Source organism: Engystomops pustulosus, chromosome 5 (assembly GCF_040894005.1).
Source record: "Engystomops pustulosus chromosome 5, aEngPut4.maternal, whole genome shotgun sequence".
Classification (NCBI taxonomy): domain Eukaryota; kingdom Metazoa; phylum Chordata; class Amphibia; order Anura; family Leptodactylidae; genus Engystomops; species Engystomops pustulosus.
The window spans coordinates 7,717,655-7,845,348 of NC_092415.1; the positions used below are offsets into that span (position 1 = coordinate 7,717,655).

At 45.4% G+C, this 127,694-nt stretch overlaps 1 protein-coding gene and 1 long non-coding RNA gene across 5 annotated transcripts; one reads left to right on the forward strand and one right to left on the reverse strand.

Annotated features, from left to right (window-relative positions):
* Nucleotides 1-14,026: 14,026 nt before the first annotated feature.
* SLC45A4 (solute carrier family 45 member 4) lies at nucleotides 14,027-100,191 on the reverse strand. 4 transcript variants are annotated; one of them, XM_072151099.1, is made up of 8 exons: nucleotides 99,849-100,191; nucleotides 60,150-60,782; nucleotides 32,650-32,838; nucleotides 31,084-31,263; nucleotides 28,434-29,497; nucleotides 27,761-27,860; nucleotides 24,705-24,916; nucleotides 14,027-24,585 (listed from the first exon to the last, which is right to left on the reverse strand). In XM_072151099.1, exons 2-8 carry the CDS (start codon nucleotides 60,379-60,381, stop codon nucleotides 24,217-24,219), a joined length of 2,346 nt encoding a protein of 781 aa, XP_072007200.1. In that variant the 5' UTR covers nucleotides 60,382-60,782; nucleotides 99,849-100,191; the 3' UTR covers nucleotides 14,027-24,216. The 4 variants fall into 4 exon arrangements, with proteins under 4 accessions (XP_072007200.1, XP_072007201.1, XP_072007202.1 ...); XM_072151100.1 differs by lacking the exon at nucleotides 99,849-100,191 and adding an exon at nucleotides 97,273-97,573; XM_072151101.1 differs by lacking the exon at nucleotides 99,849-100,191 and adding an exon at nucleotides 75,941-76,326.
* A 127-nt stretch (nucleotides 100,192-100,318) lies between these two features.
* Nucleotides 100,319-110,448, forward strand: LOC140133938 (uncharacterized). The gene is made up of 3 exons (XR_011855969.1): nucleotides 100,319-100,493; nucleotides 102,885-103,168; nucleotides 110,146-110,448. It is a non-coding gene; the product is annotated as an uncharacterized lncRNA (long non-coding RNA).
* The last annotated feature ends 17,246 nt before the right edge of the window (nucleotides 110,449-127,694 follow it).

Consider the following 127,694-nt stretch of genomic DNA (forward strand, 5'->3'; position numbering starts at 1 on the left):
TTGACAAGATATAATAAATGTATATAATTAAGTAGTCCACATGACTCAAGTGAAGACCTAGTAATGGGTAGGATGATACTCAATGAATAGAAACCCTAATGGTCAGGATAAAACTTCATCCTAGATCTCTTCTAGTCAAGATGAAGCTCACTGTGGACAACCCTGATAATCAAGACGATTCCCAAAATTGAGAGATCTACTAGTAATGTATACATGACCCTACATGAAAGTGAGCCGAGAGAGATCTACTGGCCGGGTAGTTTATGACTAGTGGAGCTATCAGGATCCTGTTTCCATGGCCTCTAGAGATCTCCATATTGAGTATCATGTTGACCAGATAAGCTCCAGGACATCTTTTTAGTTCAGACATAAAAGGGAAAATATATCTGATCCCCTCAACAAGTAATAGGTGAGGGGGCCTATTTTTTAGGCTATGCCCAGGGCATGGACACCATCCTAGAAGCTGCCATATTGGATCAAGGGAAAGATTTTCTAAAGAAAAAGTGGAATTGTAGCATAATAACCCCTAACGTAACTGTACGTCATATGACGGTTAATGATGTATGGAGCGGGCGGAGCCTGCTCCGTACACTGCGGTTGTAAGCTGCATTATGCTCTTAAAGGGATCCTGTCACCACATTTTTTTCATAAATACAGCTAGTGGCAGGTTCCCATAGAGCCCTAATAACTAACTGTTCTTTCGCTAAATATTGTTCCCCTCAGATTCCCATATATAAAGTTTATAATTTTACCTGATATCCAAGGATGTCTATAGTATGTTGAGGTGGGTGTGGCCTCCTTGGGATGAATCCAGAAGCTCCTCCCCATGATTTCTCTGCATCCAGCAGTAATGTCATGTGACCAGGGTGACATCATAACAGGTCCTTTAGCCTCCTAACATTACCAAACTGTACACCAAGCATATATCTCATGAAATCACAGCAGCCTACATGGAGAGGAGTAGAAGACCATGCAGACTGCTGTGATTTTTTTATGTGGTCAGATATGTGCATGGGGTAAAGCTCGCTAATATTAAGAGGCTGGAAGACCTTTGAAGATATCAACCTGACCTCATTGGTGGGTGTCAGCTGCTTGCTAACACAAGGTCCAATGGCTGTCAATAGGTTCTTTTACAGATCAAGGGAATTTACAATTTACTGCAACAATGTAATGTAATGTAATGTATAAGTAATCAGACTCCTCGGGGTAAAAGTACCCTAGGGAGTCTAGAAATACAGTAATAACAAAAAAAAGTTCAAAGTGTCTAAAAGTCCAAATAGCCCCCCCCCCCCTTTTCTAGCATAGATATAAAAATAAACAATAAAAATCATAAGCATTATGGGTATCGCCTTATCCCAAAAAGCCTTGCAGCGCTGGGTCCAAGTCCCGGGGTCAACATCTGGAAAGTGTTTGCGTGGGTTTCCTCCGGTTTCCTCCCACGCTCCAAAACATATTGGTAGGATGATTAGATTGTGAAACCCATTGGGGACAGGGACTGATGCAGCGCTGCGTAATCTGTGAGCGCTATATAAATAAAGGAATTAATTATGAAACAGTTATTAGCGTCAGAATATGGTAAAAGGAATATTTTATTTTTGTACAAAATGTTTAAATTTTTTTAAACCTGGTATTTGGAGAGCACAATGAAAGCCGTAAAAGCCGTGCTGCATAAGTTTTTTTTTTCGTCAGGTTCACTTTGGATTTGGAATTTTTTCCCGCTTCCCAGTACCCAACATTGAAAATTAAATACTCCGACTCAGCAATATAATTGGTTATACAGAAAACAAACTCTTATAAAGCTCCGTACATGGAAAAATAAAAAAGTTACACATTTTGAAAGATGGGTAATAAAAAAAAGAAACATTAAATCGAGAAAGGGCATTGCCGGGAAGGGGTTAAAAAAGATCAGGAATATCTCCTGGGGTTTAATAGTTATCAACATAGAGATTCTCCATAGAGTATTTTATAAGGATTGGATCCAGAACCATCAATACAACCGGTGGAGCCATAATGGACAACACGATCGTGTAGCCCGACCTACGAGATGATAGATCCATGAAACTGGTGGCTTCAGCTCATCATCTAATGTACAGAGGTCCCCAGATGTCAGAGAAGAACAGGATCTGCTGGATGGATTTCTAGATATTTAGGACAGATAAACCTATAACTCAAGTCAAGACGATGGTCAATGTTGTCAGCCCCAATTCTCAAGATTAGATGGTCCTGCTCTGTCGATTCAATGGGGCACAATTACTAAGGGTCCGTCAGATGCATTTCCGTCGGGTTTCCCCAATTTTTCCGATTTGCCCCAGGTTTTTGGCGCATGCAATCGGATTGTGGCGTAGCTGCGCTGGCTTTCATGCAACACAAATCGGGGGGCGGGCTGTCGGACGACCCGACTAATTTGGACAGACCGCTGAATTTAATTTTCAAAATTGTGTCGCAAGATCAGCACTTACATGCACCAGGAAGAAGATGGTGATCTCCGGCGGACCTCGGCGGGGAAGCGACACATGCAGGAAACTGGACGCACGACCATAGTGAATCGCGGCAGCTCCGAATCCTCGCCGGACATTCCGGATCGGTGCCGTCAACCGGACGGGTAAGTAAATGTGTCCCAATGTCTCCGCCTAGTGCTGCCGAGTCTCCTGATAATCTCCGTCCCATCATCCGGTTGTTGTTCTTTGATACGTTTTGGCTTCAATATTTAGATCCAGATGAGAGATCAGGGAAGGTCGTCCCGCATATCTCTATGTTCCTCCTGAGCTCTTGTCTCTCCTCCTGCTCCGATGTCCAGAGCCACCGATCCAGAAAAGCTCTAAAAACCTTCTCCCACATTTGACTCTTCTCTTTCTTTTGTTTCAAAGTTTCACTTTTTGGCCCAACGTTGGAGCATTCGTCACCTGCAGGCGCTGAATCCGAGAGGAGCAAAGACAAATATTTATCATCCGTGTTTATTTCTGCTTCCATTAATAGTTGGGAATTAAACAGCAGGAACATTATCCGTTCTCCTCTGTAATTCACTTTATGACATCCGAAAGCTGCGCTGGAAGTTCTCCAGCCGCGACGTCTGAATGATCAGGAAACTTATACAAGGAAAATAAAAACTTATTTTTTAAAATTTTAGTTTTTTTAAATGTTTTCCTCCATCCGTTTGATGTTATTTCATTTTAATGTAAATGATTTTTAATAATTATTATAATAGTTTTTATTTATCCTATTTTTCTATTTGATTTTTACATATTAACTTTCATGTAATTGTATTTTTTTTTTTTTGCATTTTTTTGTATTTCTTCTATTTTATAGATTTTTTTCGTTTTTTTTTTTTTCAACGTCATTAGTTTTATTTTGTCTTTTTATTTGATTATTTTTTTATTTTCTGGTGTTTAGTGCGGGGAATCGCTCTGGCAGACGCTTTGTGTCTTATGTGTTTTATTTGCACATTTCAGTCAAACAACATAAATTCAGCCTAAGGCCGCGGTCACACGTACCGCTAGGCGTCCATGATAACGTGACGCTAGTGCACAGGGGGAGGTCCTCGGCCCAAACACACAAGCGTTTCCAGGGAAACGCATGTGATTGATAAGCCGATCGCATGCGTTTCTCTGGAAACGCATGTGTGTTCGGGCCGAGGACCTCCCCCTGTGCGCTAGCGTCGCGTTAGGAACGGACGCCTAGCGGTACGTGTGACCGCGGCCTTAGCGTAGACAACCCCTGCACTGACTAATATAATCGCAGACCCTCACCCCCGTGCCCCCGGCTGCCAGACCGGGCCAGCTGGATATATATGGAGGCTCTCGGTTCTGTGTGAACACAGTCCAGCAGTCACATCCCCAGGAGGCTCCTCCTCACCTCCTGCTTCTGGCCTGGACTCTATATCAGGCTCTCAGGAGTCCTGTGACCTGCACCTGTGGGCAGGGGTGTAACTAAGAGAGGCTGGGCCCCATTGCAGACATCTGCATAGGGCCCCCCTTCCCCTTATATATATACATATTTGTACAGACATGTTTATACAATTACACACATATATATATACTGATGTCTCCATCAGCTGAGAAGGGTGTATGAAGGGGGCTCAGTGGGTGAGCCCTGATTATACAGAGGTTGGGTTTGCTGCATATTGCAGCAAACACCCTCTACTAATACCCGCGATCGGTGCTTGCATTGATTCTGTGGGCGCCGCAATTTTAGCTGAGAGACATCATTGTACGTCAATAATACAAATATATATATATATATATATATATATATATACAGATACATAGAATTACATGTTGAGGTACTTGCTGTTTGGGTGTCCAGCGGGGTGGCTGTGCCTGCAGGCGGGTGTTCGGGTGGACAGGCATGTGGGTGTTTGTTCAGATGGGTGTCCAGTCAAGTAGACTGAGCGGTCAGTTGGGGAGGAAGAGGGCTTTGGCTGTGCCGTATGGTGGGGGGAGGGTGCTCGATCACCGATGCTGCCGCGCGGAGGGAGGCGGTGCAGACACAGAGGGAGGGGCCCTTACCTTCATGGGTCCCGTAACAGCCACTACGGCTGCTATGGCGGTAGTTACGCCACTGCCTGTGGGCTATATAAAAACCCAGGACAGAAGCCTGGGTGCAGCAAGCGTCCCACTATCAGCCTGGTGAAAGGGTCTACAACCAGGCCCAGTACAAGGGTCTATTCTGGCCGAGCCAACACAGACAGATCGGACCTCTCCTGCTTCCTACATTAACCCTAAGGTTACTGCAGACAAGTCCAGAGCTTTTTTCCAAACACCCTTCATCTGCCTGTACGACAACTTACGGTCCTCCCAAACTACACCCCTCACTTTCTCACAGTCATTTTCTATTTTTTTCATTTTAACCAAGTTTTTTTTAACTTTTTATTTAAAGGGGTGTTTCCATTTCAGCAAATTAATGTTATTGTTTGTATTATAAAAAGTTATACAATTTTCCAATATACTTTCTGTATCAATTCCTTGTGGTTTTCTAGATCTCTGCTTGTTGTCATTCTATAGAAAGCTTCTGTGTCTACATCTAGTGGACATAAATCTGACTGTGATCACACAGGTGCGGGGCTCGTTATATCACACAGGTGCACGGCTCGTTATATCACACAGGTGCACGGCTCGTTATATCACACAGGTGCATGGCTCGTTATATCACACAGGTGCACGGCTTGTTATATCACACAGGTGCACGGCTCGTTATATCACACAGGTGCACGGCTCGTTATATCACACAGGTGCACGGCTCGTTATATCACACAGGTGCACGGCTCATTATATCACACAGGTGCACGGCTCGTTATATCACACAGGTGCCCGGCTCGTTATATCACACAGGTGCACGGCTCGTTATATCACACAGGTGCACGGCTCGTTATATCACACAGGTGCACGGCTCGTTATATCACACAGGTGCGCAGCTCGTTATATCACACAGGTGCACGGCTCATTATAACCTACAGCTCTGATTACTATCTGTGATACTAACGATCTGTGCACCTGTGTGACCAGGGTCAGATTTCTGTCCACTAGATGTAGACACAGAAGCTTGACAGCAATCGGAGATCTAGGAAACCGTAAGGATTTGTTACTGAAAGTGTATTGGAAAGTTGTATAACTCTTTATAATATAAACAATAACATTAATTTGTTGTAATGGGACGACCCCTTTAAGTGCATTTTAGTACTGCAAAATTAATTTTAGAAATAGTTGTATTTTTGAGATTTTTGCAAATGTTTTTTTAAAAAAAAATGTATAAATGTTTTGTATATTTTTCTATCGAATTGATTTTATTTTAACTAGAAGCGGGACATGACTGTAAGGGACTCTGTCACCAGCTTTTACCCTAGTGAACCAGCATCATCCTCAGGGCGGGTTCCCACGTGGTGTTTTTGTTGCGTTTTTAAATGCATTTATATGCGTTTCCCATGAAAATCCACATGTTTTTTTGGCCAAACCCCCTCCCACTTGCGTATTGGATGTGTTGAAAAACTCCACATGGGAATGCAGTATGCAGTGAGCAGAGTATTTCCGGATAAGTTTAAGTTAAATCATGCAGAAGAGCACATACAGACACATGGTGGAAGGTGTGGGGGTCCCCATTATAACTTCTGCTGACCCTGGACACACTGTGTACCTTGGCGCCATCTGGTGCACAGCTGGAAAGCTGCAGGCCAAAACCTGTGTAATGTGTGAGGGCGCGTTCACACGTTCCGCTAGCGCCGCGTTCATAACGCGACGCTAGCGCACAGGGGGCGGGGTTTGGGGCGATCGCATATGCGTTTCCAGAGAAACGCATGCGATCGGGTTATCAATCGCATGCGTTTCCCAGGAAACGCATATGCGATCGTCCCGAGCCCCGCCCACTGTGCGCTAGCGGCGCGTTATGAACGCGACGATAGCGGAACGTGTGAACGCGCCCTCATGGTGTCTGGGCTGTCTAAATATTAATAATAATAATTCCTTTATTTATATAGCGGCAACATATTCCGCAGCGCTGCACAGAACTTACCAAATCACTCTAATTCAGCCTGCCCTGAGTTGTAGTTTTGCAACATTAGTTGTGAAAAATAACTCTTCTAAACTCTTATCTGCATATTAAAACTATAAAAATGGACCGCACCCCCTTACCCCTCTCTTTGGGTGACACCAGGTCCAATTCTATAGATGTTATAGGATTTACAGTAATGTTACTGATTCTTTTCGAAGTGGAATTTTATGACTTGTAATACAATATGAATCCATGAGGTGGCGCCAAAGTACAACTATTCACATTGTACTGTGCAGCTTCTGCCATATGTAGCAGTCACAGATGTAGCAGGGCTGTAGATGCAGCAGAGTCGTGGATGTAGCAGAGCTGTAGATGTAGCAGGGCTGTAGATGCAGTAGAGCTGTAGATGTAGCAGAGTCGTAGATGTAGCAGAGCTGTAGATGTAGCAGGGCTGTAGATGCAGCAGAGCTGTAGATGCAGCAGAGTCGTAGATGTAGCAGAGCTGTAGATGTAGCAGGGCTGTAGATGCAGCAGAGCTGTAGATGTAGCAGAGTCGTAGATGTAGCAGAGATGTAGATGTAGCAGGGCTGTAGATGCAGCAGAGCTGTAGATGTAGCAGAGTCGTAGATGTAGCAAAGATGTAGCAGAGCTGTAGATGTAGCAGCAGGGCCGGATTAAGGGTGGTGGGGGCCCCTGGGCGCAAAATCTGGTGGAGGCCCCCACTGAGTGCAGCGTGCATACTCGTCCTCCTGCTCACTATCCACTATCCCCGCAGTAACACCGCTACATACAGCCGCCTCATCCCTATTAACACAGCTACATACAGCCGCCTTGCCCCCAGTAACACAGCTACACACAGCCGCCTCACCCCCAGTAACACAGCTACATACAGCCGCCTCACCCCCGGTAACACAGCTACATACAGCCGCCTCATCCCTAGTAACACAGCTACATACAGCCACCTCGCCCCCAGTAACACAGCTACATACAGCCGCCTCATCCCCAGTAACACAGCTACATACAGCCGCCTCGCCCCCAGTAACACAGCTACATACAGCCGCCTCATCCCTAGTAACACAGCTACATACAGCCGCCTTGCCCCCAGTAACACAGCTACATACAGTCGCCTCACCCCCAGTAACACAGCTACATACAGCCGCCTCACCCCCAGTAACACAGCTACATACAGCTGCCTCATCCCCAGTAACACAGCTACATACAGCCGCCTCACCCCCAGTAACACAGCTACATACAGCTGCCTCATCCCCAGTAACACAGCTACATACACCCGCCTCACCCCCAGTAGCACCGCTACATACACCCGCCTCACCCCCAGTAACACAACTACATACAGCCGCCTCATCCCCAGTAACACAGCTACATACATCCGCCTCATCCCCAGTAACACCGCTACATACAGCCGCCTCACCCCCAGTAACACAGCTACATACAGCCGCCTCACCCCCAGTAACACCGCTACATACAGCCGCCTCGCCCCCAGTAACACAGCTACATACAGCCGCCTCATCCCCAGTAACACAGCTACATACAGCCGCCTCATCCCCAGTAACACCGCTACATACAGCCGCCTCGTCCCCAGTAACACCGCTACATACAGCCGCCTCATCCCCTGTAACCCAGCTACATACAGCCGCCTGATCCCCAGTAACAGAGCTATACACAGCCGCCTCGCCCCCAGTAACACAGCTACATACAGCCGCCTCATCCCCTGTAACACAGCTACATACAGTCACCTCGCCCCCAGTAACACAGCTACATACAGCCGCCTCGTCCCCAGTAACACAGCTACATACAGCCGCCTCACCCCCAGTAACACAGCTACATACAGCCGCCTCACCCCCAGTAACACAGCTACATACAGCTGCCTCGCCCCCAGTAACACAGCTACATACAGCCGCCTCATCCCCAGTAACACAGCTACATACATCCGCCTCATCCCCAGTAACACAGCTACATACAGCTGCCTCGTCCCCAGTAACACAGCTACATACAGCTGCCTCACCCCCAGTAACACAGCTACATACAGCCGCCTCATCCCCAGTAACACAGCTACATACATCCGCCTCATCCCCAGTAACACAGCTACATACAGCAGCCTCATCCCCAGTAACACAGCTACATACAGCCGCCTCGTCCCCAGTAACACAGCTACATACAACCGCCTCACCCCCAGTAACACCGCTACATACTGCCGCCTCGCACCCAGTAACACTGCTACATACTGCCGCCTCGCCCCCAGTAACACCACTACATACAACCGCCTCGCCCCCAGTAACACCGCTACATACTGCCGCCTCGCCCCCAGTAACACAGCTACATACAACCGCCTCGACCCCAGTAACACATCTTTATATAAACCTTCACCCCTACCAGATATGCAGTCCCATTTAACATACACCTCAGCCCGCACCAGACACCCAGTCCTGCAGTTTATACAATTACACACATTTATACACTGATATATACACACATAAAGTTCTACACTGGTATGCTTGTACCCATATATATACAAGTATACACACACATTTATGTATCCATATACATTTATACACTAATACACAGAGTATACTCAAACTCATAAAGTATATACACACATACGGTATATATACATCACACACATATACACTGACCATATATACACATACATGCAGTATAAAAACACCATATACACACATACAGCAAATACACACACATTCAGTATATACAGCATTTTCACACACATATGGGAAATACACACACACACATTCAGTACACAGAGCATATACATACATACCACATACACAGCATATAAACATAATCATATATATTTAAATGTGCACATATATATGCTTATACAAATATATGCGTGTATAAATACAGTATATGCAACTATACACAGTATATACATATAAATACAGTATATACGCATTATATACACAGTAGATGCATGTATACACATTTACACAGTATATATACAGTAGATGCATGTATACACATATACACAGTATATATACAGTAGATGCATGTATACACATATACACAGTATATACACATTATATACACAGTAGATGCATGTATACACATATACACAGTATATACACATTATATACACAGTAGATGCATGTATACACATATACACAGTATATACACAGTAGATGCATATATACACAGTATATACACATTATATATACAGTAGATGCATGTATACACATATACACAGTATATACACATTATATACACAGTAGATGCATGTATACACATATACACAGTATATACACATTATATGCACAGTAGATGCATGTATACACATATACACAGTATATACACATTATATGCACAGTAGATGCATATATACACATATACACAGTATATACACATTATATACACAGTAGATGCATATATACACAGTATATACACATTATATACACAGTAGATGCATATATACACATATACACAGTATATACACATTATATACACAGTAGATGCATATATACACATATACACAGTATATAAACATTATATACACAGTAGATGCATATATACACATATACACAGTATATAAACATTATATACACAGTAGATGCATAAATACACAGTATATACACAATTACACATATATACAGTATATACACAGTTACACATATATACAGTATATGCACAATATACACAGTATATACACACAGTATATATACTGTATATACATATATAAACACAATATACACCATATATACACAGATAAATACATATTGTATTTAATGTATATACTTACCCTTTTATGTTGACCGGCTGTGGCGTCAGGCTGGTGTTGGGGGGGGGGGTCTGGGGGTCTGTCGGTTGCTTGTTCCGACAGGAGGGGGGGTTGTACGGGCAGGGGGGGGTTCGGTTGGAGGACGGCTGCCTCTTCGCGGGGGGGGGGGGTGTTAGGATCGCGGAGGACACCTGCTTCTTCGGGGGGGGAGGGGGGGGGATCGCGGAGGACAGCTGCTTCTTCGGGCGGGGGGGGGGGGATCGCGGAGGACAGCTGCTACTTCCGGCGGGGGGGATCGCGGAGGACAGCTTATTCTTCGGGCGTGGGGGGGGGGGGCGGATCGCGGAGGACAGCTGCTTCTTCGGGCGGGGGGGGGGGGAGAGCGGAGGACAGCTGCTTCTTCGGGCGGGTGGGAGAGCGCAGGACAGCTGCTTCTTCGGGCAGGGGGGGGGGCGGCTGTTTCTTCGGGCGGGGGGAGCGGGGACGGCTGTTTCTTCGGGCGGGGGGAGCGGAGAACGGCTGCTTCTTCGGGCCGCGAAGGGGATGGAGCAGAGCGCAGCTTCTTGTTCGGGCGGGGGAGGAGGGAGCGCGAACGGGGTTGGAGCGGGTGGGTAGGCCGGGCCATGCAGCAGGATGGGCGGGCGGGGAGGCGGGTACCTGTGCCAGGGGGCGGACGGCTCGGCCATGCAGCTGAAGGGCGGGCGGGGAGGCGGTAACTTGTGCCGGGGTCGGGCGGACGGCGCGATCTGGTGGGGGCCCCCTGGGGGGCAAGATGGTGGGGGCCCCGGGGCTCGAGCCCCGGGAGCCCCGCCTATAATCCGGCCCTGTGTAGCAGGGCTGTAGATGTAGCAGAGCCGTAGATGCAGCAGAGCCGTAGATGCAGCAGGGTCGTAGTAGTACTGTGCTGTGCTCATATATACAGTATAGGGGTAGTAGTACTGTGCTGTGCTCATATATATAGGATAGGAGTAGTAGTACTGTGATGTGCCCATATATACAGGATAGGAGTAGTAGTACTGTGCTCTGCCCATATATACAGGATAGGAGTAGTAGTACTGTGCTCTGCCCATATATACAGGATAGGAGTAGTAGTACTGTGCTCTGCCCATATATACAGGAAAGGAGTTGTAGTACTGTGTTGTGCCCATATATACAGGATAGGAGTAGTAGTACTGTGCTGTACCCATATATACAGGATAGGAGTAGTAGTACTGTGCTGTACATATATACAGGATAGGGGTAGTAGTACTGTGCTGTGCCCATATATACAGGATAGGAGTAGTAGTACAGTGGTGTGTACATATACACAGGATAGGAGTAGTAGTACTATGATGTACTCATATATACAGGATAGGAGTAGTAGTACTGTGCTGTGCCCATATATGCAGGATAGTAGTAGTAGTACTGTGCTGTGCCCATATATACAGGATAGGAGTAGTAGTACTGTGCTGTGCCCATATATACAGGATAGGAGTAGTAGTACTGTGCTGTGCCCATATATACAGGATAGAAGTAGTAGCATTATGGAATATGACCTTGTAATCCATCTTCATTGTCATCTTCTGCCATCACTTTCACCTGATCTCACCATCACTCATCTCTCTCATCCTCGGGTATTTGTGGTTACCTCAGTACCAGAAGTCCCAGCCACATCAAGGTTTTGGGGCTCATTTACTTACCCGTCCGCTGAGTTCACAGAAAGTCCATTGTCCGTGTATAATGCGCTGTGCGGGGAGTCACTAAGATCCTGCGCCCGATATCCTGCATGTGTCGCTTCCCCGCTCAGGTCCCCGGAGTTCACCTTCTTCTTCCTGGTGCATGTAAGTGCATTGTCCGTGTATAATGCGCTGTGCGTGGAGTCACTGAGATCCTGCGCCCGATATCCTGCATGTGTCACTTCCCCGCTCAGGTCCCCGGAGTTCACCTTCTTCTTCCTGGTACATGTAAGTGCATTGTCCGTGTATAATGCGCTGTGCGGTGAGTCACTAAGATCCTGCACCCGATATCCTGCATGTGTCGCTTCCCCGCTCAGGTCCCCGGAGTTCACCTTCTTCTTCCTGGTGCATGTAAGTGCATTGTCCGTGTATAATGCGCTGTGCGGGGAGTCACTAAGATCCTGCGCCCGATATCCTGCATGTGTCACTTCCCCGCTCAGGTCCCCGGAGTTCACCTTCTTCTTCCTGGTGCATGTAAGTGCATTGTCCGTGTATAATGCGCTGTGCGGGGAGTCACTAAGATCGTGCGCCCGATATCCTGCATGTGTCAATTCCCCGCTCAGGTCCCCAGAGTTCACCTGCTTCTTCCTGGTGCATGTAAGTGCATTGTCCGTGTATAATGCGCTGTGCGGGGAGTCACTAAGATCGTGCACCCGATATCCTGCATGTGTCGCTTCCCCTCTCAGGTCCCCGGAGTTCAACTTCTTCTTCCTGGTGCATGTAAGTGCATTGTCCGTGTATAATGTGCTGTGCGGGGAGTCACTAAGATCCTGCGCCCGATATCCTGCATGTGTCACTTCCCCGCTCAGGTCCCCGGAGTTCACCTTCTTCTTCCTCGTGCATGTAAGTGCATTGTCTTGCGACACAATTTGAAATCCTACGCTCAGTTCAAATCAGTCGGATCGTCCGACTGCACGGCCCCCTAAGTTGTGTCGCATGAAAGTTGCGGCAACTAAATCCCTGCTGTTTTCTGGAGACTTCCTGGCTCCTTCAGGCGCATTCACACGATGTGTTGCGTCTCGTTTTTTGATGCGTTTTTGACGCATTACAAAGGCTTCAGCCTTGTTCACACGCCGAGGTTACGCTGCGTTTTAGCAGATGCAGTGGAAACGCAATGTAACCTTAGCATGTGATAGAGGCTGAAGCCTTTGGAATGCGTCAAAAATGCATCAGGAACCGTGGCACAACGCATTGTGTGAAAGCGCCCTTAGGGTGTATATATAGCAGACTTTAAGGTTTTGCCCATGAAAGAAATGTTACTCAGTGTTATGGCAGTTTTAGCTCCTATCACTCAGTGATGATCAGTGTAAGATTCCAAAGAGTGAGCGGGGACTCTCTGAGCAGACACTTCATGATCCCTCTGTGCTATGAGATGCTGTGTGCTGACAATGTGCTTAGATTATCAGGGTCCAGGGTTTATCTTCTGAACATTGTACTAGTATCTGACACATAGAAAGAGAGATGATACAGATCAGAGATCTATCTCTATGGAGGTGGCAGAGATCGGCGAGCGCTGCGCTCAGCGATCTACATCAGCTCCATAGGGATTAATGGAGCAGAACGGACATGCCTTGCCGTCTGCTCCATTAGTCTGATGGAGCGATGAGGGTTCCAATGGAGGTACGTGGGACCACACCGGACCCATTGTTTTCGTGATCTGTGGAGGTCTCAGAACCGAGACCCCCCCCCCCACACACACACACACTGATCAGCAAGTTAGGCCCTATCCTGTGGATAGGGCCTAACTTTTATTCATGGGAAAACCCCTTTAAGACTCAAGTTTTATAAGTGCAATGTTAAATCTTACAGCACAACCTAAGAGCCAACATGAAGCTGACAGAGTGCAGAATGCAGCTTTGGATGTGACTAGAGTTATACTAAAAATTCTGAATTGTAGAACTCTGAACCAACTACTACTCCTATCCTATATGCTCAGGCAGACAAGGTGCACCTTTCAAGGTCCTTGTAGTAGTCAATCTGGCAGCGATGCCCTTCTGGATATAGCATTACCCCGGAGCTATTTATGGAAGGAACATATGAAGGAAAAAAAGCCGAAGGTGTAAATAACGAGAGCGTCAGCGAGTGCAATCAGTTACTGAAATGTTTATTAAGATCGAACTGTTGAACAACGTATCGAAATACACTGTATACAGAGTGGAGGATCGGAAAAAATCCTCTAAATTTTTTACCTATTTATCATTATTATTATCTTTAAATTAAACCAGATCATACAAATTGAACAGAAAATGAAAACACAGAGCATGGCTTCAATAATATTACAGCAAAAAAAACACAAAAAAAACCTGGAAAAAAAAAAAAAACATCATGCAAATGATCAAAACAGAAAAAAAAACAACCCAATATAATAATACAAGCTCCATAGTGTAATAACAAATCAAAAACAATAACAAAAACGACAAAACCAAAAATCACTCGGCGATCGCTCGCTCGGCACGTTGCTCAAATCCCTTTATCCCTCTTTAAAAACAGACGACTTCGTGTGTGTAACACACGCATATATAACGATTTCGCTAAACTCAGCAAGAGCTACGATAGTGCTCAACTTAATAAGTTGATAAAAAAGTAGTTGTTTATATGGGCAGTTCACTATAGAACCAGAATTCTTTTTTTTCTTCTTCTTCATTATGAGATGCCTAAAGTGCAGATTTCCAGGCATGTAAAAGTAAAAAAAAAAAAAAAAACAACCTAAAACTAAAAAGAAAGAAAAAAATTGCGTGTCGTTTCAGTGTTTCGTTACATCGGAGGTCGCGCTTTGTAACTTAATATACATAAAGCCTTTTTTTTTTTTTTTGCTTAAATATATAGATACAACTCCTGCTTACCAAAATAGTCAACTCTTCATAAAAGGGAATTTCTCTGTACATTTATTATAGACTTTTTTTTTTTCTTGGTTTTGGGGAGGGAATAAAACTTTTTGAAAATGTAACAAATAAAAAGATGTTGTAGTAGGCCTGTGGTCCTCTGGTGACAGCGGGAATACATGTTGCACTGATTTAAAGGGGATTTTTGTAGATCTAAAGTTGTCGGAGGACCTCGGGGGCGGGGACTAAGTCAAAATAAAGTATTGATACATACTGCAAATTAAAATTATTGTGGAAACTATGAAGATTTCAGCTAGAGATATACTAGCTTTTATCCTTGCATTGGTTTTGATAAACTCCCCCCCCCTGTAACTTCTGGGCTGAATGATAAGATGACTTAGTGGGGGGGGGGGGGGTTCTAAATACAATTTTTTGTAGTAAAAAAGTGAGCCTTAGACCTCATTCAGATGGCATTTCAGAATTCATATCGCGATCCAGACAACCACCGTACTTGGATCACCATTAGAATGTTATATAGAACTAAGATTGGTTTACTTGGTTCCTCGGGGGCGGGTCTAAGTGTTACAGGTGATTTCTACATGGATATAGGCAGCTCTGGAGAAGAGCGTATACTTAACAGACCTATATAAGAATTCAGGCAATGATGCATAAAAGAGGCACATTATTTAATGTGAAGTATAAGCTACACAAAGTACAGCTACACATTTATAGAATTTAATGCCAGTTCCACGAAGGGCAGCAAGGAGCAGTTATGTTATTTAACACTTAAGGCTTATGTATAAAGCACAAATGTGATGCCCGTACTAATTTATTTGGATTTATTTGGAGAGAAAATTTAACATTTTAAACTCAGAATGAACCCATTTCAAGATCTGGAGTAGATTGAAGTTCCTCAGAGGTGTGGCTTTAACAGAAAGGCTTTTTTGCATTGGCCTCAGCACTACGCAGGCTGCCAGACCTTACTAGGGGCTCATCTGGTCCCAACAAGAATCAATGATCTGCATTTATATAAAGAGTTACTCCTTCAAATCCATGACCTCAAAAGATTTTTGAAATTTGCACTGGCGCCAACCATAGATCCAGTCTTAGGCCAGGAATAGACCGATATTTCTCAGTTTCTAATTTGTCATTGGATGATTCTCCAAACTGGGCCCTATAAAGTTACGTAATAGCAGTACTATGCATAAAGCTCAAGAAACCTTCTCTAAACTTCACACTGCAGTGAATAAGGGCACTAAGGAGACTGTTCTTTGGGATATAGCGCCATCCGGTGGTCACCATCTCGTTTACACGTAATCTTAAAAGACGCAGCAGTTTCTTCCCTGAGCACCACATCTACAAGGATATTATATTGCTCTTATTGTACGGCCCATCAAGCAACACGTGAAAATAAAAATACTGCAACCCAGGACGCCAGGCTCAAAGCTGCCAACTAGAACTACTACTCTTATCATCCCTTTGGCAAGTCAAAGCATAAACAAACAGTAATGTGGCCGACAACTCATTCAATATAGTAAAATCAAATTATAATAATATTATGATGCCGCTAGAATCAACCAATGAGACCCTGTACTGGCGGTAGATGGCGCTACATGTGGCGCCCAATGCTACACTACCAGAGATGTCATACAAAATGGCACAATATGGCGCACTGGACCTTCGGAGGAGGAATGGCCGCACTTCTTAGGATAATAGATGAGAAAATCTTTTGAAAAAAAAAAAAATCCAATTCCTACATTTTTGGAGCACATCGGGCGCCGCAATAGATGCACTTCAATACCAGCTAAAAGGAGCACAGGCTACTATTCGGAGAAACAAGGGTTATTACATGGTTGGCCGTCACCATCGGGCACCAGATCAGGTACTTAAATCTGTTGATTGGTGTGAACATGATGGGCATCTACCTACCCATTAAGTAGGTGGTCATATATCTGGCGCCAAGAGAACGAGGTGTAAAATCTACCAATTGGTGCCGGTAACAGATGTGTGAACATAAAGGACATCTACCCAATGTACAAGTAGCTGGTTATATCTGGCGCCAAGAGAACAAGATGTTGGTGCCTGTATCGGACATAAAAAGTTATAAAATCTGCATCAGAAGACGACAGACTTCGATATTAGATTTGACACCTGCCCAATGTACAAGTCAAGTCGGAGGCTATATCAGACGCCAAAATATAGAAAAACCTAAATCCCCCAAACAGTGCCAGTACTTGAGATGGGGGAATGGCTCTCACGTATCACTAGAGAGATTCACATTCCTCATCTATCGTTCAAAACAAACGCATTTATCGCACTAGTCATACATGGCGCCGAGAGATTACACCTCCAGATTACAACCAATGGGAACTGACGCTCCTATATCTACAGGCTCCTATACAGGGACATTTGTTTTATGGGACCCTTGTAGCACTTTGCACCAAATCCAGTCCCAGATTGGGAGGTTATATCAGGTGCCGAGAGACAAAAGAGCTGAAATCTACTGCTTGGCGCTGATGTCTGATATGGAAAGGTATCAGGTCTACATCACATAAGAATATTGGGGGCATCAGAGATGATTGCTACCCGATGTGCAAATGCAGCAAGTGGTTATATCAGGTGCCGAAATATCGAAAAATTTAAAAAAAAACACTCTAAATAGAGCAATTACTGGGGGGTCAGATCAGGCTCTGGCACATCACGGAGTGGCTACTTATACTAGAGCCGATTTAAATCTCTAGCAAGTGAGGATCTAGCTGGAAAGTCATACCTGGCGCCAAGAGATCAAACCTTCAGATCGGTGCCGATCGGAGGCGATGATCCTACATCTCTGGACATGAGACTCGATAGAACGAGGTTTGTGACTCACAATTTTGCATCCAGAAAGTGAATTCCCAGTTCCGCTGGCTATATCAGGCGCCAAGAGATCAAGTGATTCAATCTACGGATCGGCGCCTGTATCCGTGTGAGAATAGGCTACGAGGACCTTCGGATAATAGAGAGATATACGTGGTGTAGCACACGTGTCATACGTGGCGCCAAATGACTCAACTTCAAGGTGTTCTCTCCGATACCGGGAATTATATCAGCGGATAACAGGATCCTATATAAAAGACTTTCCTTAAAGGACATTAAAAGGTCACAATTTTGCACATCTGGTGCCAACAAGTGAATTTGTGGAATCGGCACCATCTCAATCCCCCCCACTGCTAATTACAGTAGTAGCTTATGTTATAGGACAGTTATAACAGGACCCCCAGAAGGTGCCGGGCCTCGGAGCAGCAGGTCATACAGCAATTCCAAAGAAATTGTATAAAGTAAAGCGCGATCTCACGTGATACAATCAGTATAGTAATAAATAACACTTTAACTCCGCCTCCTAACAACCATTAATACTTCATCGCCAAGCTGTAGGCACTAGAAAAATAGCTTAAAGGACAACTCCAGTCATTACTGAATGTTATACTACTGGTTGAGGATAGAAAAATGGGTGGAGTCTACTTGTCACATGACTATGAAATAACCAATGGAGTTTTGAGAGGGGATAGAAAGATAAGCGGGGGCGGGGCCAAGGGATAAAGCTTGTTCAGGAGATTACCATGAGCGACTACCATGTAGAAACTAACAGGGAACCCAATGTTGTTACAATGTATGGGAAGTGGAGGGGGGGGGGATATAAAAATACTATGAGCTTTTATTTTCAGCCGGAGGTTTCCTTTAAAATTTTATTTGAAATAACATTTGGCATTTAATAGTCTCCACTTGAATCATAAACACGTCAGGCTCTCTTCCAAATACTTATCCTATAGATTCGCTCTACCCTTCTATCCCAGCATGCCATGGTGTCTCCTAGTCTTAAAGGGATTTTCCATTCTTGTTTTATATTGACAAAATCTCCATAAAACATTCCTCAATATCAGATTGAAGGGGGCCCCGCACCCAGCACCCCCCACAGATCAGATGATACACATGGAATGGAACAGGAAGCAGACGGCGCCATTCTCGGCCTAGTGGCTGAAATGAGTTACTGCAGCTTAGCTCCCATTCATTTGAATAGGAGCTGATCCCTAGCACTCTGGTCTGACCTCTACACCGAGAATGTAGCTGTCCTCCTGGAAAATCCCTTTAAATGGTAGATATGCTGGGATTGTCCCTGCTACAGTCTATTTATTCATCTTCTCTCATCTTTACACACAAGTCATTCAATATATAAAGCACTAAACCCGTCAAGGAGGATGTACTGAATCGCAAAACATTGCCTCTTTCTACCAAAGATCAGCTGTAATTCCCCATACAACCTATATAAACAATGGTGGCGCTGTTTACGGGAAGAAAGAAGACATTTTTTTTCAACCAGGACAACCCCTTGAAATCACTGTTCACCAAACAGATCTCAAAATTAAGTGTATAAGAAAATATATCCTCTAAGTGCTGCCATTTGTGTACATACCAGGTCACATGATCACTTATAGAGTCCATGGACCCGTCTCGGCAGCTTTAAGAAGCCTGAATGACCTTTATGATGATGGTGAACGGTCAGGCTTCAAAAACCTATAGTTTGAACACAATTTTTAAAAATATAACCACTATTTGTCTTGATTGTATTAAAGATGCGTGATTTGAGGGAGGGACCTAAAATAAGTCTGTGCAGCGTGGAGAGTCAGTCTCTTGTGCAGCATACAGAACAAGTCTGTGCAGCGTGGAGAGGCAGTCTCTTGTGCAGCATACAGAACAAGTCTGTGCAGCGTGGAGAGGCAGTCTCTTGTGCAGCATACAGAACAAGTCTGTGCAGCGTGGAGAGGCAGTCTCTTGTGCAGCATACAGAACAAGTCTGTGCAGCGTGGAGAGGCAGTCTCTTGTGCAGCATACAGAACAAGTCTGTGCAGCGTGGAGAGGCAGTCTCTTGTGCAGCATACAGAACAAGTCTGTGCAGCGTGGAGAGGCAGTCTCTTGTGCAGCATACAGAACAAGTCTGTGCAGCGTGGAGAGGCAGTCTCTTGTGCAGCATACAGAACAAGTCTGTGCAGCGTGGAGAGTCGGTCTCTTGTGCAGCATACAGAACAAGTCTGTGCAGCGTGGAGAGGCAGTCTCTTGTGCAGCATACAGAACAAGTCTGTGCAGCGTGGAGAGGCAGTCTCTTGTGCAGCATACAGAACAAGTCTGTGCAGCGTGGAGAGGCAGTCTCTTGTGCAGCATACAGAACAAGTCTGTGCAGCGTGGAGAGGCAGTCTCTTCTGCAGAAGATAGAGTTTTCTGTGACTACTGCATATTGTGTAGCTACATGGACAAAAACATTAGCCACTTAGAAAGTCAAGTGCATGCTGGGTGACTTAAAGGCAACTGCCTGCAGGCCCCACTAGGGGGCGCTGCGTAAAGAGGTCAATTTAGGGTTTACAAAACGAGTAAGCATACTATGATTTTCAGGGATTAAAGGGAACCTGTCAGAAGGTGTGACCATACTGCAGCTAGTGTTATGTATTGTCCCTGGAGACACGTGTAATCAGACCTTTGTGTATGGGGGACGTGTCCTCACACTGCTGTGCTCTGATCTCACTGAACTGATCTACAGTTCCCATCTCCTCCAAGTCACTGCTTAATTTTTTCATCAGAAAACTTCTAGAGCTTTCGCATAGAACAAAGGGGAGGTACCGTAGAGAAGTAGAATGCAAAGAGCACAGAGAACAGCAGTGTGAGGACACGCCCCTAGAATAGAATCCATGTATCACATCACAATGCTACTTACAACCTACACAAAGGATTCAGCACTTGCTGCAGTTCTGAGTGGTCAAACCTGCTAACAGATCCCCTCTAAGGACAATTCCTATAGGCTAATCAGAATGATCGGTGTCTCCAGCGATCACAGCTTTGCAGCAGCAGCTTGCTTTATGGTCAGTAGTCAGGATGATCACGGTCTCATCGTTATGTACATCAGCAGCTCGTATTACTTCAAGTCACGGAGGTGATGTGCTGGCCATTGACCCTCGATAAGGATTTGGTCAGACTCCCGATGGCTTCTGGGATGTAAATTCAAGTAATTCAAAAAAAAAAAAAAAAAAAGTTTTTTGAAAAATCTTAGTATTGCAGCCAGGATCGGTCTATAGCATAGCATCACTAGTGTCAGCATAGAAGGGGCATACATTGTTACACTCTGCATATAGATTCTTATTGCATCACCAGGGCTCGGTTTACTCTCGTTAAGGCTTAGGTTCTCCTTTCGACACCCTCTACAAATTATCCTTTACTCCAGTCACATCCAAAGCTGCTTCACAATTCTGTAGGCTATTCTCTCCTAGATTCCCCCCCCCCCCCATCTATGAAGAGTTTGCACTGTGTGGCAGCACTTCAGGGGCGTGACAGATCCTCGGGGGTGTGTCTTAGCACTATGTAGACCGTCTTCCAATCAACAACCAGTAAAATTGGATGCAGCTGTGGATGTGACCATAGTATAACCAAAGTATGTGCAAAATCACTCGGCATGTTACAATATTGCAAAATGATAGAAGGCGAACAAAGACTTTTAAAGGGGTTGTCCAGGCCTAGAAACAACGCGCCGCATTTGAGCTTGGCTTGCGTCTGATATTGCAACTCAGCTGCATCGTAGGAAACACCAAAGACAACCTATGGACCAGTGCAGCACTGTTTTCCTAATCCTGAACATCCCCTTTAAGTACAGTAAAATTCCTTTAATCCAGCACTCTCCCCCCCCCAAAAAAAAAAATTTAATTTTTTTACTTTTTTTTTTTTTTTTTTAAATCCCAAAACCACCTGATTCGAAACCCGAAATGGAAGACTGAGAGGCACCCAATAGCATCACATATTACAATTATGGATGTATGGCCGTCCCATAATCCAAAAAAAAAAAAAAAACCCAATAACTGGATTAACAGTATTGTACTATACAGCTATATAAAAAAAAAAATCAACTTTTTTTTTTTGTTTTCTACATGATAATAAAAACATCAACCTATTTTTTCGGTAAATTCCTGCCCGACGCCTATTGACCGGCGGCAGAACAACATTAAAGAGAAGTCGTTAAGGCAAAAAAAAACCCCAAAAAAACAGAATTTTCACATGCCAGTAATCTAGTATATACAGATTATAAACCATGCAGATCAATACAACTATTGAGGATTCTGTGCAAAGAAGGTTTTAAAAAAAAATATTTAAAAAAGTTGAATATTCGGTGCTTGAAGCTTATAGTGGCAAAAAAAAAAAAAAAATCTCCCACACTGCAAACCCTGTGCTGGACAAACACATAAATCTCCTGGCTTGTGCACAGCACACTGACATTGGGTAGAACTTCTCACTAGCGCCATACACAAGGTGGAGGTGCACATCTTCTTGCTCCTCCCCTTAAAGGAATCCTCCAGTTACATGGATGGCCCTCAACACCATAGGGGAGTGACTATATTTTTGCCATCTCCCAGAATGCATCACTTCCACTGCAAATTTTTAGCGACTTTCTCATCCTAGGCAGAGGTTAATACGATTGAAAAATCATACAAGTGGGTGGAGTCTGACTCCATAGTATAACATTTACTATGAATATGGAGATTTAAAATATTTTGGGGTTTTTTTGACTGGAAGATTCCTTTTTGTCAGAAGTGATTGTAACACTTCCCGGAGAAGCTGGTTCCCAATTATCTGCACCATAAATGGGCTCAAGCAGGAGACATGTTAATAAAAGGTGGACGCACCTCACCCCCGACTTATTTACATGGCCGTATTCCTGATTCTTGGCAATATGGTGCTCCTGCTTTTTGTTTCTCTTCTAATTTAAAAAAAATTTAGTGTGAAAATTTCCCCAATTTTTCACTTGCTCACACTTCTTTTAATTTTCTTTAATTAGCCACGTTTTTACCAAGTTTTTGATTTGCTCTAAATTTTTTATCTGCTTTAATTTTCTCAAAATTTGGTAAAAATTTCTAAAAAAAATTTTCATTTGCTGAAACTTTTCCCCAAAATTTTTCATTTGCTGAAATTTTTAGCCCAAATTTTTCATCTGCTGAAATTTTCCCCCAAATTTTTGATTTGCTCAAATCTCCCATATTATTTAATTTGTTAAAATTTTTCGATTTTGATAAAAAAAAAAAATTCCCCAATTTTACAATTTGCCCTACTTTTTACCCAATTTCGATCTTCTCATAGAGTCCTTTTGGTATTACATATAGACTGTCAACACGGCTATGTAAACACGGTCTTAGGGTCTTATCTTTACATCCTATGTTTGGCAATGACCAGTAGGGGACACATTTTACTGGGGCACCGAATTGCATGTAAATTTGTAAAAGAAAAACATTTGTAAAATTTGTCAATTTTTTTTACCCACGGTTAACATCATTGACTGAACCCTACTTAGACGCTAAAATGCGGCGCACTCTGGTGAGACACTGCAGACACGGGAGTGCGAATGAGTTCCTTAATATGCAAACTACGCTTAAAAAAACAACCCAAAAAAGAAAACAGTTTCAGAAAACAAAAACAGAAAAAAAAAATTCAATAATTAAACTAAAAACTTTTAGTTTTACAGTAAAGCAGATTTCTGGTGCAATATATAGCGATATAATATATTATAGCCATCGATTTCCCAACCTGACGCGTCATCGAAATAAGGAAAAAGCGGGGAGGGGGGGCGGAGTATTGCTTTAAGTCGGGAACGCCTGACATCTAGCAAAAAAGGCGCATACTTTAAAAAGAAAAATAAAAAACCGGTGGCAACTCAAACCGCAATCCGCATTCTCACAGCGTCCTGCAAACGGACGGAATAGTCAGGGCAATGCGAAACCAAAACTACTAGAACGATCCGCAAAAAACACAAAAATATAGAAAAGTAAAAATTACCGCAATCTAGTGGAAAAAAAAAAAATTTAAAAAAATCTGTATACGCTTTTCACTCTGTGATGAAAACAGGCGTCCGGGTAAAAGGTTTAGGGTCTCGGAGGTGAAAGTGCATCTGCTGCCGGCACACAACGGAACCCGAACGTCGAGTAACGGATCAAACTGCCGTCTCAGTCTACGATTTTATACTTTGCAACATTTTGAAAATTTGAAACAATTGTCTGATTCCGACTAGCGCCTGCCGATAGATCCGCTGTGCGCCGCTGGCAGGTGCCCTACGAGGGGTGGCGGGTGTGCTCATGTATCAGCGTGAGGAAAGTTATAGAAAAAGACTTCTACACCCCAAAAATAGCAAACCTAATTATCCTTAGTAGTAATACGAGAGAACATGCAGAAAAATAGGCAAAATCCTCTAAACCCGGATTTTTGCCGTCGGAAAATTTTAAAATTTTCAGCAAATTTTCTGTGTTGCGTTTTTCCCTCATGATTAGGTTGGAAATGACTTCGGCACACGTGATGCGGCGGCTCATGGGTGGGGCTCAGTCTGGCCGCCCCGCCCCCTTTTGTTGCATTATGGGTCTGGAATGTGTTTTTTTTTTTCGAAAGCACCTATTCACACTGCAGATTCGCTTTCCACTTCTGGAGTCACCGCCGCCTGCCCCTTGGGTGAGAGCTTCAACACCAGAGGCTTCTCAGGATCCATTCCATTGGTGATGGTGACATCGGGCGCCGCCTGGCGTTTGGCTTCCTCCTTGTTCTCGTCAGGGACTTCGGGGTATATGACTAAGAACGCAGCTGTGAGAAATCCTAGGAAGGAACCTATGGAAGCCACCAGTGGTATGACTCGGACAGTGCTGACAAAGTCCACCACCGCGCCAAGGGCAGAGGCCACCAAAATCTGCGAGATGTAAACCTGGCACGACAAGATGGCGCAGTCTATACCGAAGCCTCGCTTGGAGTTCCCGGGACTGTGATGAATATACTGTACGGGGAAAAGAAAGAAGACATTCCTGTAACCAAAAACTGGCAAAGATCCACCAAAGTTGTGCACAAGTTGGAGTAAGAAAAGACCTGTTTTTAACCCTTGACCAACCCTCTCACCTCCTTCATCTCGTGGTATTGTCCCAGCAGGGCGTAGGGGCAGTAGGAGATGCTCATGGAGACGATGCCCATGGTGCTAATCATTATCATTGAGACGTAGACGTTGGGGAAGATGAACATCACGGCGGTGCCGATGGAGAAGCCCAAGGTCCCCAGGATGTAGATGATCTTGATGCTTAGGTCGTAATTGTCCAGATACTTCTGTAGCAAAGCTGCATGGGAGAGGAGACATCACATCATGATCAGGTGAGTCATCAGTACTCCATACAATCCAAACCATCAGCTGAGAAGGTGGACTCAACCGGTGGCCAAAGGGGGATTAAAATAAGCAAACTACTTATCCTGTGCCTATGGTCCACCTGGGTCTCATCAACAGTAAAAGTGTCCTCTGCAGAGTCCTCTGTTGTGACATAGCCCACTAAAGACTAGTGCCCTAGCCCACCAGGGATATCAGTTTCATTTCTTCGATTGTCCCAGAGAGCCAAAGGATGTTCCTTTTAAACCCACAACCTCCCTACACCATCAGGGTTGTGACCTCATTAGCCCCTTCACTATCCTAGATGACCGGGGAGAAAACCATTATCTCCTTCATTACCCAACAACCACCAGGAAAGTGACATTTAGCCTTATGTGTCCGAGTACACCCATCCACTCCATAGACTATTAGGCATATTACTTTGATTCAATACCAAATGACCACCAGAGATGTAATAAGAAGCCCCTTCACTGTCACAGACAACCAGGGATGTACTAATAAGCCCCTTCAATGCTATAGACCCCCATGGATGTAACCATTACACCAGTCACGGCTATAGACCCCCATGGATGTGATCATTACCCTAGTCACTGCTATAGACCCCCATGGATGTGATCATTACCCTAGTCACTGCTATAGACCCCCATGTATGTAATCATTACACCAGTCACCGCTATAGACCCCCATGGATGTGATCATTACCACAGTCACTGCTATAGACCCCCATGGATGTGATCATTACCCTAGTCACTGCTATAGACCCCCATGGATGTAACCATTACACGTGATCATTACCCTAGTCACTGCTATAGACCCCCATGGATGTAACCATTACACCAGTCACGGCTATAGACCCCCATGGATGTGATCATTACCCTAGTCACTGCTATAGACCCCCATGGATGTGATCATTACCCTAGTCACTGCTATAGACCCCTATGGATGTGATCATTACCTGAGTCACTGCTATAGACCCCCATGGATGTGGTCGTTACCCGAGTCACTGCTATAGACCCCCATGGATGTGATCATTACCCCATTCACCGCTATAGACCCCCATGGATGTAATTATTATCCTAGTCACTGCTACAGACCCCAATGGATGCAATCATTACCCCCGTTATTGCTATAGACCCCCATGGATGTGATCATTACCCCAATCACTGCTATAGACCCCTATGGATGTAACCATTACACCAGTCACGGCTATAGACCCCATGGATGTGGTTGTTACCCCAGTCACTGCTATAGACCCCATGGATGTGATTACCCCAGTCACTGCTATAGACCCCCATGGATATAATCATTACCCCATTTACCGCTTAAGACCCCAATGGATTCGATCATTTTCCCAGTTACTGCTATAGACACCCATGAATGTGATCATTACCCCAGTCGCTGCTATAGACCCCATGGATGTGATTACCCCAGTCTCTGCTATAGACCCCCATGGATGTAATCATTACCCCATTTACTGCTATAGACCCCAATGGATGTAATCATTACACCAGTCTCTGCTATAGACCCCCCATGGATGTAATCATTACCCCAGTCACTGCTATAGACCCCAATGGATTCGATCATTATCCTAGTCTCTGCTACAGACCCCAATGGATTTGATCACTATCCCAGTTACTGCTATAGACCCCCATGGATGTGATCATTACCCCAGTCACTGCTATAGACCCCAATGGATTCGATCATTATCCTAGTCTCTGCTACAGACCCCAATGGATTTGATCACTATCCCAGTCCCTGCTATAGACCCCCCATGGATGTGATCATTACCACATTTCCTGCCACAGACCACCAGGGATGTAACCATGCTGGTTTTCATTGAGCTAGAAAACGTTATTACCGTTAAAGTTTGTTATCATTAACCCTTTAATCATTTGAAGGATTGGAAATAATAAAAAAAAAAAAAAAAAAAGCAGTCATCCCCGAAGTAGCCTCTGCTGTGATACTCTGCCGGGTACACATGGCCGTACATGTGCTGCCACCGGCTCCCAAGAAATCCTGTCCATCTGATGATGAGAAGAGGACGAAAGCAGCAACATCTGCCGCAGCTTATCCCTCTGCCTCTGCCGCAGGATACATGATTTAATTACTGCTCTCGCTGTCTGACCGCTGGCACCGGAGCACGGCCACGGCTGCCGCCAGGAGCCGCTCACTGATCCCTACAACTGCTCGGAGCGGCTCGTAACACAATGTACACATGTACACAGATAGCTGCATCGCCTCCTTAAAGGAGAAAATACAAAGCCTATGAGCGGCCAAGCTGTGCCTATGGTGTACCCAGCTTTCCCATGCTCCTGTAGGGCTCGCTAGGTAACGGAATATGAAATATAACACAATAGTTTCACCATTGAGCTGAATGTAAAGACCCCGGGGGAGTTATAATGGACTGTAATAGAGGTCACCCAGCTTTGTTATGAGCAGGTAAACTTAATGGAACATCTTAAAGGGATTTTGTGAGCAGCCCATTAGGTTTTCCTACTGATGACTCTTCCTCTGCATGGGGCCCCAGTATGTGATCGGTGGGGATCTGACACCAGGCAGTGGATATAAATAGAAGCAGAAGGCTCCATCCACTCCATCCATGGTGGCCATGCCAGGGTACTGCACCTCAGCTCAAATTCAGCAGGGACTTGTTACACAGCGGACAGAGACTTCTACACCAGTCTCTGTCCCCTGTACAGACTTCAGCACCTGGGGGCTGCAACCCACTCCTGCCCCCTATCCATCAGATACTAAGGGTCTGACACCCCTTTGGTGATCTTCTGTACCCACAACTCCTCACCTGAGCAGATGGCAGCAGTAGCAGCGTATATGACCAGGCCCCAGCACCCCATCTGCACCCCGGCATTATACTGATGGATTTCTGTAGAATTAGAGAGCGCCTGAAAGACAGAAAAGACAATTGGAATCAGGAATCCACTAACGGCAGAGAGGATATCCCTATACAGCCTGGACCCTAGGATGTGAGGGGTCCGGACAGCCCCAATCCCTTACTCCCCGGCAGTCACGGCAGCGCCCCTTACTCCCCGGCAGTCGCGGCAGCGCCCCTTATTCCCCGGCAGTCACGGCAGCGCCCCTTACTCCCCGGCAGTCACGGCAGCGCCCCTTACTCCCCGGCAGTCACGGCAGCGCCCCTTACTCCCCGGCAGTCACGGCAGCGCCCCTTACTCCCCGGCAGTCACGGCAGCGCCCCTTACTCCCCGGCAGTCACGGCAGCGCCCCTTACTCCCCGGCAGTCACGGCAGCGCCCCTTACTCCCCGGCAGTCACGGCAGCGCCCCTTACTCCCCGGCAGCGTACCTTACTCCCCAGTAGTCACGGCAGCGTCCCTTACTCCCCGGCAGTCACGGCAGAGTACCTTACTCCCTAGTAGTCACGGCAGCGCCCCTTACTCCCTTACTTAGAATAATTACTGAGCCTGAAGGGAGCAACATATTCAGTTCTAGGGTGATGTACCTTGGGGTCACCTTCAAAGATGACCTGACCCATGAAGTCCGTGTAGAAGACTGCTTCAGCAATAATGGAAAACCAGGTCAGCAAGTGGCATAAGCAAAGACGCAACAACTCTTTGGGCATCTTGAGCATGGAGAGCCATAGCAGCCGGACTGTTGTCTCCGTCTCCCCCTCCTCGCTTTCGGTATCACCGCTGGAGTTGGTGGCACCGCTCTGATTCCGATGCCTTTGCCTCTGGCGCTGTCTCTTCTGCATGTCGTAGATGTCATTCATGCTGCGGGACGACTTGATCAGCAGGATGGCGTTGGCTCTCCGGAAACGATACCGGTGGGAGCCAACTTTTCCGTAGTAGGAGAAGGTGTAAGAGGGCTGGCGGTAGAACATGTGCCTACGGCGGCGCATGGAGTTGGCGGTGGAGGACTGCTTCATGCCGATCCTGGTGTGTCCGTTCATGTTCTCCTTTTGCAGCAGATCACCTCCATTGGGGATTTTCGCTTCGTTAATGTGATTATCGAGCAACATCTCCTCTTCTCTTTCGTTTTCCCTGAGGAAGGCCGATAGACGGTTAAATTTGGATTTGAGGAGTTCCTGGCTTGTGCTGCGGGGGGTGTTGGGGTAGGAACCGTCCTGGAAAATCGAGGGTTCGATATAATGTAGAAACTCGGATTCGTAATCCAGCGTGGCGTCAGGCATGTGCAGGACAGAATCGCTTTTGCTCCTCACGATATCCACTTCCAGGAAGTCGAGGTTGAGGTCATTCTCGGACTGCACCTCGTCCGGAAACATCGAGTAGGGTTCCTCCTCGTTGATTATGTTGAGGCGGGACATGGGTGCCAGGGTGCTGTTCAGCTTCACGCTGGACAGGGTGTCGGCTTCGTCATCCAGGCGGTCTTGCTGGGGGCTGTATCGTTCTTCTTCAATACTGAAGAGGTGAAGGCCGACGGAAACTGTAAAAATGATGGCGGCAAAAAAGAACAGGACTTGCTGCTGAGACTTGAAGAGAGATCCGAGGAAAGTCTGTGTCCAGTCCAGGCCGCCAAGCATGTAACCAATGGCTCCACCGAGGCCTGCAGGGGAGACAGGGAGGGCAAAATCAGCAAAAGCACACAGACGGTTAAAACATCTATTAAAACTTAGTTTTAGTTGGATCTGCAGTGTACAGTATGGAGCGGGACAAAGGAGGGACCCAAATCAGGAAGAGTGAGACCCCAATAGATAATGCACCCGAGCTGGAGTCAACTGGGCCACCCCAATCATTTCACATACTTCTCACCCGGCCCTATCTTCAGTATGTGATGGATAAGAGTCTGACCCCCAGAATCCTAAGACAGGACTCCATATATTTTACCTATTTAGTTTTATCTTATTACCTGTATATAATTATGGAGGTCCTAATCTCTACAGTAGATACAGGATCATAGGAGCTTGTAGTCTAGAGGAGACTCGATGCTGGATGTTGTGGGCATGCTCTGCGATCACTAGGAGGAGGTGCGCTCTGACTTCACCTATTGTCAGTGCTGGTCCCTGGGTTCTCCAGATCAGTATTATACATCTGGTTATCAATATTTTAAAATAGTCCTAAAAATTTTTTTTTACTCTGAACAATAAGACACTTCCTGCCCTGTCCTCAGCAATGGCTGCAATAATTGCTATTAGCGAGATAGAAATATACACGTGTATGGATAACACAGGATCACGCTACTCGTAATAGGTCATGTTCACAGCTCAGCAGCTCCCCCTCCCACCACAATGACCTCTGCATAGGTCACAGAGCATGCCCACAACACTGTACAAGTTAATGAGGCATCTCAATATTTTTAGCCAGAATAAAGCACATGTCTACTGTATAGATAATGTATAGACAACATTAAAGGAAACCTACCATTTCAGTTGCATGCATTATGCAGCAAACATTCCTTGAGAATGCTGTATCTACACTGATGCAGAAACATATCGTTTAATCTCTGAGCGGAGAGGTTTTGCTGAAGAAACAATTATAAAATTATGATAATGAGTCTGTCGCTCCTGTGTCTGGGCTCGGTGATTCTCCTCACCCTAATTATGCGCTGCTCCAGAGAATGATGTAATCCCTGTGTTGTTCCTCCCAGGCAGAAGTAATCAATCCATCCCCACCATCTGCACCATCCCCCAGCTGCTGTGTATCCAGCTGAAGGTGATTAGTCCTGTCTGGACAGTTCAGAAAGTATAGTGTATTCATCAATGGCAGGTTGAAGCAACCCAGCTTTCCCAAGGTCCTGCATGTTATAATTGTTTTTACAGCAAAACTACTCAACACAGAGATTAAACAAGATATGTTTCTGCCTCGGCATTCTCAAGGTATGTTTGCTTCCTAATGCATGAAGTCAAATGGTAGATTTCCTTTAACAAAAACTCACGGTGACCCAATACTGTGACCTAACCGTTAATGAGTAGAGATGAGGAGACCCAATGTTCCTGTTCAGGTTCAGCCACATGACCTGGACACATAGAAAAAACTTACGCCCCTAACAAGTAGCCATGGCTAGGATTGGCCAGGGGGAACCTCCATAGCCAGGGCCGAACCCAAACCCCAAAATGGGAACCGCAGGGGTCACTTATCTCTATTAAAAAATCTACATTAGTGTCCAGAAAGAATAATGAGAGGCCTAGGCACCGGCTGAGAAGGCGTGGATGTTGAGCGCCATGTCCTGCTCTTCGGTATCCGCCACGTCCAGCAGGTAGGCGCGGATCGGCCCTTCGGTGGCATCTGCACAGAAATCTAAGACCACCACACCCAGCACTGTCAGGACGATCCCGATGGTCTGATTCTCCGGGACGTCTCCGATGGCAAGACCTGGGAAGAGGAGATATACAGTCATGTAATCCCCCGGAATACCCACAATGCAACACTACACCATAACATATAACACTTATAGGGCTCCACCGTCAGGTCTACCCAGCTACAGAAGAAGTGTGTGGACATTAGTAGCCTCCATACTGGCTCTTCTACCTGTCTGTCAGTCTTTACTGCTGTCCTAGAATTATATTCGTGAACCAAAAGCTGCCGCTTCCATAGCGATCAAATGGATTATGAAGCTGCCTTGCCCTACTTCTGCTTGCTAACTACTGCTCAAGGTCATTATTTTAGCATTCTGTCATGAAACAGGCGGATCAGGATGAGCATTCCATTATGTGCCAAGCACAAGGTGGGCGAGGACACCAATGTATATCTCAGTGGCCACTTTCCAGAGACCCTGTATGATATATACACACTGCAGATATTGATATTCTTCACATTCCTAATGATCTGCCCTCTAGTCATGAACCAGGAGGCTCAGGCTGAACACCGACAATGAAATAGGAGAGCGCTGAAGCTTATAGAGAACAGGGAAAGCAAATGTAAACCTGATAAAGAATATTCTCCAGGCACATGGCGTAAGATGGTGATGGAGCTATAATCCTGTGCTGCTAGGTGTCAGTCTGCACTGTCCTTGCATTCTATTCATGCACATACCATCCTTATAATAAGCGATCTATGGAGGCCCCCATGAATCTGACGTACTCCCTGCCCGAGGAGGTCCGCTACACGTGGGTGTTTGTTTGTCGGGAAGGAGTCTCTTATTCCCACCGCGGCCTCAGAACAGAACAGGGAGCGAGGAGGGAGATAATATTGGAAATAATACTGGAAACAGGATGCATTGTAAGATATGCAATAAAGGGAAAACGGCTCACAACAGGAAACATCTCCCTGTGAACAGGTTCCTAGAGGTTTCTCATGCCAAGCGCTGGCAGCGCTCCCCCTGCCCCCCGACCGCGCTCCTCCACACCGCGCTCCTAATAGTATTGTTTAATGACTCACACAATGCACCTACATCTAGTACATACAGAGTCCAGCACCTCAGAGTCCAGATATCATGTCATGTCTTACTCTAGTCACTACCAAAGCTGCAAAAAGAGTTAGACTGGCGGTCACCTAGAACCTCAGGACAATTTCAGTGTATTCAGAGTGTAAATTCTATAATGTATAAAAGCAGGAGATGTTCTGTGCACATCACATGGGGCAATAATAAGTTACAGGGAAACTATCAGCTCCCAAATATTCTCCCTGGTGAAACCGGCAATGGGTGGGGAACCTTATCAAGTGCTACCACAGCCAGGTCCACCTCAGTCCTGGTCCCTATGTGGGGGGACAATGTCATATAGGAAGTCTCCAAAGACATTTGGTGATGAGTGGACTTACCGATCACAGAACCATTGAGGAAAAGTGCAACTCCAAGAAGAACTCCGACACAGAGGCCGAGGATGAAGGGCCGCCGGCGGCCCCATCTGAGTGTACAGCGATCACTGGCCGAGCCAATGAGAGGAGTGAAGATCAAACCCAGGATGGGGCTCAGGAACCACGTCAGGCTGTAGTACTGTTCAGGAAGACCTGGGAACCACAAGACGGGACAGTCAGAGCACACACACAACATAACAGACTATTATATATCACAGTATATAGAGAGAGAAACCTATATACATACTGTACACCATCCAACCGCAGCTCATATGCATTGTTGTATTTATATTCCTGTACACAGGGGGCAGTATTATAGTAGTTATATTCCTGTACATAGGGGGCAGTATTATAGTAGTTATATTCTTGTACATAGGGGCAGTATTATAGTAGTTATATTCCTGTACATAGGGGGCAGTATTATAGTAGTTATATTCTTGTACATAGGGGGTAGTATTATAGTAGTTATATTCCTGTACATAGGGGGCAGTATTATAGTAGTTATATTCCTGTACATAGGGGGCAGTATTATAGTAGTTATATTCCTGTACATAGGGGGCAGTATTATAGTAGTTATATTCTTGTACATAGGGGGCAGTATTATAGTAGTTATATTCTTGTACATAGAGGGCAGTATTATAGTAGTTATATTCTTGTACATAGGGGGCAGTATTATAGTAGTTATATTCCTGTACATAGGGGGCAGTATTATAGTAGTTATATTCCTGTACATAGGAGGCAGTATTATAGTAGTTATATTCTTGTACATAGGGGGCAGTATTATAGTAGTTATATTCTTGTACATAGTGGGCAGTATTATAGTAGTTATATTCTTGTACATAGGGGACAGTATTATAGTAGTTATATTCCTGTACATAGGGGGCAGTATTATAGTAGTTATATTCCTGTACATGGGGGCAGTATTATAGTAGTTCTATTCCAGTACATAGGGGGCAGTATTATAGTAGTTATATTCTTGTACATAGGGGGCAGTATTATAGTAGTTATATTCCTGTACATAGGGGGCAGTATTATAGTAGTTATATTCCTGTACATAGGGGGCAGTATTATAGTAGTTATATTCTTATACATAGGGGGCAGTATTATAGTAGTTATATTCTTGTACATAGGGGGCAGTATTATAGTAGTTATATTCTTGTACATAGTGGGCAGTATTATAGTAGTTATATTCCTGTACATAGGGGGCAGTATTATAGTAGTTATATTCCTGTACATAGGGGGCAGTATTATAGTAGTTATATTCCAGTACATAGGGGGCAGTATTATAGTAGTTATATTCCTGTACATAGGGGGCAGTATTATAGTAGTTATATTCTTGTACATAGGGGGCAGTATTATAGTAGTTATATTCCAGTACATAGGGGGCAGTATTATAGTAGTTATATTCCTGTACATAGGGGGCAGTATTATAGTAGTTATATTCTTGTACATAGGGGGCAGTATTATAGTAGTTATATTCTTGTACATAGGGGGCAGTATTATAGTAGTTATATTCTTGTACATAGGGGGCAGTATTATAGTAGTTATATTCTTGTACATAGGGGGCAGTATTATAGTACTTATATTCCTGTACATAGGGGGCAGTATTATAGTAGTTATATTCCTGTACATAGGGGGCAGTATTATAGTAGTTATATTCTTGTACATAGGGGGCAGTATTATAGTAGTTATATTCTTGTACATAGGGGGCAGTATTATAGTAGTTATATTCTTGTACATAGGGAGCAGTATTATAGTAGTTATATTCCTGTACATAGGGGGCAGTATTATAGTAGTTATATTCTTGTACATAGGGGGCAGTATTATAGTAGTTATGTTCTTGTACATAGGGGGCAGTATTATAGTAGTTATATTCCTGTACATAGGGGGCAGTATTATAGTAGTTATATTCCTGTACATAGGGGGCAGTATTATAGTAGTTATATTCTTGTACATAGGGGGAAGTATTATAGTAGTTATGATCTTGTACATAGGGGGCAGTATTATAGTAGTTATATTCCTGTACATAGGGGGCAGTATTATAGTAGTTATATTCTTGTAAATAGGGGGCAGTATTATAGTAGTTATATTCCTGTACATAGGGGCAGTATTATAGTAGTTATGTTCTTGTACATAGGGGGCAGTATTATAGTAGTTATATTCCTGTACATAGGGGGCAGTATATAAAGTATCCCTCCAGATATTTGCTATTTTCCCTGTGATTATAGTGCAGTACAGTAAATCCTCCTGTATTATTAGTATAAGTGAATGTTATACTGCTTTGTTGTTTCGGGCCAGGATACTGCGCTTCTCCCTGGTGTCACATGGTGACACGCACACGTGGCAGGCGATGGTGTAGAGGCCGGTGACAGCGATCCCCCTGCGGGAGGCCATTCACTAGATAAGCCGGCCGTGCATTCACATGGACAATGCATTAAACCTGTTGTCAATGTGTAAAGCTCCACATCCTACGCTGGAATGAAGCCCCCGATTGTGTGCGGCTTCCAGGAAATTCTAGATAAACACTGGCTGGATCATCGCTGATTTATTTAGCCGTAAAAAAAAGGATGCGGATAAAGAAGCCCGGTCCATTGTTACCGGAGAGGTGAATGAAGGCAGCGATAGATGAATGAGCCCGGAGAATGTACTGAGCGCTCGCTCTCTGGTGTCACCTCATCGCTATGTAGGATGTCATCACATTGTGTAAATCCCGATGACCCATCCTGCCAGGTATTTCAAGGTAAAGACTCTGCCGATTACACGGGGGAGGGAAAGTCATAAAATAAGGTCATAAACCAAATATTTGCTTTATCTGTCACCTGATTGTGAAACACCTGCACTATCTGAGCACTTTCCCAGGTGTCACCCCACAGGCCGGGGTGAAATCCGCGGAGGATTACTATTTTTATGATAGAGCGCTCCTAATCTCCCTCCTTTGATGGAAATCTTTGCTTCCTGCTGTCACCACTAGGGGGAGCTAAACAAAGCATGTGCATACAAAGCTAAACAGCTCATATTAAAGTAAATCTATCGTCTGCAAGCTCAACAGCACCACCCGGTGGTGGCCACAGGCATTTAAAATGAAATTGTTTAAAGGGTTTAACGTTATTTTTTAAAATCTTTTACCTTATTCATCTAGTACCTAAACTAGTACATCTAGAACCTAAACTAGTACCTAAACTTAAGATGTCGGGTGTCAGCCCCCGCATCAATCAGCAAAAAGAGATCCCAGCATTCACATGATTGATTCAATTTCTTCACTCCTTATCATGCACAGCGCCATACCTTGTACAGTGGCGGTGCTTGGTATTGCAGCTCAGCCAGGTACAGCTGAATTTGTACTGGTCACACACAGACTACACCATCAGTAGAAGTGAGGTCACTGGAGACAGAGGTATTGCCCTTGGATCCCGAGTGACCGTCCCTGATCTTAAACTAAATGGTTGTGGATTTATAGTGGAAAAACAGGATCCACCCACTTGTCTGTAGTCGTCCATCTTAAACCAACCACTTGCTCAGATAAAATCCAGAATATGTTCATTACCGAAGGAAAGCACTTAAAATATGACCACAGCATCTTGTAATCTTTAAAAATTTTATTTAAAAGGACATCTACTACCAGGATGAAGGATTGTAAACCAAGTACACTGACATGCTGGTGTGTGTGCCCCTTCTGGCAGGATCTGCTCTTCTTTTAGCTTCTTATTCCCTCATTTTTACAAAAAAAAAAAAAGGCTTAAAAATTATGCAAGTGAGCCTCAGGGGCTCCAAGCTCTATTACCAGCTATGGAGCACCTCAGGCTCATTTACAGAATTTTTTTTTGTAAAAATGAAAGCATAAGAAACTAAAAGAAGAGGAGATCCTGACAGAAGGGACACACACACTAGTATGTCAGTGCTTGGTTTACAATCCTTCATCCTGGTGGTAGATTTCCTCGAGTTAGAGCCAATTCATTGAATGATACCTTGTGCAGGGACGGAAGGAAGCAGGACTCCAGATTCTAGAAATACGATGCAAATGTGTCCTGCTCCTCCCTTCAGACCCTGCATCATCCATTATTCAAATGCATTAGCTTAGGAGAGTTCCTTTAAGGAGGGCCAGACTACACCGGACTCGTTTGTAGTCTGTTACTATGGAGATAAGTGATCTGTAGTGTAGCTTTTTGAACCAGACAATACAGGATTTTTTAAAATATTGTTATATTTTGCAACATTGCTCAATTTTTTTTAACATAATAACTGCTAAGAAAGCAAAGAAACTCCAGACTCCGTTACGTGTTTACGCCGCAGATGGTAAAATGCAAAGTCAACAACAACGGGAACAGCTGAAATGTGTCTTTGTCTCCGCGTTCCTCTGACATTTGTAAGATTCTCAGCCTGGAGGAAGGAAGACAAACGCGCTCTGCTGACCATGTTGTGCTCGGATAGCAGAAGTGAGACATTCAGGACTTGCAATCCTTGGTCATGATGCTCCATCACAAGACGCGGTCACATGACCGCCGAGGGGGAAGGGCCGCAGAACGGCTGCTCTGCATATAAGGTGAACTGACTGTAGTAGGAAATCAATTAGCAATCAATAACTTATATTAGTGATGACCCCCACCAACCCCCATCCAATATCAAGTAGTTGATACATTGGGGCACATTCATCATTCATAAGTTAAAGGGAACCTGTCACCTGGTTTTACCCCACTAAACTACCACCCCCACCCGCAGGTACATTCTAGAATTCCTTCTTTTATGTGAAATCTCACCAGTTTAAAAAAATCACCTCCAAAGTCAGAAAAATATGACTCATCTCCTGTGAAAATGAGGTGGGAAGAGTCAAGTTTAGTGGTTGCAGGGTTGCGGTCTGTTCTATAGCACCTACAAACATGCTGCTGGTGTCATCTTAAAGATAAAAATCTCATTGTTCAGGTTTATGGTTCTGTGAGCTTCAGAACTGGACATTCAGACAGTTAATAAATAGGTGGGAACTGTATATTTATCTGCAGCTTACATTTCCAACTAAGTCTTTAGTTGCCTGTGTCTCCGGTTCTGTAGCTTCCAAAGTCATAAGTCTTATGGGATCTGAAGGAGGAGATCATTATCTTAATTTTTTTTTACATAAATGGATGTCAAAAGGGGCTACTGAAGTGACACTGCCCCTGCAACCACAAAACTTGACTCGTCTCAAGTGAAAATGAGGAGAGAAGAGTCATATTTGCCCAACTTTGGGGGAGATTTTTTTTTTTTTTTTTTTTTTTATAGGTAAATTGATGAGATTTCACATAAAAGATAGAATTCTAGAAATTTCACCCTTGACCATAAGGGGATAGTAGTGAAGAGTGGTAAAAACTACTGAAAGTTTCTCTTTAAAAAGGACAAAAATCTGCAGTGATCTACAGCAAAAAAAAAAAAAAAAAACTATAAAAACGCCTTGTGCTCCATATGTGAAGTATTTTAGACAGGTTTAAGACACTTTTACAACTTTTCTGACAAATAGGAGTGGCTTCTTATGAAGGGTGAAACTTAATAGGTAAAAGATGTAGCCTTAAATTTTTCAAATGTTGCAAAACATGTGCCAGTTTTTTCCTTGTTCAATATTCATCACTTGTTTTAGACACTTAAGTGACTTGTATGACAAAATGGGCGGGGCTACAGCGCTGGCAACATAATGAAGTCGCTACGTCACCAGGTACTTTACTGCAGGGCCGAGGACACCTGCCGCTGGAGGGACCAGAATGGGGAGTGCTTTATTTCTGTTGTTCTTAAAATACTAAATGAAGAGACAAAATTGGGAACAAAAAAAAGAAGAAAAAAAAGAGGGCACTATAAAAGGGGGCATAATGGAGAGGGGGCACTACATATGGGGCCATAATGGAGAAGGGCACTATATATGGGGGCATAATGGAGAGGGGGCACTATATATGGGGGCATAATGGAGAGAGGGCACTATATTAGGGGGCCATAATGGAGAGGGGGCACTATATATGGGGGCATAATGGAGAGGGGGCACTATATATAGGGGCATAATGGAGAGGGGGCACTATATTAGGGGCCATAATGGAGAAGGGTCACTATATTAGGGGCCATAATGGAGAAGGGTCACTATATTAGGGGCCATAATGGAGAAGGGTCACTATATTAGGGGCCATAATGGAGAAGGGTCACTATATTAGGGGCCATAATGGAGAGAGGGCACTATATATGGGGCATAATGGAGAGAAGGCACTATATATGGGGCATAATGGAGAGAGGGCACTATATTAGGGAGCCATAATGGAGAGAGGGCACTATATTAGGGTGGCATATTGGAGAGAGGGCACTATATATGGGGCATAATGGAGAGGGGGCACTATATTAGGGAGCCATAATGGAGAGAGGGCACTATATTAGGGGGCCATAATGGAGAGAGGGCACTATATTAGGGGGCCATAATGGAGAGAGGGCACTATATTAGGGTGGCATATTGGAGAGAGGGCACTATATATGGGGCATAATGGAGAGAAGGCACTATATATGGGGCATAATGGAGAGAGGGCACTATATATGGGGCATAATGGAGAGAGGGCACTATATATGGGGCATAATGGAGAGAGGGCACTATATATGGGGGCATAATGGAGAGAGGGCACTATATATGGGGCATAATGGAGAGAGGGCACTATATTAGGGAGCCATAATGGAGAGAGGGCACTATATTAGGGGGCCATAATGGAGAGAGGGCACTATATTAGGGGGCCATAATGGAGAGAGGGCACTATATTAGGGTGGCATATTGGAGAGAGGGCACTATATTAGGGTGGCATATTGGAGAGGGGGCACTATATATGGGGCCATAATGGAGAGGGGGCACTATATATGGGGCATAATGGAGAGAGGGCACTATATATGGCGCCATAATGGAGGGAGGGCACTATATTAGGGGGCCATAATGGAGAGAGGGCACTATATTAGGGTGGCATATTGGAGAGGGGGCACTATATATGGGGCCATAATGGAGAGGGGGCACTATATATGGGGCATAATGGAGAGAGGGCACTATATATGGGGCCATAATGGAGAAGAGTCCATTCCAATTTCTCATGTGGCCTCATGGGAAAATTAATTGCCCACCCCTGCTCTAGCTGGTCTTAGACTTGTCCTATTTTGGAGGTGCCCCCAGACTCCTGATGAATGGTCCCCATGGTACTGACATCTACACTGGCCATCACCCAGCTTTCCCAATAATGGATAGAGAAGACTTTCCTGGCCATGGCAGCTGTAGATCTGGTGAGAATACGCGGGGGCCGCAGAGAGGGTTCCACCTTTTAATCAGAACAAATAACATTGTATCAAGCATTAAATTTAGAATTCCTGTAGCGAGTCGTTCCCACTCTCGGAGACGTCTGGATGGACGCCTTGTGTGAAATTTCTTCACCTTGTCGGCCAAGTCTGGTCTCCGCTTATAGTCCTGCACCTTCCACTGAGAGACCGGAACCCGAGCGGAACAGGAACAAACAAAGTGCGCTGCTACGTTGCAGATCTTGTTGACAACATTCCCAAGGAAGCGCTATTATTCCCGGACTTATCAGAGCCCTTCCCTGGCACCTCTGATCCTGTTTACCTGGTGACCTCCCCCCGCCATGGTCAGAGCTGGGGGTATATGGGACTCGGCCGCCCCGCTCATTCCCAGCCACTTCCAAACAAACAGGACACCGCGAGTAGTAAATAATTCCTTTTCTGATTTTATTTTTTCCCCTTTGGTGAAACGTTGCGGTAACAATAGTGAGAGCAGCTCCAGTCGTGTATCACAGGAAGTGGTGACTGTGTCAGAGGGTTACGTGAGGTCACGAGGGGCTCACGTGCGGGACCACCGCGGTCACACTATTCCTGGAAGGCAAAGATTCCAATGGTGTATATATGTATATATGTGGCAGTCCCACAATGCACTGCTCTCTTTTTGGAAGATAGCAGATAGGTGGTCCCTACAGCAAAGACCAATGGGCAATACTTTCAGATTTACTGCACATTTGTGAGTTTTTTACGTAGAGTGGACAAGATAAATATGTTTGACCCCTACATTAATAATATTGGACTCATTACATTAATATCAGACCCCAGACCTTTATATTTATAGTCAGATCCTCTGTATTAATATCAGACCTCTATATTAATATCAGACCCCAGACCTTTATATTTATAGTCAGATCCTCCTTATTAATATCAGACCGCTACATTAATATCAGACCCCAGACCACTATATTTATAGACAGATCCTCTGCATTAATATCAGACCCCAGACCACTATATTTATAGTCAGATCCTCTGTATTAATATCAGACCCCAGACCACTATATTTATAGACAGATCCTCTGTATTCATATCAGACCCCAGACCACTATATTTATAGACAGATCCTCTGTATTCATATCAGACCCCAGACCACTATATTTATAGACAGATCCTCTGTATTAATATCAGACCCCAGACCACTATATTTATAGACAGATCCTCTGTATTCATATCAGACCCCAGACCACTATATTTATAGACAGATCCTCTGTATTCATATCAGACCCCAGACCACTATATTTATAGACAGATCCTCTGTATTAATATCAGACCCCAGACCACTATATTTATAGACCGATCCTCTGTATTAATATCAGACCCCAGACCACTATATTTATAGACCGATCCTCTGTATTAATATCAGACCCCAGACCACTATATTTATAGACAGATCCTCTGCATTAATATCAGACCCCAGACCACTATATTTATAGACAGATCCTCTGCATTAATATCAGACCCCAGACCACTATATTTATAGTCAGATCCTCTGCATTAATATCAGACCCCAGACCACTATATTCATAGACAGATCCTCTGTATTCATATCAGACCCCAGACCACTATATTTATAGACAGATCCTCTGTATTAATATCAGACCCCAGACCACTATATTTATAGACAGATCCTCTGTATTCATATCAGACCCCAGACCACTATATTTATAGACAGATCCTCTGTATTAATATCAGACCCCAGACCACTATATTTATAGTCAGATCCTCTGTATTAATATCAGACCTCTATATTAATATCAGACCCCAGACCTTTATATTTATAGTCAGATCCTCCTTATTAATATCAGACCGCTACATTAATATCAGACCCCAGACCACTATATTTATAGACAGATCCTCTGCATTAATATCAGACCCCAGACCACTATATTTATAGACAGATCCTCTGCATTAATATCAGACCCCAGACCACTATATTTATAGTCAGATCCTCTGTATTCATATCAGACCCCAGACCACTATATTTATAGACAGATCCTCTGTATTCATATCAGACCCCAGACCACTATATTTATAGACCGATCCTCTGTATTAATATCAGACCCCAGACCACTATATTTATAGACCGATCCTCTGTATTAATATCAGACCCCAGACCACTATATTTATAGACAGATCCTCTGTATTAATATCAGACCCCAGACCACTATATTTATAGACAGATCCTCTGTATTAATATCAGACCCCAGACCACTATATTTATAGACAGATCCTCTGCATTAATATCAGACCCCAGACCACTATATTTATAGTCAGATCCTCTGTATTCATATCAGACCCCAGACCACTATATTCATAGACAGATCCTCTGTATTCATATCAGACCCCAGACCACTATATTTATAGACAGATCCTCTGTATTCATATCAGACCCCAGACCACTATATTTATAGACAGATCCTCTGTATTCATATCAGACCCCAGACCACTATATTTATAGACAGATCCTCTGTATTCATATCAGACCCCAGACCACTATATTTATAGACAGATCCTCTGTATTCATATCAGACCCCAGACCACTATATTTATAGACAGATCCTCTGTATTCATATCAGACCCCAGACCACTATATTTATAGACAGATCCTCTGTATTCATATCAGACCCCAGACCACTATATTTATAGACCGATCCTCTGTATTAATATCAGACCCCAGACCACTATATTTATAGACAGATCCTCTGTATTCATATCAGACCCCAGACCACTATATTTATAGACAGATCCTCTGTATTCATATCAGACCCCAGACCACTATATTTATAGACAGATCCTCTGTATTCATATCAGACCCCAGACCACTATATTTATAGACAGATCCTCTGTATTAATATCAGACCCCAGACCACTATATTTATAGACCGATCCTCTGTATTCATATCAGACCCCAGACCACTATTTTTATAGACCGATCCTCTGTATTCATATCAGACCCCAGACCACTATATTTATAGACAGATCCTCTGTATTCATATCAGACCCCAGACCACTATATTTATAGACAGATCCTCTGTATTAATATCAGACCCCAGACCACTATATTTATAGACAGATCCTCTGTATTAATATCAGACCCCAGACCACTATATTTATAGACAGATCCTCTGTATTAATATCAGACCCCAGACCACTATATTTATAGACAGATCCTCTGTATTAATATCAGACCCCAGACCACTATATTTATAGACAGATCCTCTGTATTAATATCAGACCCCAGACCACTATATTTATAGACAGATCCTCTGTATTAATATCAGACCCCAGACCACTATATTTATAGACAGATCCTCTGTATTAATATCAGACCCCAGACCACTATATTTATAGACAGATCCTCTGTATTAATATCAGACCCCAGACCACTATATTTATAGACAGATCCTCTGTATTAATATCAGACCCCAGACCACTATATTTATAGACAGATCCTCTGCATTAATATCAGACCCCAGACCACTATATTTATAGACAGATCCTCTGCATTAATATCAGACCCCAGACCACTATATTTATAGACAGATCCTCTGCATTAATATCAGACCCCAGACCACTATATTTATAGACAGATCCTCTGCATTAATATCAGACCCCAGACCACTATATTTATAGACAGATCCTCTGCATTAATATCAGACCCCAGACCACTATATTTATAGACAGATCCTCTGCATTAATATCAGACCCCAGACCACTATATTTATAGACAGATCCTCTGCATTAATATCAGACCCCAGACCACTATATTTATAGACAGATCCTCTGTATTCATATCAGACCCCAGACCACTATATTTATAGACAGATCCTCTGCATTAATATCAGACCCCAGACCACTATATTTATAGACAGATCCTCTGCATTAATATCAGACCCCAGACCACTATATTTATAGACAGATCCTCTGTATTCATATCAGACCCCAGACCACTATATTTATAGACAGATCCTCTGTATTCATATCAGACCCCAGACCACTATATTTATAGACAGATCCTCTGTATTAATATCAGACCCCAGACCACTATATTTATAGACAGATCCTCTGTATTAATATCAGACCCCAGACCACTATATTTATAGACCGATCCTCTGTATTAATATCAGACCCCAGACCACTATATTTATAGACAGATCCTCTGTATTAATATCAGACCCCAGACCACTATATTTATAGACAGATCCTCTGTATTAATATCAGACCCCAGACCACTATATTTATAGACCGATCCTCTGTATTAATATCAGACCCCAGACCACTATATTTATAGACAGATCCTCTGTATTAATATCAGACCCCAGACCACTATATTTATAGACAGATCCTCTGTATTAATATCAGACCCCAGACCACTATATTTATAGACAGATCCTCTGTATTAATATCAGACCCCAGACCACTATATTTATAGACAGATCCTCTGCATTAATATCAGACCCCAGACCACTATATTTATAGACAGATCCTCTGCATTAATATCAGACCCCAGACCACTATATTTATAGACAGATCCTCTGCATTAATATCAGACCCCAGACCACTATATTTATAGACAAATCCTCTGTATTAATATCAGACCCCAGACCACTATATTTATAGACAGATCCTCTGTATTCATATCAGACCCCAGACCACTATATTTATAGACAGATCCTCTGTATTCATATCAGACCCCAGACCACTATATTTATAGACAGATCCTCTGTATTAATATCAGACCCCAGACCACTATATTTATAGACAGATCCTCTGTATTAATATCAGACCCCAGACCACTATATTTATAGACAGATCCTCTGTATTCATATCAGACCCCAGACCACTATATTTATAGACAGATCCTCTGTATTCATATCAGACCCCAGACCACTATATTTATAGACAGATCCTCTGTATTCATATCAGACCCCAGACCACTATATTTATAGACAGATCCTCTGCATTAATATCAGACCCCAGACCACTATATTTATAGACAGATCCTCTGCATTAATATCAGACCCCAGACCACTATATTTATAGACAGATCCTCTGTATTAATATCAGACCCCAGACCACTATATTTATAGACAGATCCTCTGTATTAATATCAGACCCCAGACCACTATATTTATAGACAGATCCTCTGTATTAATATCAGACCCCAGACCACTATATTTATAGACAGATCCTCTGTATTAATATCAGACCCCAGACCACTATATTTATAGACAGATCCTCTGTATTAATATCAGACCCCAGACCACTATATTTATAGACAGATCCTCTGTATTAATATCAGACCCCAGACCACTATATTTATAGACAGATCCTCTGTATTAATATCAGACCCCAGACCACTATATTTATAGACAGATCCTCTGTATTAATATCAGACCCCAGACCACTATATTTATAGACAGATCCTCTGTATTAATATCAGACCCCAGACCACTATATTTATAGACAGATCCTCTGTATTAATATCAGACCCCAGACCACTATATTTATAGACAGATCCTCTGTATTAATATCAGACCCCAGACCACTATATTTATAGACAGATCCTCTGCAGTAATATTAGACTCAGATCAATATCAGACCCCAGACCTTTATATTAATAGTCAGATCCTATGTATTAATATCAGACCCATTACATTAAATATAAAAGGTCTGGGGTCTGATATTAATTTAGAGGTCTGATATTATAGTCAGATCTTCTGTATTAATATCAGACCTCTATATTAATACTAGGTGCTCTACATTAATATTAGACTTATTAGATTAATATCAGACCTTTATATTAGTACCAGATCCTCTACATTAATCAGACCCCAAACCTCTATACAGGCAGTCCCCGGGTTACATACAAGATAGGGTCTGGAGGTTTGTTCTTAAGTTGAATTTGTATGTAAGTCGAAACTGTATATTTTATAATGGAAGTTCTAGACAATTTTTTTTCTTTTGCCCGAGTGACAATTGGAGTTTCAAAATTTTTGGTGTAATTGGACCAAGAATTATCAATAAAGCTTCATTACAGACATCTTACAGCTGATCATTGCAGTCTGGGACTATAGTGAAGCATCCAGAGAGCTTCACCAGAGGTCACAGTGGGCAGAGGGGTCCGTCTGTAACTATGGGTTGTCTGTAAGTCGGGTGTCCTTAAGTAGGGGACTGCCTGTATTAATATCAAATTAATATCATTAAGATCAGTCCCTGGACTACAATCTTATATTATTAGACATCAGACCAGACTCCTAGACTAATATTAAGACTCCCAACCAGAATATCAGACCCCAGACCAGACCTCGAAAATCAGACCCCTACATTAATATCAGTCCCTAAACCAAATCTCTATTAATATCATGCTCCAGACCAAAGCTCCAAAATATAAGACCCCAGAACCGTCCCTTACATGAATCATATCTTCCCGGCGCTGCCCGCTCGCTATAATCTCTATGTAGACCCCAGACCAGATTCTTATATTAATAAATACTGTAATAATTTGATTGATCGTTGTGTCTGCAGCCACATGTAAGAGTCCATCTCATGTCCAGAACATCCAGACCCCTATCAGAGAATAGGAAACCTGGGATTCCCAGAATTGGAGCTCAGGTCACGGTAAAAGGTCGTGCCCCCTGACCTCCAGCAAGTTCCTCTGGATGAAATATGGATCATTGAGTCATTTTCAGTGTCTTCTCTCTATGATGGGAACGAGGCCTGGAGATCTCCCAGGAATCCGAGTGGCCGCATGTTACAGGGTAAGATGTATTCTGTGTCCTTGAGAAAAAGCAACAGGACAGCGGAGAAATGAGGAGGGACTGGAGACAATGCAAGGACATCGGGACACAGCGCGGCTTCTCTGCTCAGAGATAAAGCTGTAGCCGGATTGTTGTTGAATAGCAGAGGAGGGGCTGTAAAGCAGCTCCGTGCACAGAAATAAGAGCACAGCAGTGTGAGCTGCACAATCCTAGAATATACATCCATATAACACAGTCCTGCTGCTACTAACAACATAAACAGACACAATACAGAAGACTGGCTGCAGGGAGCACAGCAGTGTGAGGTATAAGTACAAATCTCTGCAGGGAGCGCAGAGCACAGCAGTGTGCGGTGTGAGTACACATCTCTGCAGGGAGCGCAGAGCACAGCAGTGTGAGGGATGAGTACACATCTCTGCAGGGAGCGCAGAGCACAGCAGTGTGAGGGATGAGTACACATCTCTGCAGGGAGCGCAGAGCACAGCAGTGTGAGGGATGAGTACACATCTCTGCAGGGAGCGCAGAGCACAGCAGTGTGAGGGATGAGTACACATCTCTGCAGGCAGCGCAGAGCACAGCATTGTGAGGTATGAGTACACAACTCTGCAGGGAGCACAGAGCACAGCATTGTGAGGTATGAGTACACAACTATGCAGGGAGCACAGAGCACGGCAGTGTGAGGTATGAGTACACATCTCTGCAGGAAGCGCAGAGCACAGCAGTGTGAGGTATGAGTACACATCTCTGCAGGCAGCGCAGAGCACAGCAGTGTGAGGGATGAGTACACATCTCTGCAGGCAGCGCAGAGCACAGCAGTGTGAGGTATGAGTACACATCTCTGCAGGGAGCGCAGAGCACAGCAGTGTGAGGGATGAGTACACATCTCTGCAGGCAGCGCAGAGCACAGCATTGTGAGGTATGAGTACACAACTCTGCAGGGAGCACAGAGCACAGCATTGTGAGGTATGAGTACACAACTATGCAGGGAGCACAGAGCACGGCAGTGTGAGGTATGAGTACACATCTCTGCAGGAAGCGCAGAGCACAGCAGTGTGAGGTATGAGTACACATCTCTGCAGGCAGCGCAGAGCACAGCAGTGTGAGGGATGAGTACACATCTCTGCAGGCAGCGCAGAGCACAGCAGTGTGAGGTATGAGTACACATCTCTGCAGGCAGCGCAGAGCACAGCAGTGTGAGGTATGAGTACACATCTCTGCAGGGAGCGCAGAGCACAGCAGTGTGAGGTATAAGTACACATCTCTGCAGGGAGCGCAGAGCACAGCAGTGTGAGGTATAAGTACACATCTCACCTATGTATCTATTCATTGCACAAATATGAACAGAGGTTGCAGAGGTGTTACCTGACTCTACTGCGACCCAAAACAAACCCGGTACCAGGCCCCCAACTATAATGTATTGTGTATAGTATGGTCTCTTTGTATGGGCTCCCAAGTCCCCTGGCCCCGGTGTGACAGCACCTTCTATGATGTCCATGATAGTGACATCAGCCGGTGATACATCTACCTGGCACATGGGTGACACAATCTGCACATCTCTAAGGCAGCCATGGCCCCCGGATCCTCCGAGTGTCAGGAGAGGACAAGAGCCGCTGACATTGATGGACACCGCCTCGTCCTGTATATCGGGGTGCATTCCCTTTGGGACGGATTTGATTACACAAGGAGCAGGTTGTGTAAATGGCGGCTGCTGTGACTGCAGGTCATGTCTTCATATAACTCAAGGTCAGTGGCCAAACACTAAAGTCTAGGGGTCTGATTGTGGCAGCGAGACTAATAACAAACCTGCTATGGAGGAGCTGCGATTGTAGCAAACCCCCAGCTGTGAGAAATATCATCAGGAGGCCTTGCACATGATACGTCATGGAAAAATCAAAGTATATGGCCGTCGACATAAACTTCTATTAATAATTACATTGGATTTGTACAAAACTAGAAAATACTTTTAAGCCTTAAAGCGATGGTGCGCGTGGGGTACTCCTGGCCCTCGTACATAAGGACTTTTGGGTACTTTCGCCCCCTTACTGCATCCATATAAAAAGAACTAGACCACGATTAGTCACAGACTTAAAAAGTTGGCACAATTCTGCCCAAAAGCCAAAGATCATGGAAAAGTAATATAGACCTTGGTTAAAGGGGTTGACCGCCGTCCTGTAAACCCTCCCAGACCTGTCCTCAGGTCGTGTCTGGTTAAACAGCTCAGCGTCACTGAAGTAAATAAGGCCGAACCGCAATACCGTGCGTAACCTGTAGATAACCAGGGCGCTGTTTCACGGAAATAAAAAAAAACTGTCAATATTTTTAGGGAACAGTAAATAAAGGCACAAGGAGAAGGTTCTGGATGTCGATACGGGTCTAGAGAGGGTGCACCAGACCTTGTGGCCCCACCCATAGTGCACCCTAATTCTTATTTGGATATTAAGTAAAGATTTCTCTGCATTCAGGCCACAGATTTTCTCCAGGACACTTCGCCTACAAGACATATATGTGGTCATGTGTCACCAGGCGGTGATTGTGAAGCCACGCCCCCTACGTGTGTGGTCAGGTAGGTACCCGCGGTGGTAGACACGTCTCTACCTTGGGCCGGGCCCTTCCTAACTGCTCCATTCAACAAGACAATGGCGAGGCGTCTGCACAGTCCTTGGCGGTAAATCGCATTTGTCACGGCAATTTTCCTGTAATTGAATTGTGGGATTTCAGCGCCACATGTGGAGCCCGAGACGCCAAACCCTCTGGAATCTCCTCCTAATCCGTCATTTTATTTTCCCTCTGAATCATGGTGGCCGCCTCATACTGAGCGGGGGACCCCCAGGCCTTCCATCACAGATGAGAGGAGGCGCCTACTGTCAGAGGATAGGCTGGACTAGATGAGGTTGCAACAAACCCTCAGCTGTGAGAACTATTAAGACAATGCAGAGCTGCATCCTTTGGCTGTAATGAAGATTTTACTGACAGCAAGCAGAGATCTTGTTAACAGTGTAGGTACTCGGGATGGGTCATCAGTATTGGATCGAGCGGTCGGCCGCCTGCACCCCACAGGGACCTGCAACTCTGCTTCTCTTTACTTGACTGCAGTTCTCAGAATGGCCACAGTAGAGTAGATGGAGATTCTGCTTCCGGCATCAGATGCAGCCGATCGAGAGGTGTCATTATTAGAAGGTTATGTCGATGACCATATACTTTGATTTTCCATGACGTATCATGTGCAATGTCTCCTCTTGCCTCCTGCTGATATTTCTCACTGCTGGGGGTTTGCTACAATTGTCCCCAGCCCTGATAGCCCTCAATGTGTTAGACCCTTCCTCCCCCCCTCAGGTTAGATACCGATGCGCAGTAGGGAGAATGGGTTATCAGTATCAAATATGACCACCAACCAGGAAACCCCTTTAAGCCTGATGTGCAGTCAGTATTCTGCAGCCTGGAGCAGCTGATCAATAGGCATCTGCGTATTAGACCTCTAAGGGTCAGATATTGTTTGGGTCTTCAATTTTTAAATATGACCCTAAACCTGGAACACCCCCTTTAAGCCTGATGTGTAGTATTGAAGCAGCTGATCTCAAAGGGTCTAACCCCCCCCTTCCCCCACCCCCAAATACCAATATCCTATGAGGTGAGGTCATCTATGGCTCCTCCCCTTTAAGTATGTGTAATCTGTAGTCTAATATCTGGACATTTACAACCTGGCATAAACTCCAAAAGGTTATTTACACCAATTTTCTGGTGCAAGTAATAGTATAAAAATTATCCCTTTAAGCCCCGCCCCTTCCCCAGCTCCACCCACTTTTAGGGACAGTGATTCTCACCAGAAAATACATTTATTTTTTTCAGGAAGCTGAACGCACTATCCGATACATTGTCTCCAAAGTGTCGAGTAAAGTTCTAGAATCTTTTGTTTCAAAACTTTATTAACAAAAAAAAAAAAAATTTTAAACATGAAAAGACATTTACAGGTGAAGCTACAGAGTGCCCCCCCCCCCCCCCATCCTATGGTGTGATCCCAGCCCCCGCCACGTCCTCACGGCCCGGAGATCTGATACATGTGTTAGGAGTGACGGTTACCGAAACGTGATCCTTGTTTTGCACATTTATAGAGCGGCTGCTGCCAATCACAGAGGGGGGGGGGGGGGGGGGCTCTGGACACCCATAATAATGTGAACTGCTGCTACCGGGGATCAGTCAGGAGACGGCGCAGCGGCCATCGCATCATATAAAGGGAGATCCCACCTAATATCAGGCAGTTATCAGATTATCCCTACGTGTTACCTATCAGAGTAAGTGAACAATGCTCTGTGATCATATAACCCTCGGCTGGAGACCGATACATTAAAGCAAACCAGCAAAGAAAGGTTTAGTTCCCAGAGCATCGCCATGGACAGATACAACTAGCTACACATTTCATCGGAAAGCAGAAGTTGCTAGAGACAAGGTTTGCAAAAAAAAATTATGCAATGCTCTGTGAGCTAAATACATCAGCAGCAGCACAAATTATTACAATGAGTCAGTTTCAAACTTCCAAACCAGATTCAGAATGTTGAGCTCACAGAGCACTGTCTAGACTGGTTACAACTGTTATACTCGGCTGCTCCTGCTTTAAGGTGAGAAGTGTAAGGTTACAGGTTCTGAATGGGAACTGTAGTCTAGACAATGCTCTGTGAGATAAAAAGCCTGGACTCCAGTCTGAGACATACCAGACAGTACAAAGCTAGTTCTTCCTTCAGCTGAGAAGCGGAGACAATTGTATCCAGTCTGGACCATGCTCTGTGAGCTAAACACATCAGCAGTAGCTAAACAGATTCCTCTGCTAGTTTGCTACAATGTCTCAGTCTGTGGTCCAAGCTATTGCTTTCACAGAGCATTGTCCAGACTGGATACTTCTCATATGAGAGCAGAACTAGCTATATACAGGGTTACTGCCTCTGAATGGAGACAATGCTCTGTGAGCTAAACAGACCATTTTGAAGACAATTCTATCCAGTCTGGACAATGGTCAAACACATCAGCATCTGCACAGATCTCTAGTTTATTACAATGTATCAGTCGGGGGTGTTGCTCTCACAGAGCATTGTCTGGATGGGTTACAACTGTCTCCACATCTCAGATAAGAGCAGAACAGGCATTTCAGAATAAAAGAAAATGTAGCGTAATAAGGGAATTAAATGTAGGCCCCCCCTCATGCTGCATGTGTCATTACTAGAGGAAGAGGGGCCCCAAACAATGACCCCGGAGCACCTGCACCTACGGAGTACAAAAACAAGGACAGGGGGAGGCTCCGGCATGTAAGAATGCGATGATACAAGCAGTACAGACCGACAAGGTCAATAAAATCCACTGCAGCGGTCTCCAGCTAGGAATTAACATGTAAGCTATACCTGCAGTAAACAGGGCCCCCAGCACCCGGCATGTGTGGTACGAGGAGCCCCTGCCAACAGGGGGCCTCCTGCAGATACATTATAGGAACATTGAGCCCTTACCTGTCACCTGAAGTTACATTTCAACTCCTCTACTTGCTTCAATGAATGGGAATAATCTTGTCTGCATGTAGTTCCTAAAAACCTGTACAGATCTAGAAACTTCTCACAGCTGAGGGTTTGTTACAGTAGACTGAATACAATGTAAAGATGACAAGGCTGCCCAAATATTGATACATTTGACACATTGTAGCGAATTATAGGGACAAGAAAAGGTTTGTTACTCCGGATAAAATTATAACAAACCCTCAGCTGTGAGAAGTCTAGAATTGCTCACATTCGAAAATATGAAAAATGATGGCGAATTTAGCCAAAAAAACCTGAAAATCTAAAATTTAAGGAGGGCGCACGTGTCTTGGGACCCAAGCGGTTAATGTAACGTGACTGGTTATCAATAGCTGCCAGGCCGCGGACGCCATCCGTGACCTATATACTTCACATATCTGCTACCCATTTAGATCTGGGCGTAAAAGGTGGCGAGATGTTTTCGCTCCCAGTCGCCCCAGTTACATGAGAGAATGGTGTCACTGGGAGAGAGGAAACAAAAACAAAATACCAGAGATAATAACGGGAACGTGGCGGCCGCGGGAGGTGTCGCCGCAGGTCTGACGGCTGCAGAAATAACCCCCATAATAATCCCTGGATAACGTGGGACAGCGCGGCACAGATCCTTACCCAGCTTTCCCAGTATCCTGAATGGCAGATGGGCCTAGTCATCTACTGTGCTTTCCTCAGGGGAGAGGACCATCCAGTGTTAATGAGGTTTTCCAGTCTACATGGAAAATCTGTGAAAGGGCGGAGCGTGGGGAGCGCCCCTTGGAGCAACCTGTAAATGCAGCCTCATTAACCAAGGCCGTGTTCACACGTTGCATATTGTTTGGGTTAACGCCCGCGTTTTCAAACGCATCACAACAGCGGAGAACAAAAATATTTGCTCAATAACATTGCGTTTATAAAACGTTTGCGTTAACGCCTGATATAACCTCACACAGTGGGAGAAGTGCTCCTACACAGTGTAACAGTCTGTAAAGCTACAGCACAGAGGGGCTCTGGTAACACCTCTAGAAGCCCTTCAGGGTCATTAGCATATTTGGATGATAAAAAAAGGACAAATCTAAGAATTACTCATATATCCAGGCACCGTGATTGTGTTATCGTCCCTGGTCTTTCATGATGGATTTTGAGGATTTCCTTTAAAGGGGTTGTCCCGGAGGATGAATGCTTTCTTCCCATCACAGCTCCTCCCCTGACCATGGGCAGCGCATGGTATTGCAACTAAGCTCCACTAATCTCTATAGAGCGGAGCTGCAATACAGACAAACATCACAAGCTGCCAAGTGTTTAACCCTCCAGACATCCCCTTTAAGACATATTCAATATCTATAGGTTCATCACAAGCTTCTGTAGACCGGTTGACGATCGTAGAGGAAATATCCACATCTAGGTTATATACTCTGGATATTTCAGACAAGAGCGCCCCTTATATATTTGGCTGTGAAATGGGAAGCATGAGGTGCACTGGACCCAAAATTGATCAAAGATCACAGGAACCACAAGGGTCCTGAATACTGTGCATACAAAAGGTCCAACTGCGATCATCTAGATGAGCACCTTCGATGCTAAGAGGACACCAAATCGTGAAATACAAGACCTTCGTAATAGTAGCACCCCCCCCCTGGGGGGCCCAATATACCGTATATACTCGAGTATAAGCCGACCCGAGTATAAGCCGAGGCCCCTAATTTTACCACAAATTACTGGTAAAACCTATTGACTCGAGTATAAGGGTGGGAAATGCATTGGTCACAGCCGCCCCAGTGTATATAGCCAGCCAGCCCTTGCCCCAGTGTATATAGCCTGCCGCACCCTGCCCCAGTGTATATAGCCAGCCAGCCCTTGCCCCAGTGTATATAGCCAGCCAGCCCTTGCCCCAGTGTATATAGCCTGCCAGACCCTGCCCCAGTGTATATAGCCTGCCAGCCCCTGCCCCAGTGTATATAGCCTGCCAGCCCCTGCCCCAGTGTATATAGCCTGCCAGCCCCTGCCCCAGTGTATATAGCCTGCCAGCCCCTGCCCCAGTGTATATAGCCTGCCAGCCCCTGCCCCAGTGTATATAGCCTGCCAGACCCTGCCCCAGTGTATATAGCCTGCCAGACCCTGCCCCAGTGTATATAGCCTGCCAGACCCTGCCCCAGTGTATATAGCCTGCCAGACCCTGCCCCAGTGTATATAGCCTGCCAGACCCTGCCCCAGTGTATATAGCCTGCCGCCACTGCCGGACAGATCGCACAGAAGATATACAGGGGTCGCCGGAAAGGAGAGTTTAGATATATTTATTTTTTTTACTCGAGTATAAGCCGAGTTTGGGATTTTCAGCACATTTTTTGTGCTGAAAAACTAGGCTTATACTCGAGTATATAAGGTAATCAGATCCACCCCTGAGGATGCAGAGGGGGTCCGCTCTGACTTTAGTACGAGACCATTTCATCCGATGTAGGAAAAGCCCAATTTCCCAGAATAAAAGGAATTTTGTGGCAAAACGCAGATAAACGTGTGAACTCCTAACGGGAAGCGTCACCGGACACTTTGGATACAGGATTCTTCCGTAGGAGATCACGGAATAGCGAGCGGCTGCCTACGTGTGACACGCCAGCCTCGCCCGGAGGAGGGCACAGGGCGGAACAGGGTGGCATTGCCAAATTATTATTATGTATCATTGTGCTACCGATTCACACACCCCCTTCTTATTTCAGGGGATCTTGTTGAAAGGAACTCCAGGCACCTGATAAGGGAATGTGCTACAGTGGAAAATTCCACGGCTCCGAGAACCAGATCATGACTCATTGTTTTCTGGGATTACACAAATCTGCCATTGCAACACATCACAGCAGCCACTAACTGCAGGTCCCTGTCCGATCACCAGCGCATGAGGCAATCAGGGGGCGCAAGTCATAAGGAAGTATCAGCAGGGGGGGGGGCACGAACAAAGACAATCACCAAACTGCAAACTGTCAGTGCAATAAGGGGAACTTCATCTACATTTCATAAGATCACTGCAGTATAATCAGATAAGACACCATTATATTATACCCCAGAGCTGCACTCACTATTCTGCTGCTGGTGCAGTCACTGTGTACATACATGACATTACTTATCCTGTACTGATCCTGAGTTACATCCTGTATTATACCCCAGAGCTGCACTCACTATTCTGCTGCTGGTGCAGTCACTGTGTACATACATGACATTACTTATCCTGTAGTGATCCTGAGTTACATCCTGTATTATACCCCAGAGCTGCACTCACTATTCTGCTGCTGGTGCAGTCACTGTGTACGTACATGACATTACTTATCCTGTAGTGATCCTGAGTTACATCCTGTATTATACTCCAGAGCTGCACTCACTATTCTGCTGCTGGTGCAGTCACTGTGTACATACATGACATTACTTATCCTGTACTGATCCTGAGTTACATCCTGCATTATACCCCAGAGCTGCAGTCACTATTCTGCTGCTGGTGCAGTCACTGTGTACATACATGACATTACTTATCCTGTACTGATCCTGAGTTACATCCTGTATTATACTCCAGAGCTGCACTCACTATTCTGCTGCTGGTGCAGTCACTGTGTACATACATGACATTACTTATCCCGTACTGATCCTGAGTTACATCCTGTATAATACCAAAGAGCTGCACTCACTATTCTGCTGCTGGTGCAGTCACTGTGTACATACATGACATTACTTATCCTGTACTGATCCTGAGTTACATCCTGTATTATACCCCAGAGCTGCACTCACTATTCTGCTGCTGGTGCAGTCACTGTGTACATACATGACAGTACTTATCCTGTACTGATCCTGAGTTACATCCTGTATTATACCCCAGAGCTGCACTCACTATTCTGCTGCTGGTGCAGTCACTGTGTACATACATGACATTACTTATCCTGTACTGATCCTGAGTTACATCCTGTATTATACCCCAGAGCTGCACTCACTATTCTGCTGCTGGTGCAGTCACTGTGTACATACATGACATTACTTATCCTGTACTGATCCTGAGTTACATCCTGTATTATACCCCAGAGCTGCACTCACTATTCTGCTGCTGGTGCAGTCACTGTGTACATACATGACATTACTTATCCTGTACTGATCCTGAGTTACATCCTGTATTATACCCCAGAGCTGCACTCACTATCCTGCTGCTGGTGCAGTCACTGTGTACATACATGACATTACTTATCCTGTACTGATCCTGAGTTACATCCTGTATTATACTCCAGAGCTGCACTCACTATTCTGCTGCTGGTGCAGTCACTGTGTATATACATGACATTAATTATCCTGTACTTCTGCCCCTTTTACCCTCTTGATGCCACCACCAGATATTAGCTTGTAGGGTATCAGCTGTAGAGAGAATATAGCAGCTGGTATTAGTGCGAGGCCCGGGCTGCAGTGACTGGTACAGACACCACACGCCCCGCACGCCCCCATGTAATGATCCAGGAGCGGGGGGTATCACTTTCATGTCTCAGATGCTGGTACACAGGGTATCGGATCTCCCTGTGGAGCTATTCCAACCCAACTCTTTCCTCTGGCATTTTCCACACCGGATAATGAAAGCAACTTATTAACTCGGAAGAGCGGGCGCTGCCAGGAGGAGAGCTGTCGCAACAACCGGATCACCGATGGCAGTGACAGGAGGCGCTTTTTGGCCTTGACAGGTCATAGATTACCGAGGATATTGACCGCAATAAAGTGAATTGGCCTCAGGTGCCAGCGAGTACTAACACAGCTCAGGTGCCAGGGAAGACCTGCAGGTATAATTCAGCTCTCAACCCGGAGCAGAAGATGCACATGAAGACCAATTCCCCTTAAAAGGGTCTATATAAGGAGATGTAACATAGACTGCAGACAGTGTGAGGTGTCCCTGGGAACATGTGCAATCAGACCTTTGTGTATGTTAGTAGCAGCAGGACTGTGAAATATGGATTTATATTCCAAGATTGTAGCTTCTCCAAGTGCACTGGGGTGTGTCCTCACACTGCCGTGCTCTTAGCTCTGTGCCTTGAGTGGTAGTACAACCCAGATGCCTCCTACAGCTTTTAGTATTTTAAGCAGTTAAATGCAAATGGCTAAGAGCACAGCAGTGTGATGACTTGCCTCCAGTGCACTTGCAAAAGCTACAATCCTGGACTATAAATCCACGTTTCACAGTCCTGCTGCTACTAACAACATATACTAAAGGTCTGATTACACATCTCTCCATGAACAGTGGGTATCACTGGCTACAGAGAAAACAGAGCACAGCAGTGTGAGGACACATCCGCAGTGCACTTGAAGCTAAAATTCTGGAATAAAATCACAGCCCTGCTGCTACTAAAACATACACAAAGGTCTGATCAAACATCTCTCCAGAGAGCACAGAGCACAGCAGTGTGGGGTATGATTACTCATCTCTCCAGGTACAATACATAACACTGGCTGCAGAGAGCACAGAGCACAGCAGTGTGAGGTCTGATTACACATCTCTCCAGGGACAGTACATAACACTGGCTGCTGAGAGCACAGAGCACCGCAGTGTGAGGTCTGATTACACATCTCTCCAGGGACAGTACATAACACTGGCTGCTGAGAGCACAGAGCACAGCAGTGTGAGGTGTGATTAGACATCTCTCCAGGGACAATACATAACACTGGCTGCAGAAAGCACAGAGCACAGCAGTGTGAGGTCTGATTACACATCTCTCCAGGGACAATACATAACACTGGCTGCTGAGAGCACAGAGCACAGCAGTGTGAGGTCTGATTACACATCTCTCCAGGGACGATACATAACACTGGCTGCTGAGAGCACAGAGCACAGCAGTGTGAGGTCTGATTACACATCTCTCCAGGGACGATACATAACACTGGCTGCAGAGAGCACAGAGCACAGCAGTGTGAGGTCTGATTACACATCTCTCTAGGGGCCATACATAACACTGACTGCAGTCTGTACTGTCAGGTAACTTTTTTTTTAATAAAAACTACAACTTCTAAAAAGGTGACTATGTGGCAGGAGCATTCATTGCCCCCCAGGTTAATATTTACCCAGCATTCCAGGTGCAGTTATACAACCCCAGAGACACTGCTGAGGTCAGGTCTCACGGTGCTGGAATTTCAGTATTGGACTCTAGAATCCTATATTATAAAAGGAGATACAGTAGGGGCTCGTGGGGTCCTCAGAACAAAAGGGGGAACTTCTTGAACATGTGTCTTCTTTCACAGATAAATTTGTAACCTATATTTAAAGGGAACCTGTCACCAGGGACCTCATTTTCACTAAACACAGCTTACAGAAGTCCATGACAACTGCAGTGCACATCTGTCTTTCTGCCTTTCTGTGCATTTTCATTACAATATAATTGTGTGTTATAACTTATCTTGCACCCTGACAGAATCCCAGTGTAGTCCCAGGGGTTGGATGCATTTCAAAAAATGCATCATGTGACTTGTCTGTGCTGTAGACTCCTCAACTCTCAGCCCCCACCTTTGTGCTCCTATACAGCTCCTCCCTCCTCCAATGGATGTCATCTCACCACCTTGTGAGCTCTGTGAAGTAGCAGAAGGGAGGAGCTGTACAAGGGCACAAAGATGTGTCTGTGACTCCTAGTACTCAGCCCCCGTCATGGGTTATTTTTTGAAATGCATCCAAACCAAAGACCAACCCCTGGGACTACACAGAGGATTCTGTCAGGGTTCAAGGCAAGTTATAGCACACAATTATATTGTAATGCAAATGCTTAGAGAAGGCAGGGATGCAGATTTTTAATCCAGCTGTAATGGGCTTCTGTAACCTGTCTAGTGAAAATGAGGTCCTTGGTGACAGGTTCCCTTTAAATTAGGCAAAACTCCTTATTAGATTATATAGTATAGTAAAGTAGACATCCCCTTTAAGCTTCAGGCCAGGGCTATGCAGTAACTTAAGCTATGAACAAAGTTGACCGTCACCCTGCATTTTGTTCAACAATGTAAGTGAATGGAGTCATATTGTAACCCCAAGGATGCCAAGCCCATGACTCGTCGCTACATCATAAGGGTTACAAACCGAAGCTTCACTTACATAAGTTTAGAAGTAGAAGCGGATAAAGACATCTAACCATCAGGGGACATGGCAGCACATCTGACCATTTGGCCATACATCAGATGGTACTACACAATGGCCAGGCCTCGGACACACCCTCATGAACACATTAGGGGTCTATCCCAAGTAGACAGATAGAAGCGATTAGACTCCATTGTGTTCCTGGCGAGCCAATAATAGACTTGTGTTACACGCAGCAGCCAATCAGAGGCGTGAGAACAAATAGGGAACGAAACAGCTGCAGCCTAAACCAATAATAAAGTAGTGGGTGTGGCTTAGACCATCCCAGACTCCCCTGTGGGCACTGAAGACCCCCGGTCATATATTCGTTGTAATGAACCTAGGCTAAAAATTATCAAAAAGAAAATAAAATAAAAGAGCAGGCAGGTAATATTAAAGCTGGAGTTTTTGGGCCCAGATTGAACAATTGCTTTAAATAAAATTCCTTGATTTTGAAACCAACAAGTGATGAGCTGTAAATCTGTGGAATAGCCTGCCTGAGGAGCACAGCACAGCAGGGAGAGGAGAGAGCTTTAAGTAGGGCCTAGATGCCTTTTTACACCTAAACAACATTCCCCTATATCCCTCCCTCATCCAATCCCTTCCCTGGTTGAATTTGATGGACATGTGTCTTTTTTCAACAGTATAAACTATGTAAAATTATCAGACGTACTAGATTGTCAGACAGAAAATATTTTAGGATTGTCTGAAGATATTTATTCATTATTGGAGTGACCCATTGAGATGCACTCAAGCACTTACCAATCTGTAACAGAACCGGTGTCACCAGGGCAGTCTCCATAGCGTAGCAGAACTCTCGACCAAACATGACAGCGCCGTGCATGACCCAGAGGCGGACCGGTATCCGGTCAATGGAGCCCTCGCTGATGGTCTCATCCCGGCTCTCGTTCTCCTTGGGTTCCTCCTTCTTCAGCTTGGCCAAGGGAAGGTCCGGGACTTGCATAGATTCAGAGTCGTCGTTCTGAGGGGCCATCCTTCCCCCACCACCACCACAAAAATATAAACTATATTCTTTTTAGCGATTCTATATAAATATTAATACTATATATCTGCAAAGATAAATAAAGACTTCTTCTTTGTTCAGCTCCCCACGCGTTCCTCGTGCGATTAATACTTTAGACTCCGCTGGGTCGATGTCTCGGCGGCTTTGTGACGGTGCGCAAGAGAGAACGGTATTTGGTGCTAATTCAATCATATGGCTTAAAAATGGTTTATTGTGAATTAGAGTTAAAAATCCATAATTGCCATTCAGTTAATACCAGTTTCATAATCTCTATAGAAGAAGTGGTAAAATTCTTGGTCTTGGGTTTGCAGGCTGGGAAGGCGACACACATAGGTGATGCACTGTTAATCCCCATCGAGTGGCTGATTAATCTGAAAGAAGAAGACACAAGGTGTTAGAGGATGGAGCCATCGGGGGCCGACCAGACGCCCAAGGTTCTTGGCCAAAGAGAGAGACGGGAAAATGATGGAAACTAAAAAACAAACAGAAAAATAAGGAGCAAAAAACACCAAAAAGGAAACATTCTGTAACGGGAAGCCGGAGGATGGATGATAAGACGGTCTTTGTGGGATGATCCTGTCTGTGAAATGGAGTAAACCATAGCAGAGATACCAACATTTTTGGACTAAAGTCAACAAGGTCACAGAAAATCTACGATATACATTCTTCGCCTCATAAAAAGAAATGTAGAAGACTCAAAATGTACTCTAGACACTTGGCCAATTCATTGGACTCCATCAACACAACGAGGAAGACCAACAAGATGCCACCACCAACCAGACGTGATGAAAAAACACCCATTAACGAGGACGGGACCCAACGCTTCTAGTGTAGCTGGAATGTTTCTCTTTAACCACCAACATTCCACCATGGATGCCGTTACTCGACGTCTAACCTAGTCTAGGACCACCCATTTCACCCAGTCAGGTGGTCGTTCGCTGGCTGGAGCAGACTGTGCGCCTCCACCTGGAAGTAGAGACCTCAAAATGATACAAATTGTTTCGAAATGGTGGAATCCATAATCCATAAAGATAAATCTTGGTGAAACGAAGATTACTAAAGAATGCAGAGTTGGAGTTGGTACGTTCTTCTACTGCAAAAGTCGTACATTTTTCAATTTTTAAATCCCTATCCCAAGTCCCTTCCTCATTTTTGAGGAACCCTCTTCTAGGATTTTGGTTCCACTACCATTTATGAGCATTTTGAACAAAACAACAAAATGGTCACGACGGTAGAAAATGTTAAGCTTGAGGAACATCTGAACCTTCTTACAGGTCTGGTAGATTATTATCTCCACAAGCTTCCACCATCTACAATCCACCACAGTAGCCAAGGATTGACTATGGTGGATGGAAGACCACACTGAATTACCAAAAGCCTTTCTGTTAGGGTTGATGGTTGGACTTCATACAAGGGTGCTCAGCTCCAAGTCCAAGGTGCCCTTTATGGACCTCACAAGAAGGTGTAAGGGGAATACATCCAAATATACGTCGGGTACACAAAACGTATATTCCAATAGCATTCCTAAATGTGTCACGGGTGCACAGAATTGGGATCCTACTACAACATATAAAAAAAGACAATAAATCCTGGATGCAAAGTGCATGGTCCAATTTTGCCCCTACAAAAAAAACAAGCAAGGTTTGCCCATCAATAACATCTGGAAGCAAAGGTTCACCAATACCAGACACAACTTGGGATGGATTTCCCTATAACACACGCCACGGAGACCACATACAATGGGGGGCTTCAGGTGCACTAAACAATTATACATATAACAGCAGGATCGGGGAACCAAGGGTGACCAGGATGAAGACCAATATGATCCGTATATAATGTGCTCCCACCGTCCTCCTCTCTCTTGGTCTAGTTTCTTCCCCTTCATCCCAGACAAACTGGACCAAGAGGTAGAGAGTGGGGTCTGGCAGTCTTGCATCACATCAAGGGGTACAGTTAATAATAATAATGAGGGGGGGGAGGGGAATAACACATCTGCCCTTCGACGCCACCCAAACTTATTTCAAATCCGAGACAACAGAAAAAGTACTACCAAAAAAAGGCCTTGTCCACCCCAGATAAGACCAAGTACAACGGCATCGGGGAGCACAAATTTTCCTGAGCGCAGAGCTCTGACGTATGGGAGATAAAAAACTTCCCAAAATAGAACCCTCAATCTTTTTTCCCACCGGGATCTCAAACCATTGCAGGCACTTCATGATATTCTTGGGGAGATCATTTAGAGCGACTGACTCACTGCTGACTAACATCTACCCGCCTTGTTCTTTCCTAAGTCCGTGAGCTCAGGAAGCGCAGAGCTATTGTATCACTAGTCATAGGAAGGGCGAGAAAGCCAAGTCTTCTGTATATAGAGGAGCCGGCGCTGACAGACCGATTCACGAGAGGAAGACTAGTCACACAGAGGAGCAGGTGCAACGATGGGAGCATTATACACCTAAAAATCTATTAAGGACCTACCAACAAAAGGCACATTTACCTACCTATACAACTAGAAGCTTCAATACGGGAGCAGTATTATAGTAGATATATTCTTGTACACAGGGGGCAGTATTATAGTAGATATATTCCTATACATAGGGGGCAGTATTATAGTAGTTATATTCTTGTACACAGGGGGCAGTATTATAGTAGATATATTCCTATACATAGGGGGCAGTATTATAGTAGTTATATTCTTGTATATAGGGGGCAGTATTATAGTAGTTATATTCTTGTACATAGGGGGCAGTATTATAGTAGTTATATTCTTGTACATAGGGGGCAGTATTATAGTAGTTATATTCTTGTACATAGGGGGCAGTATTATAGTAGTCATATTCCTGTACATAGAGGGCAGTATTATAGTAGTTATATTCCTGTACATAGGGGGCAGTATTATAGTAGTCATATTCCTGTACATAGGGGGCAGTATTATAGTAGTCATATTCCTGTACATAGGGGCAGTATTATAGTAGTTCTATTCCTGTACATAGGGGGCAGTATTATAGTAGTTCTATTCCTGTACATAGGGGGCAGTATTATAGTAGTTCTATTCCTGTACATAGGGGGCAGTATTATAGTAGTTATATTCCTGTACATAGGGGGCAGTATTATAGTAGTTATATTCCTGTACATAGGGGGCAGTATTATAGTAGTTATATTCTTGTACATAGGGGGCAGTATTATAGTAGTTATATTCTTGTACATAGGGGGCAGTATTATAGTAGTTATATTCTTGTACATAGGGGGCAGTATTATAGTAGTTATATTCCTGTACATAGGGGGCAGTATTATAGTAGTTATATTCCTGTACATAGGGGGCAGTATTATAGTAGTTATATTCTTGTACATAGGGGGCAGTATTATAGTAGTTATATTCCTGTACATAGGGGGCAGTATTATAGTAGTTATATTCTTGTACATAGGGGGCAGTATTATAGTAGTTATATTCTTGTACATAGAGGGCAGTATTATAGTAGTCATATTCCTGTACATAGAGGGCAGTATTATAGTAGTTATATTCCTGTACATAGGGGGCAGTATTATAGTAGTTATATTCCTGTACATAGGGGGCAGTATTATAGTAGTTATATTCTTGTACATAGGGGGCAGTATTATAGTAGTTATATTCTTGTACATAGGGGGCAGTATTATAGTAGTTATATTCCTGTACATAGGGGGCAGTATTATAGTAGTTATATTCTTGTACATAGGGGGCAGTATTATAGTAGTTATATTCCTGTACATAGGGGGCAGTATTATAGTCTTATACATTACACCCTCTTTATCCCATCAACTGTTAAATGCATAATAGAAGCTTTTTAAAGGCATGTTTCCATGTTCCCACATCATCTACGAGTTGCCCTTTAAGACTGCTCAGCACCTTGGCCTTGTGGCTGGGGAGGTGTAGTGATACTGTACGTTCCAAGCAATGATTGGTCGCGTTACCCTCTATTAGCTGCTCCAGTAAAATAGATACAATGTTACAGCATGAATAATAGTAATACATACAGGCACATATACTATGATTAGACGCAGCGCTGAGGTATCCGGAGGTCATCTAATAAACATGAACAATGTCTTCTGCGGCTTCTCCCAGAGCTCCGAGGACAGTGAAGGGTCAGACGAAGATCAGGATGTCACCATCATAACACATGAGAGCCGAGCTCCGAAATCAACAACTTCCTCTATTGTCCTGTTTATTAATACGAGGATCACAGCTGCCAATCCACGTGACTTCCCTCCGCGGCTCTGCACAAAATCATTAGTCTGATACGAGGGGCGAGCGACCTGGAGGGTGGGGGGGCGGCAGCAGAGGAAAGGCAGGACCGCGAATTAGAATGTAGACTCGTCACCTCTAGATACATTGTAACAGGGAACTGAAGGGAAGTCACTCACAAAAGGACAATACAAGTGTTACAGATAGTGAGAAGTGGAAAGCCTTAGGCTCATAGAAGAAGGTTAAAGGGATTGTCCACTTTCAGGAAATAATTGATATTGTTTGTGTAATCAATAGTTACACAATTTTCCAATAAACTTTCTGAATCAATTTCTTAGATCTGCGCTTGTTGTCATCCTATAGAAAACTTCATTATTTACTTCCTGTGGATTATAAACCAGTCCTTATAAACCTGATGTCACACAGGTGCAAAGCTCGTTATATATCCCCACCTCATCTGAGGTCACACAGGTGCACAGCTTGTTATATCCCTGGTCATGTGATGTCACACAGGTGCACAGCTCGTTATATATCCCCACCTCATGTGATGTCACACAGGTGCATAGCTTGTTATATCCCTGGTCATGTGATGTCACACAGGTGCAAAGCTCATATATCCCCACCTCATGTGAGGTCACACAGGTGCACACAGCTTGTTATATCCCTAGTCATGTGAGATCACACAGGTACACATCTCGTATCCCTGGTCATGTGATGTCACACAGGTGCACATCTCGTTATATTCCTGGTCATGTGATGTCACACAGGTGCACAGCTCGTTATATCCCTGGTCATGTGAGGTCACACAGGTGCAAAGCTCGTATTCCTGGTCATGTGATGCCACACAGGTGCACATCTCGTTATATTCCTGGCCACATGATGTCACACAGGTGCACAGCTCGTTATATATCCCCACCTCATGTGATGTCACACAGGTGCACAGCTTGTTATATCCCTGGTCATGTGATGTCACACAGGTGCAAAGCTCATATATCCCCACCTCATGTGAGGTCACACAGGTGCACAGCTTGTTATATCCCTAGTCATGTGAGATCACACAGGTACACATCTCGTATCCCTGGTCATGTGATGTCACACAGGTGCACATCTCGTTATATTCCTGGTCATGTGATGTCACACAGGTGCACAGCTCGTTATATCCCTGGTCATGTGAGGTCACACAGGTGCACATCTCGTTATATTCCTGGCCACATGATGTCACACAGGTGAACAGCTCATTATATATCCCCACCTCATGTGAGGTCACACAGGTGCACGGTTCATTATAGTACACAGCTTTAATTATTCTCTGTGGTATAACGAGCCGTGTACCTGTGTGACATCACATGAGGTGGGGATATATAATGAGCCGTGCACCTGTGTGACATCACATGAGGTGGGGATATATAATGAGCCGTGCACCTGTGTGACCTCACACGACCAGGAGAACAGTCAGGAGTGGGAGCTGTGGTCCGTGTAGACAGTGGAAATCCCTAGTTCTGTGATGTTAAGGGGGAGATTCTCAACTTGAAAATTATACCAAAACTGCCTTTCTAGGTGCTATGGTTCAGAATATATATATCGGTTTGTACCATGGAAATTACTGTAGCACCTGGACCTCAGAGGAACCAAAAACGTCCTATTTACCCCTATGAGTGTAGGAATGGCAAAAAAATAGGGAGGAAGAGATACGTAAACTTTATACGAACGTTGCAGAACGGTTTACACTAATAGTCCCCAGAAGAAGCCGCTATCAGTCAGAGAAGGGTTAAAGCCGCTTTGTTAGGGACTCGAGGAAGAGTTGTTTAAAGTGGAGATTTTGTCATCGCTGCAGAACGGTAGCGTCAGCCGAGCGGATAATAACCGCGCTGATGGCGGAGCGGAGATGTCTGGCACAATGTGTTCCTCTCCCACGTAATTGCAGCTTCACCATATGTTCCAGGCAGAAATCAGGCGAATTTACACAACTCTGCCCCATATACACCTGCACTGGGCAGCAAGGCTTACACTCCATCCCAAGAAGGGACCCACCAGCAGTTTGAAGGAAATCTACCATTAAGATTCATCATGATAAAGCCATAATGGCTCCTGTGGGAATTATCAGAACCCCCTCCCCCTGTGCTGCAGCTTCACAGACTGTTACACTGTGCAGGAAGGGGGAAAAGTGTAAAAAGCCTGTGAAGCTGCAGCACCAAGACAATCATTAGCATAATTATAAAAGTTGATTTTAGCAGGAAGGAGGCCATGGATAACAAACATCCAGGATGGATTGTGATAGTGGACTTCCAGCAAAAGAACCTGTCAGCAGGTGTTACCATACAGAATGCAGCCAGTGTTACACAAAGGTCTAGGTCCAGGGACAGTATATACTGGTTGTTAGTAGCAGCAGGACTTTTACATATGGATTTATATTCCAGGATTGTAGCTTCTCCAAATGCAAAGGGAGCTTGTCCTCACACTGCTGTGCTCTCTGAACCCAACCTTCGATATGGTCCCTGGAGAGAGGTGTAATCAGATTTGTTTATGTTAGTAGCATCAGGACTGTGATATAAAAGATTTAAATACCAGGATTGAGGACAAACACATGGCTTTAAACTGCTCTCTTTAAAGGAGCTGCTCCACATCCCCTCTGCTGCGAGTAACTGCTGCAATATTAAACCAGAAGCCTGCTACAGCTTTTACTTAGAGCACAGAAGAATGGCTGCGGGAGCAGAAGCAAAACAGCATGGCACCAGCATACACCTGGAGAAGCTACAGTCCTGCAATATAAATCCATATATCACAGTCCTGCTGCTACTAACATACACAAAAGTTTGATTACTCATCTCTCCAGGGACAATACATAACACTGGCTGCAGAGAGCACAGAGCAGGGCAGTGTGAGGTCTGATTACACATCTCTCCAGGGACAGTACCGAACACTGGCTGCAGAGAGCACAGAGCACAGCAGTGTGAGGTCTGATTACACATCTCTCCAGGGACAATACATAACACTGGCTGCAGAGAGCACAGAGCAGGGCAGTGTGAGGTCTGATTACACATCTCTCCAGGGACAGTACCGAACACTGGCTGCAGAGAGCACAGAGCACAGCAGTGTGAGGTCTGATTACACATCTCCCCAGGGACAATACATAACACTGGCTGCAGAGAGCACATAGCACAGCAGTGTGAGGTCTGATTACACATCCTTCCAGGGACAATACATAACACTGGCTGCAGAGAGCACAGAGCACAGCAGTGTGAGGTCTGATTACACATCTCTCCAGGGACAATACATAACACTGGCTGCAGAGAGCACAGTGCACAGCAGTGTGAGGTCTGATTACACATCTCTCCAGGGACAATACATAACACTGGTGGCAGAGAGCACAGAGCACAGCAGTGTGAGGTCTGATTACACATCTCTCCAGGGACAATACATAACACTGGCTGCAGAGAGCACAGAGCACAGCAGTGTGAGGTCTGATTACACATAACACTGGCTGCAGAGAGCACAGAGCACAGCAGTGTGAGGTCTAATTACACATCTCTCCAGGGACAATACTGGCTGCAGAGAGCACAGAGCACAGCAGTGTGAGGTATGATAACTCTGGCTGCAATCTGTATAACAGACTCTCACCTTTTGCATTACACAGCTGTTCTAGTATACCACCTCATCCTAAATACAATATTAATAAGATTCCTTTATGTACAATATGGCAGAACCTTTCTGTGAGCTCATTAATTTCATGATCTTATTCCTCAGCCGCTTCAGGACTGAACTGCGGCCACAACATAAACATCTCATGAAATAGAGACCGGGCCAAAGGTTCTGGTTACATGTCGCATTTTCCATATTTCAGTAGCTGGATTTATTACCCAGATAATCTGCATCGACATCAATGCAAACTGCTTAACCCCCGCTTTCCTGCAGCAGTACAGATCTGAAATCAGCAGGTATTATACCGACTGCAGCTTATACAACAGGGAAAAATAGAGAGAAGATTTCCAGAATGTGTCATCTCAATAACTCTAACCAACCTTATATAAATGGTTGGTCCCATCCTGTATTATACTCCAGAGCTTCACTCACTACTCTGCTGCTGGTGCAGTCACTGTGTACATACATGGCATTACTTATCCTGTACTGATCCTGAGTTACATCCTGTATTATACCCCAGAGCTGCACTCACTATTCTGCTGCTGGTGCAGTCACTGTGTACATACATGACATTACTTATCCTGTACTGATCCTGAGTTACATCCTGTATTATACCCCAGAGCTGCACTCACTATTCTGCTGCTGGTGCAGTCACTGTGTACATACATGACATTACTTATCCTGTACTGATCCTGAGTTACATCCTGTATTATACCCCAGAGCTGCACTCACTATTCTGCTGCTGGTGCAGTCACTGTGTACATACATGACATTACTTATCCTGTACTGATCCTGAGTTACATCCTGTATTATACCCCAGAGCTGCACTCACTATTCTGCTGCTGGTGCAGTCACTGTGTACATACATGACATCACTTATCCTGTACTGATCCTGAGTTACATCCTGTATTATACTCCAGAGCTGCACTCACTACTCTGCTGCTGGTGTAGTCACTGTGTACATACATGACATTACTGATCCTGTACTGATCCCGAGTTACATCCTGTATTATGCTCCAGAGCTGCACTCACTATTCTGCTGCTGGTGCAGTCACTGTGTACATACATGGCATTACTTATCCTGTACTGATCCTGAGTTACATCCTGTATTATACACCAGAGCTGCACTCACTATTCTGCTGCTGGTGCAGTCACTGTGTACATACATGACATTACTTATCCTGTACTGATCCTGAGTTACATCCTGTATTATACCCCAGAGCTGCACTCACTATTCTGCTGCTGGTGCAGTCACTGTGTACATACATGACATTACTTATCCTGTACTGATCCTGAGATACATCCTGTATAATACCCCTGAGCTGCACTCACTATTCTACTGAGGGATGAGATGTGTGGCTTACCCATGCCATCGCCATGCTGCATCTCCATAGGCCAAGACACAAGTAGAGGCAGATTGGAAGCCGGACTACTTACTCCTTTTATAATGGCAATTTTACCAATCCCTGTGACGGTCTTGGTCCTGCATTGTCATGTCGGGTCTATGGTCCTACTGTCTTCATGAGACAATGCCACAAAGGTTAAGAGCTCGCCCCTTGAATGACATTGGCTGCTCTTGGCATTTCGGTAGAATGGAGAGCAGTTATCAGAGAGCGCTCTTCAGGTTACTTGACATTTCACTCTATTCAAGGCCAAGACGATTGAGAAATGCCATGTCCAGGATCTTCATTGCGCATAGGAAGAGCCACTTTTGTAACGGTAAAGCGTGGGTGGAAGGATGGGTATATTACATATCCTCCAAAATGCTGAGAATGGGGGGGGGGGGGGGGGGTCTGTATAGATCAGATGTCCTGAAAGAAGAATCTAGAAGGCACTTCCTACAGGAGAACCTTTCATCATCTGCGCCAACTCTCTGCACCCTTTCATGGGCCTACAGCAATTTTTCCCAAGTCAAGACCCCAGTCATTCGCACAATGGGCTGGACAAGCGAGTGGGTTTTCTCAATTATGGAGAGGGGAATAATATCCGATGGTTTCAGAGTCCTGCCAAAATCTCCGGGATCACGATTAGAGCTGAAGGAGGAAAGGTGAACATCTACATCCTCTTGTGATACAGTTTCTATGGTTTCGAGGCGTCTACAATGGCCACTTCTGAACCAGTACTTTGTTGGTCATCGTATATTGGCTTAAAGTTGATTGTAAAATTCACCCATCTAAAAAATTTTTAATTATTTTGACAAGAGGTCATACAGAAGGGTTATCCCGCTCTGACAAATACTGCCCCTGTTTCCACCTCCATGCCTGGGCTGATAATTCATAATCTAAGGTGAAAGAGGCCGCCTGTATATGCAGCTAAACCGAAGCACAGGTCTCCTCGGGGGTGGTCCAACCCTTAAGCAGTCCCTCCCCCCAGGGGCCGAACAGAAGAACCAGACACAGCAATATGAATGTCGGAGTATTAATACTTGCAGAATAGGGACCACATTCAATTCGTTCGGCCAATTGTAGGGGCTTTGGCTACATCGACCACCACAGATCACCTTGAGATGTTCTTCTGATTTTTCAGGATCCAATAGGTCATCGGGCTGCATTATCCAAATGTGACACAAAGAACTGCCCGATTCTAGGACTCCGTCCATGTCTTGATATATATTACGAATTAAGGTCACAGATGCTGCCTATATACCACATATGCAGCAGAAGCGGATCACAGGACTCCTTGTGGGCAGTCCAACCCTAAAGTGGTCCCACCTCCTCCACCCCACCCCCAGGAGCTACAATCTGCAGCTTGTAAGGGGCTTGGTTACTTCGACCCCAGAAATCAGACTCTGAGGCCAACTGCATTGTAAAGGGATTTTTAGGATCCAACCTTTAACCCCTACAGATCATAACTGGTACATTTGGTACGCAGGCTCGCTGCAGAATCTCTCACTTATTAGCAGGGCACAAATACGGAACACGGTAATTCTTAATCTCCTCGGCTCAATCAGGCAAAATTTTGAGCGAAAAGCCGCTTATCTCTCTGATTTAATTACTTGCAGCAAGTACATGGAAATCTGAAGACCACCAGAACCAGCGCAACTGCTGAAACAGAACTTCCTATATTAGGGGACAGGGCTACATATCAGATACAGGTCAGGCACGACGGCTCATGGGGGGGGGGGGGGGGGGACATTGTATTTGGATTCTCCTTGGCTGAATAGAGAACACGTTCCAGCACAATAGGGACAGATGTAGCAGAGCAGATAAAGTCATTCGGACAATTTAGCAGGTCAGGGCTATGTTCCCACATGTTAGATTAGGATATTGAAAACGGAATATACTAAGCCATGTGAAAAGGATTGCAGAAGCCCCGGGTATAAGCAAGGGGTGCAGGATTTGACATCAAACTCAATCCTGGAATAATTGTTCCAAAAATAAACACAAGGTAAAACGCTTAAAGGGGAGCTTCAGGCAAGCAGAGAAGAACTAGAGGCGTTTGTATCTTGTGGTTCCAGTAGTTACAACAAGGTTTCTACATTGTAGCAGCACTTGGTGGTTATGTATAGGATATGTGAGGCTCCTCCCACTGATGTCAGGTACATCCTAAGCCTCCTCCTGTTATTCACTTTTTCTATAGTTTTTTAATAAGGTATCATTTCAAGTCCCAACTTCTGCATAGCTCCTTGTCTACTACAAGTCATCAATGTAACATCTGGCTATAAATGGAGCGTTCCTTTAAATGTAGTGTTTACTATACGCCTTTGGCTTATGACATGGGGTCACGGTGTTGCAGCGTATGGACGCACTGTAGCAACCTATAGAGCGAGGCCTTTGTGAAAGAAGCCTTTAAGAGACAAACATATATCAAAGGAGCACATGGGAAGTCAGGAAGGAAGGCCCGACACCCTAGGCAATGAGGGCCGTGTGTAAAACCTTTATTCCATTCAACACGGAGACAACGGACATATTTTACCCAAACCCTAGAGCGAAGAGGGTAACTGGAATGCAAGGGAGTGCTGGAAGGAGGGGAAGACCGCAACATGGCCACATGCAACACAACACGAGATAAACAAGAGATCGTTAGATGGATGCAGAGATAGATGCGTGCATAGGACAAATAGATACCGCTAGGCACCCTTCAGACTCCTCCAGTAGGGCCTCACCTTCTAGAGATCAAAGAGCCAAGATTTCAGCTAATCAATCCCCACGTTCCTCCACATCTGCTCGTAGGAAACTCAAGAGCATCCCCTAAAAGTCAAATGGGACCACCATGGCACTCTGACGTAGACTAACACTATAGGTAAATGGACTGAGCCTCTACTTGTGTGGAAGACTTCACGACCCCTTGGTCAACCAACCACAGAGATCTATTGTCCTCCACCCCCAGAAATTTGGACAAGGTAACACTGCAGCTCCCTCCAAAATACCTCTCCATAGTGACAGTGTACCCTCTCCACCGCAGACCTTCCTCCATCATACATAGGCCCAAGGCAAGGAAAGGCTCCACCAGGAACAGGCACCAGACAGAGGTCGGCCACAGAGGTCATAGTCGCTGCCAAGAGCCTCGAGAGCAATAAATAAATCAGAAGTGAGAAGGAGCGAAGCAGAATCTAGACGAGGGATTCGGCGTGTGCTCATTTCTGCAGCACAAGTCGGGCTAAAAAAGGGAAAAATATTTGAAAAATGCTTTTTAGTCAAGAAGGAAAAACAAGTAGAAGAAACTTAAGATGTGGCTGCTGAATGGAGGTAAGAAGTCACACTGAGGACACGTTATGTCTGGGGAGATCTGAAACCTACGCCTGATCTCATTGACAAACGTGATCGATTAGGGTCAGCGAGGACGGAGGGTCAATCTACCACAAGGTAACAGCAAGGACCCCAAATACAGGGTCGTACGGCAATCCAAATAACCAAAGGCAAAAGACAGTAAGCAAACCTGCCCAATCACGTAGGGAGATTCTCTAGGATGACATAGGGAACCCAGCCAAGGTCCCACAGACTAGGATCCAAAATGAGGGACCACAGATCTTAGTAATTTACCAGGATCATTTTGGCCCAAGATGTTGAGGCACCAAGAGATATTGGGAGAAAAGAAAAATTCCTTCTGTAACAAATCAACAGACCCAAGGAACACGTTGTGGATTCCCGAGTACCACCACAAACCAGTCCTGATGAAGTTCCAGGATAGACCAGATGGACACGGAAAAATGGTCTCCAGGAAACTCTTTTATACCTTCCAGACAATAACCTCAGATGGAAGTGGCTCAAGTACAGAGTCAATTCCATATTCTCACCTCCTAATCAGCAACAAATAACCCTCCAAGCATGAGCCAGACTCCACATTCAGAGGAGGACACCATTTGGCCCCATTTCTGCTCCACTAGACCATGTGTTCTCCTAATGGACTCTTCATACATTATTGAAGAGCCTCAAGCGTCGCCAATGCCTGGGAGATTCTTCACATCTCCGACCATACATGAGACGGCAAATCCGGATGTCATACTTCAGCGTAGGGCCACTCCGAGGTCACTGGTTAAGATTTGACCATCTGCTTGGAGGATGTTGGGATAAGCTTCTAAATGGATTGGGGTGATAGACGGCCATTATATATTAGACGGTAACTGGTTTCACAGTTTTCTCACCCCATGAATAGAGGTTGTGGTTGCAGAGACCTCCAGTGATCAGGCCTCTAGCAAAGAGGGCACCCACGCAAGTCTGCAGCCAACTGGTAGAACGCATCTACATTGGTGGCCTACAAGATTGTAAGACTAATGGAACCTGCACTGGACACATACGCACTGCCCGATGCCAAACACTGGATCCGTTGTGATCATCTGGCTTCTTTCTTGTATGAGAAGAGTGGGGGTCCCGAAATACCCCAAGCAAATTGACACCCATCTCCCCTATGCCGCTAACAAATACGTAGAACTCCCTGCACTTCCAATCCCGGAATATGAAATGAAAGAAGAAACTTGTCACACTGGCTTTAGGTCCCTCTGCTCTATAACATGCTGCCTGCAGATAGGACACTATATATAGAGCAGGAGGAGCTGATCAGAGTGATATAGTGTCCCATCTGCAGTCAGCATGTTATAGAGCAGGAGGAGCTGAGCACATCGTACATAGTGTCCTATCTGCAGGCAGCATGTTATAGAGCAGGAGGAGCTGAGCACATCGTACATAGTGTCCTATCTGCAGGCAGCATGTTATAGAGCAGGAGGAGCTGAGCACATCGTACATAGTGTCCTATCTGCAGGCAGCATGTTATAGAGCAGGAGGAGCTGAGCACATCGTACATAGTGTCCTATCTGCAGGCAGCATGTTATAGAGCAGGAGGAGCAGGGCAGATTGTACATGGTGTCCTATCTGCAGGCAGCATGTTATAGAGCAGGAGGAGCTGAGCAGATTGTACATAGTGTCCTATCTGCAGGCAGCATGTTATAGAGCAGGAGGAGCTGAGCAGATTGTACATAGTGTCCTATCTGCAGGCAGCATGTTATAGAGCAGGAGGAGCTGAGCAGATTGTACATAGTGTCCTATCTGCAGGCAGCATGTTATAGAGCAGGAGGAGCTGAGCACATCGTACATAGTGTCCTATCTGCAGGCAGCATGTTATAGAGCAGGAGGAGCTGAGCAGATTGTACATAGTGTCCTATCTGCTCAGCTTCCTCTGCTCTATAACATGCTGCCTGCAAATAAAACAATTCATTACCTGGATCCATAACACTTTTCCGCACCATCGATGCATCAATCCCTTTCCTGTAGCTCGGGATATTCCGCAGGGTTGTGAGGGATAATATATGAGCAGCGCTGCGCTCCACATCTCACTGCAGTCACAGGTCATTACTGCCGGGGCCTTATTAGTCAGGTAGGGGAGGCTGCAGCGCGGGGTTAATAGATCACTCAGAGGGCAGGAAACGCCAGGGGACTTCGTACAGACGTTAACCTCTTGTGTGCCATTAAATAGGAAAATACGGAAAACACATGATGCAGCAGGGCAGGGTTTCCCCTTCGTCACCTGTGTTCAGGTGTGTTGTTACATGGGACTGCACGCGTACCGCATGTATTAAGAATGTGATCACCAAGTGTTAGGAGGTTTTACATGGGACTGCAGATATATATATATAGCAATAGCGAACTCCAAAAGGTGTCTATAATTTTACATGGAGCAGCAGGTAAACCAAATGCAAAGTTCTAGTCAAGTGTTACATGGGACTGCTGGTAAACATAACAACTAACAACACTTCTGATAATGCATAAAGTTACCTGCAGTCCCACGGAAAACCACTTGGTGTTGCCTTTGGTATTACGTTATGATGTGAAAGTCATTGCCACTTGTCACTGGGGTGTTACATAGGACTGCATGTACCACTAGTGGGGAGATTCCTGCACGTAGGGGACACTTTTGCTTTCTGAAGGTCCGGACTAATTACTACTAAGATTCTTAGTAGATTTACATGGTACTGCAGACAGAAGGTGCTCACAGATTCACAACGAACTTCCAATCCGTCCATTTTACATGGGACTGCAGGTAACGATCGCTACAGCATCACGACTACGTTATCCGAGCATAAAAGGGTTAACTGACAAACCCGTCTCTGCTACCACACCGTCGCCGCTCCATCTGCATGGGGGAGGAGAGTCCCTGGAAGGAATCGCAGGTCCGGTTAGAGGGAACATCTGTTTGATAAGCCCCGGGAGGAGCAGAACCCGGGCCACGTGCAGATCTTACCCCATCCAGCGCCAGGAAGCAGCCGCCCCAATCTGCAAGTCCCTGGCGCATCCGAGCCCAGCAGCACACAGGTCCCAGTGGTCCACGTCTGGATCAGAACCTCTGTTTGCAGAAGACAAGGCATCTGATTGGTTGAGGCTTCTGGTTAGAGGGAGGGTCCGGGGGCAGCCAGGAGGATGCTCTGCCCTCCTACCTCTGCCGCACAGGACTCGCCATGTGAAAAACAAGAGACCATGAATGAGATCAGCCACATACAATGAACAGAGGGCCGCAGAGCATCGCCACCAGCCTGCAGGAGATCTCTCATCCAGGGGAGGATGCGCAACAATATGTACAACAGCAACAACAAGACTGATGCCTTAACCCCTCGAGGGACAGGAGCCGACAATCATAAAACATTACTGAAAATCACATTGTATCTATAAATAACAGCATTCTAAAATCAATAAAGATATTCTTCTAAAAAAGCTTCTTTATATCTGCACACAGGGGGCAGTATTATAGTAGTTATATACTTGTACATAGGGGGCAGTATTATAGTAGTTATATTCCTGTACATAGGGGGCAGTATTATAGTAGTTATATACTTGTACATAGGGGGCAGTATTATAGTAGTTATATTCCTGTACATAGGGGGCAGTATTATAGTAGTTATATACTTGTACATAGGGGGCAGTATTATAGTAGTTATATACTTGTACATAGGGGGCAGTATTATAGTAGTTATATTCCTGTACATAGGGGGCAGTATTATAGTAGTTATATTCCTGTACATAGGGGGCAGTATTATAGTAATTATATTCTTGTACATAGGGGGCAGTATTATAGTAATTATATTCCTGTACATAGGGGGCAGTATTATAGTAATTATATTCCTGTACATAGGGGGCAGTATTATAGTAGTTATATTCCTGTACATAGGGGGCAGTATTATAGTAATTATATTCCTGTACATAGGGGCAGTATTATAGTAGTTATATTCTTGTACATAGGGGGCAGTATTATAGTAGTTATATTCTTGTACATAGAGGGCAGTATTATAGTAGTTATATTCTTGTACATAGGGGGGCAGTATTATAGTAGTTATATTCTTGTACATAGGGGGGCAGTATTATAGTAGTTATATTCTTGTACATAGGGGGCAGTATTATAGTAGTTATATTCTTGTACATAGGGGCAGTATTATAGTAGTTATATTCCTGTACATAGGGGGCAGTATTATAGTAGTTATATTCCTGTACATAGGGGGCAGTATTATAGTAGTTATATTCTTGTACATAGGGGGGCAGTATTATAGTAGTTATATTCTTGTACATAGGGGGGCAGTATTATAGTAGTTATATTCTTGTACATAGGGGGCAGTATTATAGTAGTTATATTCCTGTACATAGGAGGCAGTATTATAGTAGTTATATTCCTGTACATAGGGGACAGTATTATAGTAGTGATATTCTTGTACATAGGGGGCAGTATTATAGTAGTTATATTCCTGTACATAGGGGGCAGTATTATAGTAGTTATATCCTTGTACATAGAGGGCAGTATTATAGTAGTTATATTCCTATACATAGGGAGCAGTATTATAGTAGTTATATTCTTGTACATAGGGGGCAGTATTATAGTAGTAATATTCTTGTACATAGAGAGCAGTATTATAGTAGTTATATTCTTGTACATAGGGGGTAGTATTATAGTAGTTATATTCCTGTACATAGGGGGTAGTATTATAGTAGTTATATTCTTGTACATAGGGGGCAGTATTATAGTAGTTATATTCTTGTACACAGGGGGCAGTATTATAGTAGTTATATTCTTGTACATAGGGGCAGTATTATAATAGTTATATTCCTGTACATAGGGGGCAGTATTATAGTAGTTATATTCTTGTACATAGGGGGCAGTATTATAGTAGTTATATTCTTGTACATAGGGGACAGTATTATAGTAGTTATATTCTTGTACATAGGTGGCAGTATTATAGTAGTTATATTCTTGTACATAGGGGGCAGTATTATAGTATATATTCTTGTACATAGGGGGGCAGTATTATAGTAGTTATATTCCTATACATAGGGGGCAGTATTATAGTAGTTATGTCTGTGGCGATGCAGTGTAACATACCCAATAAGGGCGAAATCCCTTGTATAAGCCATTGCCAGTAACACTTGCCCCGGGCGACTGATCCAGTGCTGCCAACACCTCTGGATACACAATATGAATTCCTTTATCCAGAGAAAATTCTTGGAAGCTGAATTACTACTTGTTAGTTTCTATCGTCTTCAGGTGTATCGCATTATTTCCGTCTCCCCCACATAGATTATACTACAGTGATGGGGAACAGCGGTGACCCCTAAACCCCCATGTGTAGAGCTTCACGTCTGCAGCAGGAGACACAAGTAACTCATACACTACAGTATATACCCTGCACTATGGAGACCGTGGTCCCTGGAGGATCAACCTCCACAAGACTGTTGGGCGATCAGAGTCGCTTGTTACCTCTCCACATTGTTCCAAAATGTTGTTTACAGCAAACGGTGACCCAAAAACCCCTAGCGTGACAACCTGACATGAGGAGGAGTAAAAGAAAAAGGAAATTAGTGTGCTAAAGGTGAGAGGATAGAAATTGTCTACTTGGTGGCCAAAAAAAAAAAAAAAGTTGAAGAGTCAAATCCCCTTCTCAGATATTGTCCTTGACATCCTGCAGAAGAAGACAATGGGAGATTCCAAAAACACAGCGGTGAAGGACGGTAACGGGAGGCCATTAAGTTTTTGGATGAGAAGTTTAGATGGAAATTGGACCATAAAAAAAAAAAAAAAAAAAAACACAAGATGGAGTTCATGGCAAAAATATCAAGTGGATATGGAAACAAAGCGTGTAAAGTCCTCCCAGAAAGCACGCTGAGAGTTGTAGTTCTCCATCTGTTGCCGGAGAGAATATAGACCTGTAGAATAAGATGATGAGTGGATCCCCTGGAGCCGTGCGCTGCCCCCGGAGGAGGAGGAGGGGAGGACGTCCTGTGCCGGGGCTTCTGCTGTCAGCAGACAATGTGACAGCGCAGTAATTAAGTTTAGTCTAATAAGGCAGAAACGAGACACAGGAGGTACAGCGCAGGACGCGGCGTGCGCAAACCGCTCAAGGACGCGAGTATATAAACTGCGAGCCAAAATGTATTAGAAACTGGAGAGGGATCTCACGTCTAATACTGACCTAAGCACCCGAATAACCAGAAGGAGCTTTCAGACTGTATTGTCTCTGGAGAGATGTGCAAATCAGAACTTTGTATATGTTGTTAGTAGCAGCAGGACTGTGATATAAGAGCACACGAGTGTGAGGACACACCCTCAGTGCACCCCGAGAAGCTATAATCCCAAGATATAAATCCATATAACAGTCCTGCTGCTACTAGCATACACTCAAGTATGATTACACATCTCTCCAGGGACTGTACCCAACACTGGCTGCAGAGAGCACAGAGCACAGCAGGGTGAGGTCTGATTACACATCTCTCCAGGGACAATACATAACACTGGCTACAGAGAGCACAGAGCACAGCAGTGTGAGGTCTGATTACACATCTCTCCAGGGACAACACATAACACTGGCTGCATAGAGCACAGAGCACAGCAGTGTGAGGTCTGATTACACATCTCTCCAGGGACAATACATAACACTGGCTGCAGAGAGCACAGAACACAGCAGTGTGAGGTCTGATTACACATCTCTCCAGGTACAATACAGTTTGTATGGTAAAGAATACAGACTTCCATCCCTCAGAGAGTCCATAGTCCATTTATAGGAAATCTATAGGCTCAGGTCCACAGTCTGTAGGAGGAAAGGAGGGAGAATGTTGTGATTTGGTCTATGAGTGCACGGCCCTGTGTAATACGAGGACAGCGCCCCCTGTGGAGATGCGATGAGGCGCACGTTATCTCATTTAGAATGTTCTTTTATTCTTCCCACCTCCTCTTAGTAGTCAAATACCAACACCCGGATCCAAAACCAACATGTGTGAATAGGGGTCTTTACTCAAATAATCCAAACAATTAATCTGTTGACAAAAACAACCCTTGAATGAAAAAGTTCTGAAGCCGGGAGCACAATGCGGCCATTAGCAGCCCAAAAGCCGCCGCTTACCGGGGAACAATGGGCGGCTTTCACACAGGAATGGAGCTCGCTGCGGGAAAGCCCTGCTCAGGCATTTTTAAGATATTTCTTCAGATAAATATTAGTTTGGAGTAAGCCCGGTCAGGAAGCAGAGGTTGCTGGAGCTGCAATTTTATATTGTGAGAATGGAGTCAATTCTCGATGTGACCGGAATGGAGGTTCTACGGAAAAGCGGGGATTCGCTAAACAACAAAAACGCCTGGAAACAAGTAGACTTTTGGGTTTGGAGAGATGACGGCAGCCAAGGTGTGTACCACGCAAGACGAAGAAGGAACCCATGGTCACTGGTAATGTAACATACGCATCTCCATTACCGAACTACAGCTCTGAAGCCTCCTACAACTCTCCTTGGTGCCAGTTACAAGACAGGGTCCTGACCCCCCCCCCCCCCAATGCATGGAGTGCCAGGAGAAGCAAGCACCCCACTGATCCATGTCTAAGGGACATTGGACGACCACCATCTCAAGCACTCCCACAGACTGAAGGCCAAATCATGGAACCGGTTGGCACCACTGCTCCATTCATTGAGAATGGGACCACCCTATTGTCCAAACCCTGACAGAGAGACCCTTCTTCCATTGACGGCTTAGCTTGGGTCAACAGTCAAACAGAGGAGAAATTAATCACACACAACAGCCTCGTAAAGGGGGCCTGCAAATCGTCTAGGCCAGTGATGGCTAACCTATGGCACTGGTGCCAGAGGTGGCACTCAGAGCCCTTTCTGTGGGCACTCAGGCCATCACCAGAGATGACTCCAGGTATCTTCCTGCAGTCCCAGACAGCCCAGGACTTGCTGTGCACAGAGCTATTTTAAAGTGACAGCTCTACCTGGGACTGTTTTCTGCTTTATTGGTGCCTCAGGGTTCCGGTATCAATGAAAACTTTTACAGAGCAGGGAATATAAATCACAAATTAAATTTCTGTGTTGGCACTTTGCGATAAATAAGCGGGTCTTTGTTGTAGTTTGGGCACTCGGCCTCTTAAAGGTTTGCCATCACTGGTCTAGGCCATTGGACAAAATCCAAAAGTGATCCCATGACCTACGAGTTAGGAGAAAAAGGTCCTTCTTAAAAGGGGCTGGAGATGTTAATCCTTAGAGTCATTTAGAGTCTGAGAAAGGAGCCAAGTAGTCTTCTGTAATCCACCTTGTTGCCCATTACCCAATCCATGGTGGAGAGACCCATCTTCCATGGATGGCTTTTCTTGAGTTTGGTCAACAATGAATGAGAAGAGCATCCAATCTCATAGAGCAGCCCCACGACTGAACGGAGCCACTGGGCAAAACCAACCGTGGTCTCACGACCCTGCAGCTAAGAAACTGGGAGAGTCACACGTTGCATCTAATGCATGCGTTCAAACAGGCATTGCAGCAGCTGAAGAGTTGCCCAATTAACGTTTTGTAAACGCAAATGTTAACAGCAATGTTCCAGTCGGTGAAATGCAATTTGAAACTCATGCCTTAGACCCGACATTTGACCACCTTAAAAAAAGATCAAATATGTTAACCCCTTTTCCAAACATTCAGTTGGTACACACAACCGTTCATGTCCGTAGCTCATGACGGAGTGCTCCTTACTCAGAGAATGACTTACCCATAAAGAACAACTCATCGAATGTTCTCGCCCAAGGAAAATGCCACAGGGCAAAACCCAAAGCGGCCACATGAGCTAGCACCAAGAAGAACTAAGGAGTCCTTAAAGGTGATGAAGATGTTAGTAGTTGGTCCTTTCCCAACTCATTATAAGCCATTAAACATTCAGAAGGGGCTTTGAAGGTTCAGCCAACTCATTTTGGTGCCCCCTTGTCCATAGCCCATGGTGGAATGACCCCCGATTCCAAAAATGGCTTACCTTGTGTTTAGTCTAACCAAAGGAGCAACCAATCCCCTATAATGGCCTCACAAAAGGGGTCCTGTGAATGAACTAAGCCAATAGATAAAGCCATGAGTGGTCCCATGACCTTGGAACTAAGAAACACGAAGAGTCCTTCTTAAATAGTCTGAAGATATTAACATTTTTCCACCTCCTTAGATTGGCCATCGCAGGACACGGTGGTTCAACGTCAAATTCTGATATCCGTGCAATGTCCGATGGTTGTGGTTGCACATCCCCGGAGACCAAAAGCACCTGCAAATCTTCCTACAGGACCTTGGTAAAAAGAGGACCCGAGCCTGAAGAATGGCTGCACCTGAAGCGCCTGCTCCCACGTCAGGAGCGATTCGTTGGATTCAGCAGTTCGGGATGCTGCAGTGTCAATAGCGAGGAGGAGCCACATTGGAAATCACTTCATGTATGAGGTCACTGGATCCATTTGAGATAATTGAATATTCTTCTCCAGCAGATAGAAGCTCTCAGCCGCCCTGATGGGTGTGACAGCTAAAAGCTTCCGAGACAAGAAAGCGATTATATCCTCTGCACATCAGATGGTTGAATAAAGTAGAGGGCACGGGGAGTTCACTCATGGCCAAAATGCCAGGATCTTCCTTCCCGGGGTCATGGCGGCTTGTGCGCGGCTTTGCTGACTATTACACAAGCGGATAATCTGGTGATGGGAAAAGTCAGTGTTATCCCTGCTAGAAACAAGCTGGATATATCCAATGACTCCTCGCAGCGGAGAGCACGTGCCAGCCACAGGGATTGATGTAACGTAACTGCACCCCAACCAACTAATGGGACCAAAGCCGCCATCTCCTTACCTTTGTTGTTAAGGGGCATCAATTCCATGGATGTTAATGTTTAGGGGCATCAACTATCCTCAAGGGCCCATCTGTCCTTTGAAGTACCCCATATTAAGAGGGCACTGGGTCATAAGGAGGACCTTGCTCCCTCAAACATCCCCGCTTTGGGGTTCCTTAGTGTAGAGGAGCACCAAGTTTACTTCTGAGGTGCCCCATACAGTACAGTTGTGCTTGTAGCCCCATAGATTGTGGGCACAATCTGGTTGGACAGATAGAAAACACACATGTATACTTCGTGTGAAAGTTCTGGGACCCTGAGCAATCATAAGATCAAGGGTCTTGCATCATGGTCTACAAACACCATACACACTAAATGCAGCAGCAGGCTGCCGGCCTGACTCGGGGCTCTGTTCCCTCCTGTTTTTGAAATCATTGGTGGTCTTCGTGGGTGGTCCCTTCCCCCTCAATAAGCTGGCCAATAATGAATCTCAGCAAAATCCATTTAAAGGACACCTGTCATCAGGTCTGTGTCACTAGTCCTGTCACCTCTACCTGTTGGAGCAGCTCACAAGGATCCCATCACAGCCTTTATCTAGTTATTTCATACATTAATCATTATAAAATCATCTTTTCTGTATTATGTAAATGAGGCTGGTCACATGGTCAGAGGCAGTGATGTCACCCCTGTTACCCCTCCCCCTGCTCATGTCTGTGTGTAATGTATAGTAAAGCATTGCTGGTGTGTGTGCTGCATCTGCTGACATGCTGCATCCTCCTAATACACAGAGACACAGACATCAGCTACACAAGTACCTGACATGTTCTGCTATAACATGGCTGCCTGGAGCTGCTGTATCTCTCCTATACACACACACAGGCTGCAGGGGGCGTGGCCACCAGGAAGCACATCATTATACAGCCTCACATCATTATACATGCTGTCATGCAATGGGGGTGTGGCTGTGCCTCCCACTCATGAATAGAGTGGACAGCTTGAATATGCTAATGCTTCATTGGACATTTCACAGGTCATTTGCATACAGCTTTAGGACCTCATTGCTTAGGTTTACAGGCATGTAGAGGGACAAGGAAGGGATAGAGGCAATGCTCTCTAATGGCAGTTTATGAAAATAGATTTAGTTTAGGGGGGTTATTTTGCATGACGGGTTCTCTTTAAGAAGGCCCCACCAGAACCAATCCCTAGAACCTGGCTCCTTCAGCAATGACTGGTGGTAACATCTTGGAGGTCTGCCCGATCCGCGGAGTCACATGGTGTAAACTATTGACACTTTCCCATCGCCCCCCATATGATCAGGGCTGTCCGTCGGCTGCCTTCGTGTCTGGTTATTTGTAGGTTATTTGATGCTTTCGCTCCATCTCAGGACATCACAGCAGGAGATCAGATGACCCACTCTCCTCTTCATACTATATATAAATTATTCATGTCCTCTGTACAGACGCTGGCCAGACAAGCGAGGAGAGTTGGCCGTCTTAAGGTGGTACAGTACTTCTCCTCACCTTTTATTTAAGCAAGATCCCCTATAATTTGAGAGGCAGATGATGTCCATCCCCTGGGACCCAGAGCCATCACCTATAATTGGTGATGAAACCAAGCAGCACCCCCACAGGAGAAGCAGAGTATTACACAAGGCCCATTAAAATCAAATATAACCAGGTGTTCCCCCAATGTTGAGATTTCTGGGTCTCCTAATCGACTCGCAAATCGTCTCATGAAATACAAAGCTTCCTAGAGACAGAGTGGATCATCACAAGTCAAAACACTGAATTTCTGACCGGCCTTCACACTCGAGAGCCAAGATGAGACGTCCCAGGATGGGGAACGGCCAGAGGCTCGCAACACAATCTGTGGCAAACCTCGAGAATCAGCCGGAGCGTCTGCCAGCTCTCGTGGTTTACAAATGTATTACACGGCCGGACAGAGTCAGGTTTCCACAATTATTCCAGATCTCTTCTGGCTCGCCAAACACTTGCGTTATTTAAAGCACTTCACCCCGAAGGGACAAAGACACAAACATACCCATGTCCTCCACATACCCCGGATAGAGAAGCTGCACCTCTGATGTCATTATACAGGCCACGTGACCTCACCATCCTGTGACATCGATGCAATGTGAGGTCATCCAGCAGATCTCTGCAGTCAAGGGAAGAGCACAAATGCCCAATCACTGACTAACCTGCTACTCAGTCTATGACATCACCATTCACCTAGACCCTCCCCTGTGTGACATCATTGCACTTTCTGGAACATTGTCAGCAATCACAGTCTGCCAGGCCAGGCCCCATGTGTGACCGCTCAATATCCAATCAAAATGACTGGTTAGAAAAATATATGACCTCACTGCACTCAGTGTGACATCATCATCCAATCACAGCCTGCTACAAACTGTCCAAAGTACTTCTATCCACTAATTGTGACATCATCATAATCTGATAACAGAGTGTGACCTCACTGCACCCATTGTGACATCATCTACAAGTAACCCTCTCAGTGACATCACTAGAAGGACATCTGAGTAATGTCCTACGACCACCGAAGTAAGTGACCATCTATGGTGTGACCTCACCTAAATTTGTCAGGATCTACATAGACTGTGACCTAACTGCACTCACTGTGACATCATCACTTCATAGATGGCCCTGCTACATAGGCTGTGACCTCACTGTGACATCGCTTCATAGATGGCCCTGCTACAAAGGCTGTGACCTCATTGTGACATTATCCCTTTACAGATGACCCTGCTACATAGGCTGTGACCTCACTGTGACATCATCGCTTCATAGATGGCCCTGCTACAAAGGCTGTGACCTCATTGCTTCATAGATGACCCTGCTACATAGGGTGTGACCTCACTGTGACATCATCCCTTCATAGATGACCCTGCTACATAGGCTGTGACCTCATTGCACTCAGTGTGACATCGGCATCCAACCACAGACTGGACTGCTACATAGATTCTGTGACCTCACTGCCTTCACTGTGATGTCATCACCCAATTTCATCCTTCCCTCTTATAATGGACGTCCCTGCACCCCAATAATTACCATATCCTCGGTCTGCTGTCTAAACTTCTTGACACGTAGTAATCATCTTACAGAGACTCCATGAGGATAATTATCTGCAGTAAACAGAACCCCATGACCCGAACACCTGCGTCGTGTCTGCTGCATCATGGGTCGCCCTCATAGGGCCTAGAATAATAGGATTTGGCATCTAGCGCAACACAGCCTATAAAATACACTTATAATGCAGCTTTGAATGTGACTAGAGCACAAGCCAAGTCACAGCAGAAAGAACTGACCCAATGCCAAGTGTCTCCACATTGTGTCATCTGTAAAATTATATATGAAACGCACTTCATAGTCAACATACAACAAGTCTGTGCTCATCCTGAGCCCCCTGGTTCATGCACAGTCACTTTACAAAGGAAAGTGATTGTACAGGGATGCGCTATACTAAATATGTGGTCTGTGAGGCTGCGGAGGGCTGGAGGCTCGTGTAATAATCTGCAGCACTGTTAGAGTCTGCAGAGCGTCACCTCTGCACTGCAGCACCACAAGCTGCGCACGCAGCACAATAGCTGCAGACGTGGTCAGAAATCACAGGAGCGAATCATGACACAGTCCCCCCCCCACCACACCAACCTATCTGCTCCCAGGAAAGCTGGGTGACCAGTAACATGACCCACAAACCTAGTGTCATCAATCAGCTTCCTGCTCCATAGGAAACACCTCAGAGCTCTAGGAAAGCTGGGTGACGAGCAAAACAAGAGAAACCAAGGAAGAGATCAATATAACCACCACAACAGGGTGCGCGTCATGTAGCTTTACATGATTCCTGAAGGGCAAATGTACTAGAAGTAATACAAGATAATTGACCTTGACTCCAGGTCACTGTGGCCCCCAGACATAGGTAGGTAGTCAGTGACTACCTGGGACGTAATGTGACAGTGTCACCAGCGATGTCTCCGCCAGACAATGCTACAGGAACGTGCGAGCTCCCAGGAATGTGCTGACCCATGGTTCTGCAAGTCCAGGCACGACCAGGTAAACAGCACCGCACCAGGATTATACACATGGCCCGATTGTGTCCTGCCAACACTGCCCCAGGATAAAGGACCCTGCTGGGAGAGGTACGGGGGCACCAAACACTGCCCCAGGATAAAGGACCCTGCTGGGAGAGGTACGGGGGCAACAAACACCGCCCCGGGATAAAGGACCCTGCTGGGAGAGGTACGGGGGCAACAAACACCGCCCCGGGATAAGGGACCCTGCTGGGAGAGGTACGGGGGCAACAAACACCGCCCCGGGATAAAGGACCCTGCTGGGAGAGGTACGGGGGCAACAAACACCGCCCCGGGATAAAGGACCCTGCTGGGAGAGGTACGGGGGCACCAAACACCGCCCCGGGATAACGGACCCTGCTGGGAGAGGTACGGGGGCACCAAACACCGCCCTGGGATAAAGGACCCTGCTGGGAGAGGTACGGGGGCACCAAACACCGCCCCGGGATAACGGACCCTGCTGGGAGAGGTACGGGGGCACCAAACACCGCCCCGGGATAAAGGACCCTGCTGGGAGAGGTACGGGGGCACCAAACACCGCCCCGGGATAACGGACCCTGCTGGGAGAGGTACGGGGGCACCAAACACCACCCTGGGATAAAGGACCCTGCTGGGAGAGGTACGGGGGCACCAAACACCACCCTGGGATAAAGGGCCCTGCTGGGAGAGCAGATAACCAGAGGCACAAAATGCACCAGTCACCAGCCATGACCCAGCCCAAAACCCAAATTCCAAGTGACCAGTCCATGATCCAAAGACCCCTTCACCAGTTATTGGCTCTATGTCTAGTGATTGCGTCAGCGCCCCGAGCACTACACATGGAATCGATAGGGTTAATGTCTGATAGATCCATCTGATAGTCGGAGCCGGGGCCCCCGGAGAGGATCACCTTTCCCTGGAACGATGACGTTGCTGTGTTTTAGGGCGATGTCTATACGCTATTACTGTATACACCAGGAGGTGACATCAGTGACTGGAGACCCGTCCACCAATCACAAGACATAACCAGGACGGAAATGGCGCCACTCCTGTCCCCAGGTTATGTCTGGCATTGCAGCTGAGCTCGTATATAGCACAATATAACAAGCAGCCTGTGGGCAGAGGTGGCGCCGCTCCAGAATCCGATCCAACCACTTCAGCTTGTACTCCGTTGCCTTTCAATCCGTTCACCTAACGACTACTAATCTCATCATCTCCGGAGTGCGGCACTACTACTCTCATCTCCGGAGTGCGGCACTACTACTCTCATCTCCGGAGTGCGGCACTACTACTCTCATCTCCGGAGTGCGGCACTACTACTCTCATCTCCGGAGTGCGGCACTACTACTCTCATCTCCGGAGTGCGGCACTACTACTCTCATCTCCGGAGTGCGGCACTACTACTCTCATCTCCGGAGTGCGGCACTACTACTCTCATCTCCGGAGTGCGGCACTACTACTCTCATCTCCGGAGTGCGGCACTACTACTCTCATCTCCGGAGTGCGGCACTACTACTCTCATCTCCGGAGTGCGGCACTACTACTCTCATCTCCGGAGTGCGGCACTACTACTCTCATCTCCGGAGTGCGGCACTACTACTCTCATCTCCGGAGTGCGGCACTACTACTCTCATCTCCGGAGTGCGGCACTACTACTCTCATCTCCGGAGTGCGGCACTACTACTCTCATCTCCGGAGTGCGGCACTACTACTCTCATCTCCGGAGTGCGGCACTACTACTCTCATCTCCGGAGTGCGGCACTACTACTCTCATCTCCGGAGTGCGGCACTACTACTCTCATCTCCGGAGTGCGGCACTACTACTCTCATCTCCGGAGTGCGGCACTACTACTCTCATCTCCGGAGTGCGGCACTACTACTCTCATCTCCGGAGTGCGGCTCTGCAGACCTTGGCAGCGCTCCTGCTGGGACGTGTCGCTGCAGAGGCTCAGACCTGCACTATGCAGATAGGAAAACATGAGGCCTAATCATCTCCTCGCTGTTATCAGCCCCGTGACACTGCAGACCTGGGTGAGGACGGGTAATGACTATTACTTATAACACACAGCTTTCCACACACCCGGAATGGTAAACCTGGTTACCATGTGTCATTACTGCTGCCCAGACTACATAATACATCACAGATTTCTTCCTCTATTACCCACCTATGTGGACTCAAAACGCGTTTCAGGTCTCACCAGATCTTTAGCATCTGCACTAAAGCTTCAGCCGCCAGACCCCCTGCGCTGCTAGAGAATCATACATAATATAATATCTAATATCTATATCTTCACACAGGAAGGGGGTCCGAGTATCAGAGCAGGTAACACACAGGGGGGTCCGAGTATCACAGCAGGTAACACACAGGGGCAGAGGTCGCGATAACGCCTCTACACGCGTCATAGACGCGCTTAGAGGCTGATTTACTCCCCAAAAAAATCACCAAGCGTATTAATACGCTTGGTGATTTTCCTGTGAGCTGCCGCTTCCAAGCGGTGACACTGCCGGCTGCGATCCTGCAAGATATTCTCTGCAGGATCGCAGCGCTGAGTGGCTGGAGGCAGGACAGGGAGGGACTTCCAGCTCACCGTCCGTGCCTCTCCCGCGGGGAGCCGCGCGAGTGGTGGGGGCGGAGCCGAGCGGGGGGTGGGGTGAGCGATGGAGGAGCCAAGCGGGGGGTGAGAGATGGAGGAGCCGAGCGGGGAAGGGATATCTGTTACCGGGGCTGTGCTCCTGATCGGTGTGCACACAGCCAGTAACAGGATCGTGCTGTCTATGTGACAGCCCGATCGTGTAATGTGACAGGGGACTGATAATAATCGGTCCCCTGTCACAGCAGCCCCTGTATACAGTGAGAGGCTGCAGGGAAGGTGCTGTGCATCCTCTCTGCATGTCTCTGTATACAGATCACTGATGACAGTGATCCAATGGGCTCTTACCATTAGATCACTGTTATCTGTCATCTATATAAAAAAAAAAAACAGGGAACACATATATTATGTGTTCCTCCCTAAATGTGCCCCTGTATAATGAAAAAAAAAAAAAAAGGGTTATGTTCCCAAACCGCAGAAACCGAATTAAATAAAATTTCAGCAGCATCAGCCCCGGACTGGTCTGGGGGCCGCCGTCAGCCATAGTCCGCTGGGTAGACAATAAGGCTGCATTCACACAAACGTATGCCCGCCAGGCCGGAGCCAGGCAGGCGTACGTTCTGCACCATGGAGAGGAGGAGGAGGTGACCCCGACCCTCTCCATTGAAATGCATTGGGTACTGGCCGTACACGGGGAAAGACATGTCATTTTCCCATGTACTGAGCGGTATCACTCTGTGTGGCCATCTATTGGGGACATATGTACAGCCACAAGCTTGTGGTTTTACATACGCCCCCATATGGTAGTGTGAATGTAGCCTGAGGGCGCTGTACCACGTTGTGTTTGCAAACACAGACAAAACCGTGCCCACCGGGGCGGTCCGATAGCATCGGCGTTTCTATGGAAACGCCTGCGATCGGGAACGAGCCACCAGTGCATTGCATTAATTTAACGCAAAACACAGGCGGCTCGTACCTGATCGCAGGCGTTTCCATAGAAACGTCGATGCGATTGGACCGCGGACCGCCCCGGTGGGCGCGGTTTTGTCTGCGTTTGCAAACGCAACGTGGGACAGCGCCCTAAGGGTGAGGTTATTACATACGTTTTCAAACGCATCACAACAGCTGAGAAGAGATTTGCCTAATTATATTGCTGTCCACATTGCGTTGATGCATGCGTTTTGTTAACACAATATTGACAGCAATGTAATTATGCAAATCTCTTCTCAGCTGTTCTTATGTGTTTGAAAATGCCATGTGTGAACACACCATAAAAATGTTGTGCACCACTCGTTTAATACATACTTGCTATTTGAGGGAGCCTTCACACGATGCGTTGCGTTTTTGACGCATTCCAAAGGCTTCAACCTTGATCACATGTTAAAGTAACATTGCGTTTCCATTGCATTTGCTAAAACGCAGTGTTACTTCAACATGTGAAGCCTTTGGATGCGTCAGAAACGCATAAAAAACGTGTGCATTTCCCGAGAATTCAAATTAGACCCTATCCCGTGGATAGGGCCTAACTTGAATTTGTGGGAAAACCCTTTTAAGCACAGAAAACAGGAGCTGTAACTTTTTCCTTGTATTAATAGACGTCTCTTAACACTATATATACGCCTAGGAGTTATACATTTATTAGTGAAAATTTCGTACTCCTCCTGGGTTAAAAATACTCCTCAAAAATTGTGAGAGGAGTATTATTACCCTTCTGGAAAAATGTTAGTGCGACCTCTGCACAGGGGGGTCCGAGTATCACAGCAGGTAACACACACACAGGGGGGTCCGAGTATCACAGCAGGTAACACACAGGGGGGTCCGAGTATCACAGCAGGTAACACACAGGGGGGTCCGAGTATCACAGCAGGTAACACACAGGGGTGGGGGTGGGGGGGTCCTAGTATAAGAGCAGGTAACACATACACAGGGGGGTCCGAGTATCACAGCAGGTAACACACAGGGGTGGGGGTGGGGGGGTCCTAGTATAAGAGCAGGTAACACATACACAGGGGGGTCCGAGTATCAGAGCAGGTAACACACAGGGGGGTCCGAGTATCACAGCAGAAAGCAAAATTCTGTAAAAAAAAAAAAAAAAAAAAAAAAATCAGGGCAGGTAACACATACACAGGGGGGGGTCCGAGTATCAGAGCAGGTAACACATACACAGGGGGGGTCCGAGTATCAGGGCAGGTAACACATACACAGGGGGGGGTCCGAGTATCAGAGCAGGTAACACATACACAGGGGGGGTCCGAGTATCAGGGCAGGTAACACATACACAGGGGGGGTCCGAGTATCACAGCAAGAAACACATACACAGGGGGGGTCCGAGTATCACAGCAGGTAACACATACACAGGCAGGGGGGGTCCGAGTATCACAGCAGGTAACACATACACAGGGGGGGTCCGAGTATCACAGCAAGAAACACATACACAGGGGGGGTCCGAGTATCAGAGCAGGTAACACATACACAGGGGGGGTCCGAGTATCACAGCAGGTAACACATACACAGGCAGGGGGGGTCCGAGTATCAGGGCAGGTAACACATACACAGGGGGGGTCCGAGTATCACAGCAGGAAACACATACACAGGGGGGGTCCGAGTATCACAGCAGGTAACACGCGGGGGGGGGGGGGGGGGGGATTGCGAGGCGAGAGTACTGCAGATGTAATATAGACGCTAAAACGCGACAGTACTACTCCCAGCATGAAGTCATAGTCTGACCTTGGACGATAAGGGATGTGTTCAAGACTTACAATAACCAAAATCTAAAAAGGGAGGGGGGGGGGGGGATAATGCATAAAAGCCATAACAAGACTGGCGCGTTTTAGGTTGCACAAGTATGGCAGTATTTTAGCTTTCATACAACAGTTTCAGCCGGCACAGTTCTATTCATCCAAATTTTTACCATCATACAGTGTGTTCTGCTATCTAATTACAGCTCAGGAGACACACAGGGGGTCCGAGTACTGCCGATGTAATGTGGACCCTAAAACGCGTCAGAATAACTCTCCACGACGCAACGATACTCACCATAGTGTGGAACGTGGAGGATAAAGGAATGTGTTTAACACTTATAACATCCAGTGTAATGTACAGTAATGCATAGAAGTCATCATCGCCAGCCACTGACGCGTTTCAAGTTGCACCAGCTCTAAGATCTAGCAGGTTTTTTTAGCAATCGAAAACGCGTTAAACACAGACCTCTGCAGTTTTATTAAACTAAAAATTAAGCCATCATAAAAGTAGATTCTATGATCCAATTACATCTCAGGCATAACAGGGGTCCAAGTAATACAGGCGCATTTCAGTGAGCAAGATACTTCTTCCTGCGAAACAGCAACCTATTACTACTCCGAATCCTGGACGATGGAGGGTTGTGTTCAGCACTTGTCATATCCAATCTAAAGGGAGGCAATACAGAAAAGCCCCCTATGGTGGACCACTAACGCATTTCAGGCTTTACCACTTTGATATAGTAGTTTAGCATTTATACTACAGCATCCTGCAAGCCCCTGCAGTTTTATTGATCTAATTATAGTTCAGGAAAAACAGACGTGATACAGATGTCGCATAGACACCAAAACGCGACAGTATAAGACCCTGCTTTACACAGGCTATAGCCGTAGTCTGAATCGCAGATGATAGATGTGTTCAGAACTTCTAACATCTAATGTTAAGGACAATGTATAGAAGGCAGAACAGTGAACCACTGACGCGTTTCAAGCTGCACCAGCATTTAACTATAGCAAACACTGAAGCATCAATACTGCAGCTTCAGCACACGGACCCCTAAAGTTTTACACAGGCAAAAAGGTTTACAGTACAATCTATGATCCGGTTACTGCTAAGCAGAACCACTGGGGTTTAAAGTAATGCAGATGTATTATAGATACTAAAATACAAAAGAATTACATCCTGCGTGACAGTGATCTTAGTCATAGCCTGGACACGTGTGCGGCACAACTTTTAATATCTAACCTTAATTAAAAAGGAGGACAATGTATTGAACTCATTGTATACTACCAACGCATTTTGGACTGCACCATCATATTCCATTTACCTTCCAATTCACACACAGACTATAAAAGGGCCAACACTCATATCTGGACAAAGAGACCTTCTCAAGAAGAGGAAATGGAATATATCTCCCTATTGCACAAACGCATTTCGGACCTCCCCTCTAACGCAGCCGAGTCAGCGCTTTCCCCTATATTGTGCAGAGATGCTCTTCATCTAGTGGGAAGGGGAACTGCACTCAGTAGTCATGTGCTATCTGGCCCGGGGTGGGAAAAACCGATGACCTACACTTTTATTTTGCTAAAAAGCAGCATTAACCATTGCCGTGCCGCTGCACAACCGGTAGGAACCAGAATATGAGGACAGACCCTAAAACCATAAGAGCGCCAGGTCACGAGTAGTGGTCCAGGAACCCTCCTACTGTCCACAACGCTGTAATCTGAAGTTTTAGGGTTACAAAACCTTGGTTCATGGCTCTGCTTTACAATAAGTAACAATTTTGCTGGCAGATTTCCTTTAACGTGGCTGACCTGCAATACCTCATGTAACCAGTGAATAGGTATGGAGCTGTTTATTGGTCGTCAGAAGCCATGTTTTCCCAATCCCCCCTCACCCTTAGAAGGGTTCTCAAAGAACAGAACCCATTACACGCAATTATATGGCACATAAACACAGAGCCATAATGTATGAATCCAAAGTATTTGAATGGAACCCAGGACCCCCCAAAAAACTCCCTACTAGATCCCTACTGATCAGACTTGTCTCCCAAATGTAAAACTTAATACAATCTCTTACAAGGTACATAGTGCCAGAGTACACAAGTCATGGTCCTGGCAGATAGGGGGACGCCTGTAGTAATACAAACTGGAGGCGCCTGCCAGAACAAACAATCCCAAAAAAAAAGCCACAACATGGCCTCTCGTCCGGTGACCTACTTCGGCACAGATTGGATTACGCCACATTCGGAGAAGTAGGTGAAGCTTGCAGTATTTTTGGAAGCTATGATAGCAATGCCGGTCCAGGAGGTGGGCGTGGGGGGCGCACAGGAAGGGCTGTGCCGCCTCCTCCTGGCACAGACACAAGGTGCCAGCCGGGTGCAGACGTGCCCATAAACATTTAATGTTTAATACACTGAGGATTCTGGGAAAACTCGTCATATGCAGATGAAGAAATGACTAAGCAACGACTGAGGACGAGATGGAGGGTGCGCGCCTTAAAGTGCACCGTCACCTACACGAGGAGGAGGCGGCCATGTTGTCTGATCCGAAAATGATCAAATGTCTTATCACGGTGGATGATCTGGGGGTTACAGCTGAGGGTTTGTTACAGGTGCTTCTCCCTTAATCTGCTAAGGCAAAATGCATAACATGCAGAAGTGTGAATGGAGCCCGAGCCAAACAACAGACATTTTTATACATTAGCACCAGAGCCCCGCAGACCCCATTGTGAGTCAGGGGCTCCAGCAGGTGTCACTAGATAACAGATCCGGGCCATGCAATGTCATATAGGGAGAGGCATCACTGCTGGAGGACGAGGACCCCTACAGCTGAGCCTACATCCAGCCCATCCCCCACCTGTACACACAGGCTCCGAGGACACAGGTGATGCCAGACCGCCAGCTTTACATTAAATTAAGGAGCCAAAATATTCCAATATCTCCAAGGAGACACAGAAGCTGAGATATAGGGAGCACTGGGTGCAAGACGTGCCCTCACACTGTGACCTGGGAGTCTGCATTATAGTCTGTGGACCCCCTACAGCTCAGCTTCCCGGACCCCCCTGACTATAAGAGGAATTTCCCTCAATAGAGGAATTGGGTGTCACTCACTCAGGACCCCCCCACTTATAAGCTGTAAGAAAACAATGTCCATGTATTACAGTGTCAAACAAATTTAAGTAAGAATGTCATGTTGTGCCCCCTACAGGAAAAATGGAGGGGAATAATAATAATAATAATAATAATAATAAATAATTCCTTTATATAGCGCAAATAGTTTGCCAGATCAGTCCCTGTCCCCATGGGGCTCACAATCTATTCAGCCTACCAGTATGTTTTGGAGTGTGGGAGGAAACCGAAGGACCCGGAGGAAACCCACACAAACACGGAGAGAACATACAAACGCTTTCCAGATGTTGACCTGGAAGAGACTTGAACCCAGGACCCCAGCGCTGCAAGGCTGTAGTGCTAACCACTGAGCTACCGCACTGCCCAGTTGTAAACACAAATACAACAACGTCCTCCATCAAGGAATAAAGGTGACCTTAAAGGTGATGTCCAGTATCAGAAAAACATGGCTTCTTTTCTTTTTTTTTTTACCGGCGCCCCTGCTGTCCACAGGTGATGCGTGCTACTGCAGGTCGGATCTATTACCTCCTATAAAGCCAAGCTGCAGTACCAGACACAACCCACGGGACAAGTGGGGAGCTCTTTGTCGACTAATTCATAGCCTAGATTCACTGTATTTTGGAGAGACTAAGCTGCAAGGGTTTAAACTGTTTAAAGACCTTGTATATTACATATAGAAGTTCATATTCCTGGGTCCCTAAGAGGGAGCCCAATAGGGTCCAAACAGAACAATCTGACAATCTCCCACCAGAAGTGGGATTAATTACTAGAGATAGTTTTGCGACTACAGTAATTGCGTTCCGTTTGCCTGTGTGTGTAACGGAGTCACACAGAGGTATGAGGCACGACTGGTTCCCAGTGGATGACTGATCTCCTCGATGCCTCATCTACACATTCCACAGAAAACTTATTGAAGATCTAAACGGATACGACCATGAAGTCATCAGAGAGGACTGGAATACCCGGATGAGGCATCCCATGCCTCGAGCCTCGGTAACACCAGCGATGCACGGGAGGCCATTAATCCCAGGAGTCAATTAAAATCAATAGTAACAACATGAGAAGGCTCGGGGGGGGGGGGGGGGGCCTCCAGCTCTACGCACAAGAGCTGCCGGCGCACTGCGGGGCCCTCCACGGCTTTAGCATCATCTCAGCCCCTTTAAGGAGGCAAATGAAGATCCAATGTAATAAATCCATCACCGCCTCGAGTACGCAGGAGGGTGAAGATCACGCGCTGGCGCGTTTCACCAGGGATTTCACCCTCAAGGTCATCGGCTTCTGTCACTGTGGAGCAGAGGAATTCACGAGATCGATATCCAAAATGCCACTAACCTCACACACGACACTCGCGACTGCCAAAACCCGTGTAATACCGATACACCAAACCAAAACTACAGAGGCGTCGCATAAAGGGTTAACACAGCAATCGCTGCCGGAGCTGTGCACTTCATAACCTTGAATCAGCACTAACACCATCCATGCCTCCGCAGCTGCAAAGAGGAGGCGCCGGCACATTCTCCCCGCGTGGAGGTAAACACCGCCTGCCGCAGAAAACGCAACAAACGGCGTGCAACGCGGCATGCACCAAGGAAAGCGGCCACGTGCAGATGTAGCAGAGCCGAGTTATAGTCATAACACTCAGGAGATGTGAGCGCGTGCAGACCAATGGGATCGCTAGCAGCTGTATCCAATAACAAAGTCAACTCTGCTACATCTGGCACGTTACATAAGAAAGAATCTACATCAGAAACATGAAATTTTAACATTATACATAAAAAAAAAAACGCAACATCATAGAAATAATACATCACTATAAATAAATGAATAATGAGGCCTTAATAACAATGTAACAATTGTAGAGCATGGAAATGAATACATTACTAACAGATCAATAGTGATGTCCTTATAGCAACAATGTATCAACACGGACGCCATAACAATGATAAGAAGAACAAGTACATGACCGCACCGCTTCCCACCGCCAGTATCCCAGGGATCTGATCCAATTCCATAGGGCAGGTAACAATCCTAATCCGGGAATGTTCTGCAGGGTCCGACCAAGGAGCGGGTCACCAGCAGAAGGAATGAGGGTTTGTTAGAGGAGGAGGATCTACTTGGGTCAAGCTGGTCCCCCGTGATGATGATAAAGGGTCACTCCTTCCCCCTACGAGCGTCCGGTGCGATTTGACTGGTTGGGAATAAGAGCGGGAACACGGGGCGACTACTAAGCAAAACATCTGACCGCATGTTCTATAATTAGCAGGTGGTAAGAGGCAAATGCTCTCCAGGTATATACCCAGGACTTGGCTCCGACCCCATGTTTATATTTGCTTAGAGGGAAACGCCGCACAGGGCAATGAAGCATAGCCGCGCACGCGTAGCCTCCTAATACAGCGATCAATACGACAAACCGAGAACAGGCAATCTCTGACCCGGACAGGTCCAAAGTCCCGCAATCTGGCAGAACCACAACCTTCCCATTCTAGAGAGGCCGAGGATCGGCTCAGTGATCATGTGACCAATGAACTTTGACATCATCTCTCCAACTGAACCCCAAGTATCAGGGACCGAGAGCCTCCCCCGCAATGGTGGAAAAGCTTTCTATATCCAAATATTTTATGCAAAACCTGCCCCCTGTGGTCATATTTCTACATCTCAAGGAGTCCATGATCTCCAGAACTTTTCTCCAACTATTTGTCTTCCTCTGAACCTGATCCCATGGCGAGCACCGGGTTAGGCCGTGACCCCATAGCGAGCACCGGGTTAGGCCGTGACCCCACTGGGGACAAGTCATCCCTCCATCAGCACCATATAAATAATGGACAGCACAGGAATAACTCAGACTCCAAGCCACAGATTTAGTGACAGGGAGAACTGTCATAGGCATCAAAGTAACACAGAAAGTTGGGCACCAGAGACCGTGTGCTGAGGATCCGTCCGGCCCGGGTGTAATACACTGGAGATACTGCAGGACAATATCCACAATCCTCAGGTTATGTAAGGACACGGCAGCGTTATCAACCCCAGAGAAGAGAAGATTGTAAGCTCTGCTGACAAAACCAAAAACAGGTGTCCCCACATGAACTAGTGCACTGCAGGTGATGCAAACTACTACAAGTCCCAGCATCCCACACCAGGGGAACTGGACCGCTGGGCTGTAGTAGCAGAGTTTATTGCAGCAGCCAGGCAGGAGGATACAGACAATCCAAAGAACTACATAGAAGGTCACCACAGGGCAGAGTGCAAGCTCTGCAGACAAGTATTTACACTGCAATACAAGAGGACTGAAGCAGAGCTTGTAATAGAGCGTAAGCCTAAGAGATGGGAACTTAGAGCCAGCACTGACTCCACTATCGGAGTGTTAGCTCTGCAGCCAAGCAAAGTTATGTGTTAGGTGGCAAATCATAAACCAGATTAGAGAGCAACCACTGCAGAGGCCAGGTCATGGTAATAACCTGTTAGCTCTGCGGACAAGAGCCCCGGCAGGGATTAGAGGGCGAGCTCTGCGGACAAGAGCCCTGGCAGGGGTTAGAGGGCGAGCTCTGCGGACAAGCATTGGCAAGGATTAGACTGTGAGCTCTGGAGAAAAGCGAAAAAAGCGGTGGATAGGTTAAGCTCTGTAGATAAAACCCTAGGGGAGGAACTAGATTGTAAGCTCCAAGGACACAAGGCAAGGACCTATGACAAGTGTCAAAGATGCCCCATCAGTCACTGCTAAGATTGCAAGCTCTGCTGTTCAGTGCAATGGATATTGATCATTTCTCCACCAGAGTACACCTCTAATCCGACTGCAAGCTCTGCGGACAAGCCCAATGGACAGGGGGGGGGGGGAATCAAGCTCTGCAAGCAAGCGCAATGGATGGGGGGGGCGGTTCAGATTACAAGCTCTGCAGGCAAGCGCAATTAATGGGGGATCAGACTGCAAGCTCTGCAGGCAAGTGCAATGGATGGGGGATCAGACTGCAAGCTCTGCAGGCAAGTGCAATGGATGGGGGATCAGACTGCAAGCTCTGCGGACAAGTGCAATGGATGGGGGATCAGACTGCAAGCTGGGCGGACAAGTGCAACGAATGGGGGGGTTCGATAGCAAGCTCTGCGGACAAGTGCAACGGGTGGGGGGGGGATCAGATTGCAAGCTCTGCGGACCATTGCAATGGATGGGGGGGGGGTTAGATTGCAAGCTCTGCGGACAAGTGCAACAGATGGGGGATCAGATTGCAAGCTCTGCGGACCATTGCAATGGATGGGGGGGTTAAATTGCAAGCTCTGCGGACAAGTGCAACGGATGGGGGGTTCGATAGCAAGCTCTGTGGACAAGTGCAACAGATGGGGGGGTCAGATTGCAAGCTCTGCGGACAAGTGCAACGGATGGGGGGGCAGATTGCAAGCTCTGCGGACAAGTGCAACGGATGGGGGGGCAGATTGCAAGCTCTGCGGACAAGTGCAATGTATGGGGATCGCTTCTCTAGGTGTGTACACTGCTGATTAGATTGCAAGCTCCAGGGGCTGACACGGGAGATTCTGGAATAATTAGAAGCTTCCTACCTTGGGGCTCCGCTGCCAGGAAATGGTTGCTTAAAGGGGGTGTCCTCCGCCTTATGTGGGGAGGGCAGGTGACACACACGGGGGTCCCCAGTGATCAGGCCGCTCAGCCGCGGTGTCCCCGGTATATATAGAGAGGCAGGGCTCGGGCAGATGACAAGTGTAGATCCCGTGAAGGAGGAGCTCGGCACCGGCCTCCTCTCCCGACACCTCGGCCTTCCGTTGACGCAGTTCATTAATATGCAGTAGTCTACGGGGCTGGGCGGGGCGCATGTAACGGTGGCCTCCCATAGGCTGCGCGCTGATCTCTATGGGCGGGGTTTACAGCCGGTGCATCAGGTTATAATAAGCCGCTGTCTATAGCGAAGGGGCGGGAGCTAGAAGCGATAATGAACGCTGATTGGCTCAGGGTGAGTTCGCTGGGCGGGGTTATAGCCGGTGCACAAGATGACGCAGTAATGCTTGTTGCCAGGACCTGGGCAGAGGAGAGGGGATCCCGTAATGATGGCGCTGAGGGCGGGCGGAGGGGGTCACTGCATAATCTGACAGGAAATATTCTCTATGGCCCCCGAATATCACGTCTGTAGGTTATTGGCGGGATAAGATGATATCCCGGGTTATCTGAGGGGAGAAGATGTGTGTTCTGAGGTAAATTTACCTCATGTGAAGGTTTTCTGAGAGAAAAATTTCTAATGACCTATCAATAATTTATATCTAATGATTAATTGTGCACTTAATTAGTCATAGGTTAAAGGTTACGACTGTACGGCGTTGTTTAGTCGTGCAATTGTGAAGGAACTCGCCCTTTGCGACAGGTCACACGTCGGCCATCTTGAACGTGTAGAAAAACCTCCTTGTTGGTTCCCGTTGGCTTCCGTTTTGCAATTTCGGATGAATAACAGATATATATATATATTTATTTTTTTTTGCATTGATTTCAATTGACTTGATTGGACCTTATGTTCCGGTTTCGGTTCGGCCACCCCAGGGGATTCCCGTGACCAATCATAAACGTGGCTAGTTGCTAGAGGGAATTCATTTTCTGGATTGGCCGTTAAGCCACCAATCCCGTGATACGTCCGGGTCGGAGGGGGAACCAGAACGTTGGGTCTGCTCATCTCTTAGTATGTGTTTTACATCTCTCATCGGACCATCCTTTGAGGGGATTGGTGTCTATATATATATATGTCTATAATATAAAAAAAACCTATTTTACACTAATGGAAAGCAAGGTATCCGTTTTTTTCAAGGGATCTGTTAAAGATAAATGCTGGGGGCACATGGTCGTCACCATCTTCCGACGGCACGCTGCTATAGATCTATAGCAAATTCTCCATATACTGTAAGATTACAGTCTTATACTGCAATACAGGCGGTTCCCGACTTAAAGACATCTGACTTACAGACGATCCCTAGTTTCAGACGAGCCTCTGGTGACCTCGCTGGATGTTACTTTAGTCCCAGGCTGCAATGATTAGCTGTAATGAAGTTGTATTGATAATCCTTGTTTCCATGACCGCACAAAATTTGGAAAAATAGTCTATCGCTAAAATTATAAAGTACAGCTGTTCCGACTTACATACAAAATGAAACTTAAGAACCTAACTTGTATATGACCCAGGAAATGCCTATATATTGCAGGAGCAATCAGACCCCAAGGGTTAAACTACCCTTGGGGGACTAAAAATTAGTAAAATAAATCAATACTTTTTTTTTTTTTTAGATACAAAAAATTAAAATCACCCTTTAAAGAGGTCTACTAAAGTAAGCAGCACCTAGCACTATCCCAGTACCCTCAGAATGCTGCACCAAGCGTACAGTGTATTCATGAGGGGGCGGTCGGAGGAGCCTGGCAGTCACCGCCAGCAGGGGTGTAACTTGAGGGGGTGCAGAGGTTGTGGTTGCACCCGGGCCCAAGAGGTTAAAGGGGCCCATAAGGTCTCACTTTCCCATATGAGAAGACTATTACTATAAACCATACATTATAGTCGGGGGCCTGGCACAGACTTTGCACTGGGGCCCATCAGCTTCACGCTACGCCACTGCCGCCAGCCTATGGCGTAGGAGGGGCGGTCCGGGAAAGAAGCAGCGCCTCGGACCACCGCTGTGAGCTCGATCCTGCTGTGGCGCGGCAGTGTCTGCTAGCTTTGTCGGAGGGTTCCACTAAAGCTAGGAGTTTATCACTGATAAAAATGGGGCAGCACTAGCAGCTGCTTACTTTAGTCACCCTTTTTATAGTGTGCCCTCTTTAACCTAGTGCTGATATAAAAAAAATCCTAAACATGTTGGTTGCCACCAAGTCCAAAAAGTCCTGATCAGTCAACATATTAAAGAGAACCCGTCATGCAAAATAACCCCCTAATCTAAATATATTTTCATATTCTGCCATTAGAGAGCATTGCCTCTATCCCTTCGTTGTCCCTCTACCTGCCTGTACACCTAAGCAATGAGGTCCTAAAGCAGTATGCAAATGACCTGTGAAATGTCCAATGAGTCATTAGCATATTCAAGCTGTCCAGCTTATTCATGAGTGGGAGGCACAGCCACACCCCCAGTGCATGACTGACAGCCTGTATAATGATGTGAGGCTGTATAATGATGTGTTTCCTGGTGCTGGCGCCCCCTGCAGACTGTGTGTGTATAGGAGAGATAGAGCAGCTCCAGGATGCAGCCATGTTACAGCAGAACATGTCAGGTACTTGTGTAGCTGATGTCTGTGTCTCTGTGTACTAGGAGGATGCAGCATGTCAGCAGATAAAGCACAGACACTAGCCATGCTTTACTATACATTACACACAGACATGAGCAGGGAGAGGGGAGGGGGAACAGGAGTGACATCACTGGCTCTGACCATGTGATCAGCCTCATTTACATAATAAAGAAAAGATGATTTTACAATGATTAATGTATGAAATAACTAGATAGAGGCTGGGATGGATCCTTGTGAGCTGCTCCAACAGGTAGAGGTGACAGGACTAGTGGCAGAGACCTGATGACAGGTGTCCTTTAAATAAAAAAAGCTTACGGTATATCTTGCAGTGAACCCACTTGGGAATGACAATTAAATGCTGCCTAACTTTTAAAGATGTGCAACAAAAAGATGACTGTCTCAGGAATCGTGAGCTTTGAGTCATTGTGAAGCTTGAAGACACAAATGGGAGAGAGGATATCTTGAAAAAATTGGTTAGAGTCAAAATTGACCTGAAAAATGCAAATCAAGGGACTGTCCTATACGAGCAGCTCTAATAATACCGTGAGAACTTGTGCGGAAACAGTCGTCCAGGACTGCTAGAAGTACAGCTCTGTGACATGACATGGCAGAAGTGAGTATCATTGTGTTCGTAATAATTGTTTTAGTCTTGAATGAGGTGGACTTAATGTAACAGGATATCGCTGAACAGGAAATTATGATGATTGCAGAGTATTGTGGAGATTGAAGGACTATAGGTAACGTAGAGCAGTGGGTGTAGGGGGAAAATGTTGGTACAGGACTAAATCGTGAGAGAAAATGAGGGCGCGACAAGATAATCGTATGTGGAAAGGAGGGAAATATTTAAAGTTTTTAATAAAATTATTGACACTGGGATAATGTGATGCAAAATTAATTAAGTCTCGCTGAACTGCTTGGTTCAGCGAAGCTTGGACTGGAGGATTTCAGTGTCATAATATATTTTTCAGAGTATAAGACGCACTTTCAGCAAGAAAAATTCTTGTCAAAAGTGCCTGCATCTTAAAGAGGACCTATCACCCTCAACCCCTTCCCGACATTTGACGTAATAGTACTGCATGGCGGGAGGTGCGTTTTTTGCAGTACTATTATGTCAAGCTTCTAGCTCCACCAGGAGCTGACAGGGCTTTAAGGGTGACAGGTCCTCTTTAAATCCGCATTGCCAGACCCTCCTTACCCCTGTCCTTGAGATCTGGTGAACCAAAGTGTTTTACTCTAACTTTGTAAGAGCACTGCTCTTTCCCTCTTCCTGCCGATCCCGACAAGAATATTAAAGGAAATCTACCATGGAGAATCTACTTTATGAAAGATTCCCCGTGGTAGATTACCCCTCCCTGCAGCAGCTGCATCTCATTTGTTTCGTAATTCTGGGATGCAGGTGCAGCAGAAATAACCTTTAATCTGTGTATATGCAAATTTATTTTGGAGGCTACTGGAGGTATGGAGGTAGCCCCCGACAGCTCCAGGGGCAAAGGCTACTCCAGGCCACCAGTCGCCCCTGCCTGCCTAGCTGCTCATTGCATCCGCATCTCCTGCACCATGCGAGCTTTGCACAAGTGCAGTAGCTCCGTTCGCCTGTCGGCAACTCACTGGTAGCAGACAAGTCTTCGGCATGTGCTAAATGCGCTCGCCTGGTGCCAGAGACACAGACGCTACACGTGGTTAAGCTGGTATGCAGGGGCGACTGGGGGCGCAGAGTAGCCTTCGCCCCAGAGCTGCAGTTTATTTCGGCAGCAGCTGCATCCTAGAAAAATGGGATGCAGCTGCAGGGGAATCCTACCATGGGGAATATTTTTAGAAAGTAGATTCCCCGTGGTAGATTTACTTTAATATTCTTGTCTGGATCGCCATAGTAGATTTTCTTTAACGCCAGCATGAAGAGGGTGATGCAAGAATCATGTGAAAAGAAGTCTTGGACTGAGTATGTAGCAGGGCTGAGTGTGAGTGAATGTAGCAGAGCTGTAAGTGAGTGAATGTAGCAGAGCTGTAAGTGAGTGAATGTAGCAGAGCTGTAAGTGAGTGAACGTAGCAGAGCTGTGTGCATTTTAAATTTATAATCTCTAAAAAAAAAAAAAAAAAGCTTCTCCAGTTTTTATAGTCAGTTTCTACAAGTTTTATAGTCATGAAAATACAGAAAACTCTTTAAATGATAAGGTGTGTCCTGTATAACAACTAATTACTTAGTAGCTTATATTTTAAGGATCCATTTGTATATGAATTATGCTTATTCCGGGATTACCCCTATAATATGTAACCCTCAAGGTGTTGTCACCACATACCGTATATACTCGAGTATAAGCCGACCCGAGTATAAGCCGAGGCCCCTAATTTTACCACCAAAAACTGGGAAAACCTATTGACTCGAGTATAAGCCAAGGGTGGGAAATGCATTGGTCACAGACCCCGCCAGTATATAGCCAACCAGCCCCCTATAGTATACAGCCTGCCCCCAGTAGTATACAGCCCAGCCCATCTTGCCCCCAGTAGTATACAGCCCAGCCCATCTTGCCCCCAGTAGTATACAGCCCAGCCCATCTTGCCCCCAGTAGTATACAGCCAGCCCATCTTGCCCCCAGTAGTATACAGCCAGCCCAGCCTGCCCCCAGTAGTATACAGCCAGCCCAGCCTGCCCCCAGTAGTATACAGCCAGCCCAGCTTGCCCCCAGTAGTATACAGCCAGCCCAGCTTGCCCCCAGTAGTATACAGCCAGCCCCCAGTAGTATATAGCTTGCCCCCAGTAGTATATAGCTTGCCCCCAGTAGTATACAGCTTTCCCCCAGTAGTATACAGCACCCCAGCCTTCCCAGTGTAGTATACAGCCCAGCCTGCCCCCAGTAGTATACAGCCTGCCCCGTGTAGTATACAGCCACCCCAGCATAAATAAAAATAAATAAACTTATATACTCACCCTCCGGTGGCCCCGATGCGCAGCGCTGCTCCCCCCATGTCCACGCGGCTCGTCTTCAGGCTTCTGTGCCCGTCTTCCTTCTTCTGCGGGGCGCCGCCATTGCTCTCTCCTGGGCCGGCGCCTAGTATGATGCGCCGCTGCTGACGTCATGCTAGGAGCCGCCCGGGAGAAAAACAATGGCGGCGCTGAGCAGAAGAAAGAAGACGGGCACAGAAGCCTGAAGACGAGCCGCGCGGACATCGGGGGAGCAGCGCTGCGCATCAGGGCCACCGGAGGGTGAGTATATAAGTTTTTTTTTTTTTTTAAGTAATTTTTATTGACTGACTGCTGTATTGACTTGTGTATAAGCCGAGGGGACGTTTTTCAGCACATTTTTTGTGCTGAAAAACTCGGCTTATACACGAGTATATACGGTACTCGGAATATAAACTACCCCTACTAACGATCAATACAGGAGTTGCTCTACTTAAGAACACCCGACTTACAGACGACTCTTTGTTACAAACGGACCTCTGGTAATTTACTGTACTTTAGCTCTAGGCTACAACAGTTATCAAAGGTGTCTGCAATGAAGCTTTATTGTTACTCCTGGTTCTTATGAAAATCCAACAATCCAACATGGAGTTACAATTATAAAATATACAGTTCCGACATACAAATTCAACTTAAGAACAAACCTACAGAACCTATCCTGTATGTAACCCAGGAACTGCCTGTGCTACCATACTAAGAGCACCCAGATTACATGGTCCTTTTTCTCCCACATATGACTATTTGTAGGCCTGTAGTAGTTGATTATAGTTGTTTTTTGCATCCCATTAACCGAGGAGTGAAAACTAGCGCAGGTGGAAATCTCATAGATTTTTAATTGATGTCAAAACATTTTTTCAGTGTTATTGATGACTAAATCTGGGGTGCTTCTTATAGTCCAATAAATATGGTAAATATAATGTCATTATATCCACATAATGGTACATATTATGAGTTTGCTACCAAAAAAAACCCTGAGTAAAATTGAGTAATAATAATAATATAAAATTTTAAAAAATGGTTGAAAAAAGTAGGAAATATCAACCAGTTGGGGAAGTACTAGCACTTTGAAATATGATGTTATAATTTTTGCCCAATTTTCTAGTAGACTATTCCTTCTTAGTGGTTGAGCATGCGTCATAGGGAAGGAATGAAGAGCCCAAAATTTCCAGATTTCTCCACAAGGTGACTGTGCCCACAGTGCTGTACAGCCTGGGATTAGGTGAACCGTTGTCTGAAGTTGCAGCCTGTTCTAGTAGTAGTACTGGAGCGGCAGGCGCAGGGTGAATGAATAGGTACCCCTTTATGTAGCCATCACATGTAGCATTTCATTGTTTTAACAACTCAACCCAATGTTAAAGTTGTGTAAATGCACAGTTAACTCAGTGTTTACATAGTGTAAATGCGATTGTATTATGTTTACAATCCATTAACAAACGCAACATGTGAGCGCACCCTCAGTGGCTGGAAAGTAACATCTCCAGTGCTAGGACTCGTGCCGTACAAGACTGAAGAACACCATATAATCAGCGTACATTATATTTGCATCATTTTAACAAACAAAAATAAGTCAAAATTGTATTCTTTGTGTAATCACATGACCAGAACTAATTTTTATCCCCTGCAAATAAATAATAAACTACTTAAAGGCAGCAATGAGAGAAGTTATGAGCTATGGAGGATTGATACAGCCAGGATATAGGAAAGCAGTTTATTACAATAAGTATAGGCTCTGTAGGTTTGTTCTTAAGTTCAGTTTGTATGTAAGTCGGAACTGTATACTTTATTATTGTAACCCCAGTCAAAAATTTTTTGGTCTCTGTGACAATTGGATTTTAAAAATGTTGGATCGTCATAATCCAACATTAAATAAACAATAAATCTTAATTACAGACACCTCTGGTAACTGTTATAGCTGTTTATTGTAGCCTAGGACTAAAGTACAGTAAATTACCAAAATCCAGAGGTCCGTTTGTAACTAGGGGTCTAATGTAAGTCGGGTGTTCTTAAGTAGGGGACTGCCTGTATAACATTTTCTTGCTGTAATAGCTACACCACTGTAGGCCGATCATACGCTTTCATCCCAGATTAACCCATGTGCGCTTGTGTTGGTGAAAACCATTTGGACTCCCATATAGCATCTAGTTCCTCTGTGATATTGACTTTGGTTCCCTCCTGACCGTGCTTACTCTTGATACTTCGCATACATTATGGATTGCCTGATGACGGCTCCTGGATAGTCCCTCCTGAATATGTTTCCCACTGGCCGCACTGCCGATCCGAGACTATTACGGGACTGCAACCAAGGCATCACCTATACCAAGTTTATATTCCAGTATAGCCAGGCTTGGAATGGTCCACAGGTGAACTCACCACTGGTGGGACTATGAGTTAGGTGGTGGTGAGGTTCATCTGTACTTCGTACAGATATTCAGCGTTAAGCATCTCAACCATCCTGAGTAGTCATATACTTTTGAGAGATTGGGGAGTATAATACTGGGGCCCCCAAAACACACTATAATAGTGAACTATTATATCCAATAGAAGTATAAAACTGGAGAAGCCCCCCTCCCCCCCCCCAGAGCAGACTATTTTTCTGGGGAACCCTAGAGCAGACTATTATACTGAAGACCCCCAAAGTAGCCTATTCTACTAGAGACCATCCAGAGCAGGCTATTATACTGGAAACCCCCCAGAGAAGACTATTATACTGGAGACTTCTCCTGCCTCCTTTTCTGATCCCATATTTGTCCCTGCGAACAGCATGGTGCGGTCGCTGATCGAGTTTTTGCAGGTCATGGGTTGTGCACACCTGGTAGAGATGCATTGGGTGTTTGAGATGACATCTAGATGTAGTGACCTGACCAGGGGCGTAACTTGAGGGGGTGCAGAGGTTGCGATCGCACCTGAGCCCAAGAGGTTTGGGGGGCCCTTATGGTGTCACTTTCCCATATGAGAAGACTATTACTATAAACCATACATTATAGTCGGGGGACTGCACTGGGGCCCACCAGCTTCTAGTTACGTCACTGCTCCTGACAACCAGTACCTAGGCTTTCATCTCTTCGGGGTCCCCAACATCTGGCTGCCCGTATGATAAACATAGTAATGAAGATTTATGTACCGCGGTCTAAGGAGCAACAACCCCTCTGGCTATGACTTTGGGTAGAAGTCGTTAACCAACCGCCCGTCCACCTGTAGGATACCGTGGTAAGCAGTAAATGGAGTATTGACTTCATATCACAATCTTATGTTTGGATTCTGTGTCCTTGTATTTGTTTTCCAGATTACGACTTTGTGTTCAGGTTAGAAACATATTTTGTAATACATTCCACCGGAGCATAACATTATTGAGTTGTTCCTCCTTAATCACACAGGGATCATACACGTGCATGTTCAGACTTGCAGATTTTTCCCATGAGTGTTGCTAATGTTCAGGTCTCCTGTTGTACATCTGAAGATCAGCGAATGACGCACTGCCTCGGCCATTTCACATCACACTCCAGCCTGCTATTCATTGTCTCTCGTCTGCTCTTTTATATGCAGCACAAGGGCTGGTTATAGGTTTTTCCTATACATCGTATACAAGAAATCGACGCTTGCAGCAGCGTAACTATAGATGAGCTCCGCTATTGCCTTCCAATCTAATTACAACTCACACATTTTTCTGTCCTGTCATTCAAAAATGGATTGATGTGATAGCCGCAGGTCGCCAAGCTTATTTATGAAATGTAAGGGTCCCTTTGATTGTTATCCTGCTTTGCAGCACTGCCGGCCATGTGCTGGAAACCACAACAAAGGTCCAAGGAGGCGTCGGTACTGTAATCTTGTATAGCCATAGTCACAAGCATGAATGTCCACTGAGGGTCAGTAGCTGCCAAATGACTAAATATGGTTAAAACAGGCCCCAGTCAGGTAGAAATGAGAGGGGTGATCGCTCTTCACCTTTACTATCTTGTTAGGAGCTAAGTGGTCATGGCAAAAAACGGGGCAGGAACGGAACCTGTTCTATAATTTGCATCACAGCCGCCTGGCTCAGTAAAGGTTTGGTGAGACACGGTATGCTAACCCTAACCGTGCAATGTAGACATCAATGTGTAGCTCACGTCCGCCATTTATGGTTGTGTGCATGAGGCCTTAACCAATGTCCCTTGTCGGATGCTAATAAAGACACTTTATCAGGTTTGGGCAGGTCAATGGAGACATATGGATATGGTAGGAAAGGTAGATGTCCAAGCCTGGCACCATGCGCAAATATATCCATTCTTCTGGGCCCACCTCTTGGGAATGCTTTACTTGACCCATTAGTGGGAAGAGCCGTCTGAATCATTTGTTATTGGGGACATTTATCTAATGTAAACAGCCAGACTAATTTACTGATGGCGATGAGGGTGCATTGATTTCTCTTCTAATTATTCTCAGTTAAAGGAGAGGACTGATTAAAGTATATTAAAGTGAGAGGGAAACCTTGCAGGGTTTCGGTAAACCTAAGCGTGGCCCATAAATCCCAAGTGTGTTCCAAGATTTCGGGATATTTGGCAGGTTCACGGTACTAAGTTTCAGTCTCCCGTTTATTGCCTTTTAATCACATTTTTTTTTATATATCTGTTAGAGAGATGTTTGCTTGTTCACAGCTTCCTTTCCTTCCGATCTTGGCCTAGTTCGCCTCTTCAAGATCCCCAGAAGGATGATAAGGAAACACTAAAAGTTTCCTTTCACTTAACTTGAAACGCAAACACAAGGGATTTTAAAATAAACACCGGCTTCACTTCCTCCATCTCATGAAGTGCTGAATCTTCTGGAAATGTGGCGTTATGTTCCCCTGCTCTGTATCTCCAGCTCTCGCTACCTGTCAGACACCTGATCCATCTACACTACAGAAAGAGTTCAACACTGGACAAGTCACGGGATGAGACCAAACTAGAAGATTGTCGACCTTCAAAGTAAATCCATCACCAAATATTCTAGTACCATAAAAAGGATGACTATAAATAAAATCCAGTCACTGTTATGTGACACTGAGATAGAAATTCTACAGATAGTTATTTTTTTGGGAGGGGCAATAAAGCTACAAAAGAGAAACAACAGGACAGGAAAAATATTGACATTTACTAAGGGTCCACGGACTGCACTGTCGTCGGATATTCCGACAATTTCCGTTTTGCGCTGCATTTAGCATGGGTTTTTGGCGCATGCAATAGGATTTTGGCACATCGGCGCCGGCTTTCACGTGACACAAATCCGGGGGGGGGGGGGGCAAGCCGTTGGACGATCCGAACTGATTCGGACTGAGCGCGGGATTTAACATTTAAATTGTGTTGCAAGCCATGCACTTACATGCACCGGGGAGAAGAAGGTGAACTCCGACTACACTCGTAGTGAATTGCGGCACAATCCATGCTTGTCGGACATTCTGTATCGGGGATCGCGACGTGGACAAGTAAGTAAATGTGCCCCATTATGTTACACAGAGAACTAAAAGCAAATCTTAGTTTTATAAAGTTGTGGTTCATAGTTTGATGGTTCCTGTCAGGTCCTGATTTTAATTTTGACCTTGAGGTCCAATGTTCTCATGTATTTCACTATTCATGAGAGTTGAAGGTGAACGAAAAGAAGATTTACTAGCAACAAGGTGGATAAAGAGAATCTCTGAAATTATGGACTTATCATTTAAGAGCCTAAAGTACCAGAGGGCATAATGTTCTTGAAAAACTTTCCGTCTGTATAATATAATGTTCCAAAATGTCTTCCGTCTATTGCAGGAACAATCTAATTATAACATTAAGGTCTGTGTAGGAAATAGTAGAAACCGTAGACATAGAAAATCAAATAGAAATAAAAGAAAATGTTCAATCCCTTCTGCTGTTTAAAGGGGTTGTTAAGGGCTCTTTAAATATATCTTCCAGTGTAGTCTAAAAATAATGAACTCACTATAATTACCCCTTTCCAGTGCTCCCGTTCATCGTTGTGCTGTCCATTGCCACCGGTCCTGTGATGACATCACATTGAAAGTGCACACTACAGCATGCCACTGTAGCTGAAGCAGAGCAAGGATGTCATCCGTGTTACTGTACTGAGCCTCTGTACACAAAGAGAGGCCAGCGGCTGCGACACACTGAAAGAAGTCATTTATGTTTACCTCTCTGGTGTCCCTCAGTTTTAACACCAGTTCTCCAGAACCCAAGTTTTGATGTCTCTTATGTTGTATGTGTGACAGAGCCGATTTTGTGCACATTATCCTTTTGGCCCGTGCAGGGGTGGATTAAGACTGCCCTGGGCTGTACAAATATTATGGCCCTTAAAAGTCTGGAATTCACTTCCTACATCTGGTACCAGAAGCAAGCTTCTTGGGGAATGGAGGATGTGTCCTTTCTGCTTGTCAGGTACCAGGTGTAGTGAACCCCCTGGACCACCACGGACGATGACGTAAGCCGACACCTGGGACCGGAGTCTAGGGGGTACCCAGTTTTCAGAGCTCGTCGCAAAGCGGGTTGGACTTACTGCGGCTTGGTACCACCAGGTTGTTCCACAGGTGCGACTTTGTCCGCTGTGGCGGCCAAGACACAGATGAACAGAATCGTAGTCGAAAAGGCAGAAGGTCAGGACGGGCAGCATGGGATCAGAGTTGGGGATGTAGCAGTAGGTCAAGGCAGGCAGCAGAGGAGCGTAGTCAGGAACCGGGGTCACAATGGAAAATCAGAATAACAGCGCAGGGCATAGGAACAAAGCTTTCTCTAAGGCACAAGGCAGGAAGATCCTTCAGGGAGAGGCTGGATTATAAAGGATTCTGGGTATGGCCAGCGCTAATTAATGGTGCGCTGGACTGCTTTCTTTCACTCTACAGATTCAGGACCTTCACTGGTCCTGAAATGGCTCTTGCATACATGTGTATCGAGAGCGTGAACAGATGCATGAAGATTTTATGGGTGAACTATGATCCAGTACTGGACCTGCCACAAGATGTTTGTGATTTTTTAAACAAAACCAAAAAGAGCCACTAGCCGAGAGAGATGATCAAGTTTATCCTCTTAGGCGTTCCAATATGGGTCTGTGTAGACCTGTGCTTGTGACAAATTCTCTCCGACGATGGGGAAGAATTACTTACCCGGTCCTGTCGCGATCCCGTGGTGTGTTGTCCGAAGAGGATTCAGGTCCGGCGCAATTCACTAAGAACATGCGTCCAAGTTCCTGCATCCGTCTCTTCTGTGCCGAGGTCCGCCAGAGTCACCTGCTTCTTCCTGGTGCATGTGAGTGCTCGATCTTGCGACACATTTCCTTTTTTAAATTCCGCGGTTTGTCTGAATCAAACGGGTTGTCTGACGGCCAGCCCCCCCCCCCCCCCATTTCTGTCGCATGCAAGCCAGCGCCGATGCGCCACAATCCGATCGAGTGCGCCAAAAACACGGGGCAATTCAGGGCAAAAGAGAAATATTCGGTAAACCCAATGAAAGTGTGGGTTCTATAATTAGAAGCTATTTCATTATCTTCTGCTGAACTAATGGGGAAAGGATAGATCACATTTGACGATTCTTGTTCCCCGATCTTGTAATGTCATATCCCCCAGAAAAAGAACAATGGGCAGAAGGTGTGGTGGGGTTATATTAGCTGTCTACCCCCCTGACACTCACCAGGGGTCTCTCGAGAACATCCCACATTGGATCAGATTCAGGACCTTGGAGGAGTTCTATTTTCTCAATTGGAATCATAGTATCAGGGTTCTGATCTTACCAGATCCACATGAATCCCTGAATTCCATTGAGACAAGACATGACAAAGTTACTATGTTCCCATTGAGAGTTTTTTATATTTCTGTGTCCAAGGCCACTAGAACAAATTTAGACCCAGGTACATGTTTGTCTTGCCCTCTGATTCCCAAATATGCATTTGGCCTTGTGCTGGAATGGATCATAAGTCCATAACTGACATGTTGGTCATAAAAGCACATGGTTTTTATGATTATTTGTCTAAAAAGTGGGGGGAACTCTTAAGAAAAGCCTGGAGTAGCTTAGTCTAAGGAGGTATTAGTTGCATCACACCTCCCCCAACAGCTCTGGTGCTCTTGCATCTCTGGGAGAGTCAATGGGGCAGATTTACTTACCTGGTCCATTCGCGATCCAGCGGTGCGTTCTCTGTGCTGGATTCGGCTCCGGCCGGGATTTATTAAGGCAGTTCCTCCGACTGCTGGGCTGAAGTTCCCTGGAACGCACTGGAATACACCGAGCTGGGCTGAGTGAAGGTAAGTGCAAGCTCCGCATTTTTTTTTAAATGCGGCGTTTTTCTGAATCCGTAGGGTTTTCGTTCGGCCATGCCCCCCGATTTCCATCGCGTGCATGCCGGGGCCGATGCGCCACAATCCGATCGCGTCAAAATCCCGGGCCAATTCAGGGGAAATCGGCGCAAATCGGAAATATTCGGGTAACACGTCGGGAAAACGTGAATCGGGCCCTTAGTAAATGACCCCCAATATGCTAAACATTGGGTTACGGTTTGGTCCCCATGGTCTATGTGATAGACTGCCAATGGGTTCCTCCCGGGTTGGTTGCTGGGCAACTTCCGAAATGGTGTAGTGTTACTCACAGCTGGGACTGTTGGTCCGTCCGGAGCTGCTGGAAAACCTTCACATCTCCCATGGATTCTTCTGTCCTGACCCAACAGTGAACCATCCAGTGAACCCTGCTGGACTGCCATCTGTCCGTTGCCAGCAGAACGCTCACATCTTGGCAATGAGCAGTTCCAGTTCAGTTCCCCCAATTCCAGAAACAGTGAGGGTTATTTACAGGTACCAAATCCTGTGTAGACACCAGCTCAGGCCGTACAAGGGTCAACACAGCCCCAGTGTCTCTCAGTCCCATGGCCACGGCCTGGCCTATGGTGAAGGGCAGCAAGTTGTCACTGGACCCCTACACAGAACAGGAGGGTTTTAGGGTTGGTACCAGGCCCTTCTGGCTCTGTGGACACATGGCTTTGAAATGTCCTGGTTGTCTGCAAAGATCACAAAAATTGGGTTTCACCTACTGACGTGGAGAGGGGAGCGTGGGCTATTGCCCCCTTAGGTTTATGGATTTGTTAGGACTCCATTTCCCAACTTAGAGCTGTGCATTCTCCACTCGAAAAGATGATAAAAATGTCAATAATTCTAAGAAGTCTCTGTTAATGTGTTATACAGTCGTATAGTATTCAGGACATGCGCCATTGTTCTGCTTGGCATATCCTTTGTGTTTTTGGAGATTTCTTCTTTTTTTTCAGGACAGTGTTTTCAAGAAATCCTTATTTAAATTGTCCCCAGGAGAGGGCAGCGAAAGCAGAATGTGTGGTCGGTTTCCTACTATTTTGTGTGATATCGGTGAAGTTGTTTATTTTTACAATCACTGAAGTCGGTAGGTGATTGATTGAAAAACCTGCAGAGCAATACCTCATGTAAGTTAAGAAGTATGGACCCCAGGTGTTATAGAGGTGGGTATGTAACACAAATCTCTCCTCTTCCAGGCTGATACATTGTAACAGTGTAAACAGGACCATGTAAGCCATGTGTGCTGCTAGTCAAACAATAATCAAGATCGTAAGAATTGGTAAGACAAAAAATATTCAAAAATGCTATAACTTTTTAATACACGTTAACTTTATTGCATATAATTCACAAAAACCTTTATTAAAGTCGGGTTCCAGTCCAACAAATTGAGCCAGAAAAAGTTTTTGTAGTGTTGCTTTTGTCTTGGAGGCACAGGGTATAAAGTTGTCAATTAAGTCTGGATTATAGAAGTATTTCCCGGGGCTATTGAAGCTGAGTTTTATGTTCTCCCTCTTCAATCGCTAACTCTTATCCAATGCATCTCCCTCCCTGTCCTCCCTATAAGCAGGTTAGCACTGACTTAACGCAGAGACTTAAAGGAGCCCCTTCTAGGTAATCAGGAGGCATTGGATTGAAGCCAGAAGCTTGGAAGTGAGAAAGCCTGAGTGACCCTGGGGTGTCCAAACTGATCTGCGCACGCTTCACTTTCACACTTTTGAGCATAATCGTCTCTAATTACCCAGATTTCTGGTTAGCAGGATTGGGCGTATGAAAAAACTACTATGACCCAAAATTCTTTCTAACTGCAGTTGGTTGGGAATGGGGCACTCTACTATACTATATCCCACTAATATATGTGACTTTCTTAATTGTCTGAGCCTGTTCACAACAGTCAGTGACCAAGCAAATCCATAGTGTAAAACATGGGGGATGTGTTTCTTATTACATAACCATTATTCAGCGACTTGGATCACATCTGTTCTGTTCCATAACGTATCTCCAAAGTAGTGTTGCACTGTACCCCTCGTAGTCTTGCAGCGGTCTGTTCTGTGTCTGACCGCTAGTCACTCTTGCCATGAACCACATAGAAAATTGATTTATAGGAAGACTAGTTTGAACATTGTTTTATTTCACTCCTGGCTTTCTTAACTGATTTCCACCATATCTGCCTCCTGCTGACTTTGTTCTGGGCTGCAGACGGTTAAGCTAGCTGTGATAGACAGATGACTTCTCCACTCTCATTCCCTCCCTGCTAGTCTGATTTGGTTTTTGATGTCAGAGGACTGGTGCAATCATTATCTAGACTGGGACTATCTCATAAGAGGATTGTCTGCCCACTTTCAAATGTTTGCTATAAATCTTCTTTGGAGCTTGTTAACATTTTATGGACTTCCATATCTTTGATCTTTTGACTCTTGCTTGTCCTTTGACCATCTGTCTCTGGATTCTATACTGCTTTGTTCTCTTGTTTAACTCCATTTTTCTGTGTTTGCTTTTTCCTGTTTTGTCTCTGTGTTTTAACTTTGGCACAGGAAGGGGACGTTGACCAGTTTTCACCTACCATGTAGGTTAAGATCAGTAAATAGGCAGGGAAAGCTGGCCTGGTCTAGCTTTATCGCTCATTTTTTGGCGTATGTTTTTTTTTTTATTTCCATCCTTTTGTCTATTTCCAAACAGGGATTACATGAATTTTTACCTTTTTTTCACTTGTGACCTGATGTTATTTCCTAGGAAAAGCCTTTTGGGGACTGTTTGGGGAAGACACTTTTCTGTTCAGGTCCAAAGCAAGGAACTCTTAGGAGAATCTGGTTTGGAAGAAATTGAATGGCCACACATAGTTTGGACCTCAACCCAATCTGTAATCTTTGGCATGATGTAAAACAGATATTGTGAGCCAAACTGTCAGGCACCAGGGGTAGTGGACCCACTGGACCTCTGCGGACATTGATGACTCCTGGGACCGGAGTCTAAGTGGTACCCAGTTTTCACCAGAGCCTGTCGCAAAGTGGGTTGGGCTTTCTGCGGAGTGATACCAGCAGGTCGCTCCACAGGCGCAACGTTGTCCGTGGTGGCAGCCAAAACAAAGTACAGAATCGTAAAGGAAACACGTGGTCGGGGATAGGCAGGAGGTCGAGACTGGCCCTTTAAACTTTTCAGTGCCGGCGCCCTAGGAGGGCCGTGCGAGCTGATCGCAGGAGACGGCGCTGGAACCTGGCGAGGTCAGTGAGACAACCGGGCATAGCTATGATATCTTATCTCAGGTCACACAATCCTGGAAGTGGAGGAGATGAGAATAACTGAAGTCTTCATCACTTCCAGCCATTGTGTTGAGCGCGGCCTCATTTGTTTTTGCTGCAGACTCCATCATTGTAGGCTCATTCATGCCTCTTGGCGCGGCCCCTGACGCTCTGACAGATGTCTGACCTTTCTATTTTCCCATCAGTCCAGTTGTAGAGTTAAAACTCCATTTTATTTTCTTTAACTCCATATCAATACACTTCCTCTGCCAAGCAAAAGATTATCACAGTGCAGAGAAAAAACTGCAACCCTGCGGGCCTGCCTTGTTTTCATTGTTAGCGAGCGCTCGTGGGAGCAGGTAGAGGAACGTATTGTCTTGTGTTTGCTTTTTTGGAGTTAGGAGATGTGAAGTCAGAAGGTGGCAGCCTGCAAGGAAGGTGTTTTTTTGTACTCCGTGCGTAAGGGGAAATAAAACGACAATAGCTCCATGGGAATGTGCTGACATTTGTGATACAGTATTACTGGAGGGTCAGCACGTTGTCTTTGTGGCGCATACACAATGTACAAGGGATCTTATTTTTTGGATACAGGGAGGAAACAGACACATAAGGATTGAAGTGTGGGCAGCTCGGGAGTAGTGATGAGCGGACCCGTCCATGTTTGTCAAGTTCAGTCAAACTTTGAGCAAAAGTTCAATTTGAGTACCCGAAACTGGGGGTCTGTTTGCACTTAGCATATACTGCAACATATGGTGAACTGCCTTCTGATCTGTAACAGTGTGCCACCTGCACATGCAAAATGACAGGCATGGAGTCTCATATAGACTCTTGATCCTAGTGAAAATTTTGGCGTGCACCCTTTAACCTTTGAGGGGTTATCCAATGATAGCAAGTAAGGCCCTATCCACAGAATAGGAGCTAACTTACTGATTAGTGGGGGTCTCAGTGATGGACCCCCATGGATCAAGAGAACACACTCGTCCATGTCCGTCAGTGTTATAAAGATGAACGGAGTAGTCAGCACATGAGGGACTGGCTGCTCCAGTCATCCGGGTGCAATGGGGTACAACAGACCCTCTTTCTTGTGATCCTTAGGGGTCCCATATCTAAGACCCTTACCAAACCGCAACCTAACTTGCTATAGCTCAATACCCCTTTTTCTTAAGGTGAAAAGCTGGTTGATGGGCTCAGTAGTTCATCGAAGAGCTTTTTCCTGGGAGAGCCCAAACTAGAACTTCTGGATGAAGGTTAGTATATTGACTTAAAGGATTCCGGCACCTCGAGGTAGTGATGAAAGCTTATTCTATATTACAGAATGGCAATTTACAAAGGAAGAATTTGGGTCACCTGAGCCTTTCTCAACTGTCCACAATTAATCACAGATCTTGTTTAAATATTATAAGAATCCTGCTTTACATGATGTGTAATCTCTTTCGGTTCACGCTCTACAGTTCACCAGCTCTTTAGTACTGTCATATGGTACAATCATGTGACTACAAGGGTCATGTGAAAAAATCCACTTTCAACCCATTTGGTGAAGTTTGAGGGCCTGAACCTGCAATGTTTCGGGGTGCGCTCAATCCTAATAAGGCCCCAGACTTAACTATATTGAGGCCCTTACAGTATAGTGCAGATGACCGTCACAGATACAGGGTGTTAATAGAGTTTTCCCTCTCTAAAATGATGTTTTCAGCACCCAGGGAAAAAGATCCAACCAGGTTACACTACCTGCGAAAAGTCATGTGGGCCGTCCTAGTCTAAGGTGCAGTCATAAAGTTTTGGCTCCGGCATCTGTTTGTCAGAGCACCAAAAAATGTCATTATATGCATAAGATTGGTACATTGGTGTGATCTCTGACATGTGGTATTACCCAGTGAGTGGTAGAGGGATCATAGAACATTTCTTCCAACCTTCTTTAGCTGTCTGCTTCTTTAGCCATGTCCTTATATTTCTCTCCTTTATTCAGTAAAAGTTGAGGGAAATAACAACAATCAGCGTCTAAGTGGATGCCAAGGGCTGAATAATACTCTACAGTTACGTGTACATATTGTTATATAATCTATCCTAATAATTATATGAGTAAATAGGATGGTTGAGATGTTGTGTCCTGAATATCTATATGAAGTAAAGTGAGGGTACCCTCTCCAGAACTACTAATGTATGGTAGGGCTTGGCAGACCACCTAGCTCTGGGGCCCACCGGTGTATTAACCTGCGGCCCGGTTTGAGCCTACCTACAATTCCCTGTATCCACCATTCGCCTGCTTCCTTTTTAACACCAATATGAAACACTGAAGCTGATGGGTTCAATGAGAAGACACACAGTAGTAGTAGTGGTAGAAGCCTACTGGTGGAGCAGGCAGCCTTCGGCTCCTTGCTACACCATTACAAACAAATCTGTGTCTGGGGAATGGTTTGTTTAATTGAATCCTGGATGGTTTTGGAGGTTTACATGGAGCAGTACATGGAGCGCCCAGACCTCTAGAATACATGTATATTGTACTGGACCTGTGTCACCCCAACTATGTCCACCACACATGTAGCCTCAGCCTTCTCCTTCTCGGGTGATCCACCGTCCGGTACCACCATCAACAGCAGCTCCAATAACCTCCCTCTACCCAGTCCCTTCACACTGGTTGCTGGTTCAATGTTATAGAATGATGATATAAACCTAAATCGTCCATATGTGCTCATCATTAGCCCCTATGAGGTCTCCTCCTCATCCTCCGCTCACGGCCACAGCTATGGATTACATCGCTAATATCACTTGACACCAGGATGTATTTAAGGTGATTTTTGGCCGATACGACCTGTCGATGGATTAATGTCTCCCCTTCACCCGGTTTACAGGCTCCAGTTCACATGGGATGTTTTTCTTGGCCGCCTTTTCTCTGTATTTTGAGAATAACTTGGCAGGACGAATGATTAATCTGTGGATTGGGAGGTGATTAGCGGTTATATTAAGCAGCGTCCGTCTGACCCCGTCAGGATGTGTTTTTCGGGGCTCTTCTTCAGCGGACGCATCGATGGTTAATGTCTTTTCCACGCTTTCTGGGCGCAGTCACCACCGATCGATCCAGTATTGTCTCCTATGTGTTGCTGTTGGCCGTCACGTCGATAGATCGCAGCGTTTCAGACAGATGTTGTATTCCTCACGTGCGAAAATCACAGGACATATATCTATTAGCTCCCCATCAAGCGGCTTCCTCTGCAGAGTCGTACTCAAGCGGCTTCCTCTGCAGAGTCGCACTCCAACAATCACCGCCAGGAGGGAACGGTCATTGTATTCGATGGAAATGGCTTGAAGCCGCGGATCATCTCACATGCGATGCTTTCTCACCGGGATGGTTTGGTTTTACTTCCAGGAAGGAGGAACATTTGGGAAAGATTATCAGTATTTGGGGATATTTGCACAGATTTGTGCACTACTGCACTGTAACGGGCGCTACTGTAGGATTTATGGTAGGAGGATGAGACCGGTGCAACTTCCGAATACTGACCTGGATAGAGCGTCGGAGCCGAGGGCATGGGGCGCGCTGTTTTTGGAGCCCACCACTGTACAGCTACATGCAAGTATTATTTGATGCCCATAGCAAATCCATTTCGGTAGAAGCTTCCGAGTCTTCGCTGGTCAAGCTCCGGCAGCCCTAACCTGATGCCGAGCTTTGTGAGCCATATAATTATGTCCATGCAGAAGATGGTGGAGATGTTGTGTGCTGAGCATCTTTACGAGAGGTCATGTCCTATATTTTAAGGTGTGGCTGCACAACACGGTCACGATGCGATGACACACCGCGTTCTCACCGCATTGTGACCGGGAGAGGTAGAAGACCACAAAGGCTGTAATCTGGCTGCTAATTATTGCGACCAGGTCACAGGCCCCCGAACGGCAGTGTGAATAAGCCCTTATAGTAACATCTCTTTCTGTGAAGAACATGGGGCTTCATAACTGCAGAGAAGATACAAGGTCAGGACAGGGAAGATGAAGATCTCATTAGGGATGTGCTGTCAGCAGTTGGCGGTAGCGGCGCCCCCCGCGGATATATGTCCCCACATGAAAGTGTCACCGCTGCAGAACCACAAGACGGAGGCGGGAAAGGCAACGCCACGAGTAAGGAGGAGGAATCAATCGATGGGCGAAGAGGCGTCCGCTCTGAGACTATGGAAGGCATTTAAGAAGTGGAAGTGGTTGTTAAATATTAGAAGAGCGCCCCTTCTGGCCGTATATGGTATTGCAGCCTTATTCAATATAAGGCGTGGATTCTTATAGAAACATTGTTGCAGTTCTGTTATTGGGACACCGATTGGCAGATCTAGGGACACTTTGGAAGGCTGGCACAAAACTTGGTGGTTGATACAATTATTGGCACACCGGGGGTCGGGCTGACATTTATATAAATGGACTGTTCTATAAGTACGCACAATAAATTTCTGTCCTCCTATACCACATCCAAAACAACCAATACCAGTAGTTTTTTGATCGTTAGCCACTACCTGGCATCACTTAACCATTAACCCACCAAATACCAATGATTTATATTATTACCCACTATACACCAGGGATCATATTATTATTATTATTACCCACTATATACCAGGGATCATACTATTATTATCACCCACTATACACCAGGGATCATACTATTATTATCACCCACTATATACCAGGGATCATACTATTATTATCACCCACTATACACCAGGGATCATACTATTATGAATACCTACTATAAACCAGAGATCATACTATTAGCACTCACTATATACCAGGGATCATACTATTATTATCACCCACTATACACCAGGGATCATACTATTATTATCACCCACTATATACCAGGGATCATACTATTATTATCACCCACTATATACCAGGGATCATACTATTACTATCATCCACTATATACCAGGGATCATAATATTATTATCACCCACTATATACCAGGGATCATACTATTATTATCACCCACTATATACCAGGGATCATACTATTATTATCACCCACTATATACCAGGGATCATACTATTAGCACTCACTGTATACCAGGGATCATACTATTATTATCACCCACTATATACCAGGGATCATACCATTATGAATCCCCCCACTACACATCAGGGATCATATAGTAGCAGTACACGGAGCTGTGGATGACACTCTTGCACATGTTGCTGCTCCGCGAGGCAGGTCCTTCATGTCTTCTTGTGCAGGAGCCAGGATATTACGTCATGAGTTGTAGGAGCAGATGTCCTCTCCAGAGAAAGAAATTTTGGTAATTGCAATTTAATTGTTCTACTTGTCAGACTGGGATATAATTACAGCAGAGTTTGGAGGCGTCGCTGCGCTCATCCTATTTACAGAGTCGTCTGGTTTGCGAATACAAGAGGCGACCTATGTTCCTGGTGGTTATTCCTGACCTTGCTCCTGGATTACACTACTGTCTAACATTTGGGGTTTGTAGCCCAGTACCATGGACTCCTGGCCTCTCATCTGAATCCAGGGTTATCTCCTCCGCCGGCTTCCCTCTTCCTGCTCCTCTGAGAACCTCCAGGACTTTGTTTCGGTTCTTCAGTGCACCTGCTATAACTTAGTGATGACTTTAGGGACCTCCATTGGGGGTGGGAGTCCATGATGGACCCAGTTTAGCCAGCAGCAGACAGGCTGTGGCATAAAGGCTCCATATTCCATGTCCTGCTTAAAGGGGTTGGTCACTATCAAGGGGAATTGGAGAAATACCATATACTTCTTTTTAATGGAATTTTTTAAGTCTATATAAACTGGAGCCCCAAACGTAAGGACTCCAAGCACCAGGGTCTGGAGTATCAACACCAGGGACAGCAGGACCAAAGCACAGGACATCTGGGACAGAGGAAGCTCAAGAACACCAGGCAAAGTGGTATCAGTACCAAACCACTGGCCAAGAGGACCTGGGGTCAAAAGCAGATGGCTCACTGCTAAATAGTATCTTCCGTGTTTGCGTGGGTTTCCTCCAAAACACACTGGTAGGTTGATTAGATTGTGAGCCCCATTGGGAAAGGGACCGATTTGGCAGCTCTCTGCAGCGCTGCGGAGTCTGTGTGCGCTATATAAATAATTATTATCTTCAGGGCAGCACGGTGACTCAGTGGTTAGTATTACAGCCTTGCAGCGTTGGGGTCCTGGGTTCAAGTCCCAGTGTCAACATCTGCAAAGAGTTTGTATGTTCTCTCCGTGTTTGCGTGGGTTTCCTCCGGGTCCTCCGGTTTCCTCCCACACTCCAAAACATACTGGTAGGATGATTAGATTGTGAACCCCATGGGGACAGGGACTGATCTGGCGAACTCACATAAAGATGCAATTCCTGGATGTTTTCTCCGGATCTCTGGGACACAGCAGCCACAGTCCTAAGCATTTTGGCCGCCTCGACCTTTGTTCTACCTCCTCAACCTGAATAGTGAAAGCCAAAATAAAAAAAGATTAATCTTCTGCTACTTGTAGAGCGGCCGTAATCCTAATCAGAAGGCAACAAGGCGCTGCCATAGTAACAGTCACACCGGCCGCCGCTTCAAGGCGCAATAGTCTTTGTTTCCTTACATTTTCCACATTCTGCTGCTCATTAATCCACGATTAGCAGAGACCCCGGATACAGCGAGGGATTTACAGCCTGGAAGTTCACCTTCTACTGCAAGAAAACTTCATCCACTTCAAGTTCACTTCACCTTAAATCATCCTCTGAAGGACTGCCCATAGTACATGGACATCCGCAAGAGGCTGAGGATGGTTCAAAGGCCTAGTCCTCTCCATACAGAAGAGGGCTGTATGGGGCCGTATATACGTCCCCCATACGTTCGTGTGAATATCGCCTCGGTGTTTTGAGTCTGGATCCTGGTGTAGACCCCTGATAGTTATATCTGTATACACAGGGACATATGGCTGGTGATTCAGTGGTGCAGCCTCAGGCTGTAGGGCCGATGTGCAGTCTGTGCTTGAGATATATTCTGGTGTTATTGTGCTTTGCTAAGATCCTGAATGGTAAAAAAAACAATCAGTGTCCTGAAAAGCTGAGTGACTCGTGCTAGGGGATCAGATCCCTGCACTAGATATAAGTCAGTACAACCTGTTCTCCACTTCCCTGTGATTAGCGGCTGGAGAAGTGACAGAGGGGCAGAGATAACACATTCATCAAATCCGACATTTCCTAAAACATTACATTTTACTTTAATCTGCACCAAAGCAAATGAGAGCAGGTCCCCGGGGCGGCAGCCGCCAGAGATCTGCACATCAGCGGCTGAGAACAGTCCCCGACATGATAAATGACTCGCAAAAGTTCCTATTAACAAGGAAGACGGCAGAAAACTTGTGACAAGGCCAATGTCACCTGAAAGACACAGGAAAAGAAGAAGTATGGGAGGAGATCTGACACAACCGGCAGATGCTGGATTGTTAAGGTAAATCTACCATCCAAATCCATCATGATAAACCAAGGAGATTGGTTTATAATTTTAGAATTAAAATAACATTTTATAAATATACTAATGATGCAGAAGGGCAGTGAGGGGGCGTTACCAGAGCCCCTCTGTGCTGTAGCTTCATAGGCGGTCACACTGTGTGAGGGCACGTCCCCCCTCCCACAGTATGAGCTTATAACAGGAGGGGGAGGGAGTGCTGTGTGGGGGGAGACATGCTCCTAGACAGTGTAGCAGTCTGTGAAGCTAAAGGCATGGAGATGCTCTGGTAACACCCCCCCCCCCCCCCCCGAGCCCTTCCGGTCTATTAGCATAATTTTAAAAGTTGATTTTAGAAGGCAAACATCGGCTGAGGAAAAGAGAGTTGTCACTAGATTTATGCAGTGGAACAGAATCTTACTTTCTGCCTTTCTACTGGATGAATCTTGGTTTGGAGAATATCTGGGGTAGATAATCTTATAGCCTTATAGAGCACCCAAATCAATATTAGAGTGTCCAAGAAGATCAAGTAGCCATGTATCCAAGGTGAAGACTGATCATTGCAATGCTTTATACTAAGGAGACAAATCTGCTTTTATAGAAGTGGTCACACTTGCCGATGATCAATGAATCCATGGTAGGAGGTAGTTTATCTAGAGAATAGTCTGTTATAGTCATTAAAGAGACACAGCTCATACATTTTGGTGGTCATGAGTCCACAAACAGGAGATATAATTAACTTGAGTACAGTGGAAAAATATCAGATGGTGGAGAGGATGAAGGATAGCAGGATTTCCACACACTCCTACCTAAACCAAAGACTCTGATCATCTAAATGCTCCAGAGTAGCAATCTGCCAAATCTTCCAAATCTTCTACTTTCATAGAAGTGGTCACACTTGCTGATAAGCAATGAATCCAGAATATGAGTTAGCATATTTTTGGGTTACGTTGTTATAGGCTAAATAGGGACACAGCTGTATATGACGAGTGTCCAAGAAGCTCAAATAATGTGATGGTCAGGGGTCCGCATACTTTTTGTGATATTAACTTGAGGACAGTAGAAAAGATGGTGGATGGAGGAGGGAATGAAGAAGCAAGATAGTAGGATTTCCTCATACTCTGATACCATGTAGCTTAACCAATCTGATTGTCTGAATTTTTCAGGCTAGCAGTCTGCCAAACCTTCTGCTTTCACAGAGGTGGTCACACCTGCTGATGATCAATAAATCCAGGATATGAGTTAGTATATCTTCAATATCTTCAGATTAGATTGTTATAGGCTCAATAGGGACACAGCTGTATATTACAAGTGTCCAAGACGCTCGTACAGTGTGATGGTCAGGGGTCCGCATACCTTTGGTGATACAATTAACAGTAGAAAAGATGGTGGATAGAGGAGGGAATGGGGGATCGAGATAGTAGGATTTCCTCATAATCTAAAATCATATAGCGAAACCAAAGGCTCTGATCGTCTTAATGCTGCATGCTAACAATCTGCCAAAACATCTGCTTTTATAGAGGTGGTCACACTTGCTAATGATCAGTTAATCTAGGATATTTGATTAGCAGCTCCTGGCTTTAATAATAATTCCTTTATATAGCACAGAAAGATTCCGCAGCACTGCACAGAGCTTGTCACAGCAGTCCCTGTCCCCATGGGGCTCACAATCTAATCACCTACCAGTATGTTATGGAACGTGGGAGGAAACTGGAGGAAACCCTTGTAAACACGGAGGGAACATACAAACTCTTTGAAGATGTTGATCCTGGGACTTGAACCTAGGACCCCAGCGCTGCAAGGCTGTAATGCTAACCACTGAGCCACCTGGCTGGTACTTATATAGCAGCAGTTAGGGTGCTCCTGATTTTCCACCCTTTTTCTGTACTTTGGATTCATATATCGAAGAATTCAGATGGATAAATAAGAAAACACAGAGCGGGCGCCAAAACTTGTACCTAATTATTATAGCGCACACCTTCATGTCAGGACATAAGCGGCAGGCGACGTATGGTGAGTCACAGACACACAGACACTCAGGGATGTTTTGCGCCCTTGGCGGTGACTAATGGGACGTCAGTGGAAACATCTGCATATTATAGGGTGATGTGTGGATGTTGCCAGCAGGTGTGTAAGGATTGCACGGCCCCGTGTGCTCCAAACACTTTACTTCTGGTGACTTGTAGGAAAAACATCCATTAGGAGACGTTAAGTGTTGTCACGCGTGCGGCTGTCAGACCGGTTCTCTGGGGTTTAACCCTGTACGTTGTGGAGGAATGGGTGACATAACAGCCGCGGGCAAAGAGCGGGATCATAAACATCACAAGGTGACACCCGCTCATCCTCCTGTCTAGGTGTGTCCTCAAATAAGAGGGTATTCTCCTCTCGTCTGGGCATTTACATTCAATTTCATTAATCTACCACATATAAACATTTCTTCAAATAGATGTTATTAAAAAAAATGTTCCTGTGTGAAGATAATTTCTCATAAATGCAGTCATTTTGTCCCTTAGAAACAAGACTGTGTCCTTGGATACGACCACCTCTCCTGGAGTGATTGCACAAAGAAACAACAAGTTTTTATATATGAAATCTCCGGGAGTTACTGCAGGTCCCACAGCCGTCCTATGATAATGATCGCTGAAGCCAGCTGGTCAGGCAGAGCTCAAAAGGGCATGTCAAAATGTGAGGTGGTCGTATCCAAGGAAGCCATCTCAGATAAAGGCCAACATTTATGAGAAATTATCTTCACACAGGAACATTTTTTTTAATACCATCCAATTGAAGAAATGTTTACATATGGCAAATGAATTTAATTAAAGGTAAATGCCCAGATGGGAAAACCCCTTTAATGAAACACATCTCCCAAGCAGGATTTAACTTTATTTTACATATTATTAAGAAAATGTGGAAATCAGTCTTAAAAATTGTGACTGCAGCTTTTGAGGTCACTGGAGAAGATGTAAAATTAGATAAAATAGTGATTAACACTGTAAGACGACATATTTCAGAATGTGCCCAATGCCTGTGGCTGGACCGCCAATATACTGAAACATTGCAACAGATCTCCTGCTACAGTAACACGACAGATGTATAAAACTACCATGTGATACCGATAGGGACATTTAAGGAAGAATTTCTTGAATAATAGGTCTCCATGCTTAGCAAACCCCATAGACCGGTCTCACTGAAGGCTGGAGCTCAGCCTATAGTTGGATTTAGTTTCCTAGACT

Excerpts from the sequence above, each read along its gene's own strand:
- SLC45A4 (XM_072151099.1), bottom strand. The coding sequence starts at position 60,381 with ATGGCCCCTCAGAACGACGACTCTGAATCTATGCAAGTCCCGGACCTT. Across the intron at positions 32,839-60,149 it reads ACCGGTTCTGTTACAGATTG|GTCTTCCTGAACAGTACTAC; the intron begins GTAAGTGCTTGA and ends TGTGGTTCCCAG. Across the intron at positions 31,264-32,649 it reads CCTCAATGGTTCTGTGATCG|GTCTTGCCATCGGAGACGTC; the intron begins GTAAGTCCACTC and ends TCCTCTTCCCAG.